Source organism: Chanos chanos, chromosome 3 (assembly GCF_902362185.1).
Source record: "Chanos chanos chromosome 3, fChaCha1.1, whole genome shotgun sequence".
Taxonomy (NCBI): Eukaryota; Metazoa; Chordata; class Actinopteri; order Gonorynchiformes; family Chanidae; genus Chanos; species Chanos chanos.
The window spans coordinates 46,101,484-46,213,554 of NC_044497.1; the positions used below are offsets into that span (position 1 = coordinate 46,101,484).

A 112,071-nucleotide genomic window follows, 5' to 3' on the forward strand; every position below is an offset into this window, starting at 1 on the left:
TTGGGTTTTTTTGATTGTGATACTATCAACATCGTTTTTGAACGGTTGTTACACAGCTCTCATGACACTGACAGTATTGATCTTGAAATCTCATGGAATCAAGGAGAATAAAATGAAGGAGTGGACAGTGACATCACAGAGGAAGAAATGGAAACTTGCACGGGAATGTTTCATTTCAGTGAATTCACTGGAATCGTCTTTTCCTAGTAGAGTTGGTTACTCATTGACGTGTCCCCTCCCTCACTCTTTATGCTCCTGCAAACCACTGCATAAATTACAGTTAACAATGGAATGACTTTTACTTACCATGAAAATCACACAAAACAAAATGGTGCTTCTGAGATTTGTTTAACACAGTGCTCTGTACAGCCAAGAAAAGAGTGTCTTGTTTTGTTTTGTTTTTTTTTTTTATGTTTGGTTGGTTCCTGAAGCATTATTTTTGTTCCATACTAGATTACCCATAGAACAATCCACGCTGCTCTCGTTTTCACAGACGTTGCTAATGAATGGTACTTGATTTATGCAAAAAATAAAATAGGGTTTTGGATGCTACTAATATTTTGCAAACTTTATTACAGTTATTTTAGGTTTGTGCTCACTTTTTTGTCAGAATGTTACTGTATACATTGAACTCAATACAGTTTTTTTTTTTTTGCTATTTCTGAATGCGGAGGTAGAAAAGGGTTTGCGTATACTATATAACACCATTTTGTCTGGCCGATGGCTTGATGCATTTTGACCTTAAACTTAAAGGATCTGTATGTGGTTTATGGCAACTGTGCCCTACAGTTGTATACTACTACAGTGGGATGAAACTTTGTTTTCTTTCTTTTCTTCTGATGCTTAATGTTTTGTTTTTTTTTCTTGTGTGACTCACTTTGCTGCTAACATGTGTGCTTGAGATGTGTTATAATGGGTGTTTGTTTGGTGATGATTTTTTTTCTCTGAGATAAACTGAAATCCTCTCTTTGTGGATATGATAGAGGAATATTGCTTAAAACTGGGAGTGGATTAACCAGACATTTAGAGATTTAAAACTCATTTGGACATTGTGGTGTTTCTAAAAATGGATTAGACATGTCCGATGCCTAACCTGGGTGTGTGTACAACAGACATTTCAGTTTTTTTGGTTCTTGAAACAAAAGACTACTGTTTTAGCTGTATATTATCCTTAAGTTCAGAGCAGCCCTGCATTCAACTGATCCAGAACTGCAACTTTACATCTCTGATATCTTAATAGGGTATTCATAATCAAAATCATAATCTTGTGGATGTGATTGATCATCTGTATGCATTTTAAATGAGAGTAATCATTATGTCTGTGACTGAAACTATGCAAACGCTGACTTGACTGGTCATGTGATGGTCCTCTTGCTCTCAGTCTGCAGTGTCAGTGTCAAAAGGAAAAGCTTATATTAACTGCCCGTCGTTAGCAAAGGGCCAATCAGAGTGGTGGAGTGTTTTTTTTTCTTTTTTCTTTTAAATAACATGCTTCTGCTTTCTGGAAGATTGTGTACTTTCTTTACATCTTTTTTTTAAAGATTATTTTTATTTTAAAGATCAGGATTGTTTTGTGGCTCTCCTCAGCTGTGAATCACAGAAGCTATGCTTCTTCTGAAAGCTAAGAAGAAGGCAGAACCAGTAACACAACAGCAGTAGCAGCAGCTATGTTTGAATTTAAACAGAAGAGCAGAGTCAACTGAAAGCTTATTGTCTAATGTCCTATCTATTTAAAACACACACACACAAAACCCCCCTCCCATTTTTCATAACGTCCTCTGGAAACACACTCATACAGGACTAAACTCACAAAAAGTCTTACAAAGAGCCGGATTGTACAGCAACGATTTGTAAATTGTAGAATAGGCAAGATGGGGGTAGATACACCTCCATTCATGTCATGTCTAACACTGCACTTGTGACGCAACAACCGAAGAATACGGCATTTAACATGCATGTATAAATTATTGCTGAACCTGGGATGACCTTAACTCAAGCACAGCTCTTACCACAAATGTTAACTTATAGGATAGACACACCATATAAAACACTGACAGAGTAGATGTCACTATAAAGGAGTATGACAATGTGATCACTTTAAGAAAAGAATGTGACACCGTTTGTGATTTTAATGAAAATTTGTTTATATCTCTTACATAGATAGATGTTTATGGTGAGTAAAGCAGAAATCAAGTTAACAAAATTTAATGAAATTTCATGAAATATATGTATTATATTAACTCTGTTAATGTAATATATATACGTATAGCAAACTCTGAGATTGTGATTATTATTATTATGTAAACAGAGATTTCACTGAAATTTGTCTCTAATGAGGCACCAAAGTTAATAGTTATGTTAGGAATTAGACATAACTATAGATAATCTACACAAAGAAAATAATGTCTCAATTTTACCCATTAAGTCTATGTGCCTGGCGAGGCATTCTCTTTTTTTTTCTTATTATAAAGAATTAGTTTAGGGGCATTAGTATTTGAACTGCCCATTTTTCATACTGTGAATCATCTCTGAGTCTTATGTTACAGCTCATTTCACATAATTGGCTTATTTTATTGTGGGGACCACACACACACTAACTTTATTTCGACTGTAATCCAACATCAGTTTTCTTTTATGATCACTGCTATTTTGTGAAAGAAATGAGAGGGCAAAATCCCTGAAGACTGATAAAATAAATAAAAATTAGTTTTCAATGTTCAATACATGAACGGTAATACATTTTTCAGTTGCATCTTTCTTCTTTTAACTTTAAAAAAAAATCCAAAACATTTGTCATAACCTTTTGCTTTGTCAGAAACTGTGTCAAAGATTCTGAGGTAAATCATTCACAGCAGTAATTCTAAAGAATTAATCTTAGGCACAATTTTCAGTGAAATTAGAAGAAATTACAAGAAAATGCAGTCTTTATTTAACAATGTAGAAAAAAAATCACAATTTTTAGCATCCACCACTTTCACTAGAACCATGTTCAGCAACCATGGTATCGACTTAAATCTGAATCCTGGGAACAGGGGAGTTGTGTTTGAAATGTCCATGACCATTAACATATGTCTTAATATTTGTTTAATGGATCTGGTTTTCAGATTGGAAAGCTTTTTTTAATTGTTCTTTCTTGCTTTCAACTTCTGTCCTATCCAGCCCATCTTTGTTATTATTTATGGTATTTGATTAACTGAATTGTTCTTTTTGGACAATGAATAAATTCTGTTTTCTATTACAAAAGAGCAGTCATTTACTGGTGTAATTTATTTGTTTTGAGAGAAAGTTTACTATTGCCAGATGTTGGTGTTCGTAACCCGTTAGAAGCATATTAAAAGAGTATATACTATTTTAACATGTACAGACTGTTTTAACAAGTACGGACTCCAAATGTCTTTAAAGACCTATTTTTGTACTTAGAAAGAATGTTGTTTGAATTGAAGCATGCTCTCATGCTTTATTGTGGAATAGCTGTTAATTCCTCATTAATCACTATATGTAATCAAGTAATTGTATGAAATAGATTTTCTGAATTTCTAGAGGACTTGTTGGATGCTCTGTTGGGAAGCAGTTGATGTAAAACATATTGTAATATTCTTTACTTTAAAAAAAGAACAAAAAGTCTCCAGGGAATAACAACTTTGACTTATCTGATAAAAAAAAAGTGCCACTGGGATTCCATTCTGGACACCTAGTGGTGAATTCTGTATTACACCTCTGATGACTCAAAGGACTTTTTTCACAGACTTCTTTCACAGACTCATTATGAAATCAAATTTTTCCAGTAACATCAATCAAACATGTAATAACCTGATATTGTCACCAAAACAGATTAGCTCTTACAAGCTTTGAGCAAGAGATATTGATTTTGATGGCAGTAATGCTGCTGTTACACCCTGGGGACTTGTAGAACTGAGAAATAGACACAAGCAGACAGTGAGTGAAATGCTAAGGACACATGCAGTCAGACCTAGAGCACAGCTTAGAGACGTGTACAGTACTGCTGCATCTAATGGTGGGATTATAGTTTACAGATGATCTAGTTGCATAGCATCTTTTAATGTTGTGTTATGATTTATATAATGACATAATCATTGAGTTTTCTTCATTTGAAGAAATGAATGATCTTTCGTTATATAGGTACTGCAAACATAAACCTTGAGATGTGCTATAAGCTTCTATTTTCATAAGGTTATTAAACAGTGATAATCCATCCCTCATATTCCCTCAGTTTTCTTCAGTTTATTGCTTATTTTCGGTTTTGTAAATAATCATACAACCCTGAATCCAAGCCAATAAAAATCTGATACTCGTGATGATAGCTTCGAATGTAAGTTGATCTTTTAAACTTGTAATTATTATTAACAGTTCATTGCTGGTTTTGCAAGCATTCAAACTAATCTTCTTTGACAGGGATGGGTGCAACTCACTCCTCCTTCATGGGAATGCAAGGCGTTCCCATCAGAGCCAATGTCCTGCAGAGTCCTAAAATCTTAGTAGTCAGACTAATACACCTGTTTGTAATTTATATATGCCTTGACAGAGTACTCAGACACCTTCACTTTTCCATATTTTCACCATTTCCACGCTGTGTTATTGACTTTAAAATGAAATAAAATGATTTTCTTTTTTGCCATTAATCAATCAACACAAAATATCTCCATGTTGACAAAGTGAAAATATGTTTTTAGATCTTTTCTTTTTGCAAATTTAGTGAAAATAAAATCTGAAATCTTTCATTTATGTAAGTATTCCCTAAATTCCCTTTCTGGGACTGCCCTTGGCAACAATTACAGCTGTGAGTCTTGGGTATGCTTGTACCTGCTTTGCACTCCTGGATTTGGACAGTTTCTACAATTCTTCTTTGCGGATCCTCTTAAACTCAGAGTGGATGGGGAGCATCAGTGAACTGCAAGCCATGGTTCTGTGATATTTCTTTGAGGATATAAGGTCCTCCTATAGGATACACTGGAAAACTCAAGTAGGAAAAGAGTCAATGAGTAATGATTGATGGAACACCAGCAGTGTGGTTTCTGACAGCTAAAACAGTTATTTACTGGCACCAACAGCTGTTCTCATGGTCTCTGGTTAGGAAGATGCAAAAACCCCCCAAAAACTATTACATTTTATTACATTTTACATATTACATATTTTACATATTTACATATTACATTTTTACCCCAAAATGCCCATTTCCTTGGGAAATAAATAATAAAATGAAGAGACAGGGATAAAAGATAAAAGAAAAGATTGTGATATTCTAACAAGAATTAGTCACGAACTGTTAGTTATCTATAATACTTACTAACATGTTTACTCTTACAGTGTATTGTTTTTACATTACACTTTCGACACGGTCCCTTTTTGAAACGGAAACATTCCAGATAAATTAACACATGGGAAACTCGGAAGTAAAAATGCTGACAGTTCATGACAGGCACACCCGATACCAACAGCCTTTGTTTCACGTACGTTTGCGTTTAGCGGAATACGCACGAGTCGTGGAAACGAAACCAGCTTCACATAAATGCCAAATCTAAAATGAAACCAGGCTCTATATCTAAGTGAGTGACACCACAAAGCGTAAAATTTGTCTATAGCCTATACGGTGCTCAGATGCAAGAACAGAATCCCACTGAAGGAACACAAGGCTTCTGTTAACATGAAAAAGAAATGCGATGTCAGCATGCCTTTTTTAAGTGAAAGTGGCGCCGTCCTATTGGTGACAACGTTTATGTTGGTATTATGGGGAACGGTCCATTTCTCTTTCCAACAGCTTCTAATAGGAAAATCCACCGGAGAATTCAATACAGCCAGGGCAAGGTGAGTCCTTCTTCCTATGAAGAGATAGTAGGCTACAATATTTAATGGCATGCTTTGTTTATGAAGTTTTGGTCTAACCTTTCCTTTTCAACGAAGGACTTGTTTAATGAGAGACTTGTTGAAGTGGGCTATGCTTATAGCAGGTCAAAGGTCAGAAAAGTAACTGTACAGGCAAATAAACAATTATTAGCAGTGTTGTGCAAGTCACTGAAAATTAGTAATTAGTTACTATTACTAGTTACTTCTTTAAAAAGTAATTGAATTACTTTACCAATTACTGCATATAAAAGTAATTAGTTACTAGGGAAAGTAACTTTTGCGTTACTTCTAAATTCAGATTCAATTCTCTTATTAATAAACTTTCATATTAGAACATTTTTAAAAGCACTTGTAAGTACCTTGCATGCACTAAAATGTTTTTGTTCGAAGATTTCTTCACGGAGATTTCTCTCATACAAGCGGGTATGAGTGTCTGTCAATACCTCTTAGTGTGTTTTTGTTTGTGAACAACTGTGGATGTGTCTACATAATATTAATTGCATGTTATGTCTGTTGATGTGTGTTTCTCTGTCTATCTGGACTTTTTTCATCAGTTTTGAATGCCTACCTACCAACTTGTCAAACTTGTGAGTGTCACCCCTGATAGGCAGCCGTATTAGTTGATGTCAGGCTACATGATGGGTTTTGGAATTGAGGCCAGCCACTCATTTCTCCATATATTAAAACACCCTTAAATAAAGCAGGACATTAGGAGTATTCCCTTAAATCTGCCCAGAACTGCATAGGTTCCTGACCTCCAGAAACCACTCTTGGGTAAGATATGGAGAGGGAGGAAGGACCCTGGCTCAGTGACCCAGCCAAATGAACAAAGCCATTTGGGACTCAAGGACTCCCAGCATCAGCCATGATTCCCAGATTTAGAGCACAGCTCTCCACTGTGAGACAGTAACTTGACCTTGTCTGCCAGTTAGGAGCCCTGCCTTTCTGCATTTAAGTGTACCTCTGGGTGGTTGTGTGTGTGTGTTGTGTCTGTTCTTCTATAATTTCCTTTTATAGCTATATGTGTAATATCAACAGGAAACACCTAGAAAACATCACCAGGGTTGGTCCAAGGCCAGTAGGTAGTCCTGAGAATGAGGTTCTGACTGTAAACTACCTCCTGGAACAGATTAGTCACATCCAGAACCAGACCAGTTCCAGACACCACACAATATCTGTGGATGTCCAGAGGCCCACCGGATCTTTTAACCTCTATGGTATCATCAGATACTATAACCATGTCACCAATGTTGTGGTCAAACTGGAACCAGAGGGTGGAGCTCAACACATCATGCTGGCCAACTGTCACTTTGACTCTGTGCCCAACAGTCCAGGTAAAGAGGATAACTGAGTTTGAGCTGCTCCTTTTATGTTCCCCAAATGAAAATTGTCTATTTTTGTTGGTTATGGATCCACTGGATATTGTTGTTTATGAAACAACATGTTTATGTTGTTTGGTTGTGTGTTATATTTTGACACCTTGATGTGCTGCATGTATGAAAGGTATTTTCATACTTTAGGATCATTGTCTATGTGAATTTGTTCTGCAATTCATTAAGTTTCTAATTTGTCTGAGAAAAATATTTCCATATAATTAGATTAATTAAACATGAATTAAACATGCATGTGACTTTCCCCTTAAACAAGAAGGTCACTGCCTGTCTGCACTTTTCTTCAGTTATCTATAAAGCACCACACCCATATATTAACTACACAACAGAACAAAGACTCAAACAAAACAACAATAACAACAATATCCAAAAACAAGAAGAAGAAGAAGAAGAACAACAACAAAAAAGATTTGATAGGGCAGTCACTGAGAAAACTCATTTCTGTTAGTATTGTGAGTGTATATGTGAGTGTTTGTAAAGTACTAATGCCATAGAATGTGCTGTAATTGAAGGTCTAACTAATTTCTTTTTTTGCAACTGTAGCAAGTGTAAAAGAAACTTTGAAATACTGTATTTCACATGTAAGGGTTTGAGTCACATATTTTTCTGAATACAGAATTACACAGTATGAAATACAGTACAACAATGCATCACAGTATCAAAACAAAATCATTATTTTTATATATGTTTTTACATATAAAGGATGAGAAACAAGACATAACAAGACAGACAAGACATGATGGGACAGGCCAGGTCAGACCAGACAAACTGGGGTGATGGAACAAACTGCACATTGTGTTTTCTTTTAGGTTTGTCAGAACAGAAAAAAAAAAGAAGAAATAAATAAGTAAAAAAAAAAAAAAAAAAAAAAAGTTGAAAAGCATAGTAATACTTATAATTAAACTAGAGGCCATTTGGAAATAGGAATCGGGTATTGTAGAAACGGGGACCAGGTATATTCATAGGATTTGATGTTGTTTTTCAGAGATGCGGTACGTTCTTCTAGAATTGAATGGTTTTGTTAATAGATTGAGCCAGTGGGCTATGTATACCTTGGTTTTGTCTTTCCAGTTCAGTAATATGGTCTTTTTGGCAATGGTTGGTGATAGTAATATGAATGGTTCGAGATGTTTGGGTGTATGTAATGTAGAGACATCGCCAAGTAATTTGGTAATGGGGCGTAAGGGAATGCTGAAGCTAAGGATCTGAGATAGCCTGCTCATGACCTCTGACCAAAAGTTTTGGACGTGTGGGCAAAGCCAGAGGGCATGGAAGTAATCATCTGTTGAGGTTGAACAATATGAGCATGTATTGAGTCTCAGATTTGAAGCTGTGTGTTTACATATGTGCCTGTTTGTGTGTATTACATTGTCAGGTGCGAGTGATGATGCAGTTAGTTGTGCAGTGATGTTGGAGGTGCTGCGCTCCTTGGCTAATCTCTCCTCTCCTCTGAAACATGGTGTGGTTTTCCTTTTCAATGGCGCAGAGGAAAATGGCCTACAGGTGAGGGTACTACACAGACTTGCTTTGAATGGTGAACTCTTTTATAATGTCATGGCATCTTTGACATACAGATAAGACCTTCATGCCTGCAACTAATCAAGCTCCTGCTATTCTTATCCTTCAGACTGTTAATTTGATCTCTCTTTTTTTCTTTCTCAGGCAAGCCATGGCTTCATTACCCAGCACCCCTGGGCCAAACAGGTGCGGGCTTTTGTGAATCTGGAGGCCAGAGGTAGTGGGGGTAAAGAGTTGGTCTTTCAGACAGGTACATACATTCTTTACCAAAGACAGCAGCCTCTGTAAAATCTGTTTTCAGGTGTTTGTGCATGTACACGTCCCTCTCATAGTCTAATCTGAAACACTCATTTATCACCCACCAAAAATACTGGTTTTGTTACACACATTTATTCCCCTATCTTTCATATCCATCATATTTCCTCTTACATCTCAGGTCCAGAAAATCCCTGGCTAATTCAGTCCTACAGTCATGCGGTGAAGCACCCATTTGCCTCCGTGGTGGGTCAGGAAATTTTTCAGAGTGGCCTCATACCATCCAACACAGACTTCTACATCTTTTCACACTTTGGGAATGTCCCAGGCATGCTGCAGATCTAATTTTTTTTAAAGTTATAGTGAGAATATTTTACATTTGGGGGAACTCAGCTTGCGTGTGGTCTTCTTTATGTATACCTTTCCATATCCCCCACATTTCACCCAATTTGCTCCCCTATGCATTCAGTAAATGAGCTCCTTCAACTCACATAGGGATCGACTTGGCTTTCATTGAAAATGGCTTCATCTATCACACAAAGTACGACACTCCCGACCGAATACCAAATGACTCTATTCAGAGAGCTGGTGAGTGAAATGCGTGCATGTTTTTTTGTGGAATGACAATAGGTGTCCAGTGCGGTTTTTATATAAAAAACATATTTGATTACACTTATTTGTGGTTAAATTTGACATTATGGCATCAGTGGGCAAATAGTCTGCCTGCAAAGCTGCAATGTGTGTAAGCCTCCAAACATAAACACCAAATTCAGCTTGTTGATGCCCTGACGAGCGTCCGAATTTCAGAGTCAGATGTTCCAAGTTAGGGGTGGGACTGGGTCTGGAACTGATGAAACCTTTTTGTATTGAGAGAATCATGTTTGAAGCTCTGTTTGACATTCTTTGTATAATGTACCAATGCAGACATTATTAATTGCATCAACAAATGTTAATTTACCCTCTTGTTGATTCTGTTCATCAGTTCAGCATTTGTGGAGGATTTTTTTTAATTGGACATTCCCATAAGTAGCAACCTCTCACTGCCATTATCATCAACATCACAGTATATCTTACAAGCGTGTGAAGTCAGTTAAGTGGAGATAAATTTGAATGAACTGGACATCTGTCATCTGTTTGTCCTGTCAGGTGAGAATATCCTGGCCATCCTGAAGCACCTAGCCATGTCAGAGACACTTGCAGAGTCATCAGAATATCGCCATGGTAACATGGTGTTTTTTGACCTACTAGGCTTGGGAATGGTAACCTATCCGGACTGGGCTGGTACCATCATAAACTGCATATTTATCGTATTAACCATCCTGTACCTGCCAATAAAGTGCTACTGGACAAGGAATCTTGGTATGTGGACTGGCACTACTAAAATATACAATGTGTGGAATATTTGATCATTTGTCAGGTAGTGCATGTAATTGTGTAGAAGATAATATGATAATAATGTATAATAGTTTTTATGGAGAAATATTTGATGGAAGGAAGTATGCATTTCACTGATATCTCTTACATGAACTGGGCATTTAGTCTGTTGTAATATACTGTCACTGTTGAAGCAGAGAATATTCAGATGTAATTCATCATTTTTTCCAACATGGAACATAAACAATACAAAACTGCACAGTTGATTATATAAATTTCTAAATTCAGGTTGTTTTTATAGTAGCTGCTCTTCTCCATAAACTGTAAATATGACAAATACCCTCTGTTAGTTAGTCACTCTACCATGCAGTAAGCTCCAAGCAAATAAGCATACATTAGGCCAGTAAAACCTATTACTGATCAAGTCAGTATTTTACTGAACTGTTCCCCAAATTAAAATGGTCAGCTAAATCTTTTGCAGTGGCATGTTTTAAAGTAATTGACAATCTGGGAAAAGTAATTTTCCTGTGAAAGAGCCAACCTAGTTTTTTTTTTATTAAGCTTCTCTATTAGGTAGTTATGTCAGTCCTAATCAAACTGATCAGTCAGTAATATTTTAGCTAGGCGGCACAACCTTTCTTGAACCTTTTGAACTTGATCAACCAAATGAATCACAGTCTTAGAAAAACAAAACAAAAAAACAAAGAAACAAACAAACAAACAAAAAAGTATATATATATATTGTAAACAAAGAGCACAATTGTAATCTGGCTTGGCCTTTTGTTCATTTGTAAATGGCACCATGGTGGACTTGAAATCTCTGACATCTTGTGTGAGAATTTCTGTAGTACAGCTAAAAGAATGTTTTGATGCACTGGACAAGTAATATGATATTTATGCTGATACTGAATACAGATTAATTGACAATCATGGCTCCTTCCAGACATACTTTGTTTATTGGAATGCTTTAGTATTCTCACATTCTGTAATCTGAAGTTAAGATAGTGTTGAGGAATGAAACGATTCAGTTATCATCAGGAGATTCATGACTCATTGAAAAAGATTTTATATTTTATATAAAAATCCCCATGTACTCTTGTTTTCCCACCTTATCATCTGACTCTTATTTATCCCTCTCAGGACCATGGTATTTGCTGAAGTTGTTCTGTGCTGTAATTTGGGTGGTGTTCAGCTGGATTGTCACCATATTAGCAGTGGCGATGCTAGCTTGGCTGATTACTCTGATGGGCCGGACCATGTTCTGGTACACTCACTTCTATGCCTCCATTTGTCTGTACGGCTCCGCTGCAATTGGAATGATGATTTTAACCCACACACTGATCAGGAACCGGTGCTCTAAGGTGAGTTTGTCAGCCATGGCCACCTATTCATCATATTCATCGTTGTTCAATTTGCAAAAGGTTGTGAAATTTACTGTATTCTCGATTTTTTTTTTCATTTCTAAATCATCAAGTGATTTATTTGAGGTGATTGTGTATCCAACAATACAGTGGAGTCAAGGCTGCTACATCAGTGGAACAAACACTTTCTTCCTTTTTAGTGCAGTAAGCAGTCATTGTGAAGTCCACTGTCATGAAGATTGCGAGGCATATGTAACAAGATAGGATCAAAAGATAAGATCTAAAATCTAAACCTCTGCTGACACTATGGATCTCTTATTGGCCTAGTTTTGCACAGGCAAGTCAATTTAGTATCTCACTCTTTACCACGTACTTCCTTCCTGCGGAATCCTCCCCTGTCATTCCACACACATCTAGGTTAACGCGTTAGATCATGGATGGTCCTCCCACTAAGAGAGACATACGATCATTCTTTGGGGTCAAGTGTTGTATTGCAGGGTCACACCTGGTAGACTTTAAGATAATGATCCATATAATCTTAAAATACTGGATAGCTTCATAAGATAGAAATCCTAAATTACCGTGCTTGCTCCTGGCATAAATGCCTAGCTAACGTTAGCTACTAGGGGTGGGAGAAAAAATCGATACAGTGCAGTATTGCGATATTGCCGGCATGATATTATATCAGCAAGTATCAATATTTATTTATTTAATATTACTTTATAATTTAAAAAAAAACACAACAACAATGACGATGATGCGATCACTGCCGCCCATTGAAAAAATCATGTGATCCACTCGTCAGCAGAAAGGGCAAAAGCTGCTGTGATAACCTTACTGTCTAAACGGATTGGGCAGACTGGTGTTTTTGGTGTTTAGAATTAAGAAGAACTAATTCATCATCGAAGATACTGTTCATACTGCTTATTCTGTTTCTACAGTGTAAAGCAGCTTAAAATATAAATAATTACATCATTTATCCAAACTTTAATGTATGTTGTACTTTTGTTCAAAGTACTATTTATGCCAATAAAACAAGTTTATTGTAACTGCATTATGTCATGTTACCTTGGTGAGAACTCTTAAATAACCACACATAGCAAATGTTAGGGAAAATCTTTGTTTATGTCATGTGTTTCAGGGAAAAAAAAGAATATCAGCCGATATATCATTATCGGATTTTTAAAATCCTCAAATATCAAAATCAGTATTGGTCTTAAAAGTCCTATATAGTCAGGCTCTAATTGGGATTTCATCGTTGTCGTGGGCAGCATATCGTGATAGTATTGTATCGTGATTCCCACCCCCTATTAGCTACTAGCAGCGCTAGCGTGTGTGGGAGAGTGCTAGCTGTCCGGTTTATGGGATAGCAAGTATAAAACACTGCACACTGCAATAATGCACTCAATAATTCTTTCATGTCAAAGGTGCATTAATAAACGGGGAAAGAAAAGTCAGTGTTTTGCAGTCATGCTATAGGCATTCCTTAGTGTGTTAACTGCATTTCAGAATCAGCAGTGTGGCCAGCGGCCCGCCAGGGACAATGAGGAGGAGGGATATGAAATGAACAGGTACAAATAACTACACCTTATCGAAATGTCTCTCGCAGATATCAGTAGTTCAACATTTTATCCAGATAAGGTTATCATGGCCAGGATAGCAAATTGTGCTAAATCATGCAGGACAGAAGCGTTCCTTGAAGAGGATGTGACTAGTCTGCAGGCTGAGGAAGAGATGCCCTGCACAGAGGGAACACGTCAGACCACTGAGGTATAGTGAATGAGAGAGGAGCATTACCTGCAGTAAATGACTTTTTTTTTTCTTGTGGGTGTATTTGTGGGCATTCTGTAGTGCAGACTGTCTACCTCAGATCAATCATACTGTCTATACAGAGGTGGTAATGAGCTTATCCCTCCCTTCCCGGACAGGTTTGCTGCGAGGAAACGGAGAAATAAAATTAGGCCTCCTCTCACTCAGACTGACTCAGCTGAGATCAGTGTCTGTCGTTCACACTTCTTCTGATATGTGAAGCCACTTTGTTTTTTCACTCAATGAGTTGTGTTGTCCAGGGATGTAACATAATTGGAAGAAAGAACTTCAGTCACTCTTGCACTATTCAAGCACAGCTACGTACACACCTGAGGATCAGTAAATGTTGTCGGAGTAAGAAAGAGTGATCTTAGTTAACACACAGACACACACACACAAACACACACGGGGACATTGGAATGGTGCTACATTGGGGCTCCCAGCCACAGTTTTCAAGTGTTGCCTCAGTCCCGTTTCACACAGATCTGAAGAAAACAATGGAGTCTCCTTGTGTTTCTTGTGTGTACGCAGACAACTGAATAACAGTGAGAATTAAAACACATACTGACCCAAATGTGTGCCAAACCTGGAAAAACTATGTAAATCAAGCACAGTGTGTAAATTATGATGTTTTACTTTATGCTACACCCTTATTTCTTTGAGTCTCTTCTTGTCTCTTGCCTTTTTCTCGTAGTCACATAAGAATGTGCGTCGTTTGGAGCTTGGTGAACTATTCTTTGATGCAAGCTTGGTACTGTGGTGTTTGGTGTTGGTCTGTATGACGGGGGTTGGACTTTGTTCGGCGTATGTACCCATGCTGATGGTGGCACTCCCCCTGATCACTAGAGCACTGCTCACCAAGGAATTCAACCAGAGAGGTGAGAAGTACACTACACTTTGGTCAGGGATAGTGAAACCAGCTTACTGTTCCAATTTTCAGGTTTTTTGGACTTCTCATTAAACCTGCACTGTGAACAACCTTAAAGAGCTATGGAAAAGTAGAGGAGTTGTGAGACATGAGCTATGGTTGTTTGGCTACTATTGGCTACAATTTATTACCATATCTGGTGGGAATGGCAGGTACAGGTCTACTATATCATGATTCAGTGTAGTAGACAGAGTGATGTAGAGTGAAATGATTCCCACAATAGTCAATTTATTGTAAATATGATGTTTGAATGTGTTTTCTTCTCATTTTTGATCTTGTTGCGTGGTGATTAGTAATTGAGCAAAATTATTAGTGGCAGTCAGTTTGATTATAGTGAAATTTACTAACTATAGTGCATGCAAATTGCTTTTTTTCATACAGTAGGTAACCTGTATGGAGGTGTCCTAACAGTATCATAAGTGGATGATATGTATCACCTAATATGCTGTTAGATGTCTCTACTATAGACAACGCACACTGTCTCTGAGGTTGCAGATTCTCTGTGGAGACCAGGAGGCAGCAAATAGTCCTGGAAATAAACATCCGGTCTTTAAAATGTCATCTTCTCACAGCCTGAGTACCAAGATGAAAAAACTACTCAATTGCTTGAAAAATGAGGACTGATTTCCGACTCAGAAACTAATAGAGTAAGACTTGATCAAGCACTGTGTGATTCTTCATGTCCAAGATTTTCCTCATTTCCTCTAAAATAGCATCCTCTGGTTTTCACAACCCTTTTGGGGCGCTGGTGCACAGCTTTACCTGGGTTAGCACACACAGTTTAGAATTAAATCTGTGTAGGTTGGCAAGGTCAGGGAAATATAATTGTTCTAGTTAGTTAAACTTAGTAAGTCTTGAACCTGTTGAGTGTAAAGTGAGGACACTTAAGGTGGTCAATCACATTTTGGGGGTTCCTAACTTTTTTTGGAAGGATGGTGGACTGAAAGCACAGAAACTTCCTCTTTGTTGTTGGCTTAGTTTTCCAATCTTGTAACCCTGTGGCAAGGTACTACAATTTCACAACCTTTGTTGCATCATGTATTTGGCTGGACGACATGGCCAAAAATGTTATCACGATAAAAAAGTTTTCATATCAGTCAATATCGATAATTATCATGATAAATGTCAAGTCCTCATTTCTTTCAAGTTTAAAGGTTGATTTTTGCTCCTGAGTGGAAGTTGAAGAAACTAGACAGTTAATTGAGGTTTTAAACTATTCTTTGTGGTCAGAACATGACAAACACTTGCCAAACAGTGGAACATTTCACAAATCTGAGGCAGAACATTCAAAACAGTTATACTGAAATACATCAAAATGTGCATGAGTAAAATTAAGTAAAATCTTTTTTCAGTCCTTTTTCCTCAACAAAATAAATATTTTAATAGAAACAATTAACTGCTGCAGTGTGATACAGCACACGTGCAAGATGGCTCAGACAGCAAAGTTTAAAAGTGTTTTAAAGGATAATGTCAAATAAAACAATAAACAGACAAAGAAATCTCGATTCTGGTTAGCACGCCAAACCCAGATGGTTTGTTCAGATGGTTTGAAACATTTTGTAAGTGTTTTAGCTGACAATGTAAATAAAACAGATAAACAAAAGAAAAATCTCAACTAACTAAAAGCTAATGGGTGATATTGTTTCAAGTGATGAAACAGGTTCGTGGCGTTGCCTGTCTTTGTTGGCACGTGTCTTTGGCACAGTTTGCAGTGCACGCCGCTCTGTTTTTTGTCGGACTGTAAATAGCCAAAATGTTTCCAAACTACTGAAGTTGAGTGACCTTTCTTGTCGACGATGTCTTCGTCCTCCGAGCGGGTCATGGGCACTGCTTTTTCTTCGGCGTCGCTCATTTCGCTTATTTTGCTTATTCCGCTCCAACTACAAGCCTGTCAGCCACTGTGTCTGGAAACAATACCACGTGCTGGCCTGAATTCATACCTCTCACCGTGTAACCTAACCTGCGCAATGCATACCTCTATTCCTGCGACATGATTGGCAGTTTGTGATTCATTTCTGTTCGTGCTGTCTAAGCATGGAAATGAATTATATCAAACATTTATTGAATATTTGTTACATTTCTATAGAAGAAAATGATACTGCAGCAATTATTGTTTTATGACCCAGCCCTACTCTTACATGCTGTGTTCAGTGAAGATTCAGTCAGTGGAGATCCACTTTTTTGCCCCATGCTCCACCAGCCTCAGAGTCACTGGCTTAAATAGGAAGAGTCCTGATCCTGAGCTTCTCATACTGAAAGCAGGAGGCCAAACAACAACTGGCATTCATTTTGACTACCAACGTCAATTCCTTTCTTTAATTAGTTTCATGAGGATTTCTTGGGCAGTTCCCTCTGCTGCTGCGTTACGTAACAGGAAGGGCCTCAGGGTAGTGGTTGGCATTCTCTTCAACAGACTTTACAATTTCACACGGGGTGCCAGCAGGTCCACTAAGGTCCTGTGAAAGGGGTTATTTATGATGGCTGGAGGGATTAAAGGATTACTATAATGAGAGCAAAGTGCATACTTCTGACATTCCACACAAGTACTGCCATTCTTCTCAACTGATTTTACATCAGCTGACTGATAAAAGCAAGCCTTTACACTGTTCCTCATGTTTGTCAAATTTGAGCCCTCCATTTGAGTTGTCATGAAGTGTATACTATACTGGAAAGATAGTGGGGTCATTGTGACTGTCTTCTCTGACTGTGGCATCTCACTGTTTCCCTCTGACATCTCGTGTGCTCCAGCTCTTCTGCAGTATCTGAGCTGGATTGAGTAACTTCTCCCTGCTGAAAATATCTGTTGATAACTTCTGAACTTTGTACATTAAGGGGACAGCACAGGATTGTTTTGAAAGACTTAATTTTTTACCAGTTTGTAGATAGGTATCTGTCTGGCCTCTTTTGCCAAGACATCCATTGACTTAACGGTTCATAGGTTCACTGCAAAAGCACAGACCATGCAGATCAAGTCCATTCCAAACTTTACACTGTGTGTCCTTAATACTCAGACCTGTCACCTAATGCCCTTTATCATAATGAATGTAGGACATGCTTATTCTATGACACTCGCACCTTAAACCGTATGGGCAGAGGTCTCTTTGCCATTATAATTGTGACCATTGAAGCTGCTCTAACCTCATGTGCCCAGCAGGGGGCAATGAACTTACAGAGGAGTTCAGTAGCGTTAGCTGAGGAAGGTGCAGGTTGCCTTCGATGGAATAAGCCTGAGCAATAAGCCCTAGCAACATGTCCTGAGGCAGCACACTTGAAACATCTTCCACCTTCAAAGTACTCTGCAATGTAAATCTGCTTTATAAAAACAGAAATCCTAGAGTGTTTCTGTCCTCTGTCATGGGTCAGGGTTTTCCCTGCTTTTACTCTGGTGATGTTTGGAGTTTTATGTATTGCAGTAGCTCTTTCATACTCAGTAGTTCAAGTTTCAGAGGAGTTGCTTATGTGTTGCGATGCTATGGCCCTCTCTCATAGTGGATGTTTTTGTGCGCATGCAGGAGCAACACTGAAGTATGCAGCACTGTTCTCGCTGGGTTTGGCTCTGCCGTATGTCCACTTCATGTGCCTCATCAGGTTGGTGCTTGAAGTATTTACACCCATCTTGGGAAATAATAAATACTGGATCCCCACTGATGTACTGATGGCGATCCTGGTCACCATAGCAACCGTTTTTCTCTCATCTTTTTTTGTAAGTATGGGATTTCTATTAGTGCTGTAGCTTTGAATAATAATTAGTTTTTTTTTCCTTTTGTTGATCTCTTACAGCGAAGGAGCCTGCTAATTTTCTCTATGATTTTCTTGCCTCTTTGTTAGACAAAGGGGCACACTGTTCTCACATGCTTTACACATCTTTTTTACATTCATCTCTTCTTCCCTTCTCCTTTTTCTTTGACTCCTCTGAACAGAACTGGATCAGATATAGTCATATAAGTTCTTAGAGGTCTTGTGCTAATGCTCCATATCACATTTGACAACTTATCTAAAAAAACAAAAAGAACAAAGGAAAAATTCAGAACCAAAGTTGATGTCATATGCCTTGTTTCCCATTCTTTAAATGATTTCTGAACCCCAGTCAGAAAAATGTTTGGTCAAGAATGAGAGGAGTAAAGGGGCTAAGAGTGACCAATGAAAATTCTGTACTTTTGAGCCTCTCAACCTCTGAATAGAACAGCAAAAATGAGACTAGTATGTTGTTTATGTCAGTGAAGTGTGTCTGATAAGTGTCAAAAACAGATACAATACATGAATGTATAAATGACTGAATTTAGCCTCAGGCAAGCAATTGTGGCTTACCTGCTATTCTTATGCTTTATTCTCTGTTTCCTCTTTCTCATACACACACACACACACACACACACAGATACACTTCATCTATCTGGTCAGACACACTAAGCGGATCTTGGCTGTCCTGGCCATTGTGTTCACGGTGATGTTCGTCCTTGTTTCCTCTGGGCTTTTCTTCCCCTTCTCAGCTGACCAGGTCAGCCCACGACCCAAGCATATGTCCATACAGGTACTGTCTCATACTAAACTACATATAAATTGATAATGGAATGCTTATGAGTTTAAGATGACTGAAATGGTCATCTAAAATTCACATTTTTGAGGCTAGGTGAACTGAAAAACATGATGTCCCACCAAATTATTATTTACTGAATTATTTATAAATAATGAATTATTCGTAGATGTGTTTTAACTGTAGGTTTTTGTTTTTCACTCAGCTGATTAAGAAAATATCACTTATTTAGGGTCACTTATTATCCCTGTCTCTCTCCCTCATTAGCACATTACTTACACATTTCACGACCCCGATGGCTCAGTGCTAAAGGAACACTCTCAGCTACGGATTATGAGTTCTGACTACACTGGCATGGACCACATCACCCCACTTATCCCAGAGATTAACGACACCATACGCATCAAGTGAGTTATATTTGGGTTTTTTTGCTTTAGATCATGTGAAATGCTGCTGACAGAAGTCTGGTAAATTGTTTGTACATTCTATGGCACAAGTGAATCTGTACACTTGTTGTGAATTTGTAGAGGGCAATAACTATTTGGTTTTTTGTTTTTTTTTTTAATTTGTTTTCAGTGACGAGTGGCGTCTCCCAGCACCCAAAGTGTCTCCAAAATCTCCCTTGAAATTCCAACTCCTCTCAAAACAAGAGACAAAGCAGGGTACAGTAAATATGACATTTGAGGCCAAAGGTGAGATGCTGCACAACTCTAAAACAACACAGTAGTTTGCATAAACTACTAAACACAATTTAAAAGTTGTAATCTGGTTTGAAGTGAATTATATCCTGTCTTACTCATTTGGGTCCCTCCAGGGCCAAGCCACATGACCTTGTATCTTCAGCCCCATTTGGGAGCCACACTAACCAGCTGGTCATTTGGAAAAGAAATCCCACAGGTTAAAAGCAATGGATTGTATCATATTACCTACTCTCATGGTCTGGATGCACCAGCCTGGATCTTCTGGTTCGAAATCCAGGTAGACTGTTGGGAACAGCTAACAGCTTTTTTTTGTGTGTTCAAAATTTTTTTTGATGAAGTTCACACAAAACATCATCATCTGTATGTATTTACACAACTGTGGGAATGTCTGCCATCTGCCAGCTTTTCACATATTATTTTTTCTTGTTTTATATCCTTTGAATTTAGCACTTAATTAATAGCTATCATTTTGAAATTGTGTGTTTGGTTATTGATATATGGGAATGTTTTTACTCTGGATCCACAGCTGTCCAAATCGGCAGATCCCTTTGGTACTGACAGGATGATTTCAGTACACATCTTATCTCAGTATGTCTTTGGGGAGGATCAGAAAACCCCTGCACTGGACTCCATGCTCCAGAGGGTTCCTGATTGGGCTTTTGTCTCATTTGGGGTCATCACCTATCATAAGTACCAATACTGAGGTCCAATTTTGATGATTCATCCTGCAGACCTAATAGTCATCATGGGGATCATTATGTGTATGACTGAAAATGGGCAAATGGTGACCCTCCTGCAATGCAACAGCACTCTTGTGCTGCACACATATTACAGGGCCATGCATTTGATCACACAAAAAAACCCCACACAAATAGATTCATCATAATGCCACCTTACAACTCAATAATATTGTGATGTGCCGAAATTTAATGAGGATGAATGCTTTTTATGGTCATATTACTGGATTTGGTTTTCAGACTGGAAATCACGGGTATTCTGTGTTCCACTTGTCTGCTTAATCTTTATCATTAGTGTATTATGCACTGACTTTTTCTTTTTGGACAATAAATAAAAGTTTTTTAATGATAATAATTGGCTATAGTGATGGTTTTTTGGGTTCTTATGTAGGTTTTCTGTACATCTTTGGCCAAAAGCAAATTTGGCATATATGGCATATGAGAGACTGTCTTTAAAAACAAACAAACAACTAAATTTTTAGATTTAAACAGTCTTAACACATTTTACAACAATCAACGTAAAATGTTTTTAAAAATAATTTATTGTTTTTTTATGTACAGGAGAAATAGAAAACAAAATGAGTAGAAAAGTAATTGTACAAGAAAATGTCTCTATACACTGCATTGAAGATGGGCTCCTGACTCAGAAAATGTTTCTGTGTCCCGGGAGAAACTTTACTGTACACAGGAAGAAAAAAACTGTCCTCTTCCATCCAAATACATCATTAATGTCCTTTATCATCAACTGTATGAAATATAAACAGAGTACCTCTGCACATGCCGTGTCATACTCAAGTTTTTGAAAACAAACAAAAAAAATTTAAAAGCCTTTCATACAATTCAACTCCATGTCTTAACACATATAGCTTATGAAGTTGTCTCAAAGTCATATAACTTGAACTGAAAAATGCAGTTGCAAATGCAAAGCAAAGAGAACTGGTTTGAGTCGAAAGGAGAGAAACAGGCTTTTGTGTACCATTTTGAATACACCTGCAGTCAGACTACATTGACACGGCTCACTGTGAGGGTGTGGAAGTTTCTTTGGTTAGCTGAATTATGATCATGACATGGGAACTTTGTGGAAACAACCTAAATGTTTTAAAACACTCTGGGGCATGACCACAGAATTCAGCATGTAAGGGAAGTGGTGTCGGGACTAGCACAGCCAATAGAGGAGAGAGAGTTAAGGAAGAATATATTGGGGAACCTGTGTTAGGCCCGCTGAAATAAACGGCTTCTAACAACAAGTCTATAAGTACTTTAAAATAAAAGACAAAGCAAAATAATTAAAAAACAAAACCAAAAAAAAAAAAAACATTACATGGTATTTATATACTCCCTGAAAAGTTGCTAGCTGCATGAAAACAAGAACAACATAATGAAACGCCGTTTGGTCCATGTGGTGGAGACATAACTGAGGGCGAAAAACCGAGGAACAATAAAACAGACAAAATTAAGCTAAACTGCTTCTCCAACATTGCACACTGACGTGTCATTTTAATACTGTTCCAGGCAGGAAACTATACCAGTGTGTGTGTGTGTGTGCTTTAATGTGTGTTACAGTTTACAGAGAAAGCTCTCAAACCACTAAAATTCTTTGTCAATACCAGAATCACAAATGTCTAACACAGAGAAGAGGCCAATGCTGTTCTTTAGTTCAACATTTTGAATAGTCATCAGCATTGAATGGTTTAGGGAACCAAAACCCATTCTCTCACTTACAATAAATAATTAATAGCTGCGATTCTTGCATTTGTTTTTGTTTGTTTTTGCTTGTATAAATGCAGTCAAAAAATACATGTAGCAACAAAAACGAACAACTTCCCTCCCCAGAAACATCCCCCCCCATTTAGACATGAAATTCAAAATGCTATCAACAGCAATATAATCAAAACTTAGAATAAGTGATTTCATATACACATACAGATGTTCAACATGATCACAAAAATTAAATAAATAAGTCAATACCACTTGGTTTAGGTGTTAGCACACCTTAAATAGTTGTTAATCATTTAGTGGATTTTTTTTTTGCTGTCCTTAATACTTGTCTTTGTTGTTCATGGCAGCTCGGTGAGAAACTATTTTGGACGCTGAGACTAGAGGAAATACACTCTGTTCCTGCACAAACACAGTCTTGACTCAGATCAATACCCACTACTGAATCATGGTCTAAACGTTCATGATGATGAGACCAAAACAAACAAACAAAAAAAACTAGACAGGATACTGAAATGTTACCAAGGACATCATAAGAGACTGCTTTGTTTTTAAAGTAGGAAGTGTCCCGTTGCATCAGCAGAACAAAACTCTCCTCAAAACCTTTATAAGAAACACCACTGGGCGCTCTACATTATTTCATCATTGTTAACTGGCTGGGCCCAGTATGCAGTGTACTAAATTTAGACTGGGACCAGTGCACAGTGCACTAGAAGCCACTGCTGACTGCTTGTGGGTTTAAAACCCATTCAAAGTGCAGATGAAGATTAGCTGATTTATAAAACAGGCTTCCACTTAGTCTGATAACTTCAATGCTCTGGTTGGCTGTTCTTCAGTACCAGGGTGTAGCTGGAAAATGGATTTTGAATGTGTGTGCATATGTGTATGCATGCGCGTGGATAAGATGTTGGTTGTGCGAACTGAGTGAATGCTATAGCACACCCTGAAAGTTTCATTACAACGCTCTCAAGCCCCAATGTGAGGTATGTGCACACACTTTGAAAAATCTCAACAAAAATATTTGTTCTCATTGTTCTGTCCAGCACAAACTACATCAACAGGATCTCAAGAGGGAGTTTTTTTGGCCAAAATAATCATTGTAAGCATTCTGAATATGAACTGTCATCCGTCCGACAATTGGAACAATATGCTGTTGAGGGCGTTTCAATTGGGGGGAAAAAAAAAGGAAAGAAAAAGTTTATCATTCAAGCACAGCTGCTACAGGATAATTAAAATATGAAGACATGTCAAGGAGGCATAAATAATTTTGATCGTCTCTCACTGGTGTCGTCGTGGTGACCTGTGAGAATTCCGTCACAAAAATGCTCAAAAACGTTTTCCCACATACATGTTAACTCACACACAAATGTACACACACATTCAGGCGTACATACAAATACAGAGGGTACAGAAGTGTGTGTGTGTGTGTGCAGCACAGTTTGGTACAGAACTACAGTGGCGCTCCTTTTGTGTTTTCACACGTGATCCAAGAAATCAGTCTAGCCCATAGATGTGACATTCTTGGATTTCAGTTGCTTGACACATTCAGGATCCTACCATGGGAGCAAATGTCACCTTTAAAACTATGGATAGGCAGCTATTGAATCCTGAAAAGCATTAATGCCAGTGAAAATGGAAACTCAGGACACATAGGGATGGAAAACACTGACTGTAAAGCCACAGGACCATGCCACACACTGTTTTCTGACTGGTGATACACACACACACGCAAACGCACACACACACACGCACGTAAAGCAGTCAAGCTGCACCAGACCTCTGCAATAAAGAGTTTCCATCCTATTGCGCACAAAGACAGACACGCACACACACAGATTATCCCTAATTCATGCATACACAGTTTCATCCTAACACCGCCCCCCCCCCAATTAAAGCGGTGCCATGAGGAACACCTCAAACCAAACACAAGGAAGTATGAAATGAGCCACAGCATCGATACCATTCTACCTGTTCTTCACCCTCTTATAAGAAACACCACCCTCAACCCTTTCTCCTCCACTTCAGAGGTCACGACAGCGTGCAGTCATAGCTCCCCTCCTCTGGGGACTGCTCCTCTTGCTCCTCCTCAGCGGAGTCCTCCATGGGATGAGAGCCAGACCCTGAGGAGGGTTCCAGGGGGAGGGGGAGGCCCAGGGGAACTGGCCCACGGCTGTCCTCTGTTCTGGGCAGCGTCGGTTCGGCTAGTTTAGACACGCTGGCAGGCTGGAAGGCCTCGGGCTGGACCTGCTCCACCGCCGACTCCATCAGTCTCTGCAGCTGCGGCCGGATCAGGTTCAAAAAGGGCTTATAGCCAAGACTGAGGAGAGAGGAGAGATTTCATTGCTTAAACTGACAGTTTTTATCTTTTGAACTCGTGAAACATCACGAAGCTATGCAGAAAAATCGTTAATACTATCCACACAGAAACATCACTGTTTCTCTACGCTCAGGAAATGACATAACTCACCAGTCAGTTCAGGTGTTATTTACTGAACCATGTGGAATATATCATTTCTATATTTCCATTTAAAAAATGTAGAAGAAGCTCTTCTTTAGAGTAACAGGTGAAAACCCTGCGGATAGCTGAAAGTCACAGCAGTAGCGCACTGACCAGTCAGACGATGCCCAGTTGTCCACCGCGAGGAGGCCTGTCCGTACGTTATGGACCGTCTCAGCTGGTACCTCAGTGCTGTCCAGGAAACTGAACACTTGTTTTATGACGTTAGCGTCTCTGAGAATCAGCCCAATCACCACACACCATTCCAAACAGCCCGCCTCCATAAACACATGCAGGAGATACCTATAGGAAATACACATCTCTGTCAATGCGTACACACTTACAAACTATACAGAAAAACCATATCCCTTTCGACATAGATACCAACACAACACACACTAAGAAAGATATTACAGCATTTCAACACACATGCCACCTTGATATTCTGTGTTCATACTAGCACAAAACATACAAAAACATCAGAGAGATACCACACACACCCCTCAGCCTGGGGGAACACAGCTCACCTCAGCTGCACCTGGGACTTGTGAGGGCCCTTATTGGCCAGTTCCATGGAGATGTGCTCCAGCTCTGATTGGGTGAGGCTGAGGGTGGAGAAGTTCTCATCCACCACTGTCCAGTCACCATCCACCATGGAACTGGTCTCGGTCAGATCTGTGGCTGAACCAATGCTGCACTCCTCTGCTACAGAGCGAGAGTATGAGAAAATCAGGAAAAAGAAAAGAGAAATTATTTTAAAAAATAGGAAGGAGGAAGGAGGAATTATTTTAAAAAAAAGGAAGGAGGAATTTAATAGGAGACACAAAAAACGCACTGTGTAAAAGGTTCAATGAGGCACAGATGAGACGGAGAGACAGAATTGGCTCTTTTACCTTTGTTTATGAGAGGAGAGAGGAAAGCCTCCTGCGTTTGTGGAGCTCCATGAGAAGAGGCGGAGTCCATCTCTTTAGGCCCCGCCCCAAGGCCATCCAACCACCTGTGACTGGTTGTAGTGGCAGGAGGGGGCACAGTGTCCATGTCTGTATTCAGTAAGCTGTCTGCAGACTGAGACTTGAGCAGCTGTGTACTCAACACTGAGGAAGAGAGAGAGAGAGAGAGAGAGAGAGAGAGAGAGGAGGAGAGAGAGCGAAACAACACAGACAATTACACAAACAGAATACTACACTGAAGAGATATGCTAAACCCAAAAGATTCAGAAGACAAACACAAACACACAAGCACAAGCAGTGCAGAAACACATGAACTAGTGAATGCTGAATATTACTGAGTGAAGTATGTAATTTCCAGGTAGTGTCCAGTAGTTAAACACAAAGGCAAACATACCTGTGCGACTGCGTCCGTTTTTCAACGGCGAACTGAGAGAACAGGCTGGGATGACAGGAAATGGCCACAGGAAGTCTTTGTGAAGACACTTGAGAGCGCCAACAAAATCGTCGACTCGCGCCACCCTGGTTCGTTCTCGACATAGCCAGCCAATCAGCTCAAAGCCAAGCTGGGCGGAGAAACAGCCCAGGTCTTTAAGCCTCACCTGCTCCAACAGGCGTCGAGCGTGTCTCCACAGCATCATATCAATGTACATGTTCTCCGCACAGTCACTGTCCTTACTCCACCTGTCCCTGAACACACACAGAACATCCACACCCAGTCAGTCAGTGTGACTCCAATATAATCACAGTCATCTCTACACCACCTCTCACTCCGTACAGAAAACACACACACTTAGTCAGTCAGTATGACTCCAATATAATCACTGTTATCTCAACACCACCTCTCACTTTAAACAGAAAACACACACACTTAGTCAGTCAGTATGACTCCAACATAATCAGTCATCTCTACACCACCTCTCACTTTAAACAGAAAACACACACACTTAGTCAGTCAGTATGACTCCAATATAATCACTGTCATCTCAACACCACCTCTCACTCCGTACAGAAAACACACACACTTAGTCAGACAGTATGACTCCAATATAATCACTGTCATCTCAACACCACCTCTCACTTTAAACAGAAAACACACACACTTAGTCAGTCAGTATGACTCCAACATAATCAGTCATCTCTACACCACCTCTCACTTTAAACAGAAAACACACACACTTAGTCAGACAGTATGACTCCAATATAATCACTGTTATCTCAACACCACCTCTCACTTTAAACAGAAAACATACACACTTAGTCAGACAGTATGACTCCAACATAATCACAGTCATCTCTCCACCACCTCTCACTCGTACAGAAAACACACACACACACACCACGCACACACACACACACACACACACACACACACACACACACACACAGTAAAACAGGCTGTGCCATAGAACACTCCACTTATTTGACTAGCAATTCTGTTCCCCCACAGTTCACTCTAATACCATGATCTAAAGTCTTCTCATTTTGAAATGACAGAAATGTCAGGTGTTCGATTACACTTGTCAGCACGTGAGCTCTCTCTATGCCTCCCATGTCACAAATCACTTCTTTCTCCCTGCTGTTTCAGCTTTCTCTATTAACTTTCTTTAAGAGTTTCTTTAAGAGTTTCTGTAAGTTGCAGAGTGAGTATGTGGTGTGATGTGCTCTGGCACTGTGGGGCTGCGTTACCCTTTTGCAGAGGGGCCGGAGGGCATGCTGAGGGTTTTCTGCAGGTTGAATTTTCCTGCTGTGATATTGTCTGCAGACTGAGACAGACTGATGCTTCGGTTACGGAAAAACTCAAAACCTCCTGTTGAACTTGGCTCCTGAATGAAAAAGGACAAGAAAAATGTCTGTTTGTTCCCATCTTCTGAATTCCACCTCAGTCAGATCAGACATTATACAGAAAAACAATACCGCGTGTTCATGTACATTTCTATACTTTTTCCCCCTAATTATTAAATGTAATTGTGAAAAATATGTTCAAATCAACTGAGACCATCAAAGCATTTCCAGAGCAGTTTGTCTAATATTTGCCCATAGAAGAAATATATTCATTTTCCTCGCAAACATGCAATAGATTGTCTCAGCTCAGTCTGCGTTCCTAAACTATGAATATAAATCCAAACAGAAGCACATCTGCCTAACCTGTGTGGGAGGAGTACTGGGCGGAGTCTCACTCTCTCCTGATCCAATGGCCTTTAAGAATCTGATCATGTGACGACAAAGATCCCATTTACCCTGTTCGAGAGCAGTGTTGAACAGAAGAGTCGCATGCTGCCGACTCACTGCTGGCACCTCCATGTTCTATAGACACAAAGCGAAATTATTTCACAACCAACATGTTCTTCAATTTAAAAACAAAAATCAGCAATATATTTGGCCGAACTGAAATAAAAAAAAATAAGGATGTTTTAAGAATACATGTATTTAAAAAAAAAAAAGATGCAAAAACTAAAACACAAAACATTTGATGAATTCCTCCACTGGCTCTCTGACCTGTAGTATGATGAGGTACGATGCAGCCGTGTCCAAATCCTGGGCCATCAGACACTCCTCAAACAGGTCTTTAGGGTTCCCTACAGCCGCAAACAAGTAGTTCCACAGCGCATACTCTGTCTTACGCGCACAGTGTACGATGGTCTGGAGGAAGAGGGGGAACTCGGTGATAAACTTAGCCACGGTGGGGAGCAGCGGGTCAGGGATGGGTTCACGTGATGTGGCTTCTTCTTCCAGAACCACGTGGACCATGAGTTCCAGGACGTGAGGGAAATAAGGCAGAGTGGCGCAGGACTGGGCCAGCATCAGAGCCTGTTCTCCAAGGTTCCTCACCAGGAGCTGACGGAGGATGTGGTGGAGGTAGATTTGGGACGTCCGCTCCACTGTGCAGAAGGGGAACAGGGCCTCCAGGGGTTCCGGAGGTCCTGAGCTGTTGCCTTGGAGGGTGTCGTAGAGCATGGTCTCGTTGGTGGCTCCCAGGACAAGGGCGTCTTCGAACAGAACGGCGAGGGGGTAGATGTTGATGTGGAAGGGGAGCATGATTCGGCGTGACAGGAAGGAGTGAGGTTTACGGTGATCCCTGGGGAAGAGGGGGAGCCAGACTTTCATTCCTGCCTCACCGCACGACAGCCACAGGGCCTCCAGCAGGTGCCGCTTCTTCCGATTACTGCGGCATGTTGTCCACACGTTCTCCACACACTGAGCCAACACCACCGGGGGGCAGAAAGGCAGCTATACAGAGAGAGAGAGAGAGAGAGAGAGAGAGAGAGAGAGAGAGAGAGAGAGAGAGAGAGAGAGAGAGATTGGATTTATACAAACTTACTCACAGATGAGTACAGACTGCAAAAACACAGTCTGAAGAAGGGTCAGGGATGAAGGGATGATTTACAAAAACATATGCACTATATATACAGTACCATACACGCATATAGACACAATATATCCTGACAAAAGACACAAACTTTACACTCCACGTATAGACATACTATTCACAAGTGTCTGGCATGAGATGTAACTTGAGACATCACATTGTTGATTTTTTTTTCTTTGTGAATTACTAGCAGGACAGGACATGACACTCACCAGCTTCTTCTGACTGGGCGACGTGTCTTTCTCTCGTACCTGTGGGCCAGACCGATCTCTCTGGAGCATGATGAGCTGGCCTGCCAGATTCAACATAATACTCTCAGCCATACAGGCCTAGAGACACAGAGAGAGAGAGAGAGAGAGAGAGAGAGAGAGAGAGACAGAAACTTTAAAACCGAGCACAATTCAATTAACTTGATATTGATTCAAGTGTTGTATATCCTACTGTTGTAAATTACTTGGGCAAAGGTGTGCTTTTGGCTTAGCAGACCATGGTTTTTAACTCTCATTGCTGTTCAGCTTACTGTTCACAGCAGAGCAAGAATACAAACATACAGACGAACAACACAAACTGGCCTAGTATCCTCGGGAATTAATGTGGCTCTGCGAACAGGTGTGATAGTTGATAAATGAATTGTGTGATGAGAGTGACAGTGTGTACGTGTGTGAGTGAGTGTGTGTGTGAGAGAGTACCTGCTGCGGGGCTTTGAGTGTGATGCCGGTCTCGGTGCGCACTGACGTGAGTGTGACAGAAACCACCAGGCTCGGATGAGGGATGTATCTTGACATGGACACCTCCTGTAACAGCTCCACACACGCTGAGGGGTTGGGACTGCAAAGAAAAAAAGAGAGGTAGAGAGAGGCTTAAACTGGGCAATCCAAATACACTAACAGGATACACTGCCTATCTCCATCATCTTTAGACCCACATCTCTGAATCACAGGGTACAGGGCTGGCTCTGCTATGTGGAGAATCATGGGTGATTTATTTCACAGCCCCTCACCCAACTGCAGCAGCTGTTTCAAATGGAGAAGAATCTCCCTAATGAACCAGGACTTAATTATGACACAACTCTCAACCAATAGGCAGCAGGACCTTTCCACTGCCGTGTCCTCTCATTAAGTTTCTCTGCTGAGAGCTGACGTGAAGCACATGGTCCACCTCAGCCTAATTACACACACAGAACAAAGACTCTACTGCATCCTTATGACACCGTAGAGCAGTAAACACTGATACTCATTTAGGTGTGTAATAATTCAGAAATGTTCTAGCTCTTCCGTATGCTACAGACACTATTTATTATAAGAACGCAGTCTCGCCGGTACATAATGTACTAGTCCCTGTCTTCAGTTTGTACTTTAGAGTAACTGTGACGGTAATGAGTAATAGGTTCGTGGTTTAAAAGGTAAAAAAAACACTGAAACGTGTCCTGTCTTCTCTCTGTAGTCTAGGGGTAGATAGAGCAGCACGAGGTGTACAGTTTCAGAGGTATGCAACATGGAAAACTACCCCATGCATAATTTAGGAAATATGTAATGTGGAGCAATAAAGGTGCATATTGTAAGAGGTGTGTGATGTGGAGTGATAAATGCGGCATATTGTAAGAGGTGTGTGATGTGGAGTGATAAATGCGGCATATTGTAAGAGGTGTGTGATGTGGAGTGATAAATGCGGCATATTGTAAGAGGTGTGTGATGTGGAGTGATAAATGCAGCATATTGTAAGAGGTGTGTGATGTGGAGTGATGAAAGCGGCATATTGTAAGAGGTGTGTGATGTGGAGTGATAAATGCGGCATATTCTAAGAGGTGTGTGATGTGGAGTGATAAATGCGGCATATTCTAAGATGTGTGATGTGGAGCCGTACAGTTCAAGAGTTGTGTAATGTGCTGGGCTTTGTACCTGTCCTGTCTTCTCTCTATGCTGTATAGGCAGATGGAGCAGTCGGCTCGGAACAGAATGATCATGTTCCTGAACACGTTGAGCAGCAGAGTGTGTTCGTGCAGTTTGGAGATGTTGGCAAAAGCGTTATCCAAGTTAGATGACCGCAAATACAACCTCAGCTGGACAGGAAAACAGAGTTTCAGTGAGTTAGCTAAAATCGATCAGTCAATAAATCTACCCCGTGGCCTACCAGTCAGTCACTTCTGAACAACCAGTAAGTCACTTCCAAACAACCTGGTTAAACAGTAAATCAACCGCATAGCTCTTCTAGAAATCAATAAATACTGCTCTTACACTCAAATCTTGAAAAACACTGTCAAAGTGTTTTTCTACTCAGTCATTCACACGGCCAATAACTCATTCGTCTGACACTTCTCCTAGCCTGTGGTTTAGTATTTCACACTTCAACCAGTCTATGGTTCAGTGTTATGACAGAGTGAAACATGTTTACTGTCTCACTGTTTGAAGAGGTTTACAGTGGTGTCTTACCTCCTCCTGCCGATCAATGAAGTTGTAACAGGCCACAACCACAAAGTCATTCCACCAAGCCAGACCTCCAGTCACCGTCATATTCTGCTCCTATTATGGAACAGGAATATTTTAGGAAGTACATTAAGAGAGAAAATAACTGTTACAGAAAATACCACACACTTTAACCTAAATTTCAAACTTACTGCTGAACTATACTGTGCTATAACCTGCTGAACTGAATCGGAGGTGTGATGCTTAGAGACTGATAAAGGATGATGGGAAAATGTTGAGGACTCAGGAAGTTAAACTGCTCTTATATCCATGAACAGAATTTCAGCAGTCTTTAAAATTCATTTATTATTCTTAAATACATACATACACACATATATGGCGATAGATAGATAGATAGACACACCACATCAAAAAATAAAAAACACCACATCAAATAATAACAAACAAAATGTTGAAAAAAAACCCATCAAGGGTTGAGTTATCTGGGTTATCAGATCACCCAAAAACTGACACATTCAAGTCAGTGCCATAATTCGGAGAGAAAGTGTACCTGGGTTATGTTACCAAAGAGCTTCCATTTGCGAGTGAATAAAGAATAGTGTGCAAAACCGCGTCTCCCTGCAACCGCCATGCACTGGCCTGCCGAGTCTATGGCTGCGAACTGCACACAGAGTGAGAAAGAGAGATACAGTTAACACACACCCACGCACAGTTATAAAAGTTATACGACCACACGCACAGACACTGAAAACAGAACAGAGAGGTACAATTAACCAGGCCCGAATACACACACTTACAAAAACAACCCGTACACAACAAAGCAAACACATGCCATGCGAGGCACTTACCCGTATAGGCCAGTTACTCTCAAGATATGTGCTATGAATCTGCAGAGGAGGAAAGGAACACAGATACTCTTATAGTGAACATATGTCTGGATTTATCGTTCATGTGAAAGTAATTCATAGTCTTGTTAATAATCTCTGCTCTGTAAACAAAATGTATGTGCTCTAAAGAGTATTTTGTGTTTACATAAAACACTCTTGAGAGGATCTGTCAATGGGATAGATTTACAACATTTTGAACATTCACACACAAAGGTAGTTATCACATTTTCCAGATGGTATCGACACATTTTCTTTTACAACTGAGGCCAGCAAGCAGCAACCAGAAAACCAATTACATACGCACTCAAGCATACATACACATATATGTGCAGACAAACACACACATACAAAAGCGATTTTTGTGTATTCTCATATCTGAGGGGGTTTTAGGCTTTCACTACTCACCTGGACCACATGCCAGTGCTTGTGTCCCAGTAAAGTGCTCAGTCCCTGAGAGAGAGAGGAGGGGGTGGGCCCGGCTCGGTGAAGCGGGCTGGAGTTCTGGGCCTGGTGCTGATCCGAAGCGTTGTGGACCTGAGTGGGGTCACCACAGGTCAGATACAGCCTGTCCTCACCATGCAACAGCACCTGCTCCTGATTACTCTACAGAGAGAGAGAGAGAGAGAGAGAGAGAAAGAGAAATACTGTCATATGCATGGCCTCACTGGTATACAGACCTGTGTATATATGTGTGTGTCTGTATCAGCTGTGCCGGGACAGCCGGGGCACTTTGCATACGCCTCTCTGTACATGATAAATACAGTATGTGTTTGTGTATGTTAAGAAGGTGAGCGCTTCTGCACACACTGTTATTTATACAGGCTTACAGTAAAACGCTTTATGTGTGTTTGCATGCTGACACATTATTATGTGTGTACACAGGTGCACGTGTGTGTGTATGTTTGTTCACTTGTACCGTGCAGGGGTTGACAGTGAGGGCACTCTTGATGAACTGGAACTGCAGGATGCCAGACTGCTGTAATCTGGGAGCCCCATCCATGCCCTCCTCACTGCTACTGCTACCGCTGCCACTGCCGCTGACGCCAATCACCCAGAGGTGGTACCCCTCTGCCCCCCAGCTCTGCGTGCCAGGGGAAAGGACATGTTTTATCAGGTTCATATGCTGTCATTTTTGACAAAATGCACTAATTAATACCAAACTTCCCTCACAGTCTCTGCGCAAACTAATAAACACAATAACAACAAAAGAAAATCGTCTGATTAAAATGTCTTTTCAAAAAGAAAACTTTAGGAAGAGTATCTGCTACCACTTATACTCCACTTCACCTCCGAAAACGTGCTAATGATTTTCTGAGTCTGTGCAGACACAACGGAGAGTTCTAATGTTCTATTTATGAAGTTAAACGCATTATAACATGAAGCAAACGCCAGTGGGCACTAAAGGAAAAATCAATTACAGCAGCGTTCAATATGAGTGATTCATCTCTCAACTCTGCACTGTAAGAGCTGTTAGCACTTACAGTACAACTAAACATTAATTAAAACATGTCAGGTAAAGCAGTTTTCAATGCCCTACTGACAGTATGTTCTCTCAGCAGGTTTTAACCAGCACACTCTTCTCCTCTGCTTAACTTTTAAAAGGCCTTGAAGAATTCAGTACAAAGTCAATTGAGCTGTTGTGTTAAGAATCATAAATGCAGGCTTGCTGCACATTTGATAGAGTTGTTGTAATAACTGATAGGTTAAGTACTTGAGTGAACATAGCTATTGACACAGCTACACATTCTGGCCAACCACACAGTTCATAGGTGCTCTCACTCACCATGGAGCTGATCTTTAAAGGCTCTTTCTTTGTACCATCTGAGCGATACCTACAGAGTAAAAGAAAAGAAAAGGAGAAGAGATATAGCAGAGGGGATGAGAGAGACCAAAAGGGTGGAGGTTGTATGTTTGATCTAATAGTGCGCCTGCCTTAAAGAAGCAGTAACTTTTTCTTTCATTCAAGAAATTAAGAGTGTGGTTATGGGCCTGTATGTAGGATATCTATTTATACACAATTACTCATCTGCTTGTTTGTGTGTGTGTGTGTGTGTGCTCGTGTGCGCGCATGTGTGTATGTTTGTCTCCATTTTTTTAAAGAAGTGTCTGTTCGCATGCATGCATGTGTGTGTCACTCACGCAAAATCTTCCCCAAGTGTACAGATCAGGTGTGCCCCAAACACACTCCACATTGAGAGACCGCCACACTCCCATGTCACCATGGCAACACTGTAGTCTGGAGACCATCGGATGAGTTTGACTGGACCCGTCTTATTCCAGATATCTGTGGTTATCAACAAACAATAAAAGTCTTTATTAGGTCTTTAAACTTTTTAGTTGCATACTGTTCCATTTCTATTGCACAAAGTGAGTTTTGTTAAATGTATAGAGAGACAAAACAAAAATCGACTGAAAAACGTGCTTCAAATTGCCACCCACTGTTTCCTCTGTCTGTGATCTACATGTTTCTGTTTGTGAAATATCTGAGAGCACATACTGTATGAAAACTAAAAAACAGGTGAAATTCTTCAGTCAGCACTGAGGGCTGTCTGTCATGAAGGAAGACAATAGACACTGTTATTTATCTGATTCATGTGGTGATCAGAGCTATGTAACACGATAATCCCCTAAAAATCCGCTCCAACTGAAAAACAGCTCAGAAATCCCCAATGAGAAATCCAGAGAGTGGGTCAAACTAGTTCACGCTAGAGCCCGTTTCAGCTGAGTATGCCAGCAGGGGGCAGCAGCGTGCTTTGGTACATTGTTACTGATTCAACAGGCAGACCCAGTATGTTAGTATGAAGGGTTTTTTTTTTTGTTTTTTTTTTCGGCCTCACTGAGGTTTACTTTTCACCGAGTCATTGTGGTCAAGAAAGTCAGGAACACAGAGCAACAGGAGATCAAACAGGCCAAAGGCCAGAGTGTTACTGCCTCACAGCCGGACAGGTCAGTGAGTTGACTGTCACTTTGTGACACAGTCTTAGTTTTGTGAAGGTGTTGTAACTTTTGCTGTCTCCACTACACTTTTGGTCAAATGTGTTTCTGAGCTTGTCTGTATTCGGGAGGCTCCTGAAGGACTTGCTGAGCTTGTGCCTAGTGTTGTAATTAGAGGTTAACTGTTACCCAGGAAACAGATGTGTTCTCTGCAGCCAGTCAAAGACAGAGTTAGGTTGGTAGGAATAAAACCAACAAAAATGTCTGTACCCAAGGGCCTGAGTTCTCTCGTGGGATTGTGCGTGTGAGAGTGCGAGTATGGAAGCACATATACATGCATGTGTATGACTCTGACCTGGGTAGTGTTTGGGGGTTAGCTCCAGTTTATGGGAGAGCTGCATTGACCCAGTGCCGCTGTCGATCGTATAGACCAACACAGAACCACTGAAACAAACATAGAAACAATACAACAGTCAAATCAAATTCATACAGCTACTCAAAACACATAGCCTTGAATGTTTAAATCATATTCACGCATACAGTGAGGATCACGAACAGTTACTGCCCAGAATGAAGCGGAAATTTGAAGGAGTGCCAATAAATGAAATGGACGGATATTTTTAAACATATTTTCAGCTGTTAGTTTAATCCATGACAGATTACTTATATAAAAAGGAAAAAACTTGCCATACAACACAATGTAACACATTAGGTCAATGTAACACAGCATAACATTCAAAGATTGATCCACACACTCCAAGGACAGTTGGCTACCCTCAAGCACCAGATTATATCATCTCAACATATCAACATATTATCTCCAATTAGCCGTGCCAACGTTTAGCACTGCATAATAACATTATCTTAAATGCTATTAGATACATCGGGTGGACTTGTGGATGAGTAGATGAAGTGTACTAATGAAGTTACATGTGCAGTCTTTTACTGGGCATAATTAAGACGACATGCTGGAGGGAGTCTGTCCAAATCGGCAGGCACGGGCAAACTGCCACAGCGCTGAGGATAATGGCTCTCCTGGGCTTTCTGTCTCACTGTTATCATACAGCACTGTTACATTCATATCTCTCTCTCTCTCAGCAATGATCACCTCTCTGACAAGACAAACTGATCTCTAGGTATGGGGTGCGTGTGTGTGTGTGCGTGCGTGTGTGCGTGTTAGAACGGAGAGAGAGCTGCCAAGCTGGCAGAGTGCACAATCTGTGAGGGCTACTTGACAAATACACAGCAGTCACACTAAAATAAACAGAGGGCTCTCTCACACACACACACACACACACACAGTGCAAAATGCAAACAGCCAAGATACACTCTCTCAGCAATACGGTAAATGGAACAAAAACACACAGGTGCATGCCAGACACCTCAGACACACATGCATGCACACATGCGCGCTCACACACACACACACACATACCTTGCGCAGCCAAACGCCATCAGTCTGTATTTGTTGTTGACTGCTACACATGTGCCGTCAGTCACATCGGCAGCCCAGACACCCTGCAACTGCTGGAGACAAGACGACAGTCAGAAATACACACGCACGCAATTTATATACAGAGTACAAACACACAGCCCTTATTTGTATACACACACACACACACACACACTTGTCCTTCTATCTTTGTGAGAACACTCATTGACATAATGCATTCCCTAGCCCCTTACCTCAACCACCATTATTTGTATATGCATATACACATACACAGTGCTTACCAAACCTTGTAAATGTTATTAACTCTTTCGCTTCTTTCAAACACATACACAAACACTGACACATATGCATGCGCACACACACACACACACTCTCGCACGCGCACACACATCATTCATAACGGCACAGGGCACCATTCTATCCAAATGAACCATTTCAATTGGGCCAGTTATGACAAAACTATCACTATAACATGCAAAGTCTCACACACACACACACACACACACACACACACAAACACAAACACATCATTCATAATGGCACGGTGCGCCATTCTATCCAAATGAACCATTTCAATTAGGCCAGTTTTCACAATACTATCATTATCACTATAACATACACAGTCTCACACACACACACACACACACGTACGTCTGTTGTGAGTCTGTTGGAGGTGGGTGTGATGAAACCCAGACGGCCGTCATCTAGGACCACAGCGAAACCATCCAGCGTCACACAGTACTCTATATCCCTGATGTGGACCCCGTCAAGGTCCAGGCACGGTCCACCTGCACACGCAAGCAGTTCAGTCAAACGACCTCCAGAAGTGGAAGTGTGTATGTCCTCAAAACAACATACATATGCACTGTGTCTGTCACCACACAGGACCACACTGTGATAGTACAGGCAGAAATCCACAGTGTCAGACAGAACTTTATGTTTTCAGACAGCGAGGCATGAGTCTGACTTTGAGTAACGGTGGTGTAGGTGGGGCTGGAGTTTAAAAGCTAGAGGTGGTTGGATGTTTGAACGTGGAGGTTGTAGAGAGTGTGTTTTGCCTGTACTGGTTGGAGATGGGGTGTTATAGATGGAGAAACCAGGGTGAGGTTGGGGGTGGTATGAAAGAAGATGTTCCGGTGAGATGCAGTGATGAAGATACTGTGGTGAAGTTACAGGGGTGGTAAAGATGGAGACGGCTTCAGGTTTGGAGGTGCGGGGGGGTTTGGGCGGTATAGATAAGAATATCATGGTGAGACTAGGGAGTAGTATAGATAGAGACATTATGGTGACATCAGGGGATGGTATAGACAGGGATATTATGTCTAGATTAGGGGATGGTATAGATAGGGATATTATGTCTAGATTAGGGGATGGTATAGACAGGGATATTATGTCTAGATTAGGGGATGGTATAGACAGAGATATTATGTCTAGATTAGGGGATGGTATAGACAGGGATATTATGGTGACATTAGGGGATGATATAGACAGAGATATTATGTCTAGATTAGGGGATGGTATAGACAGAGATATTATGTCTAGATTAGGGGATGGTATAGACAGGGATATTATGGTGACATTAGGGGATGATATAGACAGAGATATTATGTCTAGATTAGGGGATGGTATAGACAGAGATATTATGTCTAGATTAGGGGATGGTATAGACAGAGATATTATGGCTAGAATAGGGGATGGTATAGACAGGGATATTATGTCTAGATTAGGGGATGGTATAGACAGAGATATTATGTCTAGATTAGGGGATGGTATAGACAGGGATATTATGGTGACATTAGGGGATGATATAGACAGAGATATTATGTCTAGATTAGGGGATGGTATAGACAGAGATATTATGTCTAGATTAGGGGATGGTATAGACAGAGATATTATGGCTAGAATAGGGGATGGTAAAAATATTGAGGTGAGATTTTGAGATGTTGGACATTGTTCGTGTTTCGGTGCTGAGGTGTCAGTGAGGTTTGCGGTTGAGGCAGTGGTAAAGCTCTGAGTGGAGTCTGACCTCGTGAGGACTGCAGGTCCAGAGAAAAGGGGATTGTGCACAGACTGACCGCCTTACGCCCATTACTGACACCATCCCAGTGCAGGATGTGCAGAAAGCCATCAGCTGTACACACCAGCAAATCCTCCTGTAGAGACTGCAGACTGAGACGCAGAGGGAGAAAACATAAAGGAGACAGAGTTAGAGTTGAAACAGGGACAGCTGGAAGGGATTACAAAATGACAAAGAGAGATGAAAGGAGTGAGCAGGAGACTTCACTCAATATTTTCCATTATGCATATTCATCACAAAACCAGTTGCTGCTCTACGATGACTGGTTCTTCTGTCAATCACCCATATACATGGGTGTGTGAGTGGGTGTGCATGTGCGTGCGTGCGTGTGTGTGTGTGTGTAAAGCCTCAGTATCAGAAAAAGGTGAAAATCACTACAACAGGCCTGAACTTTGGATAGAAGGACAGACAGACAGAGAGAATGATGGATTCCAAATACCAGTGCCAGTGGACCTCAACAACCTGTGTGCAGGTTTCAGGGAATAAGAAGGCTTAGCAGCATAGTTCTTAGCTATGCCTCTCTCATACACAAACAAAAAAACAAACAAATAAACACATAGCAAGAACAGTACTGTTGCCTGAAGGCCTATGGGTAAGAGTGAGTGATCAAATGTGCTTGACAATGAACATATTTGTGGCTGTTGGAAGCTTGCATAGTTTAAACAGCCAAAAGACACTTTCCCAAGAACAGGAAATGTGCTCACAAAGGAATGTACACAGAGGGGAGGGAGAGAGAGAAGGAGAGAAAGAAAGGGGGAAGAGAAAAGGCAAGAAAGAGTGAGGAACAAAATAAATCAGATTTATCAAGGATGATTTTGTCATATCGGGGCTTTAAGTTTGGTAAAAATGACACAGCAGACATGTAGTGCATGTGTGTACGTGTGTGCATGTGTGTGTGTGTGTGTGTGTGCATGTGTGTGTGCGTGTGTGCACGTGTGCGCTATGTGAGGAGGCATCCTTCAGTCTTATCTTTTAATATCGTGTGCGAGTGTCGTAATCACTCTGGCTAAGAATGCGTGAGTGCAGCTGTATGTCATTCAGGGTTCTCTGCAACTGACCAAGCCAGACTGTGTGTGTGTGTGTGTGTGTGTGTGTGTGTGTGTGTGTGTGTATACCTGGTTATAGGAGCTTCCAGGTCCACTGGTTTCTTCATCTCCAGACTAAGAGCAGGAGCACACTGTTCCTCCTTATACCCAGGAGTTACCTTCACCCGTGGGCTACCCCTTCAACACACACACACACACACACACACACACACACACACACACAGATTCATTACCTAAGCCATCTGGAGACTTCATTATGTCTTAGTCAGGTCATAATTAAGGAGAATTCATTACAGAAACAGGCAGACATGGATTTACTGGTATAATCATGTTCTGTTCACACTCCCATCTTGAGAAATGATCTATCATGGTATAAAGACAGAAACAAGCAGCAAATACATATCATCTTTCAAACGATCAAACAAAACCAGCAAACTGGTGCATGCAATTCCCACACAATTCATCTCTCACACACAACAAATTTCGTGTGTCAAAAACAGTGTGTGCAGTGTGTGTGTGTGTGTGTGAGAGAGGAGTTACAGTCACAGTGTGCATGTAACAGCAGAAACAAGAGTGAATTAAGGGAATGTCTTAAGTGACCCGCATACATATATCTCCATGTAAAGCTACACTCTGTACAGAGAGCACAGGCAGACAGACATGCCCTGACTTGCAGGAAATAACAGGCAGGGCTTTGATGTAGTTCTGGGTAATTCTCTGGTACAGCAATCTTTTAAGGAGAAGAAGAACTGAGAGTTAGTAAGAGTGTGTGTGAGTGTGTACTTGTACAGCTATCCTTGTGAGGACCAGTTGGAGTTTTAGACCTTGGGAGTGAGGACATTTGGGGAAAGTGAGGACATTTTGGTCCTCACTTCTTCAAAGGGCTGTTTGAGAGTTAAGACTTGGTTTTAGGGTTCAGGGTAGAATTAGGTTTAGGTTAGGGTAAGGGTTGGGGTTAGGCATTTAGGGAATGCCTTATGTCAGTGAGTATTCTCACAAAGATAGAAGGACAAGTGTGTGCGTGTGTGTGTGTGTGTGTGTGTGTGTCTGCGAGTGTGTGTGTGAGAGAGAGAGAGAGAGAGTGGAAGAAGGAGTATTACACAGTGTTGCAGTTGAAGGCAAAAGATGGAAAAAGCATGACCTAAAACAAGTATAATCCAATTACAAAAAAACAGTCAACAATAAACAAAATGCCATTCTTTTGCTTGAAAGCATATGGCAAAATGTACCTTGAGCTACTGTTTAAACGCGCTTCTGTAAGAGGCACGTCTGATTACTAAAGGAAACAGGCTCTGTCTGGAATATAAAAACAACGGCTGCCTTCCCCTCATTTTTCTGTTTCACTTTAGTTCACATTAAGCTGCCCAGCAGGAGATTATGAGTCTGTCTGGATGAAAACATACATGAGCGACAATGAGAAGACTGTTTAAAGACCCAAACTGTTTGTGCGAGAGTTTGCACAGCATAGAGAGGACCCTACAGCACGCGGGAGGAGAGGGGGAGAGAGAGAAAGAAGAAGTAGTGAGTCAGACAGAGAAAGTATGTCACTGACATGTTCTATGCTGTATGCCTGTATGGGCATGTCTTCATAAACAAACCTGTAGTCAAAAGTGCAAGTAGCGAAAGAAAGACAAACTTTCAACTGCATTACAAAATATATGTGGTTGAAGCTGTATTTAGAATAACCATTTCTTAGATGATCTGGAATTTGAATGCTTTATTGATTTTTAAGCCTTAAACTATTTGAACAGTCTGTTGATATAAGCTTAATCACATTTCAGTGACGATGCCTTTAATCAATACTTACTTCTACAAGTGTGTATCATGCATAGACACATTTGAACTCTACTTAAGTAGGACCAAGACTGGCTAATGAGTGACTAAGAGCAGACCATAGCAATGTGGAGGGGTGACTCATATGCTCTACCCTAAAATCAAGCCTGTAGCAGAATAAGTAAGTTCAGACACTAACACACTACACAATATCACATCTGTTACTGTTACTGGATCACCACTGCTCACATCAAACAGTTACCCTCAGGGAACAAGGAGCAGAATGTGAATAAAAGAGAGTGTGTCAAAAATGTTAAGCAAATGTGTGTATGTGTGTGTATGTGAGAGAGAGTGGGGGAGAGAGAGAGGGAGAGAGAGAGAGGGAGAGAGAGAGGGAGAGAGAGAGAGAGATGAGTATCACTTACTTAGGATAAACAGGCTCATACAGATATTTGTCATCTCCTCCTCCAACGATATCAAATAAAAGGACGTATCCTTCAGCAGCCTGGAAGGAGAGACAGAGAAGAAATTATTGATGAGTATGGGGGTGATATCTTTTGCAAGTTTCTGATTAATTCTGCCCTCTTAGAGCGGTGTGGAGTTACACATCCCGTGTTACTGAGTGAACACCCCCCATTCCTACTGTCAATTTCATGTTTGTGAAAGTTTAAAGAGAAGGGTGTAAACACTGAGGGCTTTGGAATTCTTTTTTTTTCCCCTGAGAAATTATGAAGCAGTTAGTGGACAAATTCAGAGAATGCTTTATTTCCTCAGCTTCATTCTAAGTATGATCTGAATGCATATTTTTTACTAACATTCAGCTAAAGAAATGGAGACTGTTTTTCACTTCCTGTCACTACTGCCTGGGCCAGTAACCATCATTCCCAAAGCTATTTTAACAGTCACTGCACCTAGTTATCATATGAGTCCACAACCAGAGCGCCACATATACCCACAAAGCCGAGATCTAACCAACATCCCAAGAGGACAAATAGGCCCCACAAAGCCGAGATCTAACCAACACCCCAAGAGGACAAATAGGTCCCACAAAGCCGAGATCTGACCAACATCCCAAGAGGACAAATAGGTCCCACAAAGCCGAGATCTGACCAACATCCCAAGAGGACAAATAGGCCCCACAAAGCCGAGATCTAACCAACATCCCAAGAGGACAAATAGGCCCCACAAAGCCGAGATCTGACCAACACCCCAAGAGGACAAATAGGCCCCAACAAGGATGGACACGGTAGTTTTAGTCAGTGGAACAAGAAGAGACAAGACAGTCAATTCCAAATGAACATTCATGTACACTCCAACATTCTTTCATAACACTCATCTCAATGTTTGTTTAACGCAAATGAAGTTCTTCCTTGTTACTATTATCTGACACATACAGTCCCAAACTTTAAGGCTACATTTTAACGTTAGATGAAAAATTGCAGACTCTTTGTAAACACATTACATCTCAGAAAAGCAAAAACTTTCTACCTCTCAACGTGTTAGTCAGAACTATGATGATGTCCGCCTGACAAGTGAGACGAGCTTAATTCTATTACAGTTTCAGATTTAATGTAAACAGAGTCAGGGATTTGACCCACAGTAACCCCTGACATTAAGAGCTGCACATCAACGACTGCCAGAACAATGAGAAAGCGGAAAGAATAGACTCTCTCACACAGCGCCACAAACCCCAGAAATCTCTCTCTCTCACACACACACAGAGAGAGAGGGGAGAGAGAGAGAGGGGAGAGAGAGAGAGAGAGAGAGAGAGAGAGAGAGAGAGAGAGAGAGAGAGAGAGAGAGAGAAAGACGAGGGAGGAGGTTCTATGGTCTTAGTCAGAAAGAGAGAGAGAGAGAGAGAGAGAGAGAGAAGCTGCACTTGCTACTCAGTCAAAAACCCCAAACTGATATTTTCCCCAACAACTGCAGCTAAATATTCCACCAAGGATAATCAGGAGAAAATGTTGTGATCTGTCAAAACTTCATTTAAAAAGGAGATCAGCAGCAGAGAAAGCCTTATAAATGTATTTGACACTGCTGAAAATAAACTCGTGTAGTTGACACTATGGTATGATACACACAGGCTTTCTGTAAAACTGCTAAAAAAAAAAAAAAAAAAAAAAAAATAGTGTCAGAATTGGTTTCCATCAAAGTCAAATAGTCCAATGAGGGACCGCGATGGTAGCTTGACTGAATTAGGCCCTTAGTTTCCGTTAGATTCTTTGAGCCAAGAAACTGGGTGGCTAACGTGTAGGAGGGCAACACAGCAGGGAATGATGTCAATTCAAAGCAAACTTTAAATATAACTTAAAGCTCATAATTCCAGACTGGTCTCCTTCAGCTAATTTAGAGAGCATGCACTGGGGAAGGACAGATGTTTATGACTTCATAACCGCACATCTTGTGTGTAGTGACTGACACACAACACACACAAAGGCACTGAAACACTTTCTCTACACAGTCCAAAACACACTCAAGATTTTACTGAACTCAAAACAGATGTTCAATCAGTTTCAAATGCCTGAAATGAAAGAAAACACGCATGCATTCACGCATGATGTAGAATTAAAAAAACAACAACAAAGCACTTATTCTGGTGTTATAAACTAAATAAAGAAAATGATTAAAGACAGTGATATAACAGTCAAAACACATTCCGGAGCAAAAGGAACGACCGAACAGCCTGCTTCCATAGAGACATCGCCTGAGGATTTACCAAAAAAAAAAAAAAAAAGATTAAAAACAAGCGGCACAGCCAGTAATTACACCAATCATTGCAACAGAAGTTTCAGATGGTGAGAATGATGGGACGCCGCCAAAAGAAAAAGACCTCGTCTCATTTCTATTCTCTAACAAATCATCAGGGAGGAAAGAAAGAATTACACTAGTTTAATGACAGCAAGGCACAAAAATCAACTGTCAGACAAGTGACAATCAAAAAATCAGAAAGTTGTGGGGGTGGGGGCAAACGCCTACAATGCACAGATAGTAATCGCTCAACAGGCCATTACAAAAACTTAAAGAGAAAGAAAAAACAAAACTTTGCTTAGGGTGTAGGAGAGTGAGAGGGACAATGAGTGATGGACAGTAGAAGAGACAGAAAAATAACAGAGAGAGAAAAAGTGGAGAAGAGGAAAAAAAAAGTAAATAGGGAGAGAAGCAGGAACAGTGTAAACATAGCCCCAGTGTGATCGTTCCTGGCAGGACAAATAGTGGAAAAAGGAGGGAAAAAATACAAGGATGGAATGAAAGTTGGGACATATTTTTGGAAGTGAGGAAAGGAGCTGACCTTCCGGACGGGTTTAGGTATTTGGAGATGCGGAATGAAAAGGGGGTGAACGTACCTGCTAAGGCTGACAGAGCCACTGGAGAAATTTCTGGATAAATGACCGCAAAGATGTCTGTGTTAGCTGCCTTAACAAAACCTCAACACAGACTCCAAATATTTACACTCAGTTCTGATGACTGAACATAATTATGCAAAAAAAAAAAGAAAGTGGAAGATTCAAGTAGTTTTTCTTAGTACTGTAAATGAAAAAATGACAGAACGAGTGAGTGGAGGGGATGAAAGTAACTATGCTAAGGATGTCAAAACTTATTTCCTGTGGGGTCAGTGTTGGGTCAGACTTTAAAGGCAGCACTGCCCTTAACACTGCCCTGGGTGACTTAAGAAACTAACTGCCCTGAGAGTCCTCTGAGTCCTCAGTCCTTTGTACTCTGAAAGTACAGTATTTTCAGTTTTCAGTGCTTCCAGGACAACAATCTTCCAAAAGGCCGACATAAGACAGTCATAATGGTAACACAGCTCTTCATATTATCTGTAACACTAGTCACAAGACCAACATAGCACAGTCATAATGGTAACATAGCTCTTCATATTATCTGTAACAGCAGTCACAAGACCAACATAACACAGTTATAATGGTAACATAGCTCTTCATATTATCTGTAACAGCAGTCACAAGACCAACATAACACAGTTATAATGGTAACATAGCTCTTCATATTATCTGTAACAGCAGTCACAAGACCAACATAACACAGTTATAATGGTAACATAGCTCTTCATATTATCTGTAACAGCAGTCACAAGACCAACATAACACAGTTATAATGGTAACATAGCTCTTCATATTATCTGTAACACTAGTCACAAGACCAACATAACACCGTCATTACAGTGACACAGCTCTTCATTTTATTTGTAACAGCAGTCACGTGGCCAAAATAAGACAGTCATAATGGTAACAAATGATCTTGTCTTCATATTATCTGTGACAGCAGTCCTTCATGCAGCCGCCATTGCTAACATTCTCCGAGAGATTTAATGATATGATCTAAAAAAAAGTCCATCACTTCTAATGTTGTTTAACATCCTTAACAGAACCTGAAGTTTGTCAATGAACCCACCATTTAACATGATCTCCAGAAAGACAAAGACACATACACAGGCATGGACGGACAGACGCGTACACGCGTACACACACACACACACGCTCACATACACCCCAAATGTGCATACACAGGCTCTGTCAGTGTGTAACAGCAGTTCTTATTAATACTGAACAGTGCTGGTTCTGAGAACTGATACTGATCCTCACTTCTCATGCTACATTTATGAGTCTCTCTCTCGCTCTCTCTGCCACAAGTGTTGCCATGGAGATGGGACACAAAAGCTACAGTGTGAGATCTCTCTAGTTTTCATACCCGATAATCATAGTCGGCATTCTGGCAAGCTCTAAAATGACATTGCTCCACAATGAAAGTGCTTTTTTCTGTAACGCTGGCCAAACAGAAGGGTTTCTACCTGGAGATTTTAATGCGACGACGCTAAGAGGAATGTTGCCAACTGCACTGTTGTCGTGGCAACCAGAAGCTGAATGGACAGAGTGGTATTGAGTTGCCATCACAGTAATGGGGCAGAATCTTCTGTTTGGGTACAGCTCTAAGATGAAGGCCATCATATCCTTCTGTCATATCCTTACATCCGGATGGAATATCCACAAAGGAAAGAGAATGGAGTGACAATTCTATAAAATGTTTGTTTGTTTCATGTGTACACATGCATACACACATCTCATGCATATGTTACCAATAAATGGGTGCCCATGCATATGTGTATGTGCATGCACACCCAGGCGCACAGACACACAGAGAGAGAGAGAGAGAGAGAGAGAGAGAGAGAGAGACTCAGACAAACAGACATACACACACACACACACACACACACACACACACACACACACAGTCACAGACTGATGTGGCAGAGAGGAAAAGGACTGAGGCAGAGAGGAAAAGGACTGACACTGATTAATAAAACTGACTTTCACCTGCGTATTCGTGTCAGCTGAAGAACGCTCTGTCAAAATTTCAGCAGCACAGCTCCAAATATAGCAGAAACTCAGAGAGTGGGGTCTCTGTCTTTAACCCAGATATTAATGTCTATCTTTTACAGATATGCAAAGAAATCTCTGAGTAGATTTCAGTAAATCTATAACAGAAAACACAATGTATCTACAACTAAACAAGCAAGAAAGCTTATGGTAGAATCCAAAATAGAGCCAGTTGGCAAGAAACAGGACACTTTTGAACATCTTTGTAATCAGTTCCTAGATAAAAAGTTATCTAATCAAACTCTACACTCTGTTCCTGGTAAATACAAAGCATCAGTAACTTTTCAGGCAGTAAAATAGTTAGCATAGCAGGTGAAGCCTGAAATCATTAACTTTGGTGTGTGTTACCTGACCACAGATGAAATTTGAATGAGCATTTCACTGTTTGATATGATAGTTTGTATTGTCATTGACGTCAATGAGTATGAGACTGACATCAGTGTGACTAACAACGTCAGGACGTGATAATATCATATTGGATAACTGACCCGAGTTCAGTTCTGTTTTGTCCATGTTGCATAAGAGCAGTACAAGCATAGAGAAGCCTAAATCTAAAAATTGTTCTGAAAATAAGAGAGAATGACTATAGCAGACATCCTGGGTACAAGTCATTATGTTAAGCGTCCCTATGAAAACACAGAACATCTGTTTGAATGAGCAACCCCCACTCGATGAAACAGTGGAAACACGTGTTAGACACAGATAGTCAACATCGTCTGATAACAAATGCTATTTTGGCAGTCTGCAGTCGTCCACTTCAGACACACTTCTGACCATCCACGCAACCAAAACTACAACCAAAACAAACTATCAATGCTCCAGGTAACCTTCACATTGTTTGGCAATTCTTTTTCCCTGTTTTTTTTTCCCCTCCAAATTATTTTTTCCTTTTGGCACACAAAAGAACAATACTCTCCTAGACTTAAACAAAGGGCCTTTGGCATGTGAGCGTTTCCTGTTCTCATTCTTTGACAAGAGCTGCACGACGTCATCTGAACCCTGCCCCCCCGCGCAGTCGTCATTTTCTGTCGAGGCGAACGCTGCCAAAGAATGTCCTGGAGGAAAGAGAGCGTCACACCTTGTCTTATCGCAGCTTTTAGTTGACGTGTCAAACCACGCATCTGCTGACGTGTCGTCAAAAGAAAAAAAAAAAAAAAAAAAAAGAACTGTTTCTGTTCAGAATGTGTTTTGTGCTATACTAGGCACGCAGCAATTAGTTGTTTGTTTCATTTTCTTCATTTTCTGTCTACATTTAGCACATAAGTCTCCTCACATGGCAATTACTTCAGACTAGGGCAACGTGAGGAGAGGATGGTTCTGACACAAGAGAATCAGTCACTGCATCTCCTTACAGTCTGAGCTGCCTTGTGGAGTGTACTCAGGGTTTGTATACAGAGCTGTGACACCTGCAACTATATAAACACCTGACTACTTAGGACCACAGACAAGCAGAGAGAGCAACTTAAAACAGCCAGCTGCATTCCTCTGCAGCTCCAGCCAGGATTCAGGCCGCAGATTCCAGGTGGAATACACAAGTCTGCACCGTGTTCATGGGTCATGCATTTGACATGTTTTAAATGTTTTGCTCTTAGATCAATGTGCATGTTTATTTCACTAGCATTATTCCATGATTATCAGTAACATGATTTCAAAGTCAATTCTTTGTTCGAGCAACATGGATATCAAAGACAGGTATCAGGTTGGTCTGGTTTTCAGTGGAGTTGGGAGATGAACCGTATGCTCTGTTTAAGTTCATGTGTGTATGAATATTAATTAACTGTTCAATACATGAATAATTTCTGTTGCCTGTAGACGATTCAGCTCTGCAGTACCAAGGTGAAATCCTTAAATGGAAACACTGCGTGACTCATAGTTATCAAAGGGAAAAGACAACACAAATTAGACTCGTCTTTGTTCCTCTGGGATACTGTTTCAGAAGAAAAAGGCCTATACGAAACAAAGCAAACAAAGTAAAGCAGCTGAATTTATGCCAGAAGCATTAAACAAATATGAAAGAGTAAACCTCATTTTCACAAGTTCTGCAGAAAAGCTCCTACACAAGTGACGCACTTGCCATTAGGAGTAAAAACTTCCCAAGGGTGCTGTAACGAAGACTTATCCAACTGAAAATTTCTTACAGACTCACTCTCTCTCTCTCTCTCTCTCTCTCTCTCTCTCAAACATCAGTTAAATAAGTTTTGGGACTTGAATCGTTTTTTGTATATTTCTCTCCTACAAAATATTCTCTCTTCTCCATGGGGATAATTCAATGTCTTCAGATCTTTTTGGATCGTTGATGTGAAGTGTGAAAAACAGGGTTAGCCTTAAATTTCAGCTTCAGGGGGAAAAACTGCATCTTTACTGCCGCAATCAAGCAAAAACAACAGAGGCTGATTTAAGTATGGCCACGTTCAAAGAGGAAACCGTTTTTTCCCCCCTTCACAGAAAGGCTAATTAATTCATAAAATGAAACCCTATCCTTTTGTTCATTTCCCCTGAGGAACAGTTGGTCGAGCGTGGGTTTACAGACGAGCAGAATACCAAATCTTGTCTTCTGGTCATTTTTCAGAGCCAGACACCAGCTTCGGATCCCGCTTTTAAACATTCTCCAACACTAACAACCAGAACATCAGATGATGCCGTTACCTTAGCAACGCTAAAAATCCATATAAGAACTAATCTAGGAAACAGGAATGGTGGCTTCCACTCCTGGGGATTTAAAAAGGTGACATTGCAGGTAAAGGTGGATATGCCATTCTGGAATGAACCATTCTTGGTGCCCATTGATCATCTCCCCTTCAAGCTCTAGTCTGCAGGGACTGAGGTAGGCCATAGGAGATATCCAGGCAGTACACAGTACCACACGGAACGTACCAAATAAGATGAAGTGGAAAATGGCAGCTTATAGCTCATAGTTTCCTTCATGTCCAAAACTCTGAATGCGGGTAAGCAGATAAGAAATGTTTTAGTTCCTCAACATAACCACATAAAAAGAGAAAAGACTCTATGAAACTGAGGAATGTATGTTTGATTCTACCATGTACTGTCACACCCTGGAAGCATGCAAAGCCTACAGTTTCCTGTTGATGCCAACTTGTCTGCAGAGGTGTAAAAGACAAGAGTTTGTGGGTGTGATATTATGCAGGAGCGTAAGAGTTGGTGAAGGTATCAGTCCTGATGCAAATACAAATCAAAGTTGGAATGACTGTTACTCTTCCTTTCCCCACAGGTGACAGAAAACCAGTTCAGCTAAATCCAGTTATTCTCTATAGAAATCATGTTTTAAAGCCTGAAGGGTGACATTAATTGTTTATTCAACAAGTGAGATTCAACCTTTATTTGCACAACACTTCTGACGGGCTTTACAGTACATATAATTTTAGCCTGATGCCACAAATGCAAATTAAGGGAGAGAAAGGTAAGAGAAAACTGAATCACTAGTGAGACCATTCATAAAAGCTGGGAAGAGGAGAATACACTCTCAAGAATGTGTTGATTTGTGACGGTCTGTATAAGTACAGAATCTAAAAAAAAGCAATCCCCATAAGACACACACACACACACACACACACACAGAGAAAGTGTGAGAGAGAGAGAGAGAGAGAGAGAGGGAGGAGGTTCTGTGGTCACACTCAGAGAGGCAGAAAATAGACAGAGCAAAAGAACACTTGGCCTTGAGGGATGGCCAGAACAAAAACAGTAACAATAAGAAAAATACAGAGAGGAAAACTCCCTTCGAAACTTTTCTCTTCTCCAGTTTCTCCACACGACTTACTTTTCGCCATCTACCGACCAAAAATGACTGTTTTGGGGTAACCTTGTTTGGGTTATAGGTGTAACTCATGAGGGGATGTATGAAAGAGAAATAGAGACTAAGCATCGGGAAAACAGCTGCTCCCAACACCACAAGGTGCAGTCTACTCCTCTCAAACGAGGCTTTAGAGCCTGTAGCTGCTTCAGCAGAGACCGTTCTGGCTTTCTGATATTACTGTGCCAGCGAGAGGACTGTTTCCAGCCCTGTGTCTGGAATAACTCTGACAGATGGACTGCATATAAAATCAGTCTGACTTGGTTCAGACTTTGGTGGACAGTGCCGTAATAGGCCATTATGATTAAAAATGAACCTTTGACTGGCTCCACTGAAACTTAGGAAGTTCTGCCAAATATCTTTATTATAAGGTAAGTTCTATCACTGTAAAAACATTACATGTTCAGTAATTAATTGAGAACCAGAACAGTGGTTTTGATTCTCTAGGGTTTTAAAACACTTCCCTTTTCATGAGAATTACCACAAGTTTTGTGGACAGCTTTCATTTACACTTAGCATCAGTTACACCAAGAATAATGTTAAAACACATCGGTCTACAGTTAAAGGGGGAGCACGTCAAAACATATCCTGGGTGGTCAAGAATGTATGTTAGACAGTGTGGACAGGCGAGTTAAGGAAAGCAGGGAGATATTTGAAAATCAAGAGGACCCAGTTCAGGGAAGATGCAGAAAGATGAAGATCCTTTCAGTTACCTCAGTTCAGACCTTTTCAACACACAGACCTGGAATGTAAACAGGAATGTGGACATCTCCACTCTCAGCCAAAACAACCAAGTCAGCTATTCTCTCATGTCATTATGGAAATATCTCAGCAGTGTGTGTGTGTGTGTGTGTGTGTGTATGTGTGTTAGAGAGAGAGAGAGAGTCAGTAAGCTACTGATAGTACATAAGAAGCTAGTCCTTCACTTTCAGATCATCAAACACATTACAGTGAGTGTTGGGGTTAGCACATGTTCATTAAAGCTCAACAGGCTTTCGCACACTGAGCCATGAACTTCCTGTGCAAGATCAAATTCATAGCGTCTGTGGCGTTGGTGGTGTTTTGGTTGTGTAAGGGAGTGTGCAAGGGCTAGATATGCCTCAGCCAGAGAGGCTAACACAAGCTGAAGCTTCACAGATTGACTAAGTGTGGGAGTTCTCTATGGAGAACTCATCTGAATTTTGTTCTATTATTCTGATTCATCCAAGCTCGAAAGTTTTTTTTTTTTTTTTTTTGGATAGACAAAATATAATTTCTCCAACTCGACAAATGGCAAAAATGATAACTGGCAGACAGATGATAAAAAGAACATCCAAAAAGGTTGACTAAGCGATCAAAACTCCCCGAAGGAGTGATGAGTGTTTTTGCAGTGATGGATTTATTCAGAGAATTCATTTGGCATTGAACACTGAAGCAGATTCTTCACAATTGGAAAGACATTTACCAAGCAAAAACATCAGTCATATTAGAACGCAAGCTACAGTGCCCTCCAGAATTATTCGCATCCTTATTTAATGAGTGAAGAGGGTGGAGGAAAATTCCTCTTACTGTTTATCAATTGTTGTCTTTACTTAGCAAATAATGAAAATATATAAATTCCATATGAGCCCATCACCACAGGAAAAAAGTCACAGGTAATCACAAAATAAATTCGATTCTGAAAAATGTGTGTCATAATTATTGGCACCTCCCTCATTTAGTATTTTGTACAACCCCCTATTGCCAGAACAGCACTGAATCTTCTCCTGTAAAGTTTTGTAAGACTTGAGAACACAGAAGAGGGGATTTTAGACCATTAGGCAATGCAGAATCTCTCCAGATCTTGCAGTCCTGGGTCTTCTCTTGTGCACTCTCTTCTTGAGCTCAACCCACAGGTTTTCAAATGGATTTAGGTCAGGGGACTGGGATGGCCATGGCAAAAGCTTGATATTATGTACATTTAACCATTTTTGAGTGGATTTTAATGAGTGCTTTGGATCGTTATCCTGCTGGAAGATCCAACAACGACCAAGTTTTAGCTTCTTGGCAGAGACAGCTAGATTTTGATTTAAAATTGCCTGGTACTTCCTGGAATCCATAATGCCATGTATGCGAACTATACCCCCCTGGCCTTTGGAGGAGAAACAGCCCCATAGCATCACAGATCCTCCACCGTATTTAATGCTTGGTATTAGGTGCTTTTCTCTGTAGCCATCTTTATTTCTATGCCAAACCCACTTTGAGCGGCTGGAGTCAAAGAGCTCAATTTTTGTTTTGTCTGACCACAGCACCCTGTCCCAGGTAAAGTTCCAGTGGCGTCTGGCAAACTCCAAGCACTTTTACTTATGTCAAAAAGATAGGAAAAGCTTCTTTCTGGCATTCTGTCATTCTGAAACTGTGATCTTCGAAGATTTTTTTTTTTTTACTTCTCTGACCATTCTCCTCACTGTGGCTGCTGACAAAATAGTCTTGGGTGCTCTTCCAGGCTGGTTCATGATAGTTTTGAATTTCTCAGACTTTTTAATGATTGTCCTAACTGTTGTTATGGACATTTTAAGTCGCGCAGCTATTTTCTTGCATCCATTCCTTGATTTGTGCAAGTCAAAACACGTTTGCCTTATTGCAATGGAATGCTTTTGAATCTTCCCCATGGTGATGGATGACTAAGGGATTTGGGCCCTGTGTCACTTCATTTTTATAGCCCAGTGAAACAGGAAATCATTGATGACTGCTTAAAATTTCCTAAGCGATTAGGCCAACTTAAAATTAGTTAAATATGTGTGGGATCACACTTCATTTACATTTCCTTAATTCAAATTTTTTGAGGTGCCAATAATTGTGACATGTGATTTTGTTTTAGAAATTTATTTTTCACTAATGGTTGCTTTATTGTCAAACTAAACTTACCTCAAATTAAGGTAAGATTTATTTTTCTATTTTCAATATAATATCAAAATACTGAGTATTTGGTATTTTTAGTATTTTAATACTAATATTAAAATACTAAATAATACAGTGGATTTTTTATAAGCCTTTTCAGTCATCTTTAACAAGGGTGTCAATAATTCTGGAGGGTATCTGTTACACACACGTATGACCAAATTCAATAGAAAACAATAACTCTGATTCATCAAAAGGAAACATCAAACATATACCAATACAATAAATATGGTAATCAGAACCACAGATTAAACAAGCGTACACCATATTTTGCCCCCTAACTGTGGTTTGTTGGAAAGGGCCTTTTGGTAGAAAACAAAGTCAAAATTAATTTGAAGTTCCACCCCGTGATGCAAATACCATGGGTTACCACAACTTAGGCTGGTGTTAAAAATAGACTCACAGACCCAGGGTCTGGTCTCAGAATTCAAATCTTCTCTTACAGCCCTATCTAAAAAAACAAACAGATAGCACAAGGGGCCTGATTTTCTCACTCTTTCAAACTTCCAACTCTCGATGTACAGTAGCTTGTCAGTACTCTCTGTCTATATGTTTCTCCCAGTAAGCAAAGCCTGTTTGTGTCAAAGAGATCTTTGGTTTTGTGAATAGTAAGAGAAGTAGGAACGAGGGTATCAGTAGTTGGCGAGGTAGGACATGGAAAAAATGTCATTCTGGGAAAGACAGAGGAATTTTTGGCTGAGGGGTCAATGGTGTTGCCAGGATGAGGTCAGAGACAGGTATTCCAAGTGTGTGTGAGAAGAGGTTTGAGTGTGAATGTTAACGCCTTAAGGAATTTTAACATTTGTGAGGGTGTGCTATATAGGGTTGACAGTGGGAGAGGGTGGTAAAAGTTCAGTGGCCGTGTTGTTAGGGAAGTGGGAAGGGAAGGAGAGTGAAATGGAGGAAAGGGTGGTTTCTGGTTGATGTAGGTTACTGTGTAGGGTTGCACGGTGTATGTGTCTTGGTGCGACAGAGAGAAAACCAGTGAAAGAGACCAGAGGATAAGAAAGAGGGTGAAAAAAGAACAAAGAGAGAGAGAGAGAGAGAGAGAGAGAGAGAGAGAGAGATGTGGTTTAAGGAGCCGGAGAGGGAGCCAGGGCACTGCAGTGGCATGAAAAATTCAAAAGGTCACTTTGGTCTGTGTCCAAAAAGGCACAGTGTCAGCCCAGCATTCCTGTACGGAGCCTCAACACTGCACAGAAAGCTGAGGTCAGGACCTCTGGCTCCAGCCCTGGCTTTACCCACAGGCTGAGATCTACCTGAGGTCTGCTCATCTGACAGATGCATGCCACGGACAATGTCAATAACATTCGTTAGAAACTCCTTTTTCCATTTCTCAAGATATCTTTTTCAGACTTGACACATGTGAAAGTTTGTTTTTTCTTCATGGTATCACTTCGCAGGCTGGATGTTTTTTGCAAAAAAAAAAAATATATATAAGGTGTTTGGGGTGAACTTTTTGTTTTTTTAAACAGGCTTGAGATAACAGGAAAAATAAAAAGGAACAGTTCTGGTCCACTTCATGGAGGCTAATAAATAAACATTGTAGAGTTTTTGAGACTGACAAAAGTCCTTTCATTCCTGAATAAATTCTCTCCACAAGATTTACGGAAAAAAGCTTCACGATTCTTTATCAACTTTACCAAATGGTGGCTAATATTCTACTTCGGTTGAGCTGATATTGTGCCCCAAAACACAATAACATGACATACAACATTTTTCTTTTGAGTCTTCCTGGAACCCAGCGAGACAGAGTGCAGAGTTTGGTAATCTGATGTTTTGTTGATGTGTAAACAGTGGTACAGGGCAGTGAGGAAAGACGAAGAGCTTTCCTCAGGATTAAACAGAAAATGTAGAAGGTCTAAAAACGCCCTCGCTTCTGAAAACCAAATCCCTACACTGCGATCAGAGAGAGTGCAACTGGAGGCAGCATCTTCAGCATGCTTTTTCAGGCTCTGATTCAGAGAGAGAGAGAGAGAGAGAGAGAGAGAGAGAGAGAGAGAGAGAGAGAGAGAGAGAGAGAGAGAGAGAGAGAGAGAGTAATAAAAAACAAAGATAAGAGGAAAAGGAAACTCTTTCACACCACACGGTGGAAGCTTTGCTGAGAGAAAAGCAAACAAAGAAAGGAAGAGACAGAAAAGAGGCGGGGGGGGGGGGTTCAGAGCGCGGGTATGCTTAATGAGGATTGAAGAATAAAGATTGTTACAATAAAGGTAGAAAACAGGTGTTTCGTCTCTAGAAAGTAAAACAGAGCTTTTGCCATAAGAGAGAGAACTATTTTCTGTTAACCTAAGCAGAGAACAGAAAGAAAAAGAAAATATAAAAGGCACAAAAGCACTGATGTAACACCTCAGCAAAGCCCCACGGGCCAGACCGTTCCAACAATCAAACCTTCAACTGGCCCAAACTTCCTTCAGACTCTTTTAATGGGAAAGCCAATGTTCTTACACACCAATTCTCTCTATCCATCTATCCCTCTAAATACCCTCTCTAGGTGCCAAAGCACACATGAATGAGTGTAGAGAATGTGCCTCCAAAATCAAGTCATTCAAGCTTAAAAACAACATGGAAGAAAGTTCAGAACAAAAAATACAGCTACTGCTCATCTTGGGTCAGTCTTCTGTAACTACAGCATTAAGCCAAACCCCTGGTTCAGGCTTGGGTTAATTATGAGAATGTGACAACGTAATGAGGAACTGTTCATGGTCAAAGTAAGGGACCTGAGTGTGTATCCTGTGTAAAAAGTATACGGTTTGTGTTTATGGTCCACACTGTAGAGTGTGGAGAACAGAAGGGGTGTAACAGCCGAGTCACACTTAAGTTTTACGAGAACAACATACCAGAGAAAACTTACATCCAGTCAGTATGCAGAAATTCAACAGAATTTTTGGTCTGACTCCTCTTAGGCTGTATTCCAAGGATAATGTGAAATGGGTGGTGATTATTTTTCGGTGTTATTTTGGAGAGAAAGAAACTGAACTTTGTTTGAACTAGTAGAATGTGGAAGTCCCTGAGGTGTAAAAAAGTATGTCTGACTGAATCAACTCCTTCTGCTCCCTCTCCTCGCTTTACCCTGTGGTGCTCTCATCAGAACTGACCTGCTCTCTACTCTACAGTCCTTTCTTTCTCTCTCTCTCACACACACACACACACACACACACACACACACACACACACACACTGAGAGCAGGATTAGCAGTAGCATCACATCTTTGCATCCTCAAAATTCTTTTTATTTGTATTTTTTTCTCTCTCGTTCTTCCCTCTAATACACTCAAAACTGTCCCAACTATAAACACCTCAACATAAAGCTATGAAATATCTCTCTCTCTCCCACACACACGCGCGCGCGCGCACACACACACACACACACACACTGATGGGGTAACTTCAGAAGCTAGTAATTTTGCTGGACTTCCCTCCACGTGAATAATGGCCAGTTAAGACTGGACAAATAACTCAACCCCACTTCAGTAGAGAGGAAACTCAAACATGTGATAAGAACTTGTGTCAGTTAGCTCAATACATGTTTCATCACTGCAATAAAAAAAAACAAAAAAAAAACGAGTCAATACATATTCCTCTGAGACATTGCAGACTGGATGGGGGGTGGTGGGGAGGCAGAGGGCGTGGGCGTGTTTTTTTTTCTTTCGGGTGCCACTGCTGTCCAGGCTGTATCTGAGCAATGATACGGCTGTTACTGAAACCTGGACAAAGTGATAGGACATCTACCCCACAGCCAATGTAACTTTACACTGCTGGCTTTGACGACAGACCACGGAAACTCCGAGCTTAGGTTTCTCAAAGCCAGCGAAGGGTGATCCTCTGCCCGTCAGTCAATGTCACCCGATAGGGAAACGAACAGTGGCAGTAACAGTGGTGGGGTAAGTGGGAGTCAGGGATATGAGTTTACACAGACACAGAGAACATCTTAACTCACTCAACACTTTAACAAGCTGCGCTGAGAAACACACACATGGGTGTGGGTGCACGTGCAGACACACACACACACACACACGGGTGGAGAGCCGCACATGATGGTGTGAGTTGTGCTATGATTGCATTCAGTCGGCGTTTCGCTGCGCCCTGCCGTGCCAGGGAGATAAATAACGCAGAGAGAATGGAAAAACCACGCTGCATCCAGAAAACTGGAGTGGGGTTGTGCACTGCGCTTCAATTCAGTTCAGCCGCTCCATTCACCTGAAGCCCATTTGATTGGTATAGACGGCACAGGCAGACTCTGTTGTAGTTGATCGTGCCCGTGCAGTGTTCTCGTATGCAGGCTATTTCAATGATTTTTCATGGCTATAAACTTAAAATCTGACAGAAACAGAAAGGAAAAAAAAAATCCAGGGAAATAATAAGGACATGAACCTAAAACACAGTTTGAAATCTTGGCCTTATTTCACCATCACTGCGTTCTGTCAACACAGTCACTCGCTTCGTCAACTCAGAGGAGTTCTGTAAACACATTTCTTCAGTGACCGTAAAAAAATGAACGTGGAGTCACGTCTTTGCCTCATCCAATGCAAAACGAGCAAACACAGCAGTCCTGGAAAGATCTGTGCACTGGATTATCAGAATCAAGATCTTTCCCAGATCTGTTTGTTTGCCTGTGTTTTAGAACAAATTACATTCTGAGGCTGGTCATATCATTGTCGTCCATCTTTCACAAACTCAGAGCAAAATCTGGTTTTGATTGATAAAGCCAGTATTAAACACAAGACATGTTACCTACGGGCCATGCAGCTCAAAAATGTAATAAAGATGATGTTTCTCAGGGAAATATTCATTGGATTGTGTGGAGTTTCACAGAACGGTTTTACAACATTAACACTCAGAACACTGAGAAGTTCTCAGAAGTATGTAAGGGAATTTCATGTAGTAGCAAAAATGAACATATCGTAGTACAGTCACTTTTCTTCTCTGTGTTAAACTGCTAATCTACACATCACAACCAGATATTATCTCTCTGGTATACAAACACACACACACACACATACTCTGATGAGTTAGCACAAGCCAATGATGCAAAGTCAGATTGAAATCTGTTTTCTTTTTGGCACTATGCTTATGCAATGTTGCAACCAAATTTCTCTGTCTCTCTCTCTCCCAAGCATGCACACACACACACACACACACACACTCACAAATGGAATCCGACTAACCCATAGCACTCCACAGGGCAAGCTACTCCTTTGCTGTCAAATTCATCAAGGCTGGATGGGCAGCGAGAAGGAAAAAAAAAACACATCAATATTTCACAGTATTCACTTTGTTTATTCAAAGAAGCAAAAAAAGCTGAGGTTGCAGGATCCATTTTAGCTCTCCTAATCCTCTATACTAACCCATAAGCTTTAACCCCTACATACCAGCACTGGGTAGGTGAAGAGCACCTCAGCCCTGCCTCCAGAGCAAAACTCCCAAAAAGACACTCACAGGCCCAATCCCATGTCCTGTTTTTTTCCCCCCAAAAAGTCAGTGCTTGAACAGGCATAATCAAAACCCACAGATAATTAATTAAACTACCTTTCACTGTTTTCATGCAGAGAAAAGACATTTCCCGCTCATCTCTCTGCCCGACTCTATTCTTCTCTCTCTCTCTCTCTCTACGGAACAGAGTGACAGTAATTATACTGTTCCACAATAGAAGCCAGGCAGAGAGCTCCACAGGCCTCTACAGTAAGTCAGCTGACCTCTGTGTCCTCAATAAGTGACAGCCGCCACAGAGAAATGTTGCCTTGGTAACCTTGTTTATCAGGCCTTCAGAGTGACAGTACACAGTTCAGCCTTTTCCTCCTTTTTACTCTCATTTCCTACAGAGTTTGGAGAAGTATGGAATGACCTGGCAATAGGAGATGTAACAGTAAAGCTCAGTGGTCAAGAATATGTTCACATTTCACTAAAAAGACACTTCAGTTCCGATAACAAAGCACATAAGAAAACCTCTACTGCATTATTAATTTGTCTTTGATTATTATGCACGTTGTATCAAGTGTGTCTCTGAACATTCGTGGGGACCTCTTATGATTTAATAACCACTTTTCAAATTCATAAACCTTAAGACCCTCTAAATCAGCAATTAAGAATAACCCTATTCTTCCATTACAAGCTCTTCAGTACAAACTATTTTCTACTCTAATGCTTATATAAGTGTGCTTCTGTTGCTTCATCAAATCCTGCTAACCATCTACTTGTAGAGGGGCTCCGAATGTAGTGCTGCACTTTGCTTTGTCTCCATGTGGATAGCCTGCGCGTCTGTGTTTATAAAGGAGACCGGGAGCCTCTCTGTGGCCCCATCTACCCCTGCGATGTGTGTTCCTTTCCTATAGGGCAGACATGCAGTCCCAAACAGAAGGGAGGAGGAGAGGGGAAGGGAAGGGAGGGGCACAATTAAAGAGAAACTCCTGACAGACAGAGATGGAGAACGAAAGGGAGAAAGAGTGTGGGAGAGAGATACAGAAAGACACAGACAGTAAGGAGTTGAGAGGGAGGGGAGCGAGAGAGACAGAAATGAAGTTAGAGACTCATTGAGAAGGACTTTGAGAGATTGTGGGAAAAGGACTCAAAGGCTGTCAGCTGAGGAGACAGCCAGACACAACATGAGCTGCTTGATTGAGAGCAAAAGGATAACAGCAAAGAGGAAAACGTTAGAGACCAGGAGGCAGGTGGAAGACGATAGGGGAACAGAGAGATAGAGGAAGACAAAGAAAAGCAAAGAAGAACCTGAAGTACTTACTGCCACAGCTATCATGGAGTCATCTGGCTTCCATTCGGTCTGCTGATAAAAGCCAAACTGGGCTGCTGCTTTTGCTGACTCGATGTAACTCACTATCAGAACACTGGGCTGGGGGGGAGAGAGAGAGAATGATTATGAGTGAGGTGAAGGAAGAAAATCAGAAGCTTGTCGATCACAAGTTCAAACCGTTTAAACTTTTCAGTGACAGCTGAAAAATAAAAAAATCAACGATTTCAACCCTTTATTTTTTTTCCCCACAACACAGTTCTACTGATGTCAGAACACATAACCCCTTGTTATAATGAAGAAGTGTGTTGTTGCTTTTGAGTCAAATCACAAAATGAAGCGTGGGATGATTTTTGAAATCGAAGGAAATAATCCTCCCTAAGTGGAGGCAGAAGAAACTGCTATACGTGGAGTAAATAATCTGGGAGATGTGAGAATTTGGCTCGAGAATGCCTCTGTAGGCGTGATAAATACGTGGGTTTAGTGAAAGTTTTGTCTGAAGTGTTTAAGAAGAGAATTCTACAGAACTTTCGTGCCCTCTCACATTTAACTGGCACTTTTGTTTGTTTGCACAGCATGAGGCAAATATGCAGCTCGTGCTTAAATCCACCACTTCCACTAATTGGTTCTGCACAGAGAATAAACAAATGTAAGTATTTGAAGCAAGTTTTCCAGACTTTATTATGTGTTAATGGTGTAAAATCAAGGCATACATACAACCAGTGCCCAGGATCATGTGAGTAGATGTAAACTTAGGGGAAAAAAACCAAAAACCACAGAACACATTGAGGTTAAAAAAAAAAAAAAAGAGGAAGAAGTTACATATAAAAGCTATGAGGTGATTTGAATCATCTGTTACAGTGAACCTGAAAAACAACAGCAGTAAAAGGAGAAGCAGAATGGAAAATCTTGAAAATTAAAAATAGACTGCTTTTTGCTTTCTTTCTAAAGAGATGAAATGTAAGTAATTGTGCAATAGTTTTGAGAATGTGAAGCCCCGGGACAAGAAGGCAGTAATAACAATAATAATAATAATAACCATTCTGATTTTGGGTCGTCCTTGTTGCCCCATATGAAATTAATTGCCTGTGTAGCTCTACCATGCCATGCCTTCAGGATTGATTCCATGTGCAATGACCAGAGAATCACTACTGCAGTACAGGAAAATAATCACCTCCTCTCCAGCCATCAAAGACAGGGTACAAGCTTATCCTTTTTCTGTCACAGCATGGCCTGGCTAACTTTACCAATTAACATTACTAACTTTCTAAAATGATCATGCATTGAGGTTACAGGCTGTTTCACCCTAGGCTTTTGATGGAGCGGCAGATACTGTAGCAAGTTGTTTTTTGGGTTTTTTTTGCTTTTTCCGACTAGTATTATACAGAGAAAACTCACTTTGGTACTTTTTGGAACCAAAGCTGAATGCCCTCACTTAACCCTCCTTCCCTAAAGGTTCTGCTATAGTCTCTTTCACAAGGCCTCCCAGGAAATGGCATGTCACTCACTAAAATCACACCACCTTCAAATGGCCAGCGGAGAGGCCCGTCCATGGCTTGTTGAAAAAGTCTTTCTGCTCCAAAGGACTTGTGCTCGTTCAGCAAGGTCATTGAATGCTTGCATACCAAAGCTGTGTTATGACTAATTTCAGCTGTGCCATGCAAAGGTTTTAATGCAGTGTCGGCATGCAGTTAACGCGTTAAGAACTCAGCCATCGGCATGTGACTCAAGACACAAAAGACCAGCGTGACGTTTTGAGTTGTGGGTATAGCTCAACTGTTATGTTTCATATACCGTTCTAGACTGAGAGTGTAAAGTTTCTGGGCTTTCTTTTCCACCCAAAGCCCAGGTATCGGTATGGGGACTGAAAAAGTCAGATCGTGGAACTTGATTCAAACGAGGAGCGCTCCAATGAAAGTAGGGCTGTCATTAACAACTATTTTTCTATCGATTCATCCATCAACTATTTTACAGATTAGCTGATTAATATAAACGATTCATCTTCCTCCAAAAAATCTAACTGACCATTTCCATTTCTGTTCATTTTATTTTGACAACAAACAACTGTATGTCATTGTGGTGGTTTTGCCTTTTCTGGTGGTCCATCATCCAGAATAGCGCCAGTGTGTTTTCTCTTCAGATGCTCACGCATAGCCCTAATGCTGCTGTAGTATGCCATCGAAACTTTGCACAGTGTACAAACCACCTTTTTGTTTTGTGATTATCTGAAGTACTCCCATACTTTTGAAGCCTTGGGTCTTTGGAAACTTAACACTGAACCTGTTTTGCAACTGAGTCGGACTCTGCTGCAGCCGCCATGATTTTCTAAAACTGTAGCGGTGACTGGAGCCGACCAATGACTGGAGTCAAAAACGAGTGAAGTCATGAATGCAGCAATTACGTCGCGACACTGAAGAAAAACGTTTGATATAATGAACTGAGGTGTTTTAGAAACCAAAATGGTAAATTCATAAGAATAAAAAAAAAGTGTCGGTTTAAAATATTGTTGTCGATGCATTTTCAGCGTTGATGTCATCGATTACGTCGACTAATGGCGGCAGCCCTAAATGGAACCACAGAAAAAGCCCCAGAACTTAGGTCAGTGAAAGGATAAATTCATACCTTTGTCACACCCCAGCATAACAAGAGAGAAAAATAGTAAATTCATTCATTACTGGACTACACATTTACCAGCCCCATGTGTCAATCATCGTTCATCTAAATCACTTCTGCATGCTCCGCTGGGATCCATGCATTACTGAAGTAATCAGTATCCTCTATTTCATCCTCTGAAGAGGCTTTAGTCTAATCCATTTTTAAATACCTCAGCGGGCCCTCCCTGACACGTCACCTAGAAAAATGACTTAGACCCAGACTAATGTACAGCACCGTTGGGCGAAGTCAACAGCTGAAGCTTTAAACAAACAGTTGGGTGATGAAACATTTGAAATGTGCCCTCCAGTACGTGAGTTTTCTGAAATTTCTTCTGCTGTGATGGTTCTAAAATAATCTGGGGGGGGGGGGGGGGGGTTGGTTCGCTACAATCTCTTTGTATTGATTAAAAGGACTCATATCCTACAAGTGTGAGAGAGAGAGTGGAAAAAAAACAAATTCTATTTGAGCACAAGAAAGTGTAAGAGAAATATAACAAAAACAACAGAGGGGGACAGAGAAAGAGAAGAGAGAGTAAAAGCCAAGAAAAGGACATAGATAAAAGGAAAATGAATTGTAATAATGAAAGAGAGACAGGGGGAAATGGAAAGGGAGAGAGTCACAGAGCTACATGAATCAATGTTCTAATATATGACCTCAGCTGTTCTTTTAAAGCGAAAAAGAAAAAGATTTTCAACTTTTCATGGAACTCCTTTTCTGATGTCTGATTAGCAACTAAGATGTAATAGCTCATGGCATTAGTCAAAGCGTTCCTCTTCATACAAGTCAGAAGTAAAGATTTAGGGCATCTTAACACATCAATCATAAGGGCAAACAACCTGAGGTCAGAGGTGGTCAGTGGAGTACATCAACTGAATGAGAAGACATTCTGAAGCTCTCAAACACATGCTACACCGAAAGCCAGAGCACTGAATATTCTGTTTGTTCCCATGTAAAGTTCCACTTTTCTTTCCTCTGATCTAAGGTCTTCAGACAGACCAAACTAGGAAAGGAAAGCTTCAGACAACACTACATTAAAGTTTCCCTGAATAAACCCCACTCTGGTTTAGAATGTGGGCTAAGAAAAGAGCTCAAAATGAGTTTGAGACAGACGGCTGAATATCCACCTGTAGAATCAACTGGTTGCAATGCAAACCAAGTAAAAAGTGTCTAAATCAAAAACATCTGTAAAAATATCAATTTGAAGTTCATGCTACGCTGACTGCGATCCATTATAAATGCTTTTAAAATCAAGTGTTCACCTCAGTGGTCTGCATTTCAATTGATGTAATCACATGCTAAAAATAAAGACTGCTGCATAGCCAGAAAGCACTGTTAGAGGAGAAAATGAAAGATGTTGAGAGAGGAATAAATGAAAGTAGGAGGGGAGAACCAGAGAAAAGAATGAGAATGCCATCAGAGGGATACAGAGATGGCCAGTGCAAGCTAGGAAAATGAGAGACGGACACAATAGAGTGAGAGAGGAAATGAAAAACCAAGTTGAAGTGATATTCGTTTTATACATTTAGAGAAGACCATCAGAAAGAAATGAAAGACAATCCAAGGAAATAGAGGTTCTGATGTAAATCTTTTCAGGGGAGAGGGTCACTGACAAAAAGGCAGGTCAGAATGAAAGAGCCGAAAAAAAGTAAGACTGACAGAGAGAAGCCAAAGAGAATCGCCATGAAGACAGAAAAATACACCCATCAATACAGCAGACCCAGGCAAAACGAGAGAGGGACTTAACTACGATGATCGACGGCTGTAGGCCAGAGGACAAACAAGGGGACAGGCCATTCCTTGAGCGGCTTGGAGCAGAGAGCCCTGTATGCTTGGAAAGACGTGGAAGGGCAGGAATGTAGAGAGGGCATGACAGCTTGTCAAACAGGGTTACTGTTACAGTGGGCTGAACCACAGCACAGCCGAATGGGGGTCGGGATAGCGGAGCGGTTCCGCTGCCAAAGATTCGACTTTGAATCAGTCTTTTCAGACGGCCTGGTTCTATCCCATTGTCTGATTTGGATGGACCGACTAATGACAGTGAGACACCTCTGAAGTGCACATGAGCGGTGGACATGACGCCCCCCCCCCCCCGCAAAATAAATACAAAATGGGATCCCAAATCATGCAGCACAGTGAATTTTAGAGGTCTGCATTTAGAGACTGGCAATAACACGCTGTATTCTGTGGATTATACAGATGTAGAAATGTACTTTAGTTCGGTGCCTGAGCGGACTGCGATGAAAAATAAGTGAGGCTAGCAATCCAACCCAGCGGTAAAAAGCAGCCGTATTTATGTCTGAGTGCCGTAGTAAGTTATTCATTACATTTATACACTGTGGATATGGTTCATCCATTGATTAGCCAGTCGGTCTATTCAGTAATAAAAACAGCCACTCTTTGCCAGTGTCCTATATATTTCTCCTGGTCAGTCTAATAAAAGCACTCTGAGCTGTTTTCTCTCCGTCAAACTGGTGCTCTCCTTGTAAAAGTCTGATTTCCACACGCCATCATTTCACTTCAATCCTAACAACCTCTCCTTTCCTTCACAGTTTCCCCATTTAATTTGAGCTCTTTAAAACTTGGCCTGGGGGATGCCCCAATAGCCCAAAAGCTCAGAGCTGTACCCTTCTCACTCAGGGCCTGCTCTGTCCATGGAAATGGAAGGTGAAGTTATGGCTACAGGGCTAAGCTGCTTGCTAACAGGCATTAGCACACTGATAATGGCAGGCCTGTCCGTCCGCGGAATGACTTGGGATTAGAGCCAAAGCAGCCTTGCTTATCCGGCTAATACGCTACACTGAGACTTCAGTTCTGGTAATGTGGTTTGATTTACTTTACTAAGATTTATTTTACGAGGCTGAGGCATTTCTTCAATATAAGTCACAGTTAAAAGGTACTACTGGTCACAACACCAAGCAGAGGGCTGGACACCCATTTTATTTTTGCGACAGTGACATGATATATTACAGCCTGAGGAGTCTTTTTGCGTTCGTAAAACAGTTATAAACATATTGCCGTGATAAAAAGGAAGCATTTTCATTAAAAGCAATTTTCAGTTGGATATATATTTTGCGACTCTTATCCTTGCCAAAAAATGGTCCCTGGCCCAGAGACGGCTCTGCTGTATTGTTGCTAGGCGACAGATATTTTACTTGCAACTGTCACTAGCAAATTAGTGCAGTGACATTTTAACAAGGTAACATAAGTGTGACTATAGGAGGGAACAAAACCTAGCTGTGAAAGCTTTTAGCTGATCAGCGTTTGGGACTGAGACCATCCGTTTTAAAATGTAAGGCAGGGTACGGGGAAATGTAAATCTCTCTCATGTACTGTATGGGATTTTATTTGTTTGCTTATCTGCTATTTCATGGTAGATGAGTTTGTCGACCTGGTCTATACTGAGTGCAGTGGTTACATCAAAATAGAAAATACACAGAACAGCGAATAAAAATAATTTTGAGATAAACTGGCGAGACAGAGGGGCTTTCAGGTCAAACTGTAAGAGGGGAACACTGCACCAATAGAGCTCTCACTTCGAAGACTGTGTCCTCTCCTCGAACATACTGGCCTAAGATGTGACAACAGACAGAGAACCACTGAAGACCAGAGGAGACACAAAGCAGTACCTACAGGGCACTGGCTGAGAGGACACAGAATAGATGAGAAACTGAGGCAAGGCAGGGAGGGAAGGAAAGGGTGGGAAGAAGAAGGAAAGAAGAAAGGGAGGAAAGGAAAGAGGTGCCACACAAGGTATATCTGAGAGAAAGAGAGGAGGACCAGACGAGAATGGAAGTGCCCCACGGTGAAGTAAGGGATGAGAAAACGAAAGAAAAAAAGCGTCTAAAAGGAGAAAAACACTTGACAGAAGCGAACAAGAGCGGGAGCATCAAATAAAGAGGAACCAAAGAAGAAACGCAACAGCATATCTGGTTCCTGATCACATGACAGACATATCTGCTATCATGTGAATCAGTGAGGTTTCATGATTTCTCTGCGCAGGACGATGTAAAGCGATAACTGATCACGCAATCAAAATCTTAGCACCGTAAATACATACATGATCCAATGTTTCTCTGCAACCCTAAAGCAAAACACAAAAACAGCTGAGACCAAGAGATTAGTCTATTTTAACAGAGAAAAATCACCATGCGATAAACAATGAAATAGGAACAACACCTGATCAAAAAAAAAAAGCATCGGTGGCATTCATTTCTTCAGCATAGCTTCACATTTTCGATAAAAAAAGTACCTTATCCTGCTGTTCACTAGCTCATCTTACCTGTGTGAGGGAGGCACTGATATTCTTGTGTCTGAAGAGGGAGAACATAAGATGTATGTGTACTTTTGTTGAATGTATAGCTCTTCAATAAGTAATCACATGTATGTAATTTGTGTTCTAGAATATATATATATTCATAAAATGCAAGACTGGAGCTGAATTGGATGACATTCAGTGCAGTTCAGCAAAGTCACTACCAAATGACTCTACTTTTGAAATCCGTATTACGTGATGTTGAAACAGGCTTACATAATGACCTCACAAAGCAAATACTCAGGGAATTACTGCGAGTGCAAACTAATATTTTAAAAAACCTCGCCGATCCTATGACATCACACCATTCCACAACATTCTGCAGTTCTAGCATGTACCGTTGTTTACTGATCTACTCATCTGGAGAATGTTTTGCCCGGGCCCCTCCTTACACCTGTTTTTAACATGCAAATCACATTTTAACAGTGCTTAACTTCAAAATGCAGTGAAACAAACCTAATGGGCTCTGATGCAAAGTGCAGGTTCTTACAGTGAAGCGTGGTGGCATTAAAACACCACTGATGATCAATATGTGCAGCCCCATGGTGATAGAGAGAGAGAGCAGAGTTTCTTAAGGGTTGGCTGAATTACAACCAATCACTGGCCCTCGGGGTTTGTCTGATTTTAATCAATGAGACAAATACTAAATGTCATTAGCAAAGCAATGCCAATAGCCTGACTGGATTGCTTCTAATACCAGAGGGATTTCTCAGGGGGTTCAAATGAGGATAGCTGTATTAAAGGAGGGGGGAAACAAGTACAGGGGGGACTATTAGACTCTTTTTCCTGGCGTCAGTTTCTCTTACATTACTCACTGTTCAAGACCCCACATTTAAGAGCTTTTTTTTTTCCTTCAAAGGCCTAATCTCACCCCTACTATATATATATTTTTTATTTTATAATAAATCTTGTAGTTGATGCTCTTATCCAAAGTGACTCAAAATCAATAGTGTATCAAAGTTGAGTGGTCTAACAGTAATCAAAAATACATGACTTGCACATCTGCCAAAGAGGTGGCTGTGATTACACAACACCACAGGAACTATCCATTACACACAAGACACACACACAACACTAAAGTCAACATGCGGGAATATCAGCGTGACCTCTACATGATTGGGCCAGATCCTCCTGGCAAACAACCAGTCTGCCAATACATGTCAAGACTGGATGTTGTGTCACGAAAGAATTCGATGCTCACTGAGATTTATGGTACGGCTTTAAGGGTGAGAAGAAGGGACTGCTGGAGACTATGTCGGAAGGGGAAGACGGGGGCAGCATAGCCGGACAGGGTGGTGGTTTTTAAAAATGTTTAGGAAGAGCCCTGGCTGACTTGCACTTGAAATAGCAATGTGTGGGAGGGCGGCAGTGTGAAATGGGCTGTCGAATTCCAGACGGGGGCCTTTTCCTGGACATCCTGTTAACCTCTCTAGTCAACCAATGGAGAATGAAAGAACAGCTGAAAGACAGGAAGTCTACAAAAGGACACTTCCAGAGAGATGGGAGAGAAAAGAAATGTGACCCAGATTTTAGAGGCCTGTCATATTACATTATATAAATATATATCGTCTAAACATAAAAACGAAGTCAAATAAACCCACAGCCTACTTTCAGACATTTGCTTGGGGAAAAATCACACTGTTTGCTCTTGAACCTTTAGCATAGCACTGAAGGTAGTTTGGCTCATATAGTTTTAACTTCCACATGCAAAAGCACAGCCTTCGCATTTTGTTCTTGTGGGGGAACATTTATGTAATTTCGACATCCATAAATACTGCGAGTTCATTGCTACATGACTAAATGCTCTTTTGTGTTCATATTACGGCAGGCAGAAGAAAGTGTCTCGCAAAAGAAGTCGGCTCTGAATCAAGACCACATCTCTAGATCAGGTCCAACAGAGTTACTAATACTGGCATAGACTCATCCCTCATTTGCACTGTCTACACACCTATTACACAACATAAACAGAGACCACCCCATGTACAACCCAAACTGTCAAACATACCTCCAGTCAGGCATTGGAAGTTTTTACTGGCGTGTTACTAGTTTTACTCTCTCATACACGGGACAATTAATCAACACATCAATGAATCACTGTTGACATAGGGACCAGCAGATTTCATGCTCTAGGCTGTGTGTAAGGCCACTACCTTTACAAGAAAAAAAAATCCTCACACGTTCTTTAAAGATGTGCTCTTTACACATCTAGGGCAGTCCCTGTAAGCACTGAAAAAAACCCGTACATTTCTGCTGAGCTGGCAATTGAGATGCATAGTACCCTGAGTGTTATAAAATGCAAACCAGTCAAAATGCAGTGCAGCTGCAGGTTGCCCTGCAAAATTTGCAACTATGTGTGATCTGCTGAACTGCCTTTATAATACAATCTGACAACGCCGGGTTGGATACCTGAACTCACACCTTCATGTCAGCTTTCAACGGACCTGTGTTACCGAATAAATCTTGAACAGTTCTTTAGCAGTAGCTTAAGTCACTAACAACAGGTAAAGGCTGAAGATCAAAGTATAAAACTAAGGTTAGAACCCAGCCTTTCGCTTTCATTTGTCCGAATAGGGGCAGAAATATGAGGCACTAAAAGTTTTACTACACAAAACGTTTTATTTCCAGAGCACTGATTAGAGGAACTACATCAACCCAGTTCGCAATTCAAAATGTTTTCAGGTGTAATAACGACCCAAAAGTGATTTGTCAAACATACCTAGCACTGGAGGTAGAAGTATAAATTACATTCTACACTGGAAAAAACTCGGTGACGCAGCAACTTGATACCTCTATCTCACATAAAAACACACAGACACAAACATACATCGCTTGTAATACACTAACAAATAATGTTTACTATATTCAGCGGAAATGTTGTGGTCTCGCTTGGCATGACCTGAAGGGAGAAGACACTTACCCTACTAAACCAAATGCTGAGTTGAGTTTCTGACAGCACTGCGAAATAAAAGCGTTGAGAGCTCGGCTGGATGTGAAACGGTTCCTCTTCACTTTTCAGAGGGCAGAGGAGCCTCCGGGGCCAGCCAGTTAAAAAATACATGGTGATCAATAACCAACTCAACACTTTGTAGCAGGACCGGTTAAATATGGCTATTATTCCCAACGAATTCTCTGCAATGAATTCATTTAAAGAATGTATTCTGGTCTATTTACAGTCTGTTGGCACTCGTACCTAGGTAGTTAGCTAGCTCTGGCAGCTAGTACATTAGCAAGCCAGCTTGATCAATCCATCCAGTAGATCCAGGCTCCCTAGCTAACTATTAGCCTTACATGGAAACTGTGGATAGATATGTTTGTTCCAGTGGAAAATACAAAGAAACAACAATAATTATCCTCCAAGTTATCCACAGTGCTCAACAACATCAGTCCTCGATGTCAAAAGTCTTCCGCACTTAAAAAGAGAGTGCGTCTATGCTATTAGGAAGACACATTCCTTGTTTTGAACGAGAGTTAAGCATCCGATTTTCTTTAGTGCATCTCTAGTCGACGCCATCTTTAGCCTTTCTATTTATCTACAATCCGATTCGCTCACCCCTGAAGGGGCCTCTGCTCTCTCTGTCCCGCGAGAACATGACGCCAAGCGAGAAAAAATCGTTCTGGCAAAAAGATTTTTTTAAACTGCATACTTTTAAAAAGCTCTTTGTCTCCACCTAGTGGTGGTTGATGCTTCATCTATTGGTATTTAACATCGCAGTGTACTAAAACATGAATTTCTGCCATCAAGTATTGCACATGCACATCTACATTTAAAATTTATATCTGTTCCCACACTATAATTCGGACTCCATTTTAATCCGTTGTGATTAAGGCTTCACAGTTACTTGCAATCTGACAGCCAATACATGTAACTAATACAACGAGTACAAGTCTATACATCTCCCGGCCAACCAATGTATTGCCCTCGTCTCATCTGACGTTTCAATATTTAAAAAATAAAATAAAATAAATGTCGTTTAAAATAAGCATGCGATTCTGGGGGACTAGCAGCTGTCCAATCCTTTCTAAAGACTCTTAAAATGTATTTACACTACCCAAGTACTACGTGCTCACACTAAGGGCGACGACTTTAATTATCATAATTTGTATGACTCATTTGTACTGTGGGGTCAGTCGGTATTCTCTGCCGAAACAGGTGTAAATTGGCCACCATTTATTATGCGCCTGTAAAATTTCCCTTGATTCCTGGAAGATAGATGGCAAACAAAATTTGTCTTTACTCTCATGGCCCCTAATGTGCCTCCTGTGTTGCAAAATGATTAACCTGTTACCATTAAATTGGAAAATGACATTGTGCAATCGAATATGTACAAACACATTTCAGAGAAAAAAAGATTCATGGAGAATTTGGGGGTATTTCGCAACATAGTCTTAAACTTAAGGTAATAATTATTATTGGCCAACAAACCATGCTTACACATGTTTTTTCCTCTAAAGACAAATGTGTTTTTTCTCCCAGGACAACACAGTCTGCTTATATATATGTAACTTCCTATAAGCATAAATGTTTCGACGTAATTTTTTTAAATTTATTTTTTCAATTATTCATTCCCGCCTATCATCTTAAAAACAATTCAAAACACATCGTTTTTAAAACTTCTATGAAAAGAATGCGAACAGTGGAACAGTTCTTTTTAAGCGCAAACTGTGAATTTGCTGAGATCACTTCGAAAAGGGAAAAAAGCCAAGATACTGAGGGAAAGGTTGTGCGAGAATGATGTTTCAGATAAGTAACAAAAAGAGGTAGGAACTGTTGCCGAGTACTTGTTTCCTTACGGACAAGGAAGTCCACTCAAGAAGGAAACATGGCGTTCAGCTTTGGCGGAGGCGGTACAAATGCTCCAAGTAAGTTCGGTATTACATGTTGTAAATAATGTTATCTAGTGTTGAGATTAGTTAATGCAAAACTGGTAATCTGGAAAAAATTCAGCGTTGATATGTTAATGAGGAGACTACCAGTGCAACTCCATGCTGGTTCAGGGCAAGTCAGTTAGCTTGTTAGCAGTAGCAACACAAACCACCCAACGATCATCTTTTGGATCTAAACGAAGATACTTTTTGTTGTACGATATCGTATTTTCTAAAGTGATTTTTAGGGATATGAACATGTTTAATTCAGATCTTTCATCTTTACATGAGCCTGGAGACATTAGCTAGCTTTACTATGGTTCTTTTGGCTGATAGTTGGTATATTCGAAACTAACATCACATGGGAAGCGGTTGTCATAACTTAATATGTAAAAATATTTCAAATAGAATATGAAAATATGCTCTTCTTGTATGTTCCGTGGTTTCCATTTCTTTCGTTTAAGCATCCATCTGTAACGAGTCTGATATCATTTTGTTGTTGATCAAGGCTCCTCCGGATTTTCATTTGGTTCATTCGGTGCCAAAACCACAGCGTCACCCGCTTTCGGCTTTGGCACTGCCACCACTACCACAGCTTCATCCGGATTTAGTAGTAAGTCCATCTGCTCATTCTCATTTCACACAACCATTTCTGTTCCATTCCAGTGTTAGGCCATTCTGAATGATTGAGCCCTTCCTGAATAACACTTGTCTCCCCCCCCCCCCCCCCCCCCAAGTTGTTTTTTTTCCCCTTGAGATATTCTTCAGCATCCATAATAAATTCAAATGTTGGCATTTTCCCTCGATATTCACCAAAAGTAGAAAGAAATCAGTGGGTTTGAAGGAGAGTGGTTGCTTTCATTCACATTCCCTTGTCTCAGTGCCTAAAATGTAACAGTCCCTCATAACTGGCTCTTGTGATTGACTGTTGTCATGGTTACAGCTCTCACTGCCCCAGCCTTTGGGCCCACCACTACAACCACTGCATCTACAGGATTTGGCTTTGGCTCCACGACAACTGGTAGGAATTCTTTTTGCAGGGCCGTGAAACACTTTCTCCAACCCTGCTCGTGTGACAATCAAAATATACTCTGTCCTAACTTTCTGTTTCTCTTTACTGTTGGTATAGCAGTTGTTAACCTCTGATATTCCCCTTTTTTAACGGAGCATAGTACAATGTATCAGTGTGGATGTTTCTGTCTATTCAGTGAGACATCAGTGCCATTATCATACTTTCGTAAGACACATTCACCTTTTTTACAACTGACAGTAAGACTCATGCTCACAAGACTCCTCTCCTCTCTTCTGGGCTATTTCTGTACTAACCCGTCTTTCTCCCTCTCTTTCCCTTTTTTACGGCATTCCGTCTCTGCAGGATTTGGGGGGCTAGGGGGTGTCAGCACCACAACTGGTGGTTTTAGTTTTGGGGGGTTTGGGTTAAATGCTAACCCAGCAGCAGTCAACTTTAATGTAGGGGGCTTTGGTGCACCAACCACTACTGCCACCATTTTCAATTTTGGCAACACACTGGGTGGTGCAGGTAGATGTCTTCTTACGTGTAACCAGTCTGTTTAACTGATCATATCCAGTTGTTCATGAGTGTCTTGCTTTAGGTTCTCATCTACATTCACATTCATCTGTCACTTTAGTTCACTGATTGTTCATTCTGTGTGCCACCAAGATCACTGATAATTTTAATGATAGTTAACGGTTTTACTCACTAGATTCAAATACTGGACATTTGCTTACCGAGTGCTTTGTCTGTATATTGTGTGTTTGCTCTAGGCTGCAATTTTTTAATAATGAGGCATAAGTCTGACTTCAGTGTAAATTAGAAAATCAGCAGCATTTCATAGAAGTTCTAATTTGTCATTTTTCAAGCCAGTGTGTTCAGATGCAGTGACACTGAGCTTCACAAATTACTGTCTAATGCTTTAATATTAATTCATTTTTACTTAGAAATATGTCATTTGATGTCCACCACATTCAGAATTTAGTCCCGCAAAGATCTCATATAATCTTGTGCTGCGTTCTTGTTGTTAATTTTGGTCTGTATTTGTCTCTCTGTTATGTGTAGTATAGACTTAAGAAATCCATCTCATTATCACTGAAATTCATCTCCATAGCAGATCTGGTATGTTGAATGTTTCCTTCATCTCCTCATTGTTTTCTCTGCTACTCAGGAACCTTTGGTGGCTTTGGGACAACAACTACATCTGCTCCCACTGGATCTACTTTCAGCTTTGCAGCTCCTTCAAATACAGGTAACATTTTGAGTGAATTTCAAATCTCAGAACTGCACTACAGTCAGGCTAAACAGCTGTTGGGGTGCACAATTGCTACTGATAGGCTTGATCTAAGTTGTCAGCCAATAGAAATGTCCCTTTGGAAATGTTAAGGTAAAATATTATTTAGATGATACTACTGAACCTTAGCCTATAGATGGCACCGTTACCTCCAAGATACACAGTACACATAGGTTTACAAAATAATGGAAACACCAAACAGTTTACAACAGCTAGGTTAGACTATTCTTCAAGAAGAGAAGACTGTACCTCTTTGAGATGTGAGGGAGGCAGAAATCTGCTGCCCTTTGCCCTCCAGAGTTTCCCATAAATGGTTGTTGATGTTTAGGTTTGTTGGATGGGGGGGCCTCGTTTTGGTTTATGCTAAACCACATTTGAATTGATTGAGCAGTGTGTACTGGGGGGTGTTATCCTGAGACAGTATTTGCAGTGTGGGGTACGCCTAAAACAGCTTTGTAATCCTTGGCTGTTATTCCACAGTCGTTTAGCAGTCATTGGATCCAGCAAACACCATGAGATTACTGCCCATACCATACCACATCCACTTCCATGCTTAACGACTGGTAACAGGCAAAGTGGGTTGAAGCCTTTTCCAAACATAAACTCAGTGGGATCCAGGAAAAAGACTAAAAGATAATACCAGACCACAAGTTTTCCTTGCTCATGGGTACAAGTTTTGTCCTCACCAAACCAAAATATGCATTTTGGGCATGGTTGTGAGTTATGAGTGGTCTTCAAATAGCAGCTCTACCATAAACACCAACTTTGTGACGTATGTGAAAAAAGATTTTCCCTGAGATGTGCTTACAGAGTTGTGCATTCAGTTGTTTAGTAATGGTTGAGGTCAGTGTTTTGTGGTTTTAATGGTTTGTCTCTCCCTGTTGTTTAACTTAGATGTTCTCTGATGCATTAGGTCCTTTTTTTTTTAGACATGTGCCCTTAAGTTTCCACACTGTCTCTCTTGCTGCACTAAATAATTTTACTGTTGAAGACCTTTTTCATAAGAAGTTTCTATTATTTTTGTCCATCCTTTGTCGCTGTAAGACTGTACTCACCCACGTGTATGTAAAACTAAAATACACAGCTCTCCTGTTGTCTGCAAATGCTTTGCCCTGTCATTTCATGTGTAAGCCATGCTTTTCCTTTTTTCCAACTCATGTGATGCCTGTTAAATGTTGGTAAAATACGGTTTACGTACGTCTTTTGCTAACTCGGGTCTTTGGTATTACAGGCGGGCTGTTTGGGGGCACACAGAATAAGGGCTTTGGCTTCTCCTCTGGCCTGGGCACAGGCACTGCGACTGGGACAGGCTTTGGCACAGGGCTGGGAGGAGGACTGGGATTTGGAGGGTTTAACATCCAGTCATCACAACAGCAAGGTCAGTTGTCCTGCTGTGTTGGCGTACTTTGTGCATGAAAATGGAGTCTTCAGTAAATGAGCCAGACTGCTGAAGGCTTTAAGATGAATGAAAAGTAAACCAGGGTTGAATAATCTATGGCAGTACTGGCATCTCCTCTGGCTTTGTGTATGAAACCGTCTGACGTCTCCTGGTGTCTTGTTGTCAGGGGGGTTGTTTGGCCAACAGGCCCAGGCTCAACCTCAATCTAACCAGCTGATCAACACAGCCAGTGCCCTCTCTGCGCCTACTCTACTCAACGATGAACGAGATGCCATCCTCGCCAAGTGGAACCAGCTGCAAGCGTTCTGGGGCACGGGCAAGGGCTTCTTCCAAAACAACGTCCCCCCCGTAGAGTTCACTCAAGAAAACCCCTTCTGCAGATTTAAGGTGATTACCTGACCAGACAGGTCATTGACAGGGATAATACCATTTGTCAGGGTAACACAGAGGGATGATGAAGCACAGCATTGCATTGGGGTGAAGTAAAAGACTCCTGGAGCGCTACGTTTAATAGGATGCTCTGTAGAAATAAGAAAAAAAATAGTCTTTTCTCTTCTGTTGAGGCTGACATGATGTTTTGCCTATATATAATAGATATCTTATTGAAGTCCTTTTTGATCGTGTAAAATGGCTTCCATCTGTTGACCATTTCACTTGACTGTCACTGCTGCTCAGTCTCTCAGCCTCGCACGGATCCGTCTGCTTTTCCTTCATGTTGGAGAAAGGACATGAAGAGTTTTCTCTTTCTCTGTTTTTTTTTTTTTCCTCTCCGTCTCAGGCGGTGGGATACAGCTGTGTTCCGTCCACTAAGGATGAGGATGGCTTGGTGGTGTTAGCTCTGAATAAGAAGGAGTCAGATGTGCGCAGTCAGCAACAGCAGCTGGTGGAGTCGCTGCATAAAATCCTGGGAGGACACCAGACTCTCACCGTCAACGTGGAGGGAGTGAAAGCCCTGCCAGACGATCAGTCAGTATCACATCTTCTCGCGCTGTTAGAGAGCTGGGATAGAGACATATTGAGAGTGTGCCTTTAGACTATGTGGTTGGAGTATATACACTCTGCGTTTTATTTGGTAATTTGTCCATGTGAGCATTACTTGACAAGACTCTCAAAATGAACTATTGTGACTGACATGGAGGTGAACAGAAGCTGCGCTGAAGGGTGCTACCATAAGTTGTCAAAAAAGTACAAATGTATTCTAATTCATCACTGGAGAATGAATTAGAAGAGAATATACCTCACTGACTTTGTTTGGGTTCTCTCTGTAGGACGGAGGTGATCGTGTACGTGGTGGAGCGTTCCGCTAACGGAACCTCAAAGCGGGTTCCGGCCACCACACTCTTTAGTTACATGGAGCAGGCCAATGTTAAGACTCAGTTACAGCAGCTGGGAGTGATCATGTCTGTGGCCCGAACAGCACTGTCACCTGCTCAGCTCAAACAGCTTCTACAGAACCCCCCGGCAGGTCAGTCGGACATCCAACTCTACGAAAAAAATGTTATTTTACACTTTCCTTACACTTTTATGTTAAGGGCCATAGCCTGGCACGGGAAAAAAAAGTTGCCTTCAGTGAAGCACTGTTTCCTGGCTTCTGAAGAGCAGTGTGAGATTTCAACTTTTCAAATAGAATTTAGGTTCAAAGATTTTGTAATTGAGTGAGCTGAATGAATGCTTTTGATTGAAAGCACATTAGCTATTTCAGTTTTTGTTGAAATTTCACTCACTGCACGGGTGTGGATTTGCAGAGTCATCTTAACAAACCTGAATGTTTGAGTTTTAGCTTAGGTTGTGTTTTTTTTTTTTTTTTCCAGAGAACACTAGTTTTATTTTTATAGGCTCATGTGTATAGAGAGTAGGTGATTTGTAGGGTGATGAGGGGGCATTCCATCCCTCTTGTTAGCACAATGACCAACATGCATCCCCCTGGTTAACCTGCTATCACCTTACATACTCTATAGAGTAGTGTCAGTGACCACTGGGCCAACCCCCCCCCCTGTAAAAAATAAAACAAATCTCCTATTGCGTATAGAGTATCATGTATATGTGTACCATACCTCACATATAGTGGGTATACTTGGTTATGGACATGAAAAGGGTTCTGAACAGTTTTTTTTTTCCTTTTAGGTGTGGACCCTATTATCTGGGAGCAGGCCAAAGTAGATAACCCGGATCCTGAGAAGTAAATGCCAATTTAAAAAATGAACAAATAATCTATTCTTAAGTGTTATCAAAACAGAATGTATGTGTAATGTCAGTATAAGGATGGTACCCACACAGCTAACTGAGTTGTAATAATGACTGGGGTTAGGTTGATACCAGTGCCCATGGTTGGCTTTAAAGAGCTGCTCCGTCGACTAAAGATCCAAGAGCAAATGACCAAACAGCACCAGACAAGAGTGGATGTGAGTATTGTCTCCACAATGCTGAAAGACAGCAAACCTACCTAGTAAACTTATGTCATGTGTTAATACACCGTCTGCTGCCTTTTGTTGAAAAGTGATGTAAAATTCTGCAGATCATCTCCAATGACATCAGTGAGTTACAGAAGAATCAAGCGACGACAGTGGCCAAAATCGCTCAGTATAAGAGAAAGTTAATGGATCTCTCACACAGAGTTCTGCAGGTATGATGCCTTACGTCACCGCACGGGCACGTACACACACCTGCACTCAGTAATATAAAAGAGAAAATCTCTGAGAAATAGCTTAATACTAGTAGTAAGTAAAGGGTGTTGGAGCTTTGACAGGTTTTGCTACTTTCTTGAAAGAACTTTAAGATGTCATAACTATGCAATAAGAAGGTAAATAGTTGCTGTTCTCTATTGCTTCTCTTGGCTTTTATTAGAGTATTATTGATACTGAAATGTTTGTGTTATGTGCAGGTACTCATTAAACAGGAAATCCAGAGGAAGAGTGGTTATGCTATTCAGGTGGACGAGGAACATCTGAGAGTCCAACTGGACACCATTCAGTCAGAGCTCAACGCCCCCACACAGTTTAAGGTGCTTACGCTCGCCTTCCACTTTATCAGAAGACCAACAAATCATTGACTGATTTAGAATAATTTCACATCAAACATGGTTGAAACATTATATGTGTGTGTGTGTGTGTGTGTGTGTGTGTGTGTTTGTGTTCATTCAGGGTCGTCTGAATGAGCTGATGTCACAGATCCGGATGCAGAACCATTTTGGGGCAGTGCGCTCAGAGGAGAGATACAGTGTGGATGCAGATCTGCTCAGAGAGATCAAACAGGTTAGTCTCAAAGAGAGAGCAATGAGTGTATGTGTGTGTGTTTCTATTTACTTAAGTCCAAAAATACTGTCTTAGAGAAAATATTTAAGATGACAGTTTAAATATATGAACACATGAACTGTTTCATTGTCTAGGACAGACTTGTGTTGATTTCAGGACATTTGCTGCTTTTATTAGCTTTATTAGGATTATTTCGATTAGGTTTTAAAATCTTCAGTGGATAACGCATTAGTGCGTCCGCCTCTAATGTCAGTCTGTCCATGTGGTCTCAGAGGAGCATGATGAGTGAAACAGCTCCTTTAAAGGGGCCTGTCAGTGGTCTTTTGTATTCTTGGTGTGTGATTCTTAGTAATGTTTGAACGTTTCTCTGTTCTTTCCAGCATTTGAAGCAGCAACAGGAAGGTCTAAGTCACCTGATCAGCGTAATCAAAGACGACATGGAAGATATCAAACTCATTGAACAGGGTCTCCATGACAGTATGCATGTCAGGGGTGGAAAGCTCAGCTAATGTGTTCCCTTGAATACATCAGACAGACACACACACACACACACACACTCACACACTTCACTCTTTTGCAGTACTTACCCAGGTCCACCCCCCTATTCTCTGTTTCACCCTGGTCTAGTAAAATTAAAACATGCTTGTAGAATTGGAGTCTGTGCAGACTGTGTAGCTAAAGGGAGTTTTGTGAAGTGCCTGTTGGGGTGTTGGTATGAGTATAAGTGTATTACTGCTGCCAAGACGCTAGAATAGCATCCCACAGTTCTTGTGTGTGAGAGAGCACTGCCCTCAAAAAAAATCACATTGGGTAAAGATATTAAGGAACAAACTGCTGGCTCTGGGAGCCACATCTTGGCTTGGTTGTAGCAGAATAACACATGACTCTTGTTCTCTGTTAACGTTACAAAAATTCTGTTAATATACCCACTATCTACCCAGTAAGGATAATAATAATGATGGGAAATCTGGTTTGATTTGGTTTGCTGGGTAGCTTGAAGGATGTTTGGACATATTACTCTTTCAAGCAACACAACACAAGTGAAATCATTTTAGAGTTTAAAGGTGAACCTGGTATCTTTGAAAATACAACTATTGCGTCTCAAGAAGCAGCCTCAGTACATTAGATGTGCTAATTTAACATTGGCTGGATTGCGCTGGGTGGACACGCCCCTGACATTGAGGGATATGACAACAATAATGTGATAAAATATTTTAAAGTATTGAACTCAATATGTGTATATATAATACCTTTTATTATTACATTATGGTTTTGTATTCTGGAAAAAATCTGGATTTATACATCCTAATTGGACTTGAATAAAGCTTCGTTATCAAACCAGTTTCATGGATTCTTTGTTGTCATTTTATTTCTACAGGTTAAATTCTCACACACACGCACACACCCACACACACAAAATTGGGTTGCAAGTTGACAAGTGGGTGGAATTCTGGTAAAGTTTAGTAGTTTGCCTTGGTTTCCCTTAGTCCCCTACAAAATAGAGTTACGTTTTTGTTAAATAGTATTAAATCATGGATGGTCATAGGTCGCAAATAAAAATGAAAGTTGTAATCAGAACGTTTTTTTCCTGCATCTTCTTGTTTCTACATTTTTTAAGAGCAAACAGTTCGTTCCATGTCTGTAAAAAATATGAAGTCTTGTAGGCTGTCTCACAGTTTGATGAATTAAGAGCACTCCATCCAAGATGTAATAGTTTAGTGGAGGTCCAGTTTACATGATGTCATGCATTGATATCACATTAAATAAAACTCAATTCCATTCTCAATCAAGTGTCGATTATGCCACAGTGCAGTTAGGTCCACTCCGAGTGATCTCACATTCCAGCAACTTCTGTTTTCAATTTGGTCAGTCCGCTGAATTTCACAGGCAACGACAATGTGACATTCCAGGAAATGTTGATGTTTCACCCACTGCTCTCTCAAGGTTTGTCTGGTTGCAGCAGATCAGTGGGCACGACCCCAATTGAACTGTCCTCTCTCTTAAGCTGGGTCGCATCTACCAAACGGAATGCCTCCATGAACTCATTGATATCAATGCACCCATCCTTGTTGAAGTCGATGCTCATGGCCAGGTCAAAGATGGCTTTGTCGCTGATCTCTGTTTTCAAATGGGAACTCAGCAGCTTCCATGTCTGACGGAATTCTTCGAATGAGATGAAACCTGACAGACACAGTCAATCATTGTATACAGTACTCCCCTTTCACACATTACAGCTATCTCCTTTGCAGCTCTGTACAAATTTAGTTTCAGTTTCTTTACATACACACACACATGTATACGGTATATATATATATATATATATATATATATATATATATATATATATATATATATATATATATATATATATATATATATACATATATATATATATATATAGAGAGAGAGAGAGAGAGAGGGAGAGAGACACGCACATCAATGTCCTTCCATGTTCCCTTCATAGATACATAAATACACATAGTTAAAGGCACTGCTTTACCATTAGGAAAAAAATGTCCATAATGAAGAAGCTTATTATCTCTACTTACATGTTTTCTATAGGCTTATTTTACTATAGGTAATTAATGCAAGCTGTATTCTTGACTATCTGGGCCTCATTATAGCGAAAAGGCATTAACTCTCATAGATGCTATATTAACTGGGGTGGTTAAATTTTATATCCCATATTTAAAAAATACTATAAAATACTCAATAAAAAAATCAAATAACTTAATTGAAAATGATATAGCAAATTGTGTACTAGAAATTACATGTGATGTAATAACATGTAATAACATGTAACTTAAACAACAGGACTGAACTGGGTACATGCTTAGCGTTATCCTGATAAGTGGAAATTCTTATGTTCCATTATTCACTGATTCATGGAGATACTGAGGCAAAAAAAAATTAATCCTGAAATGGATGTCTTTCTGACATCCAAAAATATCTCTAAGGTAAAATATCTCTCAAATCTGAGTCTATTTTTATATGAAGGAAAAACAGAAGGAGAAGAACAGCAGTTTGTACCCTTAATAACCACACATCAAGCAATTTCGATGTACATTTTTATGTTCCTACTGGCTACCCCACATACCATTTTGGTCCTATGAAAATAACCAAAATATGCCACCATGCCTTGTTTTATTCATAATATCTTCATGTTCATTGGTGGTAGAGACCTCAGATATTGGTACAAAATTAACAAAAGATTGTATTTGCAGAAAAAATAATGACCGATATCATGTTGGTGCAAAATTGTGTGTTTGTAGTACCTTCAATGTCACTCTTGTTGAGGAGTTTTGCACTTTTTTCCAAATCTAGGGTCTTATAAAAATAAAATGGCATGCAGTACAGGCTTTTAATGGTTTTGGGATACGGAAAACATGTTTGTCTTCCATCCTGCAAGGTTTGGTGAGGCTAGGAACAATACTGGTCAAGATATTAATGCCCAAACATGACTTCCCAGATAAGGCGTTTTTGAGGCTATAAAAGTGAAATAATATCAAGGGCTGAAAAAACATGAAAACAGAATTTGAACAGAAATATTTTATGGACCTTGGTTTTGGGACCCATTCATGATATAGACAAGGTTTGAACAAACTCTGAGATGGTGCTGACATGGAATGACCCATGTATATATATATATGTGTGTGTGTGCGTGTGTGTGTGTGTGTGCGCGTGCGTGTGTACACACACACACATTATTTATATACGTATTCATTTCAGCTTTATGCCCTGGTCTGAAGTGCATAAAGTGTATAAAAAATATGTATAGGCTATATATAAATGAATACATAGTATATATGTATATATAACTGTATGTTCTACTTACATAAATACACTTATAAGTCAGAGACAGAGAGACAGCCAGACACACAGTCAGACAGGGTTGTGAAAAGGGCGACTGACTCAAGTCTAATCGGCTTACTCACCTGAGTTATCTGTGTCTATTATCCTAAAGATGGTCTCTAGGTTAGAGTGTTGTTTATACATGGTCTCCAGCAAGCTTGTGTGGGCCAGCTAGTGGATGAAAAGAAACAATGCAAATATTTGTAGTGTTTTATTGCTAGTGTTAGTTCTGTGGGGTTTTTTTTAGGAGTGAATCTTTATCTTATCTTACTCCTACAGAGTTGAAGTATTTTCCCCTAGGACAAACAATTATGATTGCATACTCCACATATTCTACTGCATGCCTCTGTGTTGCAAACCTAGAAAAACATACATGTGCTGTAACTGAATGATTGATTCTCCCATTTCAGTACTCTTTAAGGCACCTTTTTATTTTGTCTATTTATTGCTTTATCTTCGCTAACTGAATAAGTGAAACCAAGTATCTGTGAGGCATCATGTAATGGTTGTTTAGTAAGGTTTTGACATATTCAGCCCCATGAAAATTCTAGTAAGTTAAGCAGAAAAGCACAAAACAGACAGGAATAAGACATAACTCAAAATGGCCCAAATTAGTCAAATACTTCAAATATATCTTGCCTCAACTATGTGTAGTTTATATAAGAGTGATATACGGACCTCAGTATTAGGTTCCATGATGGCAAGCTCTTTAATCCACTGGTGGTAATCCAACATGCCTTCATGTGTACTGCTGGACACTAACTGGGACCTAAGGACCCGCCAAGGCAGGCCTAGCCTCAACACTGTCTCCATGGCACTGGCCCAATGCCTCAGTGATATCATGCCTGGCAACAAGCAAATGATAGGCAAATGATTTAACGATAAGGGAAGAGATTACACTATCCTTAGTTTGATTACAAATGTTCAAAATTAAGTCATGAATTTAGTGAAATGTGGAAAAAAAATGTATTTTTAAATCCACTGGGTGGAGCTAAACTTATTTTAATGGTTAAGCTGATTTTGAATCATAGTAAAACAGTTCAAAATTTTAGTGAAGCTTGAAAGCTCACTACACATTGTAAAGGCAGCTGAGGTTCAAGAACTTAGATGTATCAAAGATGATGTATCTCCGTCTTTCCCAAAATTACAATTTTCGTTTTATCAGTGAGCCGCATTAATATTTGCTAATTTATTACTAACAATGGGGAAAAGTAGACAATCGCTGTTTAAAGTGCTAAAAGTAGACCTTGGCAGGATTCTGTGACTCCCACAAAATGTGTGGAAGGAATTAAAATTCTCTGCTACAGCTTTGTTACAAATTGCAGTTTCAAAACAATTGAAAAAGTTATGTTATCTGATAAAAAATGAATTCAAGAAAGTTTAATGCTATAAACTGTCCTGGGCCTCCAAAGTATTCTGGAATGACAGTGGTGTTTGTGTGGTATGTTCTGTTCTGTGCATTACCTGTGTGCTCTGGGTCGTACATTTGGAAGGCACTAATGAGATCTGACTTATGAGCAAACAGCTGTTCCCTAAGTGCACGGAGAGCAGAGCGTTCTGTTCGGCCAACACTGACACATGCAAACACAGAGAGAAAGAGAGAAACAGAGAAGAGACAGGAGACACAGATAAATAAATAGAGAAAGAGAGAGAGAGAGAGAGAGAGACACAGACAAAGACAGAGACAGAGACAGACAGACAGAGATTTACTCTCAAGAGCACAGAATACAGCAGGGATCTGTGTACATACATGTGAGAGTGACAGATGTGTGTGTATGTGTGCGTAGATGTGTGTGTGTGTGGATTCACCTCTGTCTGAGTGTGAGCTCTCGGGTGGTTCTGCTAGCCTGGTACTGAATGAGATGCGGGACGAGATTGGGACCCAATCTGATGTAAGCTCCTCTGTTACTGCCAACCTCATAGTAATTAGATGCAGAAAATATGGTCAATACCTGAGAAAAGAGAAGAGAAAATACCAGTTTTTGTACTTTATGTCTTAATCTTATGGTTCTATATCTGACTTTAAAAAATTTGAAGGACCATGCTGTGAAATATTATTATTGCATTCTCAGTTACATTGCCCTACTTAATTTTTACAGCTACATAAACTGTTAAATTCACTCAATAGACTTTTTAAGACTCATAAAATATCAGAAACATATTTTATTTGTTCATATGTTTTACAATTATCTTCACAAAGTTGAATAATAAGACATTTGCATTCTAGATTGCTTGATGACATGAGTTTGTTATTAAATGCTGAGGTTAATTAGTCATAAATATTTTACTCCTCTTTGCAAAACGTTTGTCATATCAAGGAAGTGATACATTGGACTGTGAAATGCTGTGGTGTTAGAAGTAGGCTATTTATTTATTCATTTATTTAAACTGAGTAAAACTGTAATTATTCTAAAATGAATTCCTTAATAAAAGTGTGAACAATGTGAAAAGTGCATATGTATAGCTGCATATTTTATCTTTATCCACTTTGCATTTGGAGTCTGATTGTCTTTGGCAAGGCTGGAATCAAAATAACAGGCTTAGACCTCCTGAACATCCAAGAGGGTGGGATTGTCTGTATTTAAGCGCTACCACTCTTCCTCTTTTTGATTGGTTTAGGTCACAAATGCTTTGAGTACAGAACTACAGAAATCTCTTCCGTGATCTAGAGTCTGATCAGGATTGGGGGTCAATATACAATCCTTATACTTATCCTTCAGTCCTCCTGAAGTGCTCCCCCGACGTGAACTTCACGTTCACACTAGAGGCTTAAATATAAATCCTCTAATGTGCCTCACTGCAGCCTATATAGTGTACAGTCATTAAAGCCATGACAAATTTGTTTTAACGCCTTAATTTAATCCAATAAGCATACTTGTAACAATGTTTACTATTAGAAAAAGGCAAGGTGAGACAGGGGGCAGCATGATAAAACACACCAACTTTGATGACCCCGACACCAACTTTGAAGGGTCTGTCAGAGAGCGGACCCTTTGCTTATGGAAACAACAGTAGTTCTTTAGATCCCTTTGAAATCTCTATTTCAGATTTTCATTAATGTCCCACCCAGGAGTCAGACCTTTAACCATCCATGAAGGAACCTCTTTCCCCGTATTCCTAGAAGTCTCCACACTTACCCTGCGGTTGTGGCAGAACTCGTAGCCCTCCTGCTTACACTCATGAGAGCGGATGAGGAGCTGCAGATTGTGTCGGCCAAGCACCTCCTCTGTTATGTCTGGGCCCCAGTAGCAGCCTCCCCCACGCACCTCATTAGGAACACAGCCATCCTGAGGCATAGGATCACTCCACAGGATATCCACTATCTGTGATACACACAACACGCAGATGATAGTGTGTATGTGTGTGTGTGTGTGTGTGTGTGTGTGTGTGTAAGTGTATGTGTGTATGCATGCTCTTACATGGTTTTTTATTACTTACCTATTCTAGCCTCCCTGTAATACCTAATGTACATAAGTGTAAAACATTACTCACTTGTTTTGCTCCAGATTGACTAAAGATTTAAAAGTGATCAAGGACCTAGTAAACTAGATCAGTCCACGTTGTTATGCCTTCATATCACCTCTTACTCTACCATCCTTACTCATCTAACAGTCTCTTTGTTCCAGCTCTCCTTTTTGCCTCTGATCAGGGTCACCTGTTTCCACTCGTCTGCGTCGGCCTCCAGCAAGTCACAGGAATCTGGATCAGAGTCCGAGGAGACAGAGGACTGGAGATGACTGCAGGACAGACTGAGTCCAACCCTACGCCTTCGCTCCTGGATCTCTTCCTCCACGGATTTCCCAACACGACTGGACTGCATCTACGAGGAATAAAACAAAGAAGAGCATATTGATGACGCCTTAACATGGCCTAAAAGTACACTGACATTTTTGCCATTTGAATTTTTTCTTAGAATGTAATGATCTTGGTGTGCCCTGTCTTTCAGGTGCGACACTCTCAGCACAGCACCTGCAGAGAATAACGCTGGTGCTCATGTCGTGGTAACACAGAACTGCCATTGGTCAGAGAACGGACCCTTCTCTTCCTGATGTCTCCAGCTTTCTGACTCACGCTGTCATCATCTGGATCTGAATCCTCCTGCTTGGCTTTAATCACTCGACTTCTCTTCTTAGGAGGTCTGAGTGTTGAGACGTACTAAGAAATAAATTAAATAAAAAGAAAGCACAGGGACTTAAGAGAAACTTGTGAAACTGATGCTACAGCACACAGGCTTGGTTTATGACAGCAAGTATAGTATGAGGTTAATAATCTGTAGATGTGTTTTTCATGTCTAAGATACTGAATTTCTATCTTTTCATATGTTAATTCATTAAAGCTGCGATTTTGAATCTAGCTTTCCATTCAGATACACGGAGTGCAGTTCCAACACTTGGATACTTGATGTGTCTATTTAATAGGCATAAATTTAGACTTAATTTGAATCTCCTAAAGATTTCTTCTCACCCTGTGTCTGTCCATTTTGGAAATGACGTTGAGGTCTGTGGTGTCAGAGATCCCACCATGCAGAATTAGAACTTTCTGGTCAATGACTGTCGCCAGGGGCAACCAGCTGAAAATCTTTTGAAGCAGCTTCAGAATCTTCTTACCATGTTGCTGAGACATGAACAATTAGGGATTATTACATAAAGAAAACTAATTTCACAGAACAGTGAAAGTGTGTATGGTTTAGATTCAATTCTGGTTTCACAGATAAGTTCAATACTGTATGAAAATCTGTCTAGCACTAGTTTATACTGATAGAGTATTGGCAGAGTGTTTGTTTTCATTGTCAGAGTATTGATGAATGGAGATTACTTTACATGGCAGTGAGATGTAATTAAAACCAGTAATCAATACTAAGTGGATGTGACAAATTTAGACCACTATAGCAAAGGTTAATCTGGTATCTGATTACAGGATGGAAAAGGGCTTTGGTCAGTCAGCATGGTAGCTATTTACAGGGGGCTAGCCTTTGTTGACGGCAAGAGGTTGCCAATCCTCTTAGTCATCAGGTGAATGACCTACTTAACACACACACACACACACACACAATCACACACACACACACACTCACGTATCTATTCTATTACTGGCTACTATCACAAGTGAACCTGCTAGAGAGGCTAATGTTCCTTTCTATTGATAGACCACATTGCCTTTTGATGTGACAGAGTTAATTTATCGGAAGAGCTAGGGCTGGTAGGCCTGTAGCATTTAAAAAGCAAACTCATTTATAAAACAGGACCTTCTAACTAATGCTTGACTTACCCTGTATTTCCCCAGAACCTCTTTAGTGAAGCCATACCTGCGGTGAAAATATCATATTTGTCATTTTGTCATTTTATCTGGAAAAAGAGACTGTTAAAATGATTGAACAATCTTCTTAACCTGTTTATTACCATCTGTCCCTAAGCTATATTTTTTTTCTAAAGACCCCATAGTGATTTGACACTTACTGATTTAACAGCTCACATAACCATAGCCTTTATGTTTTGACATATTAATACCTCAGATTTACAATGTGGTCTTCGTGGTTTCCTCTGTTCAGATAAACTTCGTTGGGATACACCAGAAAAAATGCGAACAGGATCAACAGAATTTCAATGGAGTCCTTTCCCCGATCCACAAAGTCTCCGTTAAACACGTACGGTCTTTCCATGCATGGAAAACCATTCTGTTTATGGTGAAAGCAAATTTGAGTGAACCAACAGTCGTTTAATTCAGACTATTAGTATACTGATAATAATCTACCAACCTTATAAAAGACAAGGAGCAGGTCTTCAAGATGTCCATGTAGATCTCCTGTGGGGTTCAAAAATGAAAATTAGGTTTTCTTTGCCAATGTCATTTTAAATAAGGAATGTAACATATTCCGTATCAGAGTTGGCTGTCATTAATATACAGTAGAAAAATGTCAAGTAAACATTAACATTAACAGTAGCCAAACAAAAAACTGTTCACTAAGAACTGGGTCAGTAACAACTAAATGATTTCTGTAGTATACAGTGCATATATGCTTTCTGATTAAATTGTAACTGAATAGGAGGTGTTCAGCTCCTGACCACAGATGGTGATTTCTTTGGTGTGACAGGTGGACACATGGTTGATATTTGGAAGGACCCTCAGCAGTTTCCATGTCTCTCCAAGGAGCTGGAGAACGTACCGAGAGTGGAGCTGCTACTGGGAGGAATGGAGAGATGAGAGGGCACAACCTCTAAACCAGCGCTGAGACACTCTAACTGATTATATGAATTTACAAGTTTATTGCTTAAATTTCAAATGAGTTCAGTTAATAAATCAGTAAATCTATCCATGATGGCAAGCATCAGAAGAATTGAAATATCATATTGCCTACATTGCAAAAATGTGAAGTTCTTTCAACAAACCAAACATAATTAATGTTGTGTATTGTGTATGTCTAAGCTAAGTCTTCTCATTTTTGGAGCTGTGAGTTCACAATTGCTTGACTGAACTGTTCAGTGGTGTTTGTTCACACACAACAACAGAAAGGTGTTTGCATATTTGAAGCCTAAACGGGCTTACTTGTTTCTTTTTGAAGGCCTCCACCATGTCAGTGACATTGGTAACAGTCAGTGGGAAAGCGAGGTGGGGTCCAGTGTAGTATTCTGGAACCTCTATGTTCTTATAGCAAAAATACCTCTCCCACTCTATGTCATGGATGACCTCATTCTCTCTAAAGATATGAGAGATGAGGTTCCCTGAGAGAGAGAGATAGAGAGAGAGAGAGAGGACGGAGGCACTTAGTGACAAACAGCACCAACTATTGTTATATATGGGTTTACCTCCTCTCATTAATGGGTCAAGATTAGATAAATGGAGAGGCTTACTTTCATTGCTTGCTGGTGTGAAATGGTCCATGAGGTAACCAAAGAAGTTATATAACTGTGGAGGAGAAGGTTAAAGGAAGATAAACCTTAATGGTTTATGTCTTTAAATGTTCTTGGCTAAAAATATGCAACTATGTCCGCTTAATTCATCATGACAGAGAAAATGGTTAATTTTTTGTTTACTAAGTTTTGCTACTCGTCTAAAATGAATTCTTGCAATGCAATATTTAAGGGATTTTTTGAAGCGTATTGTGAAAATGCATAGCTATCGCCCTAACGAGGGTTAGAAATGTATATTTGGCCATGTCTTGACTGGACAACTTCTGTTTGTGAATGTCTGATTTTTATTGGGACATCCTGACCTTGATCTGGTCCTGTTCTCCAGCATACTCAATGGACTGAAAGATGTTCCAGGTGCAGCGTCGTCTCATCTCCAAACGGGCGACGTACTGTCTGTACCAGCGCTGGATCAGCAGAGCAGCCCGCATCGCTGCACCAGAGGAGAGGAGAGGAGAGGAGAGAACTCTATTGTAATAAGTTGTAAGATTGCAACACCTTATAAACTAAAGTAGTTATTTTGCGATTATATATATATATACATATATATATATATATATATATATATATATATATATATTATCATGATCATAGATTATTTTGTAATCGTACATTTTTATACAGCTTTGTAAAAGAATTAAAGAGCCATACAACTGGATTAAATGACACCAAGAAGACAAGAGAGTTCAGTCATAAAAAGATGAGCCAAACTCACCTGTGGCCGCTTCAACCCAAGAAACAGTGAAAGACAGACAAAAAATAATGTGTTCATTTTACTGGAGCATTGTGAAAGTAAAGCATAACATAGGCAGTTTTTTGACATATTACAATTTCTTACATATACATAGTCACCTCTTCTCTAAAATATATTACTAATGTTAAAACAAAAATCACAAACATGAAAAATTACCTGGTACAGAGATGCTTGCTGCAGATTGATAGAACAGATGCTAATTAGAAAGTGATGTATAATAATGATAAATGTGTCTGTGTGCATGGTTGGTATTTAGTGTACCTCTTTCGCATTTTTGCACTTGTACTTTATTTGATTTTGCAGATCCACTTCCCATTTCCCTCTCAATCTTCAAACTGTTACGGAAACAAAAGAAAAGAGTTACAGAGGTGAGTTACCATTCCTAAAAGTTATCTGAGGCAGACAAGGCAACTGACAACGTCTTTAAACAAAGTTACTATTTCACATTTTTGGCAAAAAAATAACCCTCTATTTTGTTCAGCACAAGAAGAGAAGAACCCACACTAGCAGACAGCCAGAATATAAGGTCTTTTACATCAATGAGGACCAGGTAGTCACTGTAATTACTGAAGTCACGCCGACTACTTGGAGATCCGTGATCTGTGTATGTAAATAGCACTGAGGCACTTTTGTTGGAAAGTTAAGCACCGAAGGAATGACTTGAAGAGTGTGTAAAGTCACTTAAGGTGAACTAAACACAGTTCACCATTATCAAGGATTACATTTCATGTTTATTGACATTTTTGTCAAGCTAAAAACTCGTTTGAGTGTATGTGAGTTTATAATTTGCTGGTAAAATATCAGTTATAGTTGCTTTACAGTGTGTATATCAGGAATGATGAGGGATTAACAATCTAGACCAATGAAGCATTTTTATGGTATGCACCTAGGGTTGTTGCTCATGGTACTATAATACGGGGTCCCAAGAATTATAAACCTGTGTTTCCATGGTGATCTTTTACATTATTATTGTCTGATCTATCACCCAGTTCCATCTGTATAATTTAATCTTCTTATACGTAAAAAAACTGTCCACCAGTTGTATTATTCATGATACTTGTACAATCCAAATATTATTTCTCTTTAAATGACTTATAAGCAGATCTCAGTCCGTTCACTAAATGGTTGTCAACAAAGAATCAGCCATCATATGTGGAAACAGAGCACAGAGAAAAACAATCAACTCACCAGTCTGTGTTTCCTCCCCTTCAGTTTATCAAAGCCTCAGCATTCTGCAAAAAGCATTCCTGTCCCTGAGTGACCCTTGCAGTCTCGCATATCCAAAGCCAGAGTACACACACAAGAAACACTCCCTTTTCCTTCATAATGAATTACAGGCAGATTCCTGATTCCCCATCACCCATTTGTACTGCAGTAGTATGGACACAAACACACTGGGCCTTGTCTTAGTATTGGGGAACTAGTCATTCTCCTTGCGTGGCTGCTCCAGTATGCGGTGCTTCAGGTACTTGATAAGTGTCTCTCACATCCCCGTGACCACTTAGTCAAAACAACAAGTCACAAGTGGATTAGGATTAAGCTTCACGGCAGATAGCCTGGAACCCTGAATAGATGGATAAAGATTCTAATAAAGAACAAGAGCAGGTCAGATGTCTATGAATTGGTTTATTTGATTGGGATTATCATGCAAGATTTAGTCTGTATGTCTTTCTGCTGCTCCTTGTTGGAGACTCTAGCGTTTGCTTATGTTATTGATTTAATGCAGGGAAATATGCCACACATTTCAGCCTTTCTCCCTTTATACAAGCTTTTGCCTAAGCCGTACATAATTACGACCATGAATACACCATGTCCAGCTAATTAAGTTGCTAATGAGCATCTGACTCAGTATGACAGAATGAGGTGTGTTACTAGATCAGAGCTAAACTCCACTCCTACAGGAGAGTCACTTTATTGGAGGACGGTTGCCTCCCTCTTAATTAATGGATCAATACTGAGTTTGTGTTAATAAGACAATCCTATTTCCTCATGAATTTGCTGGAGTCTCTTCAGTTTAGCAAAACAGCTTAGTAACTGAATCAATGGAAATTCAGCAAGGATTCTAATCAGTACATAATTCACTCACAAAACACAGTTATTTTCCTCAGTACATGCTGGGTAAGGGTGATAGAATATTTTTGATTATTCATTTATAAAAATGTTTTATTATTATTTTCTGTTCATTAAGCTTTATCTCACATAAATGTCTTTCATTTATATTAACAGTAGGCTCAGATCAGTTGTGTCCTTCAAGAGTGTTCTCCTGTGCAATGAACATGGAAGAAAACATTTCCCCCCTTCTTCACCCTCTGGGTTTATTTCAATGTCACAGTAAGTTGATGACTTTAATTTCATTTGACATTTCTGCACCTGCAGTGTACATCTTCCATCAAAAATGAAGTTGTCTGTTGTTAAATATGAAAGTCTTTATTTGGTTTGCTCCCTCCCGACCAGATGTGTGTGCCTCCCTTACTTTTAACAGACCAGTGACAGAAAAGATACTGAAGGACTGTCTGTGATCAAGGTCAACTCCATTGTTCCTGCTTTAGGTTGAAAAGTTCATTTAGAAATGTCCAAACAGAATGTATTTTTCAGTCTTATGAGGCTCTGAAATTTCTCTGCAGAGGACTATTAATTGACGTGGTGATTTACTTTAATGCCAAAAACTAAATATTCCTAAACAACAAGTTCTCAGTGAGGAACAGTGTGACAAGGTCAAATTAATAGGTGTTGATTCCTATACTATTAATAAATCAGAATGGAGTAATGATATGGATTAATCACCACCATTAGTCTACCTTTTCATTGCAGATTATTTAGTAGTCCCAGTACTATTATGATTAAGGCTTTATGTTTACAGCTGTGCTAAGAAGCTGGTTAGCTAGACAATGACAAATGTAAAACATCTATTTTCGAGTATCAAGTATATAACTCTTCCATTACAACAGTGAAGAGGAGGAGCTTTATAAGATTATGGATTTTCTAAAGCAGACCAAATCTATATATCAGTGTTGATCTCAGTCATAGTTCAGCCAGCTGTTTATAATGTTATGTCTGTGAGTTAAGTCAGATTAGTTCATGACAGCTGTTTCTAACCACATAAAATTTCAAACTCTCCAGTGAAGTGTTTCTAAAATCTTGTGTTTTAATGGCAGATGCCAGTTTATCAGTATCCGTGTGGTATTTTCTTGAGGAAACATGCATTCAGTATTCCTAACTTAGGGTTTCAGATTTGCCATTTCTTTGTGTTGCTTTAGTTTAAATAGACATTATAGTGCAATTCTTACTACCTTTACAATAGGTATGATATTAGGTGTTATGTCATGTGTGTCTATGTGTTCTGTCACAAGTGCCTTGAACCATTTTTGAACCACTATTAATTCATTACATACCACTGAGTAATAATACAATAAACATAATGCCATGGAGTATTCCATTTACACCCTAAAGGATGTACGCATGCTCACAATCACAAATGGTAAGATTTGCTAAAGCAAAGCAAAAAGTTTTCTGTTGGTATAAAGTCTTTCCCACAAGTTAAAACTAGTTCAGACGACATTGCCCATCTGGTTCAGATGACATTGTCACGAAACATATTTAACTGATGTGAACAGGCCTAAAATGCATGTGGTAAAGGCCTTAGTATATCGGTTTAACTTTGTCAAGCCTGGCTAAACCACATCATAGGGCAAGGAAAATTTCTTCCTTTTCCTTGGGGAAATATTTTCCTGTAACCAGCTGCTATGTTTATCTCTCACAGGTGCTCTCTCGGCATGTGAAATGTTTATTAGATTCTCTTTTGACTTGGTGAGTTATGATTATGAGAAGATAAATGCTCCTTTTCTTGGATGAATTTCTTTTTTTCCCTCTTTTAGCATGGAGTGTTGAGGACAAAGTTCACATAAGGACATTCTAAGTGAATCTTTCTGAGAAATACTGTTTATCTTTCTGTTTATACTGATACTATATAATCATAATCAGTCAACTATATAAACATCCACCATTACAACCACTTGGACTATATTCTGACATCCAGGAGAGATGTAATGCTTGATAACCTACACATGTGGGCATCTAATAGACATAGTCATGAGGACTGTATGTGTTTTAGGCATGGAGATGGAGAAAATGAACTACACTTAATCTCCTCTTTGGTTTCCACCGCTCCGGGCGCTACGTCCTTGAGTGGCAGGTGCAGGACAAAAATATTATTCTGTCACTTATCTGAGCGATATTTGTTCCTTTCATGTACAGCCAGAGGTGCAGGGAGTCAGTGGATATAGTGAACTCTCCTTGCAGTATATCTGTCTGACTGGGTTTCTCCCTATCTTGGTGCATTACAAACCTTGACTTGATTCAGTAGAAATACAGTATGTATTCTTCATTGTTTTTTGTTAAGGACATACACCAGTCTCACTGACTCATATCAAGTTGGTATGCCTTTCAAGAACTTACCATGAAGAGGATGCTATTAACAAGATATGCTATGGATAATTGTAACAAAATTCTAATTCAACACATGTAATTATGAATGATTAAATGGTGCAATGCATACATGATATACTGACATACATGTGCATTTTCTAAACATTTAGAACAATACAAAGTTAAAAAAAAAAAAAGATCTATTCTGAAAAGCTATAATCTAAAGGTGTTGTATCTCTTTTACCTGAACACTATCTGATTTTGGAGTACTGATTTTTTGTGTTTGGATTGTGTAGCATTTCATTTCTCAGGACCCAACATAGTATGTCTTGGTATTTCCACTGTTCTCAGTCTTGTTTGGATTGAATTTCACACATAGCGCACCTGCATATGCTTATCATCTCTGGTAGTAACAGCTACACACAATTTGTTACTATCCTTTACGTGACCTAACGGGCAAAGAAAAGAATGAGAGAGAGAGAGAGAGAGAGAGAGAGAGAGAGAGAGAGAGAGAGAGAGAAAACACTAAGTGTCCTTTCTCAATCGCTTCCCTTTTGTCTTCAGTCTCTCTCTCTCTCTCTCTCTCTCTCACTCTCTCTCTCTCACTCTCTCTCTCTTTCTCTCTCTCACTCTCTCTCTCTCACTCTCTCTCTCTTTCTCTCTCTCTCTCTCTCTCGCTCACTCTCTCTCTCTGTCTCTGTCTCTCTCTCTCTCTCTCACCATCTCACATTTGTGAGACATGAAAACAATGTAAAGTATTCCAAGGACAACTCGGCAAATGTGTAGATAAAGCTCAGGTTCCCAGGCTGCAAGTAATCAACAGCCATAGTCTTCCTGCCTGAGCGTATCTCCTTCGGATGTGCTGGCCACTTGCAGAGCGCTCTAAAGCAAAGCACCTGCCGTGAAAGCCTCCTGTGTTCGAATAGTGTCTGCTCCCCAGTCATCACCACCAACCTGAAGTTACTTTGGGATCCTACCTGCCAGAGATGTGTCTCGTCTTGTTTGTTTTGGTCATGCTTCTTGGTTGTCCCCTTGGAAAGACGTTTATTCTCTATCCATCAGAAAAGGACTCCAGCAATGCTCAGCCATCTCCTATCAAGACCGTCAGGTGAGCAGGCATGCCTGTGGTAGACAGAATTGAATGAAACCATTTGGTAGGCAAACAGGACTTGAGAATATTTAATAGCCGAGCATAGCAAACATTTTATGTCCAGCAAACATGTTATGTCCAGTAATTTCTCATTTTAACCGGGCTTTTTTTGTTTTATGCATTTTCCATTGGATGCTTCCGTTGGATATTCAAGATGCCAGTTGTGCGTATATGTCCTAGCACTCAGGAAAAACAAAAAACGATTATTCAATAAAAATACAGTTTAATGTATGTAGACTTTCCTATTGTTACATATTAGATTTGAACACAGACTAAATATATCTATCTGTTTGTTATCTTTCCGTATATCTTTGATGCAATCGCAGGATTTGAATCACGTCTCATTTTTTTCATTGGACAAACATTCTTTAATCCAAAGTGATTTACATAGTGAATACATGCACCAACACGTGCGTAGCTAAGCTGACATGAGACACAAAACTACAGTGTAAATCAGTGAAGATGGTACCCAGATTGTTGTACAAGGTCATGAGTATTATTTTAGGCCTTTCTGGACATGGACAGTGAACTGACTCACAGAGTTTGCTTCCTTGCAGGCTGGCTGACTAATGTTGATCTGACTGAAACTTTTTGCAGGTTGTATCATAGAGCCAGGAAAAAAAAGAATGCCATTCTTTCAAGGCATGCAATTCTCTATTAATCTCCTCCCAGGGACAGCCAGGTTGTAGACCAACTTAACATGGATGTCATTTGGGGGTCTACAGTGAATCAGTCATATATCATAGAACACTGTTGTAGGGTGAACCATTTCTCAGTTACATTTACTCCTGCTGAAGGACAACATGGCTGTTTTGCTTCAACTTTTTTCTTTTTAGAAATCGATTGGATCATGTCTGGTTTTATGACTGTATGCTGTGCATGCTTGTTTTCAACATTATCTAAATTAGAAAGACTAAATAAAACTGAATGTTACACACATTTATCAAGCTCAAGGAAAGCAACACGATAATGTCAGACTTTTATTTTTCCTTTAAAAGCCAAGTGCCAATCTGTAACATGGGAGTAAAGATTTGTGCCCCAGCGAGAAGGTTTCTGAATAGTTAAGTAAAGCTGGCCTCAGCTTCATCCATTTCTATCCATCGCTCCAAAATTGCTTGGTTTTAAAATGCAACTTTTGGCATAAAATAGTGCAATAAATCATTTGTATCCTCCTATTTGTGGCACTGTGGTCTCAGTCTAGTAACCCAAATGGAGTCTTTCCTTTCATGGGGAAGAAACTTCCACTTTGTTGGAAGGCATCCTGCACTTGCACAATCACCAAAAATATACAAATCTCGCCAGTGGAACCAGCCGGATCCCGCCAATAGAACCAGCCAGAAGCACATGGCTTAACTCCATTGAAAATACTTGGGTGCAAGTTCATTGTGCCTCACCATGCCTATGTTTACTGACAGGCAGTGGTTCAATTTTTTTTTTTTTTTATTCAGTCTTGCTGCAAGGCTTTTCTACTTTTGTATCTGGCATTTAGTTTGTGAGAAACATTTTCACAGCTATTAATAACTCTTCCTTAATAGTATCACTATTCCTGCACTCACAGTGCAATAACAGCTAGTCATATGCTGGTCTGTGTTTGAAAGGAAACAATATTGCAGTTCACAAAATCACTTCACTTTTGTTAAAACGAAGGGCAACATTCATGAGTCATGAAATTCAAAGTTTGTGTTAGTATAATCTGATAGCACATTCATTTCTGTCAGTAATGTTAAAGATGATTTTTATGTGGATTTGTGTAGATGCAATGGGGAATCATTGCAGAGCATTAGAAAAACCATGCTGGAGGCACTGAACCTGCAGCGTGAACCACAGTTATCCATTAAAGGCATGACCCAGCTCAGGGACCAGTGGAAGGCAGCATTCAAAGCTACTGGCCATGTTTCTCCTCCATCCCTCGATGAAACAGGTATCCTGTAATCAGTTGTATTTGGTTTTTATTGATAGATAATGGCAAGAGAAATTGTTCCTCTACACTCTGCTTTCTCTTTCTCTTGTTCTGAGTTAAAAACTACTAGAAATACTTCACCTAGACAAAAAGAAGGTTAGATCACTCTGTTGGCTACATTCTGTTCACTTATATTGACAGATCACAGAAAAGAGGAACAATAACTGAATAAGGCAAGGAAGGTATTTTTTGGGGTCATGGTTACATGCTCTTAGTTTTCTAGTCTTTTAAAGAGCCATTATAAAAAGTATAAATAAATGATTATTCCAGAATTCTTGGTATAATATACTGCACTTGTATCTCCATTAGGCAACAAAACTTTACTGGTGGATGCTGATGTGAGAAACAGCACTGACCTGCAGTGTTGCCAGATGTCCTCTCAGATCTTCATACAAGGTGGGCATCTGCAGAAGGGAGCATGTGTTTTGCTAATACCATTACTAAATACATTTACCATAAAACACTATGATCTATGTTTATAACTATGAAGTTTAAATATTTTAATCAAAGTACAGAAGAGCAACTGTGGTATTTTATCTTAATCATTTTGAATAAATCTGCAAATGCTCTCTTTCTCTCTCTCAGACCTAGGATGGGACAGCTGGGTCATCTACCCAGAAAGCTTCACCTACATGTCGTGTGTAGTGTGCGACCACCAGCGGGACCTGAGCACCCCCCATTGCAGAGAGCACCATCCCAATGCACCACAGTTACACCAAGAAGTATGTTGATATTCTGCAGTCTTACTGAGATATATCTGTGCTGCATACTTACAGATGTCACAGGTTTCTTTGGAAATATATTTCATATATTTCAAAAGTATTTGGAGTGCAGAGAATTGCTTTTATTACTTAAATTTATTAAGTATATTACTTGAGTATTATACTATATTAAGGTAAAATTTCCTTCCTAGTCCCTCAGTGAAAGAAGCAACAAATTCTACTTTGTCTAGTAGGACTGCATTGATGTAAATGCTGTTTTGTGGTCTGGCCTTGTGATGTTTGCAGTGGGACTCTGTGACATTGTCCTGGTTGAAAGGGCAGAGCAAACAAAATAAATGAAATCTGTCCAAACACAGAGATAAATAGGCTGCATCCCATTAATAAATCCTCTACATTCATTAAGATCATGAAAATGCCTAGCTGTGATTTAGGAAAAAGGAATAAATTTCATGCAAACACTTTGTCCCACTTTGCTCCTCTGAACACTACAGTAAAAGAGTTGGGGTTTTTTTTTGCCTCTCTTACAAAGGATTCATGTTTTTCGTCCCCAGATGCCATGCTGCAAACCAACTGGTCATGAATTTGTGCCCTTTCTCTACCTGGACGAGAAAAGTAGCCTGGTCATCGCCTCCGTGCGTCTGACTCGTGAGTGTGGCTGTGGACCTGGAACTGACTCTCCACTCCCAAAACCCTGAGAGGCCACAACCTGTGCCCGTAAAATCATAGCCTACATGTTATCACAACTAGCATGGTAAAAGGTCAACAAGCCTTTATGACACACTTGCATGTTTATAGCTTGACGTGCAAGACAATACACAAAATAAGAATAAAAAAGTTTTACTCTTATTCCTATGCTGCTCTTGGTGGGGATGAATCAAGAATACTTTACAATTGACATTTCTGGGGTTTTTTTGGATACATATTTTAGGTGAAAACGGAAAAAACATGTCTGTTTCTCGGAAAAGTCCCAGGGAAACCACAAGTTACAAAAGGACTTTCTCTTTCAAGTAGTGGTGAAGGCTTTGAGCGAATGGCCACACTTAAATCAAAGGTTAAATCACTTAGGAGCTCAAGGCTATTTTTCACATTGGTGATTTATAATTCTTATGGTGAGGGCTGGCAAAGGATTTGAGGGCAGCAACCAAATGTTCCTCACAAAAATGTGACCATTACCACGGTAAGCATTTTCCCAGGATTAGCCTGTCCTTTTGGACTTTGTAACAACAACGGTAGACAAAATTACAGGACCAGTTCCACTCTGCTGCATTGTGCTTATGATTTAAATTAGCAGATGCAACCCAGTAAAATCAAGGTTATTTGTCTCCTCATTGGCAGTACTGCCGATACTATTGTCTCCCAGGTGCAAAATGTTCCATTAGAAGACTGAAAAGAGACAATATTTAACACAGAGAAGTTTCAGCATGTCCTAACACCTGCCTTCAGTTGTATTTTGCACATTTTGTTGCTTTAAATCTGTAAGTCACATTTGCTTGGCATGGATATCTGTTGGCATATCACTACTTGGCACGGACTCACTAGTCATGTTTCGGCTGGTTTGAAAATCTGTCTGAAAACAATTGTGGCCCAGTTTCTTCCACTGGAGTTTGTCTTGTTAAAGATTTAAAGACATTTTGTTCCTCTTAGAAGAGGCAAAGCAATGAAAAAAGACAATTGTCCCTGGATGTATTAACTACATAGTGTAGTGGTCTGATTTTGCCTTTTAAGAGAGGTTGAAAATATTCATGTTAATTCTGTCCACCAATCCCAAATGCTCACTGTGGTTTTATTATGTCTTTAAGAGCTCTTAGATATCCATGTGATGGGAACACAACCTCTCTCCCTTTGTATTTACTTTTGGTTGTAATTTTCATGTTTAATTTGTTTTGCTCTTCCTTTTTCTGAATTGTTTTGTTCACAATATGACAATATTTACATCTATAATGATTTTGTAATATCACAATTTATTTTACATTTGATATTTATCATCCATATTTAAATGTGTGTGTAATACAGTTCACTGAAAACTAACAATCTCTTACTAAATGTAAAATGTTGTATTACTACCTAATACACAACACTTTAAGGCTGTATCAAATGTGTAGACCTGCCGTTTATAAATTAAAAACTTCATGATACACTTTGGCCGAATGGTATTGTATTGCACTAAAATCAAATCTAAGTTAAACCCAACTCATAGGGATATTACAACAAATAAACCTTTTATAAGGACGCTTAAATACAGTGCATCTTCACAGTGTATCACTTTAACTAAGAGATTGTTCCTGTTTTACGTTGGCGCCGTTATTCTAAAGCATTTGAGTTTGGCACACAGACTTGTAACTTCATTGCGCAGTTCTATGAAAGGCATGAAGTCATACAGGCCATGCCCATTGCACGCGCTAACAACAACGAGAACAACAGCAACAACATCCTGTCCCCTTCTTCTACTTTTTGGAATTTTCCTCTTATTTACTGACAAACATCGATAAAGTGGACGTGTAGGTTTAGTGTTTGCTGGGTGCGAGTGAGAGGAAAACAAAGCATGATAAAACACGCCTGATATCGGATTTTTCTGCATGCAGTCGCAGTTTCGGATTACATTATGGTATTGCTGGGTGTATTATCTGTAAACTCATTGCTATAACAGTTTAGATTACATAGTAATGCCTTAAACACTTTTGACTGAAAAAAAGACTTTTATTACCTCCAAAGCAGATTTCATACATTGCTTTAAATGTCAAAAAATCAAATCAAACGTGAGCTTTGCCTCGGTTCCTCAGAGCTTCGTAGATGGTCTCATATTTGATGACGCCGCGTGCAAGGCAGAAGCAAGCAGGGCGCATTACTGATCGTCGTTACAGTCGTTACACTCTGGTAGTCCACAACGGCACAGAGGGAAATTAAATGACAGAGACAGAGACTGGGATTGTTATTAAGAACTTTGATACATAAATCTTGATATGTTGATTTTTTGTGTTAATTATTAATGTGAAACCTTTCATTGCTGTACACGCCAGTGTTAAATATTTTTGGACATCTAACCACATGAGAAAAAAGATGGAGAGAGAAAAACTATAAAACAACTCACAGCAGATTTGGTGAGGCAGCTACCCAAGCTCTCCCTCCCTTCTCCCTCCTCTCGTTTCTTTTCTGAGCCAGAGCTTGAACAACATGGCACGCGTCCGGTCTCTCTGTCTGCATTGTGCGACTCTGTGCGCTTTGCTTGTCTTGCTGAGTGCTCAGGACTTTGGTTTGGAGTGTGAGGATAAGGATGGGCTTCTTTCTGAGATGACAAGCGATGTGGATGTCCCGTCAGAGTGTATGTTAAGCTGTACAGTGCTGACTTATGGCAGAATGCTTCAGAGAAAAGACACACTGACTGTCCGCTTTAAAAGTTCACATTCAGGTGAGTCAGGACAAAGGACAGAGGCAATGAAGTCCTGCTATAAAGTTTTGATGTTATTCCTTCAATTACATGAAGAGTCTAATGTAGGGTAGGTCTACACCCTGTTCTTAGTTATTCAGATTTAACCAAATCTTACACAGACTGTTGAGAATAAGACGTTTTTGTGTCTTGTCCAAGAGGGAGTAAGCAAGGGATGACTAGAATGGTGCTGGCCTACTAATAAGACTTTTCTTTCAGCTTGCCTAATGAGGTGTGTTAGTCTTGGGCTAAAACAAAATAATTCTGTCCCTGGTGACCCCAAGACTATAATAGAGCTAAGCAACTGAAATAAATAGTTGTGTCAGTGAAGGTGAGTTATGGAATTTTCTGGAGTGTTAGTAACTGTCTTCTGTTCACAGGGGAGCTGGGAGAACACTGTTGGTCCTCCAAGATTAGATGTAATTCAGGCCACCATTTCCTGAGTGCTTACATTCTCCTGCCATTGGATATGTCAGAAGAAAAAGGAATAGAGCATGGACTTCTGACCATATCACCCAACCACAAAGAAATCTTGAAACTTCACCATGGACACTCACCGCTTGCTGAAGGATGTGGACTACGCTTTGATGTCACAACACACTTCACAGCCCAAGATAGCCAGTCAACGTTCTGTATTCAAATAAACCCACAGCACCAGGGCACCTCAAAAATACAGTTGAGGTGTCCACCTTTTCTAGTCACAATGTGGAGAAACCAGAACCACCCTCCAACAAACCAGGGTGGTGGGTGAATGGAACTCTCTGAGGACAAGTAATTGAAAATAAAACAGGTAAATATTACAAACTCCAAAGAATATATTTAAGAGATTGACATGGTTGGATAATGGAAATAGTCATTAGTTGCCTGAGAGAACACTTAAAGAGGATCCCATTACTTCTTTAACTCTATCACTGTAGGAATGATCCAGTGGTTATGAAAATACTTTCTTACACCATGGCACTATAAATACATACATATGAAAAAAAAATATACATATATATTCAACTCATCACAATTTATATTCAACACAGTGTAAATAAAACTTTGACACGATGGCTGATTATAGAGAGAGGAACAATGTTGTTACTGCACTAAATGCACTAAATGTGGTCAAGAACAAAAGGGAGACCTAAGGGGGATGTGAGAGACGGAGGCTCGTATCAGTAAGAAAATGGACTGCATGATGAATTTAAAAAAAAAAAAAGACTGAGGGAAGAAGTGCCTTGCATTGTGGATTTGATGACAGGTGAAGACGTCATCGGCTGAATAAGCTAAGCTTTGCATTTTGTTTTTGCTCTTTTGCTCTTGCCTCTCTTACTGATAGGAGCCTCAGTTGTTTCATTCTCTCGAACAAAACGATTGTGTATCTGTCAAATGGGTAAGGATGAGGATTTGGTTTCTGTCACAAACCTTTTCTTCAACCAACTTAAAAGAAGTTTTGTAAAGAATTTACTTTTTTGACTTAATTAAAAGTTGTCTGATGCGGTAAATACTAGTTTGCACTGCACACACATTGTTAGCTGCTTGGTTTTGTGTAAAAGCCACAACTTCATGTATGAGGACCTAATAAGTGAACTCTTTAATGTCATATCAAAATAAATACTTTAGTTAAATGAATATAATTTATTCATATTTTTCATCTGTGTCTATTCTTGTTATTAAAATGATACATTTTTTTTTTACAGTAACCAAAATAAACAATGTTTGGGTCATTGCCTAAAGCCCCAGTTCCCCATTGGAAAAAGGAACTGTGAGCAGCATTAAAAATATTTCATATATCCCTGTCTGTGGTATATCAAATAATATCAATTTTAATATAGACTGTATTGTCATAGATGCATAATAATACAATATTAAGACTATTACTTACAACAATAACAACATTAACAATAACAACAATAATCATTTGACCATTAAAAAAGATAACACTACCATAGGTCATTTTTAAGGTTCTAAATCCCCTTAAAATTCACCAAAAAATTCAGAAAAGATTATCCAAGTCATAAACACACTCACACATGCGCATACCCCCACACACATACACACGCACACACATACACACGCACACACATACACACACAGGGCTTTATTTGGTATTTACATGGCTCAAGAGAGGGATTTTATGGATTTTATCGCCCTCTACTGCATACTGTGAGCATGCTGTTTTTGAGTTGTTATTTTTTACCTGAATGTGGAGGGCATTTTCACACATTTTAAAATGCATTTTAAGAGGCATTTTAAAAACAAGTAAAAACAGGGTCTTAGAATATCCTCTGTACAGTGGTACTGTGTTTTCATCGACCTCGTTTACACTTGGTTTTAAAATGCATCTTGGGCGATCGGATCACAGGTGGACAGTGCTAAATAAAAGTGTAAACGACCACCAAGATGCATTGTGGTCCGATCACTCAAACCACTTGCCGAGGTGGTCCGGGATGCATTTGACCATATATTTTTTCTAGTGTAAACGCTAATGTGTCCTGATACGTCCCCGACAAGGATGTAACAGGAAAATACATCATCAATGCAGGACGTGGCGGTCGCACTCCAAAACATGGAGAGGAGCACTGATGCACGTGATTGGCATGTAAGTGAAACCAGATGCCTAATTTCCATTTGGGCAGAAGATTCAGTCCAAAGAAAACTAGACGACTCCTATTGTAACAAGTGATCAGCTGTATACCTTGGAGACGCATGATAGCCACCGATGTAAACAATAATGTGTCCTGGCTGTCCACTTGTGATCCGATCACCCCAGATGCATTTTAAAACCAAGTGTAAACCGGCCAAAGTCTTGGGTACCTACTGATAATACACCCTAGGCCAGAGACAAGCACCACAGATCACAAAGCCTGAGCACAAAGGCAGGTGGGATTAAATGCTCTCTCTCTCTCTCTCGCTCTCTCTCTCTCTCTCTCTCACTCCTCTTTCTTCTCTCTCTCCCCGTCTTTCTCTCTCTCTCCTTCTTTCTTTCTTTCTCTGTCTGTGGCACACATATGCAGCACACGTTATCTCAAGATCTCACACAGTTTTCTAACCTTTATAGCCATACACTCATTTCCCATTTTAACCAACTTATGCACACATATCTCTCTATGAGTCAAACATTCACACACACACACACACACACACACACACACACACACACACACACACACACACACATTCCCTCCCACTCCCTCCCTTCCATTCTCTCCCTCTTTTATTCTCCCTTTCACTCTCTGTGAATGTGTTTGGCAGAGTGGCAGCCCACTGTAAAAGTGCTCAGTGCCTGACCTTTCTCCTTGGCTAAGTCACCAGGCACAGAAATGTCTGCACATGTCTGTGCCCATGTTCCCTGTAACTAAGCAGAACTCTTCTGCCCGGCCTCCTCTTGCACCAATCTTCCATCCACCAATCAAACTTACAGCTCCATGGCAACTGGTGCTGACAGCTGATTGGTCCAGTCAAGCAACTACCTCAGCTTCACTGCCAACAGGAAGTATATTTGTGTTAATCTGACCTATTGCACATTCAGAAACACACACACTCAGACACACACAAACGTGCATATATTACACACACTAAATGTCCATGTTTTCTCCTATCTGTTTTCCTTGAAGAATGCAATGTTCACTTCTGGAGTTCTGGTTCACTTCTGGTAAATATTTTTATGTACTGTTCTAAAAACCTTACTATCCCTATCTATATGTTAAAAAATGTCAAGCAGAGGGTGCTCGTCAGAGATAATCCTTGGACTTGTGCTGTGATGGCAATTAACATTGAAACTTTGGAGAGAGTGATTACTCCACTTACATCACAGTTAGGGTGACATTTAAACAACCTGTTATGCTACCTACGGCTCTCTGCTTTCATTTTTTTCATTGCCACTTAGAGTAAATGAGAGATCAGATCTGGTTCAATGTTTGGTCAGACAGGACTGGGTCATGGGAGCAAACAGAACAGTGGCAGTTACCTCATTATCACAAGGGTGGCACAGTGAACTGCCCATGTGACAATGCCACAGTTTACATATCAACACAAAAACTGAAAAATAATCACTAAACGTAAAAGAAAAAAACCCCCAAAACTGTCAAAACTGTTCACAGTTCTGAACGTGCACAAATGAAAGCTGCTTGTTGGTGTATTACCCAGACAGCAATGAGCAAAACAGATGCTATCCAAACTGAATATTTGGGCCACACAAGTCTGGGCCATGCAAGAGTATGAACCAGATATGCATGTCGTAGAAGAACAACTCTTAAGTTGTTTTAAATATCAACAGAAATGTTATGGAGGATTGCAGCAGGATTCAGTGGTATCTCAGCTAGGGTCAGCAAGCTCAGCAGTAGTTGAAACGAGGTTGAAAGAGGGAGAGAGAAGAGTAGAGAGAAGGAGAAAAAGGGAGTGTGTGACAGGGAGGACGAGTACAGGAAGAGAGATAGAGAAGATAAGGCGGAGAAGGTAAGAGAGAAAGTGGGGTAAAGAGAGGCAGGAGAAGACAGAAGGGTGAGAAGCTGAGAAGGATTTGGAAAATGAGTGGATGATGGCCTTTCATCAGAGATGTCCGTTAGGTGTCCCTGAGCTGTGGACTGGGAGGTGAGACCTATGTCTGCACCCACAGGGACACACACACACACAGTGACACACACAATGCAGCATTCATTTTGTCGACGAAAACTGTGACAAAAAACGTTCGCCAACAAACTTTTTTCCATGACGAGAATGAGACGATAACTAAATAAAAATGCACCTTTGAAAATAAAAACTGTGATGAAATATATTACCGTTTTTGTTGACGAATAATAATGACACGATAATGTCAGAGACAGACGAATGGACAAGCAATTTACCATATGGAAGTCGAACATAAGACATTTTAACTAATGTTAACTTGGCAACTCAAATTATGGCTACTCTCGGAAGAAGAAATAGAATGGATTTGTGGACGCATTTTAGCTATAATACAACTGAAAATAAAATGCACTGCAAACAATGTGGGTGCAAAACTGATGGCAGAAATACCATAAACCTCATTTGACTTAAATTTGACTAGAACTTTTATAGTTTGCGTTGATTAAAACTAGACTAAAACTAATAATGATTAAATGACTAAAATATGACAAAACCAATATGTAATTTAGTCTAAAGACTAAATCCAAGACTAAATCAGTCCAGAGTCATCCTTTTTTGCCATACTTGTGCATCCACATTTTAAGCCCTCAAAAGATAACAATGCACTTCATCAGTTGCATCTTATATGTACAGTGCTTGGCAATATCACATAAACTAAATCTCTAAAACATAGTAGCATGTAATCATGACCTATAAGTGACATACACAGGATACAACACAAAACTGCCTGATTTCATTCTAATTTTTTTTTTAAATGGAAGTTTGGGCTATGTGACAATGTTGCATTGGTATGCCCCCAATCTGTATTGAGTTTAGCCTCTCCACTATCAAGGATAATATGACCCACTCCAATCTTCTTCCCTCTTTGGTACCTTTACACTGCACAGTGTCTGCCTGCTAATCTGTAATACACTGCCCAACCCTTTTCATGAGCCTATAATTGAATGCAGGGTAATCTATTCTGATCTGCCTATGAGGGTCAGCCCCCTTGTTGGCCCAGCCTGGTGCATGGGGTTTCCTATGACTTGCTTTAGCTCTAGAGACTCAGGAGATTGGATGTTCTGGTCAGTGGGAAGTGAGGACAGGGGCAGCTTAAAGTTTGTCAGAGAACCAGGACTTGAGTCAGAGACCCTAAAACAGTGCTACAGGGGAATGGAGTAAATGTTGCCAAGTCAGATATGTAATAACAGCTGAGTACCCATCTTAGATCTGCCCTTAGATTCAACTCTGAAGAGAAGTGGAAGTGGTAGATTCAAACGTCGAACAGCCAGACCACCATGACTGGTCCAAAGTGGGTGTCTACTCAGTTTCTATACTTCAAGTTGAGTTAATAATATGAAAACATTTATTTCATTTACCTAGAATGGACTGAATTTCCACTCAGATAATTGAAGTCAATTCAGTTCAGCAACTACTTGATTATATTCTGACAAGCCATGTACCCATACATATTTGATTTTGAATTTTCTCTTTGTTGATCTACTTCAAACACAGAATTCCAGTTAGCAAAGATTTAGGGTTCGTTCTGTTCATTTAGTCAAAAACTGAGGGGAAAAAACATTTACTTTGGAGTATTTTATGAGCAAAGCAGCAAAGAAATACAACTCAGATTTGAGTATGGTGTTCAGTGTCATATAAACATGCCAGTGTTTGGACTGTGGGTGTGTCAGTGAATGCTGCACTTTTCTCTAAAGTGAGACTGTGTCTGAGCTCTGTGTGGTGTCTGGTCTTAGTCTTGGCTTGTTATTGCTAGTTGTCTTCCTTTCCATACCTCCTCTTTGCCAAGTCCCTCTGGACTTTGACTTGTTAAGTGCAGTTCTTCTTATCTGCTCCCTTGCTTTGCCAACATAATTGGATCGTGTGTCCACAAGGGGGATCAAGCCTCTCATGTCCAGAGGCGATGGCAGCGGCTTAGAGTTTGGTGCTGTGCAATGGTGCAGCAATTGGACACTGAAGGTATTCGTTTGAGGGTGTTCGTGCCTAATTAACTAGTTTTACAAAAATAATTACAGAATATATGATAGTTCGTTTGTACCGAAATCGAAAATCGCGGTCCTGTGGTCCTCGGTTCGCTTCACTCTGTGTACGTGTGTAGTGAACCGCTGATTTTTTCACCTCAATTTTTATAAGTGTTTATTTATTTATTTATTTCTAACATGATGCAAAGCATATGGACTACATACTCCTGGTATATGAGAACGCTCCCCACTGTTTTCGCCTTTTGATCATTGTTAATTATGTAAATCATAATTTGAGGCTCGCACACCTTGTCCAACTGAGAGAAAATACCTGCACCCTGCTTATCATGAAATGTGAATGGTAACTGAGCGGATGATTATGCCAGTTTTATTGACAGTTTAAGGAGCAGAAATATTAAATAACAACAAAACACATGGTTACGTTACATATAAAGTGTAGCCTACTGGAATATGTTAATCCACATCAGCGAAGAAAGTCTATCCTCTGTTTTTCTATACGGAAACATCGTTTTTATAGGCTAGGAAGGCGCGCATTGATCTGAAAAAAGTCAGAGCACTCGGTCATTATTTTGCAGTCGTCATGTTCTTTTTCTGCTGAAATGGCATACTCCAGCAACAGTCCCGAAACTGAGGACCCTCTAGCCTTGTTAAAATCGACGGAGTCGCAGTATTCTAGTTTTATTACTATGTTAGTTTTGCAGTCATTTGCGACAACAGAAATCTTGTAGTCATTTTCTTGATGAAGAACCTCAAAAGACACTGATGTCTAGATTTCTTCCACTCAGTGTCATGCTGAACAGCCTGTAAATAACTGTTGCTCAACTTTAGTTTTCTTACACTCATTTCATAAATGAAGAACCTGAAAAGAAGATTCGTTTTCTTTCATTCATATTTGTTTGAAGGGCTTTGTTGCTGTTTGTATTAGATTTTGTTAAATTATGTTTAAAAAGAAAGAAAACTTAAATTTTGACTATATACGTGTATACATAACGTAATAAGGTACCGTCATATATTGATAGTTAACCTGTCAGTTTCTAACAATAAAAGTGTAGTTTAAGTAACCACGCAAAGCTCTTTATTTGGCTCTCCTGTCCTCTTTTGGAATATTCAGTTCAATACAGAAACCTGTGTTGCTTTTTTAAAACTTTATCACTGTGAGAAAGAACACTTGCATTTGTTCTGGAACACCGCCCTGATGGTTCCAGAAAGGTGATTGGATATACTTTGGAACCGTGGTAGATTGGGTTCTGGTGGAATACACATCTTGTCAGTAGTTCTGGGTGCATGCCCTAGCCCCTCTCAGATATTCCATTGAGAACCAACCCTAAGAGGACCCTGGGTGTGTAAACAACTACCAGGACCATGTGAGGACAGCCCTTGCTTTTACAGATAAAGCTGTATTCTCAGCAAACAGGACGTTTAGACAAGGGGCGACTTTGCTAAATCACACTGTTAATCAACTCTGGATACATCACCTACACCAATTACTAGGCAAGTGCTGAGTGAACTCTGCCTTAGCCTGGTTGTAATCAAACAATCAATTCTTCCATGGGGGCAACAGAAATACTCTTGCATACATATATTGCAGTGGTTGTATGACAGTCAAATGAAAACAAACAAAAAAACAAACAGACAAAAAAAACCTACTAACTTGCAGGTAAGCTAAAGTTTTTTTTTTCATGCATGTAAAAAAAAAAAAAAAATTTAAATGTCATGAGCAAACAGTACACAACTGGCCTTTGTAACAAAACGAGGATTTTCTGATGAGATGATGCTTTGTATTTCAGAGTTATTTTTGTTGCAATGACAAACACACTAAACATACAGCCTCCTGTGCTGATAAGAAAATGCAGAGATGAGCCCAAAAATTTTTTGACTTATGAAAAATATATATATATATGGTGAGGTAAAACTGTTTATCTGACACTATATATACACACACACACACATACACATGCGTTTTTTTTTATCTATATATGTAAATAACTCCCTGATATATGGTTCCGTGTTTCATATTCATAAATGTTTAAAAATTAGAAACAGTTTATTTATAGCTCTGCCTTAGTGTCACTGAGCGTGCATCTAGTGAAAATGTCTGCAGCAGGTACTGCCTTTGTATACATGGTCATTTTATTATTTTCAGTCTAGGAAGATATGAAAGAAAATGTACAGGCACAAAAAAAAAGGGAGTTCCTTGGAATTAACATCTGTTATGCTTTTTGTTGTCCTGCAATACAACATTGCTAACATAAAAAAACTGTTTAGAAGAAAGGTCCCCGCAAACAGTCACAATACACACCCAAAGATGTGTAAAAAACTCCTAATGGGGCACCATTAGGCCCCCTGTGTCCTTATTTTTTACACCAATTTACATATACATCCTTCAAGAAAGCAACTGTCCCTATACTCTCAGAATTACATGTTCCCAAACTAACAAAACATCCAGACTGGTTTTCTTTCCATGTGTTTGCTGTTTGGTCGGTTCTACTAAAATCATGGGGCACCATGATCCACCATTGTTATGAAGAGAACTATTATTATTAGTTATCATTTCTTCTGTGTAAACTATGAAGTAATGGAACACATCCAGTCTAGTTGTAATGGTGATTCACTCAACAACATTTTAACAATTATCACAAGCAATCCTTTTTTTTTTTTTTTTAAAATAAAATGTCTTTATGTTATGACTAATATTCTGAGATTCACCTGAAGGGTTGGGAGTTTTAGGGCCATGTTTGAACTCGATTATTCTGGATTAATATAACGAAGTAGATCTGCTGAAATTCGTATGATACTGTTAACTACAACTCTGTTTATAACAATGAAGCAGTTTGCTCACTGTTTATAATGTTGAAGCAGCAACAACGATGATCCCAGAAACTGTAAAGGTAATTGTCGTGTTCGGTGTGCAATCTTCCGTTCATAGTGTATTGACAAGGCCGCTTGTAGTAAACGCACGCACGCACGCACGCACGCACACACACACACACACACACACACACACACGCATACCGTACTTCACGGTCATAGTTTGGCACCCTTCAG

The 112,071-nt window shown here is 40.1% G+C and overlaps 4 protein-coding genes and 1 pseudogene across 5 annotated transcripts; 3 read left to right on the top strand and 2 right to left on the bottom strand.

The window, feature by feature from the left end:
• The first annotated feature begins 5,662 nt into the window (after nucleotides 1–5,662).
• On the top strand, nucleotides 5,663–20,433 carry LOC115807085 (endoplasmic reticulum metallopeptidase 1-like; annotated as a pseudogene).
• A 560-nt stretch (nucleotides 20,434–20,993) lies between these two features.
• ric1 (RIC1 homolog, RAB6A GEF complex partner 1) lies at nucleotides 20,994–70,889 on the bottom strand. 2 transcript variants are annotated; one of them, XM_030767312.1, is made up of 26 exons: nucleotides 70,340–70,889; nucleotides 60,450–60,557; nucleotides 42,016–42,095; nucleotides 39,887–39,994; nucleotides 38,721–38,863; nucleotides 37,346–37,482; nucleotides 36,677–36,768; nucleotides 35,597–35,685; nucleotides 34,447–34,591; nucleotides 34,091–34,139; nucleotides 33,224–33,388; nucleotides 32,713–32,910; nucleotides 32,269–32,307; nucleotides 31,971–32,081; nucleotides 31,427–31,516; nucleotides 30,896–31,056; nucleotides 29,687–29,825; nucleotides 29,210–29,326; nucleotides 28,127–28,858; nucleotides 27,776–27,934; nucleotides 27,317–27,453; nucleotides 26,025–26,311; nucleotides 25,574–25,774; nucleotides 25,208–25,385; nucleotides 24,795–24,983; nucleotides 20,994–24,500 (listed from the first exon to the last, which is right to left on the bottom strand). In XM_030767312.1, exons 1-26 carry the CDS (start codon nucleotides 70,478–70,480, stop codon nucleotides 24,212–24,214), a joined length of 4,284 nt encoding a protein of 1,427 aa, XP_030623172.1. In that variant the 5' UTR covers nucleotides 70,481–70,889; the 3' UTR covers nucleotides 20,994–24,211. The 2 variants fall into 2 exon arrangements, with proteins under 2 accessions (XP_030623172.1, XP_030623173.1); XM_030767313.1 differs by lacking the exon at nucleotides 31,971–32,081.
• Nucleotides 70,890–72,240: 1,351 nt separating this feature from the next.
• nup54 (nucleoporin 54) lies at nucleotides 72,241–80,583 on the top strand. Its single transcript, XM_030768548.1, has 14 exons — nucleotides 72,241–72,282; nucleotides 72,794–72,898; nucleotides 73,229–73,306; nucleotides 74,469–74,549; nucleotides 75,823–75,969; nucleotides 76,157–76,377; nucleotides 76,769–76,956; nucleotides 77,259–77,455; nucleotides 78,115–78,169; nucleotides 78,299–78,392; nucleotides 78,506–78,613; nucleotides 78,872–78,991; nucleotides 79,131–79,241; nucleotides 79,622–80,583. The coding sequence occupies exons 1-14, from the start codon at nucleotides 72,243–72,245 to the stop codon at nucleotides 79,748–79,750; spliced, it is 1,674 nt and encodes a 557-aa protein (XP_030624408.1). The 5' UTR covers nucleotides 72,241–72,242; the 3' UTR covers nucleotides 79,751–80,583.
• Nucleotides 80,584–81,180: 597 nt separating this feature from the next.
• On the bottom strand, nucleotides 81,181–91,068 carry ppef2b (protein phosphatase with EF-hand domain 2b). The gene is made up of 19 exons (XM_030767946.1): nucleotides 91,014–91,068; nucleotides 90,909–90,926; nucleotides 90,714–90,722; nucleotides 90,304–90,431; nucleotides 89,942–89,996; nucleotides 89,637–89,812; nucleotides 89,156–89,270; nucleotides 88,849–88,895; nucleotides 88,601–88,767; nucleotides 88,362–88,398; nucleotides 87,558–87,707; nucleotides 87,063–87,248; nucleotides 86,749–86,913; nucleotides 86,231–86,416; nucleotides 84,903–85,045; nucleotides 84,558–84,664; nucleotides 83,772–83,938; nucleotides 83,177–83,264; nucleotides 81,181–81,422 (listed from the first exon to the last, which is right to left on the bottom strand). Exons 1-19 carry the CDS (start codon nucleotides 91,066–91,068, stop codon nucleotides 81,181–81,183), a joined length of 2,241 nt encoding a protein of 746 aa, XP_030623806.1.
• Nucleotides 91,069–96,163: 5,095 nt separating this feature from the next.
• gsdf (gonadal somatic cell derived factor) lies at nucleotides 96,164–99,704 on the top strand. The gene is made up of 5 exons (XM_030767948.1): nucleotides 96,164–96,285; nucleotides 98,082–98,248; nucleotides 98,597–98,683; nucleotides 98,873–99,009; nucleotides 99,561–99,704. Exons 1-5 carry the CDS (start codon nucleotides 96,164–96,166, stop codon nucleotides 99,702–99,704), a joined length of 657 nt encoding a protein of 218 aa, XP_030623808.1.
• Nucleotides 99,705–112,071: the final 12,367 nt, after the last annotated feature.

Bases quoted from the DNA above. Each gene is read 5' to 3' on its own strand.
- ric1 (XM_030767312.1), bottom strand. From the start codon at position 70,480: ATGTATTTTTTAACTGGCTGGCCCCGGAGGCTCCTCTGCCCTCTGAAA. The intron at 32,082-32,268 runs GTAAGTGCCTCG...CTCTGTGTGCAG, and splicing joins AGAGTAACTGGCCTATACGG to TTCGCAGCCATAGACTCGGC. The intron at 26,312-27,316 runs GTAACGCAGCCC...GTTCAGGGACAG, and splicing joins TCCGGCCCCTCTGCAAAAGG to GTGGAGTAAGGACAGTGACT.
- nup54 (XM_030768548.1), top strand. From the start codon at position 72,243: ATGGCGTTCAGCTTTGGCGGAGGCGGTACAAATGCTCCAA. The intron at 77,456-78,114 runs GTCAGTCGGACA...TTTTCCTTTTAG, and splicing joins TCTACAGAACCCCCCGGCAG to GTGTGGACCCTATTATCTGG. The intron at 78,992-79,130 runs GTGCTTACGCTC...GTGTTCATTCAG, and splicing joins ACGCCCCCACACAGTTTAAG to GGTCGTCTGAATGAGCTGAT.
- ppef2b (XM_030767946.1), bottom strand. From the start codon at position 91,068: ATGGGAAGTGGATCTGCAAAATCAAATAAAGTACAAGTGCAAAAATGC. The intron at 88,896-89,155 runs GTCAGGAGCTGA...TGAACCCCACAG, and splicing joins CAAAGAAATCACCATCTGTG to GAGATCTACATGGACATCTT. The intron at 85,046-86,230 runs GTAAGTGTGGAG...CTCTTTTCTCAG, and splicing joins AGTTCTGCCACAACCGCAGG to GTATTGACCATATTTTCTGC.
- gsdf (XM_030767948.1), top strand. From the start codon at position 96,164: ATGTGTCTCGTCTTGTTTGTTTTGGTCATGCTTCTTGGTTGTCCCCTT. The intron at 96,286-98,081 runs GTGAGCAGGCAT...GGATTTGTGTAG, and splicing joins TCTCCTATCAAGACCGTCAG to ATGCAATGGGGAATCATTGC. The intron at 99,010-99,560 runs GTATGTTGATAT...TTTCGTCCCCAG, and splicing joins CACCACAGTTACACCAAGAA to ATGCCATGCTGCAAACCAAC.